At 52.2% G+C, this 143,167-nt stretch overlaps 4 protein-coding genes across 7 annotated transcripts in view; 2 read left to right on the top strand and 2 right to left on the bottom strand.

The window, feature by feature from the left end:
- The window catches only part of scrib (scribble planar cell polarity protein), a 151,958-nt gene extending 111,126 nt beyond the window's left edge, over positions 1–40,832 (top strand). For 3 of the 4 annotated variants that reach the window (XM_033040594.1, XM_033040586.1, XM_033040576.1), the window contains 18 exons: positions 496–690; positions 3,557–3,676; positions 4,341–4,397; positions 10,322–10,381; positions 10,859–10,862; positions 12,974–13,056; positions 16,806–16,883; positions 17,493–17,537; positions 21,127–21,283; positions 22,246–22,417; positions 23,179–23,250; positions 24,453–24,632; positions 26,909–27,082; positions 29,561–29,700; positions 30,380–30,417; positions 32,807–32,881; positions 39,240–39,291; positions 39,877–40,832. In XM_033040594.1, the coding sequence (XP_032896485.1) occupies positions 496–690; positions 3,557–3,676; positions 4,341–4,397; positions 10,322–10,381; positions 10,859–10,862; positions 12,974–13,056; positions 16,806–16,883; positions 17,493–17,537; positions 21,127–21,283; positions 22,246–22,417; positions 23,179–23,250; positions 24,453–24,632; positions 26,909–27,082; positions 29,561–29,700; positions 30,380–30,417; positions 32,807–32,881; positions 39,240–39,291; positions 39,877–40,022 (1,848 nt within the window). In that variant the 3' untranslated portion in view covers positions 40,023–40,832. The remainder of the gene's footprint in view (positions 1–495; positions 691–3,556; positions 3,677–4,340; positions 4,398–10,321; positions 10,382–10,858; positions 10,863–12,973; positions 13,057–16,805; positions 16,884–17,492; positions 17,538–21,126; positions 21,284–22,245; positions 22,418–23,178; positions 23,251–24,452; positions 24,633–26,908; positions 27,083–29,560; positions 29,701–30,379; positions 30,418–32,806; positions 32,882–39,239; positions 39,292–39,876) is intronic. The other variant, XM_033040567.1, reaches the window with a different exon arrangement.
- Positions 40,833–59,507: 18,675 nt separating this feature from the next.
- On the top strand, positions 59,508–66,717 carry LOC116983982 (fucolectin-like). Its single transcript, XM_033037972.1, has 5 exons — positions 59,508–59,596; positions 60,853–60,920; positions 61,199–61,478; positions 63,935–64,107; positions 66,620–66,717. Exons 2-4 carry the CDS (start codon positions 60,854–60,856, stop codon positions 64,092–64,094), a joined length of 507 nt encoding a protein of 168 aa, XP_032893863.1. The 5' UTR covers positions 59,508–59,596; position 60,853; the 3' UTR covers positions 64,095–64,107; positions 66,620–66,717.
- Positions 66,718–73,457: 6,740 nt separating this feature from the next.
- On the bottom strand, positions 73,458–77,659 carry LOC116985661 (pentraxin fusion protein-like). The gene is made up of 3 exons (XM_033040542.1): positions 77,483–77,659; positions 74,697–74,964; positions 73,458–73,661 (listed from the first exon to the last, which is right to left on the bottom strand). The coding sequence occupies exons 1-3, from the start codon at positions 77,547–77,549 to the stop codon at positions 73,496–73,498; spliced, it is 501 nt and encodes a 166-aa protein (XP_032896433.1). The 5' UTR covers positions 77,550–77,659; the 3' UTR covers positions 73,458–73,495.
- Positions 77,660–81,769: 4,110 nt separating this feature from the next.
- Positions 81,770–131,494, bottom strand: iqank1 (IQ motif and ankyrin repeat containing 1). Its single transcript, XM_033040483.1, has 15 exons — positions 131,435–131,494; positions 130,039–130,147; positions 128,431–128,544; positions 111,678–111,796; positions 110,319–110,483; positions 105,540–105,731; positions 102,444–102,569; positions 101,685–101,824; positions 101,163–101,217; positions 95,506–95,598; positions 94,681–94,789; positions 85,708–85,807; positions 83,757–83,891; positions 83,175–83,303; positions 81,770–82,154 (listed from the first exon to the last, which is right to left on the bottom strand). The coding sequence occupies exons 1-15, from the start codon at positions 131,435–131,437 to the stop codon at positions 81,992–81,994; spliced, it is 1,752 nt and encodes a 583-aa protein (XP_032896374.1). The 5' UTR covers positions 131,438–131,494; the 3' UTR covers positions 81,770–81,991.
- Positions 131,495–143,167: the final 11,673 nt, after the last annotated feature.

The raw sequence follows: 143,167 nt of genomic DNA, 5'->3' as shown, positions 1-143,167 counted from the left end.
TTGTTGCTGTGTGTGTACACTGACACTGCGTACTCTGGTGCTGTGTGAGTACACTGACACTGCGTACCCTGGTGCTGTGTGTGTATACTGACACTGCGTACCTTGGTGTGTGCGTGTACATTGACACTGCGTACCCTGGTGCTGTGTGTGTACACTGACACTGCGTACCTTGGTGCTGTGTGTGTACACTGACACTGTATACCTTGTTGCTGTGTGTGTACACTGACACTGCGTACTCTGGTGCTGTGTGAGTACACTGACACTGCGTACCCTGGTGCTGTGTGTGTATACTGACACTGCGTACCTTGGTGTGTGCGTGTACATTGACACTGCGTACCCTGGTGCTGTGTGTGTGTGTACACTGACACTGCGTACTGTGGTGCTGTGTGTGTACACTGACACTGCGTACCTTGGTGCTGTGTGTGTACACTGACACTGTATACCTTGTTGCTGTGTGTGTATACTGACACTGCGTACCTTGGTGCTGTGCGTCAGGTGAGCTCAGGGGGAGCGGCGGCGAGGGACGGGAGGCTGCAGACGGGGCTGCGTATTCTGGAGGTCAACAACCACAGCCTGCTGGGGACCACCCACGCCGAGGCCGTGCGAATCCTGCGAGCTGTCGGCGACACCCTCACCATCCTGGTGTGTGACGGCTTCCCACCCAGCGCTCTCTCCACCACTGCCGTCGAGGTAGGGACCCTGGGGCAACGGGGTGCAGAGGGAGGGACGATGGGAGGGGGTGACAGACAGGGGGAGATGGCGTCTGTCTGAAATAGCAAGTGTGGACCAGTGGATGGATGGGGGGGGGTGGGGGTAGGGCCAGGCGGTGAGTGTGCCAGTTGTCCAGTGGGTGAGAGGGGGTAGGGCCAGGCAGTGAGGGGCAGATGGAGAGGGGGTGTGTCTGACACAGCCACTGTGGACCAGTGGAAAGGCACGGGCTGAGGAGTGAGTGAGGGGAAGGGGCCAGGTTGGTAGAAGTGCCAGAGAGCGGAGGGAGAGGCTGGGTGACGGAGCTATGATAGCCAGGTGGAGGGGGGGTGGGGTGGGAGAGTAAGAAATAGAGAGGGGATGATGACCTTGTTGGGAGTATGTAGGCTCTCAAATAGTCAAGGAGAATTAGAAGACCAAATATGCAGTGAGATTGCAGACAGCTGCAAGACGAATCGGGCTGTCGTAGTTGGGGAGATGAAGTTTCCCAATATAGACCGGGACTGTCGTAGTGACAAAGGCTAAGATGGAGTGGAATTTGTCAGATGTGTTGAGGAACGTTTTGTCAGGCAGTATGTAGAGGGCCCTACAAGGAAGAGAGCAACACTGGGCCTGTTGTTAGGAAACAGGACGGGGCAAGTAACTGAAGAGTGGGTGAGTGAGCACCTTGGCACCAGCGACCACAGTGATGCAAATAATTCACCTGGCTCTAGATCATATTGATCTTTGTGGAGCTCTTGGCTCGGAGGATAATGGACCTGCAGTGTCTCTGAGTATTGTGGTGCCAAAGCTATCTCATGTCCTCCCTCTTCTTGCCCTCATGATGTCTCTCTGAAGTGAACTCCCTACATTCTTATGGAGATGCAGGATTCACTTAATGCCGGCTGCCTACGCGTGACTAAGCTCCCTGCCCTTTCCTGAGGGAATATTGCAGCTCATCCCTCTCCCAACTCTCCATCTTCCACACGTGTGCCCGTGGTGAATTCCTACAATATTTACGTGGGATCATACTCGTCCCTTGGTTCCAGACACATGTTTCCCCATTCTTTCTCCAGCTTTTACAAGACATTCAGGATTCTCCTCAATCCCATTTGCCGGGAAAATGTGCCCCGTTCCCCCCTCCTGGTTTATTTTATGCATTCTTTCCTACATCCACGATAAACTTTAAAGGACTCATCTCATCCCAATTGGCACCACCTGACAGACACTTCCTCCTGTAGATAGACTCAAAATGCTGGAGTAACTCAACGGGACAGGCAGCATCTCTGGAGAGAAGGAATGGGTAACGGTTCATGTGCACCTCCTCCAACCTCATCTACAATATCCGCTGTTCCAGGTGTCAACTCCTGCACATCGGCGAGACCAAGCACAGGCTCGCCGATAGTTTTGCTGAACACCTCAGCTCATTACGCCTAAACCTACGTGATCTCCCGGTAGCTAAATACTTTAACTCCCCCTCCCATTCCCACACTGACCTTTCTGTCCTGGGCCTCCTCCATTGTCAGAGTGAGGCCCAGCGCAAATTGGAGGAACAGCACCTCATATTTTGCTTGGGTAGTTTACACCTCAGCGGTATGAACATTGACTTCTCTAACTTCAAGTAACCCTTGCTTTCCCTCTCTCTCTCCACCCCCTCCCACTCCCTGGTTCTCCGACCAGTCTGACTGCCCCCCTGATTACATTTTATCTTTGTATGCTTTGTTGTCAATTTCTAGCTAACAATGATTTATTCCACATTTTCCTTGACCTTCATCTCCTTTGACCTCTTGTTCTCACATCTCTGTGTCTCCCCCTCCCCTGAAATCAGTCTGAAGAAGGGTCTCGACCCGAAACGTCACCCATTTCATCTCTCCAGAGATGCTGCCTGTCCCACTGAGTTACTCCAGCATCTTCGGTATAAACCAGCATCTGCAGCTCCTTCCTATGCACTTCCTCCTTTTTCCTGATCAAATCCTCAGTTTCCTTAATAGAAACAAGGAACAGCAGTTGATGGTATACACACAAAGTGCTGAAGGAACTCAACAAGTCAGGCAGCATTTCTGGAGAACATGGATATATGACATTTGGGGTGGGGATCCTTTTTCGGACTGATTGTAAGGGGTGGGGGGAAAGCTGGAAGAGAGATGGGGCAGGACAAAGCCCGGCAGGTAATAGGTGAACTCAGGTGAGGAGGGGTTTGATAGGTAGATGTTTGGACAAAGGCCAGCGAGGTGGACTAAGTCAATCTGACCATCTTGGCCTCTCCCCCTCACATGGTCATACTGACAGCTCAGTCCACACTCCACCCTACAGACCCAGCAGCCTCCAGCCGGTAGGACTGGGACCACCTGAAAGTTGCCCTTCAAGCCCCACACCATCCCCACTTGGGGAATACGTTACAGTTCCTTCAGCATCGCTGGGACAAAGTCCTGGGACCACATTGTACACTCACAACCCAGCTCACGTCACCTTCTCTAAGGGCAACTAGGGACGGGCAATGAAATGCTGCATAAAACACAGGGTGCTGGAGTAACTCAGTGGGTCAGCAGCATCTCTGGAATGATGGAGTAACTCAGTGGGTCAGCAGCATCTCTGGGGAATGATGGAGTAACTCAGAGGGTCAGCAGCATCTCTGGGGAATGATGGAGTAACTCAGCGGGTCAGGCAGCATCTCTGGGGAATGATGGAGTAACTCAGCGGGTCAGGCAGTGTCCCAGGGGAATAATGGAGTAACTCAGCGGGTCAGGCAGTGTCCCAGGGGAACGGTGTAGTTTTGGGTTGACCATTCCTGAAATGCGGGCTCGGCCTGTGAAGCCCACATCTTTCAGAAACAAAGTTAGATCTGTAAGTTGTTCTTATTCCTTTTCAGTCCTCTCCCGGAATCATTGTTAACCCTTTTGCTGCTGGGATGGGTCGAAAGAACAGCATGGAGAGCATCTCGTCCATCGATCGGGATATGAGCCCTGAGGAGGTGGACATCCTGCAGAAGGTAGGAGTGCAGTGGCTCCGTTTACAAGTAGGGGTGTAGCTTGATTACAGGTAGCAGGGTAGCCTGTTTACAGGTAGGGGTGTAGCACGTTTACAGGTAGGGGTGTGGCCTGTTTACAGGTAGGGGTGTGGCCCGTTTACAGGTAGGGGTGTGGCCTGTTTACAGGTAGGGGTGTGGCCTGTTTACAGGTAGGGGTGTGGCCTGTTTACAGGTAGGGGTGTGGCCTGTTTACAGGTAGGGGTGTGGCCTGTTTACAGGTAGGGGTGTGGCCTGTTTACAGGTAGGGGTGTGGCCTGTTTACAGGTAGGGGTGTGGCCTGTTTACAGGTAGGGGTGTAGCACGTTTACAGGTAGGGGTGTGGCCTGTTTACAGGTGCAGAGAATGTATGTGTAAATTTGCACAATTGGGAAGTTGAGCCAGTCTATGAACCAGTATTGTGATGCGTGTGGTTTGGTGGGAACGTGGTGGTGTGGTGGACACATCATCGACGTACAGTGATCAGTGTACACTGCTGGGTGATAGTGATCCCACTTTCGTATCTATTCCCTACACTCGCTAACACACTAGAAGCAACTTACAGAGGCCAATTAATCCGCACGTGTTTGAGATGCGGGCTGGGACCACTGTGTGTCGCTTCTACATAACTCTGGTTATCTCTTTTCAGGAGATTGAAATGGTTCGCGAGTCCTCACTGTGGGAGCAGGAAGAGTTGGAGAATGTGGTGAGAAGCTTTACAGTAATGCTCAGCTTCATCCTAGCGCGGGTTAGTAAGGATCAGGAGTCCCACCAGTGTGTTCCACAGCTCACTCAGTGTGCTCATGGCTGCCCCATCTCTGTAGCATAGAGTCATAGAGTGATACAGTGTGGAAACAGGCTCTTCAGCCCAACTTGCCCACAATGTCCCATCTACACTAGTCCCACCTGCCTGCGCTTGGTCCATATCCCTACAAACCTGTCCTATCCATGTACCTGTCTAACTGTTTCTGCCCATCTCCATGTCACTCAGCAAAGTAGTTCCTCTTCACCTCCTTTGTAAAAGAGCACCCTTAATTCTGGCTCTAAACTCTCCAACCAGTGGAACCATCCTTTGCACATCCACTCTATCTAAGCCTTTCTCTTCATCCTCACATCCCCAAATTGATTCACGTCATCAACAAACCTGGAAACGTTACGTTTCATCCCCTTGGCCAAACTGTGGATATAGTTCGTGTGTCGCTGCCCCCAAGCCCCGACCCGTGGTGATGGGATTGTCCTAACCTGACAGCCTGAGAACCACCTCTTCCTTCCCACTGGTTAACTCGCTCCCAATTCCCACATGAGCACATTATCACTGATTCGCTGTCCTTTGGACAGATATATGGTTAGCAAGGATTTAGAGGGCTGTGGGTCAAACAGGTCGTACCCAATATGCCACATTGATGGGCATGGAAGATGTGGGCTGAAGGGCCTGTGTCCGTCCTGTATGGTGCTGTGACTGGAATACCGGAGTAGACTTCCCCGCATTCCATGGGATCTAACCTTGCTCACCAACCACTTTGGCACATGAAGGAAAGCCGGCTGAAAGTCCATGCGTTCATTTACTGCACAGGGTCCATCCTGAGATGGATAAACCAGCAGTCCGATGGATGGGGTGTCTGTCGACCACTTAATATTTGTCAACATGCATGTCATTATGATCACCATCAATGCCATTGAGGGGGGACTGGAAGATGGAACAGTACAGCATAGGAATAGGCCCTTCAGTCCACAACTCTGCATCAACCATGATACCCCGCTGAGTTCCTTCAGCACTTTGTGTTAGAACATAGAACAGAGCAGTGAACATCTCAAGTAAACTTTCCCCATCTCACCTTATAGCAATGATGTCTCGTGTCGGGGAAAAGGATCTGTCTGCCGTGTCTAGGCCTCTCATAATTTTATTTACTTCCTATCAAGTCTCCCCTCAACATCCAACGTTCCAGAGAAAACACTGCAGGTCTCTCCAACCTCTCCCTATAGCTGAAACCCTCTAATTCAGGCATGATTCTGGTAAACCTCCTCTGCACCCTCTACAATGCCTCAACATCCTTCCTGTAATGGGGCAAGCAGACCTGCATGCCATACTCCCACAGTGGGCTGACCTGCGTTCTGTAAAGCTGCAGATTCCAGTATTGGAAGTTTCTTGTGTCCCCATGATGCCAATCCTCCTGGCTTTATCCTTGGTCTTTGGCGTCCAGTCTGAAGCAATTGCACCTGTTCCACTCCTGAAGGTCAGAATTACGCATGCCTGTGGAATTCTGGGAATCCGGGAATGTGCCCAATGCAAGGGGCAGCCGCCGGAGTTCATGAGGAATGTGGGAGGAATCTCCCAGCTGCTACATTGAGACCAGGGCAGCAGAGAGAGAGCCTCTGAACTGTGACATTGAATCCTCTCAGGCCGACACCTACTCCCTCCTGGGGCCACTCCGTCTCTGGAATCTGACTGAAGAACCCAGCAGCATCGGAAATGAGCTGTGGATGGGAATTGGTGATGGGAGCTGTGGATGGGAGCTGTGGATGGGAGCTGGTGATGGGAGCTGTGGATGGGAGCTGTGGATGGGAGCTGTGGATGGGAGCTGTGGATGGGAGTTGGTGATGGGAGCTGTACATGGGAGCTGTGGATGGGAGCTGTGGATGGGAGCTGGTGATGGGAGTTGTGGATGGGAGTTGGTGATGGGAGCTGTGGATGGGAGCTGTACATGGGAGCTGTGGATGGGAGCTGTGGATGGGAGCTGTGGATGGGAGCTGTGGATGGGAGCTGTGGATGGGAGCTGGTGATGGGAGTTGTGGATGGGAGCTGTGGATGGGAGCTGTGGATGGGAGTTGGTGATGGGAGTTGGTGATGGGAGCTGTGGATGGGAGTTGGTGATGGGAGTTGGTGATGGGAGCTGTGGATGGGAGCTGTGGATGGGAGTTGGTGATGGGAGTTGTGGATGGAAGTTGGTGATGGGAGTTGGTGATGGGAGTTGTGGATGGGAGTTGGTGATGGGAGCTGTGGAAGGGAGTTGGTGATGGGAGCTGTGGATGGGAGCTGTGGATGGGAGCTGTGGATGGGAGTTGGTGATGGGAGTTGTGGATGGGAGCTGTGGATGGGAGCTGTGGATGGGAGTTGGTGATGGGAGTTGTGGATGGGAGCTGTGGATGGGAGCTGTGGATGGGAGTTGGTGATGGGAGTTGTGGGTGGGAGTTGGTGATGGGAGTTGGTGATGGGAGTTGTGGGTGGGAGTTGGTGATGGGAGCTGTGGGTGGGAGCTGTGGATGGGAGCTGTGGATGGGAGTTGGTGATGGGAGCTGTGGATGGGATCTGTGGATGGGAGCTGTGGATGGGAGTTGGTGATGGGAGCTGTGGATGGGAGTTGGTGATGGGAGCTGTGGATGGGAGTTGGTGATGGGAGCTGTGCATGGGAGCTGTGGATGGGAGCTGTGGATGGGAGTTGGTGATGGGAGCTGTGGATGGGAGTTGGTGATGGGAGCTGTGGATGGGAGCTGTGGATGGGAGCTGTGGATGGGAGTTGGTGATGGGAGTTGTGGATGGGAGCTGTGGATGGGAGTTGGTGATGGGAGCTGTGCATGGGAGCTGTGGATGGGAGCTGTGGATGGGAGCAGCCCCCACTCTGGCCACCGGGGACTCTTGGTCTCGGCAAATACATTCTCTCATTGACCACCACATGCTGGAGTAACTCAGCATACTGGCCAGGAATATATTTTCCTTTTCTCCAGAACATATGCTGAGTTACTCCAGCATTTCTTGTCTACTTTTGGTTTCAAACAGTATCTACACTTCCTTCCTACACATAGAACAGTACGACACAGGAACGGGCTCTTCAGCCACAATGTTTGTGCCAAACATGATGCCAAGATAAACTGATCTCATCTGTCTACATGATCCTTATCCCTCCATTCCCTGCTCATCCAGGTGCCTATCCAAAAGCAACTATTGTATGTGCCTCCACCACCACCCCTGGCACTGTGTTCTAGGCCCCCACCGCTATCTGTAAAACATGCCCCGCACATCTCCTCTAAACTATCCCCCTCTCACCTTACACCTATGTCCTCTAGTGTTGGATATTTTCACTGTCAGAAAAAAACATTCTGACTGTCAACTCTATCATTTTATATACTTCTATCAAGTCTGCCCTCAACCTCTGAGTGGCAGAATAATCTGTCCCAAGTCTATCCAACCGCTTCCTGTAGCTGAAACCCTCCAACCCAGGCAGCTTTCTGGTAAACCTGCTCTGCACTCTATCCAAAGCCTCCACATCCTCCTGTAATGGGGTGACCAGAACTGCATGCAATACTCCAGATGCAGCCTAATGGGCCTGTCCCACTGTACGAGCTCATTCAAGAGCTCTCCCGAGTTTAAAAAAAATAAAACTCATGGAAGTACGTAGCGGGTACGTCGGAGCTTGGGGACGCCTCTTAGCGGCTCGTAACGCTAACGGCAGGTACTCGGGATGACTCGTGAAGATTTTTCAACATGTTGAAAAATGTCCACGAGAGCCCGAGTACCTACGAGCGGCTATTACTGTAATTTTCCGAGTTCGAATCAGGGGAAACTCGGGAGAACTCTTGAATTAGCTCGTACAGTGGGACAGCCCCATAAGTCCTATAGAGCTGCATCATGACTTCCTGGCTCTTATATTCAATACAATGGGGTAGAAGTAAATTGAAGAGTACCTGCACAGACCCTTCGCCCACCTTGTCCATGCCGCCCATTGTCATACTGGGCTAGTTCAATTTTCCCGCATTTGGCCCATATCCCTCTAAACCCTTGTATCTATATATATGTCCAAATGTCTTTTAAAAGTCATCTTTTGTTGTGCTCCCATCTGCCACAGTGTGCCACACTGAGCAGCACTTTCAAACAACACTTTCCTGTTGGTATTAGACCTCCAGAAAGAAAGAAAAGTACAGATGCTGGAAATCTCGAACAAAAAGCAGAGTTTGAGGAAGGACATTCTTGTTGTTGAGGGAGTGCAGCGTAGGTTCATGAATTCCCGGAATGGCGGGACTGTCATATGATGAAAGAATGGAGTGACTGGGCTTGTGTTCACTGGAATTTAGAAGGATGAGAGGTAATAATAATAATGGATGGGATTTATATAGCGCCTTTCTAATACTCAAGGCGCTTTACATCGCATTACTCATTCACTCCTCAGTCACACTCGGTGGTGGTAAGCTACTTCTGTAGCCACAGCTGCCCTGGGGCAGACTGACGGTAGCGTGGCTGCCAATCTGCGCCTACGGCCCCTCCGACCACCACCAATCACTCACACACATTCACACACAGGCAAAGGTGGGTGAAGTGTCTTGCCCAAGGACACAACGACAGTATGCACTCCAAGCGGGATTCGAACCGGCTACCTTCCGGTTGCCAGCCGAACACTTAGCCTATTTGAATAAGTTAGGTCTATATTCTCTGGAGCGCAGAAGGTTAAGGGGGGACTTGATAGAGGTCTTTAAAATGATGAGAGGGATAGACAGAGTTGATGTGATCAAGCTTTTCCCTTTGAGAATAGGGAAGATTCAAACAAGAGGACATGACTTCAGAATTAAGGGACAGAAGTTTAGGGGTAACATGAGGGGGAACTTCTTTACTCAGAGAGTGGTAGCGGTGTGGAATGAGCTTCCAGTGGAAGTGGTGGCGGCAGGTTCGTTGGTATCATTTAAGCATAAATTGGATAGGCATATGGATGAGAAGGGAATGGAGGGTTATGGTATGAGTGCAGGCAGGTGGGACTAAGGGAAAAAAATTGTTCGGCGCAGACTTGTAGGGCCGAGATGGCCTGTTTCCGTGCTGTAATTGTTATATGGTTATATGGTTATTGTGCCATCTGTCGTCTGGTAGTAAGGTAATCTTACAGAAATATATAAAATTATTAAGGGATTGAACACGCTTGATGCAGGAAACATGTTCCCGATGTTGGGGGAGTCCAGAACCAGGGGCCACAGTTTAAGAATAAGGGGTGTGCCATTTAGAAAGGAGATAAGGCAAACCTTTTTCACACAGAGAGTTGTGAATTTGTGGAATTCTCTGCCTCAGAAGACAGTGGAGGCCGATAAACTGGATGCATTCAAGAGTTAGATAGAGCTCTTAAAGATAGCGAAGTGAAGGGGTATGAGGAGAAGTGAGAGAGGTGGGAGGAGTCAAAGGAGAAGTTGTTGAGCGTCAGGACCAGCTCTGCTAGGCACACGAGATTATTGGTAGACGGAAATTGGCTGGCTCTGCGGTCGACTAAGAAACGGAGGGTTTTAAGACTCTCCTGGTGAGGGATGGAGTTGTAGAGTGACTGGACATCCATAGTAAAGATGAGGGAGTGGGGGCCTGGAAAACGGAAGTCATGGAGGAGACGAAGAGCGTGTGAGGTGTCTTGGACATAGGCCTGAAGAAGGGTCTTGGCCCGAAACGTTGCCTATTCCTTCTCTCCAGAGACGCTGCCTCACCCGCTGAGTTACTCCAGCATTTTGTGTCTACCTTCGGTATGGGAAGGCAGGAACAGGGTAGTTTTTATGATTGATCAGCCATGATTACATTGAATGGCGGTGCTGCCTCAAAGGGCCGAATGGTCTACTCCTGCACCCGTTGTCTATATGACCGCCACTAACTCTGCCTCTGTCCTCTGATAGGAGAGGATGCGTCGGGAGCAAGAGGAGGCCACACGGCGGCTGGAGGAGGAGGAGGCAGAGGTGAGGAGAATGATTGGTCCAGTGAGCAAGAGGGATGGAGCACTGGACTGGCTTACAGGGGAGTGAGGACTTACATGAGAGTGAGAGGGAAGAAGTGCTGCAGGAACTCGGAGTCAGGCAGCATCTGCGGACGCAATGGACACAGGACATTTCCGGTTGGGACCCTTCCTCAGGCTGATGCAGTTCTGGGGGAAATGTGGGAAATAGTGGTGGGGGCGGGACAAGTCATGATGCAGCTCTTTTGGAATTTGGTTAGGCCGTATTTGGTGTATTGTGTGCAGTTCTGGTCACCACATTACAGGAAAGATGTGGAGGCTTTGGAGAGGGTGCAGAGGACGTTTGCCAGAATGATGCCTGGATTAGAAGGTTTCAGCTACAGGGAGAAATTGGACACACGCTTTGTTTTTTTCTCTGGAATGTCCCAGGATGAGGGGAGACTTAACAGAAGTATATAATATTAATCTGTCGGAAGGAGAGGCAGATGCTGGTTTAAACCGAAGATAGATATAAAACGCTGGAGTTACACGGTGGGTCAGGCAGCATCTCTGGAGAAAAAGAATAGGTGATGTTTCGGGTCGGAACCTTTTGTCAGTGAAAGAAAAGGTGGGAGGAAGAGCCTGGAGGCGAGAAAAGGCCAGAACAAATCAGGGCCGGTAACAGATGACCTCAGGAAGGGTTGAGCCCAGAATGGCCCAATGTTGGCTGTGGAAGGTGTGATAACAAGAGGGATACAAGGATGTGACAGAGCAACAATGGATACAAGGATGAGTGGGGCAGAGGGGACTTCAGCTGCTACTTGAAATTAAGGATATCAGTGTTAGATAGGGTCAGAACCTTTTTTCTAAAGCTGGAATTGGCCAAGACAGAATGGCATTTTTAAGGTGAGGGGAGATTTTAATGGCGATGTGCAGGGCAAATGTTTTTACACAGGGTGGTGAGGGCCTGGATCACACTGGCAGAGGTGGTATTGGAGGTAGATATGACAGTGGCATTTAAGAGGCTGCTAGATAGGTGCATGGAAGTGCAGGGAATAGATGTGGATCATATACAGGTAGATCAGTTCACTTTAACTTAGCGACATGTTTGGCACAAACATTGTGGGCCGAAGGGCCTGTTCCTGTGCTGTACTGTTCTGTGTCTATGTTCTAGGTGATACAGTGCATTCTGAAAGTATTCAGACCCCTTCACTTTTTCCACATTTTGTAACGTTACAGCCTTATTCTAAAATGGATTACGTTCTTTTTTTTTATCATCAATCTACACACAATACCTCATAATAAAAAAGCAAAAACAAGCGTTTAGAAATTTTTGCAAAGTAATTGAAAAGAAATAACTGAAATATCACATTTACTTAAGTATTCAGACCCCTCACTCAATACTTTGTTGAGGCACCTTTGGCAGCGATTACAGCCTCAAGTCTTCTTGGGTACAATGCCACAAGCTTGGCACACCTGTATTTGGGTAATTTCTCCCATTCTTCTCTGCAGATCCTCTCAAGCTCTGTCAGGTTGGATGGGGAGCGTTGATGCACAGCTATTTTCAGGTCCCTCCAGAGATTTTTGATCGGGTTCAAGTCTGGGCTCTGGCTGGGCCACTCAAGGACATTCACAGACTTGTTACGAAGCCACTCCTGTGTTGGCTTGGCTGTGTGCTTAGGGTCGTTGTCCTGTTGGAAGGTGAACCTCAGCCCCAGTCTGTGGTCCAGAACGCTCTGGAGCAGGTTTTCATCAAGGATCTCTCTGTACTTTTCTCCGTTCATCTTTCCCTCGATCCTGACTAGTCTCCCAGTTCCAGTCGCTGAAAAACATCCCCACAGCATGATGCTGCCACCACCATGCTTCACCGTAGGTATGGTATTGGTCTGGTGATGAGTGGTGCCTGGTTTCCTCAAGACGTGACGCTTGGCACTCAGGCTAAAGAGTTCAATCTTGGTTTCATCAGACCAGAGAATCTCCTTTAGGTACCTTTTGACAAACTCCAAGTGGGTTCCTATGTGCCATTCACTGAGGAGTGGCTTCCGTCTGGCCACTCTACCATAAAGGCCTGATTGGTGGAACACTGCAGATATAGTTATCCTTCTGCAAGTTTCTCCCATCTCCACAGAGGAACTCTGGAGCTCTATCAGAGTGACCATCGGGTTCTTGGTCACCTCCCTGACCAAGGCCCTTCTCCCCCGATTGCTCAGTTTTGCCGGGCGGCCAGCTCTATGAAGAGTCCTGGTGGTTCCAGTTCTTCCATTTAAGAATGACGGAGACCACTGTGCTCTTCGAGATCTGCAATGCTGCAGAAATAGTTTTATACCCTTCCCCAGATCTGTGTCTTGACACAATCCCATGTCGGAGGTCTACGGACAATTTTGAGTGTTATAGCAAAGGGTCGGAATACTTATGTAAATGTGATATTTCCGTTATTTCTTTTTAATTACTTTGCAAAAATTTCAAAACACCTGTGGCAGGGTGGTGGATCAGATGGGTGAACACCAGGGTGGGGAGGGGCTGATTGTGTGCAGTGTCCATTGGTGTGGGTTCTCCCTGCCGCAAGCAGAGCCCCTTGTGTGTTCATCTTCCTCCACCTTCACCCTGTCTTTGTTACAGAATCGCACGACCGAACCCCTCAAACTGGACTACAGAACCCTGGCAGCCTTGCCCAGCACTGGCATACAGAGGGTTAGCCGGGTAAGGCAGTATGTGTATGCACGAACGTGTACGTTTTGGGCATGTGTATGTGAGCATGTTCATGTGTGCATGTCTGTTTGGGCACGTTCATGGGGGTATGTGTGGGCATTTTCATGGGGGTGTGTGTGTGGGCATTTTCATGGGTGTGTGTGTGGGAGTGAGTGTGTGTGTGTGTGAGCCCTGTACCGATGTTGCTTCCCAAATAGCAACGCTCACACTTGTCAGAGTTGGATTCCTGTCACTGGTCCGTGGCCCATTTCCCTGGTTCATACAGACCCTGTACTGGTGGAATCTCTGATGACAACATTCTCATCCAGATACGTGGAGAGACTGGATGGGCTGGGTGTGTTTCCCAGGAGTGGAGGAGACTGAGAGATAATTGGAGAGAGTGGTTAAAATGATGAGTGCGGTAGAGAGGGCAGACAATTCAAATCTTGTGTCTAGGGTGGGACTGTTAGATGAGAGCGTGGGTTTCAGGTGAGAGGTGGGCATGCTAGACAGGGAATGTTTTCACACCGATGGTGCTTGAAGTCTGAGGGGATACACAGGGAAATGGGAGCTGTTCTGGTAGGCATGAAGATAGTAGGTCTCTATGACGTCCGTGTGGGATCCAACTGTGGTTCTTAGTTTAGTTTAGTGATACAGCACGGAAACAGGCCCTTCGGCCCACCGAGTCCGTGCCAACCAGCGATCACCCGTACACTAGTTCTATCCACAACACACTAGGGACAATTTACAGAAGCTAATTAACTTGCACATCTTTGGAATGTGGGAGGAAACTGGAGCACCCGGAGAAAGCCCACGCAGTCACAGGGAGAACGTACAAACTCCATACAGACAGCACCCGTAGTCAAGATGGAACCCGGGTCTCTGGCTGTGAGGCAGCAACTCTACAGCTGCGCCACCGTGCCTCCCTGGACATGAACATAGTAGGCCGAAGGGCCTGCTCTGTGCTGAACGACTAACGTCGTGTATACGGTACATATTGAAATTGAAATTGATTTTATTAGGGACAGTGCATATTAATAAACATTAACATGTAATACGCAAGATTGTAGCCAGTAGCTAATTTCCATCTTTAGTCCCAAACAAGGTAAACACATTCCAAACAAGGTAAAAACAATATAAACAAAACAAACAATATGGCATCCGTGACTCCCAAACATGGGTCAGGAGAGGGAGGGGGGGTGTTTGGGACATGGAGGTTGGAGCAGGCTGGATGGGGTTACAGAGAAATGACATATTCCTCACTCTACTCAGTGGCACTGTCACACAGCACGCAAACAGGCCCTTCAGCCCAACGCCTCCCTGCCGACCCAGAAGCGCAGATTGTGCGCATGTTCCTGGAGGTTTGAGGTGGGTTGGGCTGGAGCGGAGCTTGGTGACCGTGTGGAGCCAGCTGTCAAACACTGGGGAATGCCGAGCTGGACAACAGCCGCACTGTGCGCTGTGGAATGCAGTCGTCACCTGGGGCCCCAGCGAGCTGTGGGTTGCATGGTCAGCCCTGCACCTGCTGCCTGTGGGTGCAGGGCAGCAGCTCTGTACTCACACACACACCCACTGTGTGGACAGATCTCTCCCCGCACAGCCCAGGACAGAGAGGACAGACCTCTCCCTGCACAGCCCAGGCACCCCACGCTCAGCACTGGGAGCCAGGCCCACTGCGAGGTAGGGACACCGGGGATGGGGGGGAAAGGAGGGTGTGGGGTTGGAGTGAAGGGTGAGGGGTGGGCTGTGGTTATGGGGGTGAGGGGTGGTTATGGGGGCGGGGTGTGGTTACGGGTGGTGAGGTGTGGTTAGGGGGGTGGGTGAGTAAGTGGGGAGGTGGGGTGAGTTGTTGGGTGTGGTTAGGGGGTGGTGTGGGTAGGGAGGTTGGGGTCTGGTTAGGCGGGTGAGGGGGGGGTGGGGTGTGGTTATGGGGGTGAGGTGGTTAGGGGGTGGGGTGTGGTTAGGCAGGTGAGTGGGGGGGTGAGGTGGTTAGGGGGTGGTGTGTGGCTATGGGGTTGAGGTGGTTGGGGGTGGTGTGGTGTGGTTAGGCGGGTGAGTGGGGGGTGGGGTGGTTAGGGAGTGGTGTGTGGCTCTGGGGGTGAGGTGGTTGGGGGGGTGGGGTGTGGTTAGGAGGGTGCGGGGGTGTCAGGGTAACAGCTGATAGGGGCGGATGATGTGGGGGAGGTGGAGCTGGTGATGGGGGGGGGGGGGGATGGTTTGGTGGGAGTGTTGAGAGGTAGGGACTGCGCTTGTTCCTGGCACTGTGCTGTGTGACATCCCAGTGCACACAAGGTCACACCTTGCTGTTGTGTAGTGAGATCACCACGTGTACCCTGCACAAGTTCAGCGTGGCTGTGTGAGTGACCAGAGTGCCATGTATTGGTGGGGGTGGGTAGGGCCGTCTGGGTCAGAGCTGCTGGAGTGTGGAGTGGGCAGGGTTGCGGGGGGGAGGGGCTGCGGGTGGGGGTGGGCAGGGTCGCTAGGGGAGGGGTCAGGGTGTTGAGACCTAGGGGGTGGGGAGTGTGTCTAAACGCTCACTGTCCATCTCTGACCTCAGCTGAGTGCAGGAGCGGCTGCGATGGAGACCCAGTGTGGACCCCCTCCCCACCCGTCATGGGGATGCGCCTCAGAGTGGGGGTCTGGCACCAAGATGCCCCCGGACTGCGATGTAGACCATGGGGCTGGTGTCAGCGCGCTGCCTGTCACCCCCGGCAGAGGGACACAAACCGTGGGTAGTGGGCAGAGAGTGCCCACCCTCACCAGCCCAGCACCACACAAGGACAGTGGGCAGAGAGTGCCCACCCTCACCAGCCCAGCACCACACAAGGACAGTGGGCAGAGAGTGCCCAGCCCAGCACTGCTGGACCAGGAGGAAGAGGTGCTGATCGAACTGCAGCCCATCCCCTTCCACCAGAACCCCTTTGTGCTGGGCAACGTGAGGTGGAGGGGGAGCCCGGTGGGCAGAGTCCAGGCAAGCACACACCCCGCAGACATGGACCAGGGAACCCTGGCATGGCTTGTCCTGGCCTGGTTCCAGCGTGTGGGCATGCTCATGTACACGTGTGTGCTCCAGCATGTGTGTGCACATCTGTCCCAGGTTCAGGTTTATTATGGTCACATGGACCAAGGTACAGTCAATGTTTTGCATGCTATCCAATCAGATCAGCTAACACCATCAATCACGCCAAATTCAAGTACTATAGATGTAGCATAGTGTAGAATATCGTTGTCAGCCTCTGTCAATGTCCGTGTGTGGCCCAACCCATCCTGGCTGGACCCTGGGCACAGAGAAGTACATGATCCTGCACGTGTCTGCAGATCTGCCAGTGATTGTGCATGTGTATGTCCGTGTTTGTGTATGATCATGCATGTGTGTTCATGCTGTGGTGTGATTGTGTGTGTGGCCGTGCAGTCGTGTACACAGATGCATGCTTTGGCTTGTCTGCATGGGCGGGTGAGGGGGTGCAGGGGCTGTGGGAGGGGACGGGGGTGGGGGAGGGTGAGGGTGAAGGGGTTCCGGGGCTGTGGGAGGGGCTGGGGTGGGGGGGGGTGTTGCATGGGAGGGTGAGGGGGTGCAGGGGCTGTAGGAGAGGGCGGGGGAGGGACCATGGCTGGGTATGTGGGGGGTGGGGAGGTGGGATGGAGGGGCCATGGCTGGGTGTGTAGGAGTGGGGGTGAGGGAGGGGGGATGGAGGGTACAGGGGGCATTCCCGGCCTCAGTGGGGAGCCAACAGGCGGACTTGTGTTGTTCTGTTTCCCAGCCGCCCAGCTCCAGCAACAGTCCGGTTTGTGGAAGCAGTGTCCCGCGGGAATTCACCAGCTCACCCACCCTCCAGCTGGTAGGTTCACCGCGCTACCGTGGGGGTACAGTGGGATAGTGGGTGTACACGTACTGTGGGTGTACACCCACTGTGGTACATGTACTGTGCGAGTACACCTACTGTTTTTTTTTATACAAATACTTTTATTCAGAAAACAAAACCAAACATACAAAAAAGTAACACGATCAAAACTGCCTTTGTGGCAGTTTACAAAACAACAGTCACCAATTTGAAAATAACGTCATCCTCATCAGTTATACACTCGACCTCGACCTCGACCAGCGTTCACGGAAGGCCTCCAGAGTCCTCGTAGACACCGTGTGTTCCCTCTCCAGGGACACACGGGCACGGATGTAGACCCAGAAAAGGGGCAGGCAGCCAATCCCGGTGCTGCCGTCGACCACCCGCTCCCTGGACCCGTGAATGGCCAACTTGGCCAGGACCAGGAGCAGACGGACAGGGAGATCCCCCTCTCCCTCCCGACCCTCCCCCCTCTGTAGTACACGTACTGTGGGTGTACACGTACTGTGGGAGTGCTCGAGGCTACACCCTCATACCATGCGCTGGCAGCATGTGGCAGCTCATCGCTTCACCACCAACCTCAGTCTTGTCTTTCTCTCCCCCCAGGATCTGCCAGTACACAGAAACATCAGGGCCAAGTCTGCCACTGAGGTGAGTCCCTGTGTGGCGAGTTAGTCTGTCTCAGACACACTGTGCTGGGCAGTGGGGCCATGCGTTGTGATTTACAAGGCAGCGTTAGTTAGCCTGGTGAGGCAGGTTAGTCTCAGACACACTGTGCTGGGCTATGGGCGTTGTGCTTTATAAGGCAGCGTTAGTTAGCCTGGTGAGGCCGGATAGTCTCAGACACACTGTGCTGGGCTATGGGCGTTGTGCTTTATAAGGCAGTGATAGTTAGCCTGGTGTGGCAGGTTAGTCTCAGACACACTGTGCTGGGCTATGGGCGTTGTGCTTTATAAGGCAGCGTTAGTTAGCCTGGTGAGCCAGGTGCACCAGGCTGAGTGAAGTTCAGAATCAACAGTACACATGGTCATGGAGGGAGGGACAGGCTGGAACGTAAGACACTGAGGAGTGATCTTACAGAGGTGTATCACAGAGGCCTGTTTGTACAGTACAACTCTGTCTTTAGAGAGAACAACACAGTTATATTGCACAAACAGGCCCTTCAGCCCAACAGTCCATGCTGGTCTATCTGCTCACGTTACATCTGCCTCCCTTTGGGACAAACACTCTCAGCCGTTCCTATGCGGGTGCCCTTGTTACGAGGGGCGAGGAGTAGAGGAAAGGTGGGTCAGTCCGTGTGACAGGGCGGTGGACCTGCGTGTGTAGGACACGCGTGTTTGGGATCGTGTATGGGACCGTGTATGTCCAAGCCTGTTAGTATGTCAGAATGTGTCTGACTGTGTACTTGGTGTCGTGCGGGTCCGTGTACGTGGTGCTAGGCGTGTCTGCCCATGTATGTGAAGCCAGGCGTGTCAGTGCATGTCTGCCCGTGTACGTGTGGCCAGGCGTGTCCATGCGTGTCTGCCCGTGTATATGTGGCCAGGCGTGTCCGTGCGTGTCTGCCCGTGTACGTGTGTCCATGCGTGTCTGCCCGTGTACGTGTGTCCCTGCGTGTCTGCCCGTGTACGTGTGTCCTTGCGTGTCTGCCCGTGTACGTGTGTCCATGCGTGTCTACGTGTGTCCGTGCGTGTCTGCCCGTGTACGTGTGTCCGTGCGTGTCTGCCCGTGTACGTGTGTCCATGCGTGTCTACGTGTGTCCGTGTGTGTCTGCCCGTGTACGTGTGTCCGTGCGTGTCTGCCCGTGTACGTGTGTCCGTGCGTGTCTGCCCGTGTACGTGTGTCCATGCGTGTCTACGTGTGTCCGTGTGTGTCTGCCCGTGTACGTGTGTCCGTGCGTGTCTGCCCGTGTACGTGTGTCCGTGCGTGTCTGCCCGTGTACGTGTGTCCGTGCGTGTCTACGTGTGTCCGTGTGTGTCTGCCCGTGTACGTGTGTCCGTGCGTGTATGCCCGTGTACGTGAGTCCATGCGTGTCTGCCCGTGTACGTGAGTCCATGCGTGTCTGCCCGTGTACGTGTGTCCGTGCGTGTATGCCCGTGTACGTGCGTCCGTGCGTGTATGCCCGTGTACGTGTGTCCTTGCGTGTCTGCCCGTGTATGTGTGTCTTTGCGTGTCTGCCCGTGTACGTGTGTCCGTGCGTGTCTGCCCGTGTACGTGTGTCCATGCGTGTCTACGTGTGTCCGTGTGTGTCTGCCCGTGTACGTGTGTCCGTGCGTGTCTGCCCGTGTACGTGTGTCCATGCGTGTCTGCCCGTGTACATGTGTCCGTGCGTGTATGCCCGTGTACGTGTGTCCATGCGTGTCTGCCCGTGTACGTGTGTCCGTGCGTGTCTGCCCGTGTACGTGTGTCCATGCGTGTCTGCCCGTGTACATGTGTCCGTGCGTGTATGCCCGTGTACGTGTGTCCATGCGTGTCTGCCCGTGTACGTGTGTCCGTGCGTGTCTGCCCGTGTACGTGTGTCCGTGCGTGTATGCCCGTGTACGTGTGTCCTTGTGTGTCTGCCCGTGTACGTGTAGCCGTGCGTGTCTGCCCGTGTACGTGTGTCCGTGCGTGTATGCCCGTGTACGTGCGTCCTTGCGTGTCTGCCCGTGTACGTGTGTCCTTGCGTGTCTGCCCGTGTACGTGTAGCCGTGCGTGTCTGCCCGTGTACGTGTGTCCATGCGTGTCTGCCCGTGTACGTGTGTCCTTGCGTGTCTGCCCGTGTACGTGTAGCCGTGCGTGTCTGCCCGTGTACGTGTGTGTCTGCCCGTGTACGTGTGTCCATGCGTGTCTGCCCGTGTACGTGTGTCCGTGCGTGTATGCCCGTGTACGTGTGTCCGTGCGTGTATGCCCGTGTACGTGTGTCCTTGTGTGTCTGCCCGTGTACGTGTGTCCTTGCGTGTCTGCCCGTGTACGTGTAGCCGTGCGTGTCTGAATGTGTACATGTGGCTGTGCGTGTCTGACCGTGTACACGTGTACTCGCTCATGTCAGCCGCTTCCCACAAATCCTTAAATTGCGACTGGCGCCGGGAGCAGACATGGCCTCACTTGCTGCGCTGGGTGACACTGCATGGCATTCATTGCCCGGTCCGTGTCTTTCAATGTAGACCGGACAGTGAGGGGACCAGCTCAAGAGCAAAGATGGAGTGGAGTGGGTCAGCGGGCGATGGGTAACAGGACAGCGGGCAGTGGAGATTACTCCTGTGTCAGCGCAAATAACCTCAATTGATCCCTTGATCGCACTGACACAGGAGTAAGCTCCACTGCCCGCTGTCCTGTTATCCATCGCCCGCTGACCCGCTCTTGAGCTGGTCTGGTCTACATTGAGAGACCGGGCAGTGAATGTTGTGCAGTGTTACCCAGCGCAACAAGTGAGGCCCTGTCCTGCTCCTGGCGGCAGTCGGAATTTGAGGATTTGCGGGAAGCGGCTGACATGAGTGAGGCCGGCGAGCGGCAGGAGAGAGGAGAGAGGCCGCTCGCAGCCACCCGAGCTACTTCCCTCCCTGGCCACAATGCGGTGGCATCGCGCCCGGAGCGTCGCGACAGCGGTGAGTGAGTGAGTTGCTGGAATGATCCACGACCCCCTTCTTCTCAAAGCTTCTGCCCTCTCTGCAACTTTACCCCTGGCCAGATCCCCACATGCTGTGAAAGGAACTCTTCCCGTCCCCCTCCCCAGCGGCGCTGTCCTTTTACAGTCGCTTCCCACTTTACAGCCACTTCCCATCAGCTGCCAGCAATGAGGGATAGACTTGACATCGTTCTTGATGGTGCTATACTGAGGGATAGCCAAGTTTATCTTTCTTGGCTAACAACCTAACCTTCGGCCTCCTAGACACAGGTACATTTTCGTGCCTTATTTTTGGGTAAAAAATAGCGTCTTTTTGGTGTGAAATACGGTATTAAAAAACATATGGCTCAAAGAAATGTACTCCCCTTGTCATTGACGGTTTGAAGCAGCGTCGACGGCACGTCAGCTGCACACACTTTCCCATATTACATGCATTGCGGATGTAAGGCACGGGGAATTATGCTTAACTAAGAGATCGATCTCAGGTAGGCATAATTCTCCCGTGCCTTTACTATTTATATTTAATAATTACCATTTTATAATTTTGGTCAGGGTAGGCACTGTCTACCCTGATGGCACGTGCCTGGTGTACGTGTGCCCGTGCGTGTCTGACCCCCTCCCCGGTCTCTCTGGCAGCCCTGTTCCCCTGGCGGCCCCAACAGCCCGGAGCAGCAGTCGTTCCGCGAGCGGCAGCAATACTTTGAGATGGAGGTGAGGCCACTGGCCTCCGACAGGCCCAAGCGAGTCTCCCTCGTCGCTGAGGACGACCTGAGGAAGATGAGGGAGGAGGAGGGTGAGTCTGGACACCCACTCTACGCACCAACTGTCCCGTCTTCATACCCCTCCCCCCACACACACCTCCTCTCCCCTTGCCTCATCCCCTCCCCCACTATCCCCTCTCCCTCCCCACTATCCCCTCTCCCTCCCCACTCTCCCCTCCCCCACTCTCCCCTCCCCCACTCTCCCCTCCCCCACAACTCTCTCCCCTCCCCCACTCTCCCCTCCCCCACTCTCCCCTCCCCCTCTCTCCCCTCTCCCTCTCTCCCCTCTCCCTCTCTCCCCTCCCCCACTCTCCCCTCCCCACTCTCCTCTCCCCCACTCTCCCCTCCCCCACTCTCCCCTCCCCACTCTCCCCTCCCCCACTCTCCCCTCCCCCACTCTCCCCTTTCCCACTCCCCACTCTCCCCTCCCCCACTCTCCCCTCCCCACTCTCCCCTCCCCCACTCTCCTCTCCCCCACTCTCCCCTCCCCCACTCTCCCCTCCCCACTCTCCCCTCCCCCACCTCTCCCCTCCCCCACTCTCCCCTTTCCCACTCCCCACTCTCCCCTGCCCCACTCTCCCCTCCACCACTCCCCACTCTCCCCTCCCCCAACCCAACTCTCTCCCTCCCCACATTCCCCTCCCCCACTCTCCCCTCCCCCACTCTCCCCTCCCCCACTCTCCCCTCCCCCACTCTCCCCTCCCCCCCTCTCCCCTCCCCCTCTCTCCCCTCCCCCACTCTCCCCTCCCCCACTCTCCCCTCCCCCACTCTCCCCTCCCCCACTCTCCCCTCCCCCACTCTCCCCTCCCACACTCTCCCCTCCCCCACTCTCCCCTCCACCACTCTCCCCTCTCCCCTCCCCACTCTCTCCCCTCCCCACTCTCCCCTCTCCCCTCCCCACACTCTCCCCTCCCCACTCTCTCCCCTCCCCACTCTCTCCCACTCTCCCCACTCTCGTCTCCCCCACTGAGCGTGTGTCCCATGTCACGGACAGAGTGGAAGATGAGGCACGGTACGCCGGGGGTGGTGCTGCAGGAGGAGGAGGATGAGGAGGAGGAGGAGAGGAAAGCGGCTGAGCTCAGTGTTCAGGGCACGGTGGTGATCGAAGGCGTCGAGTACAAGATCGAGCGTGTGGACCGCAGCTTCCGGGACTCCCCGCCCACCGGGTACGTGTGTTCCTGTACACCCGTGTATGCCGCGTGTTCTATCACATGCCGCCTGACCCATGACACCACGTGTCCCCCCACTCCACATGTGTCCCCTCCACTCTGTGTGTGTCCCTCCACTCCGTGTGTGTTTCCCCCACTCCACGTGTCCCCGTTGCTCCATGTGTCCTGTGTGGCCGATGCTGAGCCTGTATTTGACGGTGACAGGACAGTGGAGGCAGATTTACTCTGGGTCTAATCCATGTGCTGTTTCCCCTCCCACTGCAATGTGCACACACGTCCCCCCAGTCAACCTGCCCCGCACTCTCATCTACCATCCCCGAGTCCCCCATTTTACCTTTTCCCTCTCTTCCCCTCCCCTTCCACTCACATCCCTATCTGCAGCTTTACATTTCACTCCTCCTCATCTCTCCCTTTTGTCTCCTTTTCACCTCCAGCCGTTGTCATTTATTCCACCCATCTGCTGATCCCCCACCTCACTGTATCCACCCGTCACTTGCCTGGTTTGTCCTGCCCCCCACCTCTCTTTCCCCGCCCGCCTGCCTGTATCAATGTGAAGAAACATTGTCGGTTAATTCCCACCACAGATGCTGCCTGACCCGCTGTCTCCCCCCACTTTGTTACTTGCACCACATTTGCTGCAGTTTTCTGTCTCTCTCCCCCTTCAGGACACTCACCCCCTACCCACCTTCTGTTCGCCCCCCACCATGACCCCATCCCCAGCTGTGGCTCTGCTGACTCAGCTTCCTCCCACCATACAGGGGCTGCCGCTCGGAACGAGCCGGGACCGGGGACGGGACGGTCAATGAGGAGCGGCCAAACTCAGGCACGGGGTGAGTGCACAGGTCACGCACGGCTCGTGCTCCCCACAGCTAACCACTGAGAACCAGTGCTGGCCAGAGTTGTCCCCAGAGCAGACCTGATGACCAGAGCTGACCTGTACTGACCAGACATGACCAGACTGACCTGCACAGACAATAGACAATAGGTGCAGGAGTAGGCCATTTGGTCCTTCGAGCCAGCACCGCCATTCAATGTGATCATGGCTGATCATCCCCAATCAGTACCCCGTTCCTGCCTTCCCCCCAAATCCCCTGACTCCGCTATTTTTAAGAGCCCTATCTAGCTCTCTCTTGAAAGCATCCAGAGAACCTGCCTCCACCGCCCTCTGAGGCAGAGAATTCCACAGACTCACCACTCTCTGTGAGAAATAGTGTTTCCTCCTCTCTGTTCTAAATGGCTTACTCCTTATTCTGTGGCCCCTGGTTCTGGTCTCCCCCAACATCGGGAACATGTTTCCTACCTCTAGCGTGTCCAAACCCTTAACAATCTTATATGTTTCAATGAGATACCCTCTCATCCTTCTAAACTCCAGAGTATACAAGCCCAACTGCTCCATTCTCTCAGCATATGACAGTCCCGCCATCCCGGGAATTAACCCTGTAAACCCATGCTGCACTTCCTCAATAGCAAGAATGTCCTTCCTCAAATTAGACTGACCAGTACTGACCAGACCAGGGCTTTCCAGTGCTGATCAAATCTTTTTTTTCCAAAATAGACTTTATTCAAGTAATAAATATATACAATACAGGAAGCATGCAAACATATTCATGCGACATTCTTGGAGGCTATACAAACATTAAATACTGTTTATACACATTACCCAAATTTCACAAATGTATCCCCCACCTTTGCCACTCACGTGGCTCACTGGCGTGGGATCCCATCCCTTATTTTGAGGGGCGTCTCCACCACACCCTGCCCCCCATGTCCAGCAACGGAAGATCCCTAGACTGTGGTCCTCCCCCACAGAGCCTTGGCATTGGCTGAACCAAGCTTCTGTCCGCTGAGCTGAACAGACTGACTGGACATGAGCAGTGCTGGCCAGAGATGACCAGAGATGATCACAGTTGGTCAGTGCTGAGCAGAGCCCAGTGTCCTGGGGTTGCCAGTAGTTGCCCCGGCCGATGTGTTGGGAACAGGTGGACGTTGTGACCCTTCCCTCCAGCATTGTGACGGACCCTGTCTCACGCAGCTTCTCCCCGGCATTCTCCGAGCCCCCGGCTCCAATCCGGACAGCCAAGGCCGAGCGGCGATACCAGGAGAAGCTCCGGATGCAGAGCCCCGATCTACCGGTGGCTCGGGACAAAGAGTTGTCTCCGGCAGAGAAACGGGCCATGGAGGCAGAGAAACGGGCCATGTGGAGAGCAGCGAGGTACGTGTCTGACCCAGGAACACCAACACCACCCCACACCCCCCCCCCCCCAACACAGGAACACCAACACCACCCACACCCCCACCCCCCCAACACAGGAACACCAACACCACCCACACCCCCACCCCCCCAACACAGGAACACCAACACCACCCCACACCCCCCCCCCCCCCAACACAGGAACACCAACACCACCCCCCACACCCCCCCCCCCCCTAACACAGGAACACCAACACCACCCACACCCCCCCCCCCCCCCAACACAGGAACACCAACACCACCCACACCCCCACCCCCCCAACAGGAACACCAACACCACCCCACACCCCCACCCCCCCAACACAGGAACACCAACACCACTCCACACCCCCCCCCCCAACACAGGAACACTAACCCCACCCCACACCCCCCCCCCCCAACACAGGAACACTAACCCCACCCCCACACCCCCCCCCAACACAATAACACCAACACCACCCCACACCCCCCCCCCAACACAGTAACACCAACACCACCCCACACCCCCCCCCCCCCCCAACACATTAACACCAACACCACCCCACACCCCCCCCCACACAGTAACACCAACACCACCCCCACACCCCCCCCCCCCCAACACAGGAACACCAACACCACCCCACACCCCCACCCCCCGCAACACAGGAACACCAACACCACTCCACACCCCCACCCCCCGCAACACAGGAACACCAACACCACCTCACACCCCCCCCAACACAGGAACACTAACACCACCCCCCACTAACACCCCCCCAACACAGGAACACAGGGAGGTACTGCAGATGCTGATTTAAATTGAAGGTGGATACAAAATGCTGGAGTAACTCAGTGGGACAGGCAACATCACTCCCACAGGGAGGTAGTTGTCTGACCCAGTGTGTGTGTGTGTGTGTGTGTGTGTGTGTGAGGGTGTGTTTGTGTGAGGGTGTGTTTGTGTGAGGGTGTGAGGGTGTGTGTGTGAGGGTGTGTTTGTGTGAGGGTGTGTTTGTGTGAGGGTGTGTTGGTGTGTGTGTGAGGGTGTGTGTGTGAGGGTGTGGGTGTGTGTGTGTGAGGGTGTGGGTGTGTGTGTGTGAGGGTGTGTGTGTGTGAGGGTGTGTTTGTGTTCGGGAGAGGGTTTGTGTGCGGTGTTTTTTGTGTGTTTGCTGGTGTGTATTGCGGTGTGGGTTTTTGGTGGTGTGCAGGGTGTGGGATGTGTGTGTTTGCGGGTTGTTTGTGTGCTAGTGTGGTGTGTGATGGGGTGTGTTTGTGTGCGGATGTGTGTGTGTGCGGGTGTTTTCTTGTGTGCCGGGTGTGTTGGTGTGTGTGTGCGGGTGTGTGTGTGCGGGTGTGGGTGTGTGTGTGTGGCGGGTGCTGTTTGTGTGCGGGTGTGTGGGGTGGATGCAGGTGTGGGTGTGTGCGGGTGTGTGGGTGTGTGCGGGTGTGTGCTTGTCTGCGGGTGCGTGTGTGTGTGTGGGTGTGTGTGGGTGTGGGTGTGTGTGCGGGTGTGGGTGTGTGTGCGGGTGTGTGTGTGTGTGAGGGTGTGTGTGAGCCGTCCCCCTGTGTGCGAACGTCAGCCAGTGAGAGTCAGATTGGTAGGTTATAGGGGTGGGTGCATTGTCTGGGCAGCTCTCTCTCTCTCTCTCTCTCTCTCTCTCTCTCTTTATTGCATCTAGCCAGTCTGGGGCTTGGCACGAAGCCCCCTCTCCCCCAGCCCCTCCTCCTCCTCACCCCCGCCACATCTCCATCCACTCCGCTTCACATTCTGTCTCTGCGTGTCTCTCACTGTCCTCTTTTGTCTGTCTTTGCTCCTCTCCCTCTCTCCCCCTTTATCCCCTCCATCTCCGTCCTCCCCTCCCTCCCTCCCTCCCTCCCTCCTCCCTCCCTCCCTCCCTCCCTCCCTCCCCCCTCCCTCCCTCCCTCCCTCCCTCCCTCCCTCCCCTCCCTCCCTCTCCTCCCTCCATCCCTCCCTCTCCTCCCTCTCTCCCTCCCTTCCTCCCTCACCTCCCTCCCTCCCTCCCTCTCCTCCCTCTCTCCCTCCCTCCCTCCTCCCACCCTCCCTCCTCCCTCTCCTCCCTCCATCCCTCCCTCTCCTCCCTCTCTCCCTCCCTTCCTCCTCTCCTCCTCCATCCCTCCCTCTCCTCCCTCTCTCCCTCCCTTCCTCCCTCCCTCACCTCCCTCCCTCTCTCCCTTTCTCTCTCTCTCCTTCCTCCTCTCTCTCCCTCCCTCCTTCCCTCTCCCCCCCCCCCTCTCTCCCTCTGCTGCTGCCCATGGCACAGACACCAGGCGCTGGAGGATGACCTCAGACACTATGAGCGTGACCGTGCGCGGCGGGTGAGACAGTGCAGCCAGCGGGCACCGCAGAGCCCTGCGCCCGTCCCCGCGCCCAGCCCCACCGCCAGCTTCAAGGTGTTGCCGCTGGCTCGGCCCCAGCTGCCCTGCAGCAACCTCAGGTGTGGTCGCTTACACTGCCGCATGCTGCACTCACCCCCTCCTGTACCCCCCCCCCCACACACACCCCCTGTACCCCTCCCCCATACACCTCCCCCATACACACCCCCTGTACCCCCCCCCCATACACACCCCCTGTACCCCTCCCCCACACACCCCCCTGTACCCCCCCCCATACACACCCCCTGTACCCCCCCCCATACACACCCCCTGTACCCCTCCCCCACACACGCCCCCTGTACCCCCCCCCCCCCATACACACCCCCTGTACCCCCCCCCCATACACACCCCCTGTACCCCCCCCCATACACACCCCCTGTACCCCCCCCCCATACACACCCCCTGTACCCCCCCCCCATACACACCCCCTGTACCCCCCCCCCATACACACCCCCTGTACCCCTCCCCCACACACGCCCCCTGTACCCCCCCCCCATACACACCCCCTGTACCCCCCCCCATACACACCCCCTGTACCCCTCCCCCACACACGCCCCCTGTACCCCCCCCCCCCATACACACCCCCTGTACCCCCCCCCCCATACACACCCCCTGTACCCCCCCCCATACACACCCCCTGTACCCCCCCCCCCATACACACCCCCTGTACCCCCCCCCATACACACCCCCTGTACCCCTCCCCCATACACACCCCCTTACCCCCCCCATACACACCCCCTGTACCCCCCCCATACACACCCCCTGTACCCCCCCCATACACACCCCCTGTACCCCCCCCCCCCCACACACACACACCCCTGTACCCCTCCCCATACACACCCCCTGTACCCCCCCCCATACACACCCCCTGTACCCCCCCCCGCCACACCACATCACACCCCATGTACCCCTCCCCATACCACACCCTGTACCCCCCCATACACACCCCCTGTACCCACCCCCCCCCACACACACCCCTGTACCCCTCCCCATACACACACCCCTGTACCCCCCCCCCCATACACACCCCCTGTACCCCCCCCCATACACACCCCCTGTACCCCCCCCCCCCCACACACACACACCCCTGTACCCCTCCCCATACACACACCCTGTACCCCCCCCATACACACCCCCTGTACCCCCCCCCCCCCACACACACCCCTGGTACCCCTCCCCATACACACACCCTGTACCCCCCCATACACACCCCCTGTACCCCCCCCCCCATACACACCCCCTGTACCCCCCCCCCCCCACACACACACCCCTGTACCCCCCCACACACACAGCCCTGTACCCCCCCCCCATACACACCCCCCGTACCCCTCCATACACCTCCCCCTGTACCCCCCCATACACCCCCCCCCTGTACACCTCCTCCTGTACCCCTCCCCCCCCGTACACCTTCCCCACCCCCCAATACCCATTGCTGCTGAGATCTCTGTCCCACCCGTGCAGCAATGTGGCTGCCTGCCACTACTGCACACTGTGCCTGCCCGCTCCTCTCTGCCCTGCCTGCCAACCCCCTGTAGCCTGTGCCCTCAGCGATGCTGCCACATACCCCCGCCCTGTGGGTGGTTGCGTGCATCACACCCCTGTGCTGACCTCGGGTGTGGAGTTGATGGCTGCCTGCTGTCCCCCCCCCCCCCCCCCCCCCCCATCGACCCTAACCCCCACGCTCTGCGTTACTGTGTGCCCCAGCCCTGGTGTCCTCTCACGGGCACTGCCCCCCGAGCCATGTGCCCACAGAGGTTGGGTACGGGGCTCCAGCACGGGGGGGACGGGGGGGACGGGGCTCCAGCACGGGGGGGACGGGGCTCCAGCACGGGGGGGACGGGGCTCCAGCACCGGGGGGACGGGGGTGACGGGGCTCCAGCACGGGGGGGGACGGAGCTCCAGCACGGGGGGGGACGGGGCTCCAGCACGGGGGGGACGGGGCTCCAGCACGGGGGGGACGGGGCTCCAGCACGGGGGGGGCGGGGCTCCAGCACGGGGGATGGGCGGGTTTCTGACATGATGCCGGTGCTCGGGGCTGAGCAAAGCTCAAAGCTGAGACACACGAGGGCTGGCGAGTGAGCTGGCGGTTTGGAGGTTGCTGGGACACGTTGATCCTGTCTCCACATGCTCTCACCACAGTCCTGTGAGGTGGGGCACGGGTTTGGGCTCTCCTCTCTTGCCAGTACTGTGTGGTTTTGTGCCCCTCACCTATCTGCCTGCCTGCCTGCCTGCCCGCCCTGCAGTGTGAGTGTGATGCTGATGCTACTGTGCCTGCTGCAGCTTTGCATCTTGTGCAACACACGGGCCGGTCACAGGGTCCCAGGGTGCCTGTGCTCCCCCGCGGGATGGGGCCAGTCTGAGGGGACCAGGGGGTAATGCCGGGGTGGGGGGGTGGCGTGAACTTGGCCCTGGGCTGTGATCTGTGACACAGTGTGGGGGGATGGGGAGACCCTGCAGGAGGGGGGTGGGAGTGCCGAGCCAGCGACACCCCGCTCCCCAGGCCCCTGCTGCTCTCACGCCTCCCTCTCTCCCTCCCTCAGGATGAAGTCTCTGGAACAGGACGCTCTCAGGGCACAGATGGTGATCGCCAAGTCAAAGGAGACGAGGAAACGCAGCCCTCTCGACCACCTCTCCGAGTCCCCCTCACCGGCCCCAACTCCCTCGCCCCCACCACTGGACGGTAGGTCAACCCCCCTCCTCCCCCGTCGTGGCTCACCCCCTCACCCCGCCCCCCTCACCCTCACCGGCCCCAACTCCCTCGCCCCCACCATTGGATGGTAGGTCAACCCCCCCCCCCGTCGTGGCTCACCCCCTCACCTCGCCCCCTCTCCGAGTCCCCCTCACCAGCCCCCGCTCCATCGCCCCCACCGCTGGACTGTAGGTCGCTCACCCCGCCCCCCCCCACCGGCCCCAACTCCTTCGCCCCCACCGCTGGACTGTTGGTCTCCCACCCCCGCCCCCCTCACCGGCCTCAACTTCCTCGCCCCCACCGCTGGACTGTAGGTCACCCCTCACCCCGCCGTGCCTCACCCACTCACTGGCCCCCGCACCATTGCCCCCACCGCTGGATTGCTGGGAGTCGGTCCCGCCTCGCTCCAGATCCCTTTGCCGCCCCCCTACCCCAACCTCAATGTTGGACGGTGGGTGAGCTACCCCCTTACCCCTCCCTGCCTACTGGCGCTGCCCCTCTCCTGACCTGGGACCTCCAGTTCCCTGAACCTGACTGGGGTTTCATTATCTCCCCCCTCCCTACCCTGGAGAAACCCTATCTTCATCCCCACCCCACCCTCACCCTGGGGAATGTACTGTGCCCCACCCTCTGCTCACCGTTACATGTCTGTCTACTGCTTGTGTTTCAGATCACAGCCCACGCAGTGTCACCTCCCCCGGGAGACTGGTGAGTACATGCGCGTACCCACCCACACCCTCTGCACCCTCCACCCCTCTCTCCTCTCCCACACACCGCAACCCTGCCTCTTCCACAACGTCCTTGCCCCGTTACCTGCTCTCTCCTCATTTACTCTCTTGTTCCCCGCTCTCTCTCCCCCCCCTCTCTCTCTCTCTCTCCCCCCCTCCCTCTCTCCTCCTCCTCCTCTCTCTCTCTCTCTCTCTATCTCCCCAGCATCTATGGGACCAATAAGGTTGTGGTAGTGAGGGATTTTAACTCGGAATGTCATTGTGCAAAAGTTTAGATGGGGTGGAATTTGTCAAATGTGTTCAGTAGAGTTGGCTCCAGTAATATGTTGAGGGACCCTACATGGGAGAGGGCAAGGCTTGATCTATTATTGGGAAGAGGCAAGTGGATGAAGTGTTTGTTGTTGAGCTTTTTTGGACCAGTGACCAGTTCTATTAGTTATGGATAAATCAGGCCAAGCCAACTTTGAAGACAGGAACTTGCACAAGTTGATTGGAGTAGGTTGTTTGAAGGAATAGGAACGTCAGGAGAATGTAGGAAGGAGCTGCGGATGCTGGTTTAAATGGAAGATAGACACAAAAACCTGGAGTAACACAGCAATGGGACAGGCCTGAACCTACCTGATCTCCCGGTTGCTGGACACTTTAATCCCCCTTCCCATTCCCACACAGACCTTTTTGTCCTCGGTCTCCTCCATTGTCAGAGTGAGGCTAAATAAACGCAAATTGGAGGAACAGCATCTCATATTTCGCTTGGGCAGCTGACAGCCCAGTGGTATGAATATTGATTTCTCTCACTTCAGGTAGGCCCGGGCATTCCCTCTCTCTCTATCCCTCCCCCACCCAAGTCGCACTAGCTTCTCATAATCACCGTACAAACAGCTAACAATGGCCTGTTTCCATTAACATCCTTACTTTTTTGCATATCTTTCATTCATTGTTCTTTATCTCTCGACATCACCAACTATATCTCTCGTTTCCCTTATCCCTAACCAGTCTGTAGAAGGATCTCAACCCGAAACGTCACCCATTCTTTCTCTCCAGAGATGCTGCCTGTCCCGCTGAGTTACTCCAGCTTTTTGTGTCAATGTCAGGAACGTGGGATGTTTTTAAAAGTGTGTGGGTAAGAGTCCAGGACATGCATGTCCCTGTTAGAGTGAACGGCATGGCATGTGAATGTAAGGATGATGAGAGAACTTGGTCAAGATTTAGGAGGAGGCATGTGACAGGTATAGGCAGCTGGGGTCAAGTGTATCCTGGAGGAATTGTAGCAAACTGGAAAAGGAATTCAGGAGGGCAAAAGGAGAGCAGGAGATAGCTCTGGCTTAGAGCATTAAGGACAATCCCAAATACGCACAAAAAGGGAAAAGGGTTACTGGAGAGAGAGTGGGACCTCTCAGGAATCAAAGTGGTTACCTCTGCGTGGAGCCACAGGAGATGGGCAAGGTCCTCAATGAATATTTCTCCTCTGTATTTACCGAGGAGAAAGACAGAGGAACGGAGAAACTTGGGGCAGTCAATGGAAATGTCTTGAGAGCCGTCAGTGTTACAGTCGACGAGGTGCTCAAGGTACTGTCGTGTATGAAGGTAGACAAATCTCCAGGGCCTGATCAGTTATATCCGAGGACACTATAGGAAGCTAGAGAAAAAAATGCAGATGCCCTGGATGAGATTTACAAGTCGTCATTAAATACGGGTGAGGAGCTGGAGGGTGGCAAATGTTGTGCCTCTATTCAAGAAGGGCTACTGGGAAATGTCTGGGTACTACAGGCCAGTGAGCCAGACATCTGTGGTCGGAAATCCAGTCTCCCCTCTCCCACCCATTCCCCAGTCTCCCCTCTCACCCCCCCCCCCCCAACCAATTCTCCCCTCTCCTCCCTCCCTCCCTCCCCCAGTCTCCCCTGTGTCCCCTGTCCCCTTCCTCTCCCCCCCCATTGCCAGTGCTGTGTATACCGTGTTGCTGTACACGGCCTAGTGCTGAAGTTCTGCTGTCTATTACACTGTGTGCTCATGTGTAGTTCCGTGTATACTCATGAACACACACCTGCTGAGTGTGTGTGTGAGAATGCACCTGCGTTTGTGTGTGCACAGACCAGAGCACATATATCATATACACACCTGGCTGCACACATGTACAGAGACCTGTCTGCGTGTGCATGCAGGCCTGTGTGGGCATCCGTTCCCGTGTCTGCTTGTGCTCACGCGGGTGCCCATGCCTGTGTGCATACATACATGATGTAGACATATGTGTGTGTGCATACGTGCATTTGCCTGTGCACGCAGGTGCGTGTGTACAGGCGTGTGTACCCGTCTAACCTCTTGTCCCCACAGAGTTTCTGTCCTGTTCTCACTCGTCTTTACTGTACCCGCAGTCCTGGTCAGAAAAGAAGTTTGATTACCGCCAGTTTGCAGCTATCCCATCATCCAAACCGGTGTACGAGATCCAGGTACCGCTGCATGCTGTGTGCCTCTCAGTGCCAGCGTGGTGGTCCCCAGTCCCTGCCCCTGTCCATATCCCATCGCCAGTCCCTGCCCCATCCACTTCCCTGTCCCCTGCCCCACCCCCATCCCCAATCCCCATCCGCATCACCCATCTACTGCCCCACCCCATCCCACCACCCCCAACCCCCAAATCCCCACCCCCAACCCCCAAATCCCCACCCCCATCCCCCCAATCCCCACCCCCATCCCCCATCCCCAACCCCCCCAATCCCAATCCCCATCCCCATCCCCCCAATCCCCATCCCCATCCCCCCAATCCCCATCCCCCCAATCCCCATCCCCATCCCAATCCCCATCCCCCATCCTCATCCCCATCCCCACCCCCATCCCCCACCCCCATCCCCATCCCGTGCCGGCCCCCGTGCCCCTGCCGTGCATCATCTGCTGTGCTGTGTTGCGGGCCGGCTGTAGCTGGGCTGGGTGAGCATGCAGTGGGCTTGGGTTCAGGGCCTTGCTGACGTGCTGCTGTGGTGGGCATGTGCTTGTTGGTGTTGTGTTGCTGGGTCCTGCGGCTTCAGCGGCCGTGTGTGGGAGTGTGGATCAGGTTGAGACGTGGCTGAGATCTCACACCTTCTGTCCAGCCAGCCATAGACACAGGCACTCTGTAGTGGCTTACAGTTCTGGACACTCACTCTTGCCTCAGGAACCTCTCCGGTTTTTATACAACACAGAAACAGGCCCATTGGCCCACCTTGTCTATTCCCACCACCTTGGTATACTGGGCTTGTACCAAGCCTGCATTTGCTCCATATCCCTCTAAACCCTTCCTCTCTGTTTGTCTGTGCAATGGCGTTTGAAAGTGGTCATTGTAACCACTTCTACAACATCCTCTGGCAGCTCATTCCAGGTTAAGAATACCCTCAGTGTAAACCTGCCACTAGACAATGGGTGCAGGAGTAGGCCATTCTGCCCTTCGAGCACTGTGGCTGATCATCCACATTCAGTAACCCGTTCCTTCCTTCTCCCCACATCCCCTATCTTCAAGAGCTCCATCTAACTCTCTTGAAAGCATCCAGAGAATTGGCCTCCACTGCCTTCTGAGGCAGGGAATTCCACAGATTCACATCTCTCTGGGTGAAAAAGTTTTTCCTCATCTCCGTTCCAAATGGTTTACCATTTCTTAAACTGTGGCCCCTGGTTCTGGACTTCCCCAACATCAGGAACATGTTTCCTGCCTCTAGCGTGTCCAAACCCTTTATAATCTTATATGTTTCAATAAGACACCCTCTCATCCTTCTACATTCCAGCGTGTACAAGCCCAGCTGCACCATTCTATCAACATATGACAGTCCTGCCATCCTGGGAATTAATCTTGTCAACCTATGTCTCCCCCCCCCTCCTATGCTGTAGTCCCTTAACCCACCAGCCCCCAACCCTTTCTGGCTTAAGCCCTCCCTTCACCACCTCCAGTTTGGAATATTTTGGAGGACCAAGAAACCAAGAACCAAGAACCTACGCTGGGCTGCCTCAATAGGTCCCTTGTAAATCTCTCCCTTATCACCTTAAGCCTATGCCCTCTACCCTGTGAGCATTCACTTTATCCATGATCTTGTGCACCTCGATAAGGTCAGCCCTTGACCTCCTAAGCATCAACGAAAAAAGAGTCAACTGTGTAACTTGTAGACTATAACTAGTCCTCAGACCCAGGTAACATTCTGATTAATTTCTTCCACACCGACGACTTGTACACTTGCATCAAAATATTCAACTGTTCTACTTAATGCGCTTCCTAATGAGGGCAAGCATGCCAAATGCCTTCACCACCTGACTCCCCACTTCATGGAGCCATGCACCTGTACTCCCTGATCCCTGTTCTACACACTCGCCAGGGCTACACTAATTGCTGTTTGTCCTGCCCTGCTTTGACATACCAAACACCTGTCAGAGTTAAATTCCATTTGCTATTCCATGGCCCACCTTCCTTACTGATATAGATTTTGTTGTAAACTATCTGTTTACTACACCAGCAATTTTAGTGTCATCTACTTTTACAAAGTTACGTTTATTATCATCCAAATCTTTAATGTCGATAACAACAGCAGCGGACCCAACACTGACCCCTGGGGCGTAGGAGGCTGGTGTATAACATCATGAGGGGCATGGATTAAGTGAATGCCAGGGTGTTGGCTTAAGGTGAGAGGGGAGAGGCACCTCAGGCGCAACCTTTTCACTCAGAAGATAGTCCGTGTCCGGAATGAGCTGTCCGAGGAAGCTATAGAAATGTTTATGACTTTCAAAAGACATTTGGACAGATATATGGAAAGGAAGGGTTTAGAGGATGCGGTACTGTACAGTTCTATGACTGAGTCCGCTTTAGACTGAGACGGAAGTCTTGGCACTACGGAAAAGGCAAGGGAATTGAACAAAGTTCCTGAGTCCTGGATGGTGGCGACCCACAACTCTGGAGTGAACGGAGAACTCAACAAAAACTCTTCAGGAAAAAGTGGTACTGAAACACACCCCCAGGACTGGTGACATGTTGTAGGGTTCCGTAGGTACTGATGTCGACTGATGTAGACTTAAAGAAACAGCGTGGATCATTCATTCATTCATCTTCTAATGGGCCATCGATCTCACAAACATTCCCACTTTTGGAAGGTAACAAATGTAACCCATGATCTAGAAACGAGAGAGAGATTGAATGGAATGATGACTGGCCGTAGAATGGGTAATAAGGTAGTTGGAAGATAGTAGACGTATTGAGTAGAGTCAACCTGGAGTTACGACAGGCATGTCGTGTTTGACATATCTGTTGACACTTGTGTTTGAACTTGCAGAATAGGTAGCAGTAAAAATAGAAACAAGGAATTGCAGATGCTGGTTTACCAAGGAAAGACATCAAGTGTTGGAGTAACTCTGCGGGTCAAGCAGCATCTCTGGAGAACATGAATAGGTGACTTTTCAGGGCAGACAGAGATTGGGCAGTAAGCATTGTATCTGGGATTTCATATGCCTTTGATAGGAAGGCACACACAATTGTATACTGAAGTTGGAAGGCACATGTGATGGTATACTGAAGTTGGAAGGCACATGTGATGGTATACTGAAGTTGGAAGGCACATGTGATGGTATACTGAAGTTGGAAGGCACATGTGATGGTATACTGAGGTTGGAAGGCACATGTGATGGTATACTGAGGTTGGAAGGCACATGTGATGGTATACTGAGGTTGGAAGGCACACACGATGGTATACTGAGGTTGGAAGGCACATGTGATGGTATACTGAAGTTGGAAGGCACATGTGATGGTATACTGAGGTTGGAAGGCACATGTGATGGTATACTGAGGTTGGAAGGCACATGTGATGGTATACTGAGGTTGGAAGGCACATGTGATGGTATACTGAAGTTGGAAGGCACATGTGATGGTATACTGAAGTTGGAAGGCACACACGATGGTATACTGAAGTTGGAAGGCACACAATTGGGAGTAATGCACTATGTGGATAGAGAGGTGGTGAATGGACAGAAGACAGAGAAGGAAGGACCAGTTGGCATTTGGGCAGAGTGCCTGGTGATCAAGAGTTTAACTGTCATATATACCAGCCTCAGTACAATGAAACACAAAAACGCAGGGATAAATATATAATAATCAATAATACAATAAATTACGAACCATGACAGTAGGTAACCATGAAATTTAAAGTCTGTAGTGCAACCAGCAGCACAGTCCGAGACGATCATAGTTGCGGAAGTTAGTGTGTTGTGTTCAGGAGCCTGATGGGTGCTGGGAAGAAGCTATTCTTGAACCTGGAGGCCACGGTTTTCAGGCTCCTGTACCTTCTTGCTGGTGGTAGCAGCGAGATGAGAGCGTGGCGAGGGTGGTGTTAAAATGGGTCCCTTTTTGAGACAGCGCCTCCTGTAGATCCCTTCACAGTACTTGTTAAGGACCCGGCAGTGTCCACCACTCTAGTCTCCATCGTTCCTGGGCATTTGAGTTGCTAAACCAGACCACGATACAACCAGTCATTGAGCTCTCTCTCCACTGTACATCCAGGGGATGCTATGAATGAGGGGATCACCAGTGGAACGTTTCCTGGTGGTTCTGAACGGTGTGGCAATGGTGGGCATGAGAGAGGTGCTGGGGAGGCTTTGGTGTGCTTCGGTGGCCCTAGCTTCAGCCTGGTGCACCAGGAAATGTTTTGGTGATGCATGCCCAGCAGCATAAAGTTCCCAACTGTCCCCACTTGGGCACCTCTGGTATTTACTGGGCCCTGTTCACCACCTACATTTCTCCCAGCCTTCTGCCAAGTCCTCACATCACCTTGCACCAGCAGTAGCAAGGAACATGATGCTAAACTCTGAGCAGAAGGACCAGAGAGAAACGTTGATGCACTTAGACAGGGAGAGGTGGGAGGATGCGAGTGTGGCGATTAGAGCCTGGCCCCAAGCAGAGGGTAGAACGATCAGATTCAAACATACATTAGATGGCAGCAATGTTGTCACGGACAATCACGGCAGTAATATCCACTGGGGCCAGGTAACAGCATCCCACAGTGAACTCACGGAGCCTCTCATCGTGGGAGGGCTGCTACTCAGGGAGATGAGTAAACAAAAATAATGAACCAATTATTGCAATAATATATGCAATACAAAACAATACCAAACAAACCCACCGCCATAATACAAAATCTCCCAATTGTCTAAACAAATATTCTAACATGTTACACTCTTAAACAAGTATATCGCCATCCTTGTCAAGTATATCTTCCCAGCAGCCCTGAAAATCCCCCAGGGTGCCCTTGGACAGCGCGTAATCCCTCTCCAGTAGCACCCGGGTACTGACGTAACCCTGGAAACGGGGCAGGTAGCTTGCTTCCCGCAAAGACTCTATCCCTTACTCCCAATTCCTCCATCTACGCCGCATCTGCGTCCAAGATTAGATGTTCCATACCTGGACATCCAAGATGTCCTCATTCTTTAGGGAAAGGGGGTTCCTTTCTCCCATCAGAGCTTAGGCCCTCACATGTGTCTCCTCAGTACCCCACAGCTCCGCCCTTGCTTCCCCTCCCACTAATCGCAGCAAGGACAGAGTTCCCCTCGCCCTTACCTTTCACCCCATCAGCTGTCGCATACAGAACATAATCCTCCAACATTTTCTCCACCTCCAACGGCATTCCACCGCTAATCTCATCTTCCCATCTCCACCCCTTTCCGCCCTCTGCCGTGATTATTCCCTCCACAACTTCCTGGTTCCTTCCCACTCATCCATTCCCACCCAAACCACCCCCTCCCCAGGCACCGCAGGAGATGCAACACCTGTCCCTATACCTCCTCCCTCGACTCTGTCCAGGGACCCTGACAGTCCTTTCAGGTTAGGCAGAAGTTCACTTGCATCTCCTCCAACCTCATCTACTGTATACGTTGTTCAAGATACATCTTATACATCGGTGAGACCAAACGTAGACTGGACGATCGTTCCGCTGAACACCTTTGCTCAGCCCGCCCGGACCTACCTGATGTCCCGTTTGCTGGACACTTTAATTCCCCTTCCCATTCCCACACTGACCTTCCTGTCCTTGGCCTCCTCCACTGTCAACGTGAGACTAATCGCAAATTGTAGAAAATCGCAAATCTCACATTTTGCTCTGGCAGCTTATAACCCAGTGGTATGATTTTGATTTCTCTAACTTCAAGTAACCCCTGCACTCCATCTCTCCCCCACCCAAGTCACACCAGATTCCCATTCTCACCCGGCAAACAGCTAACTACGGCCGGTTACTTTAGCATCATTACTTTTTTGCATCTCTTTCATTCATTTGTTCTATATCTCTCCACATCATCGTCCAGATCGTTTCCCTTTCCCGACTAGTCTGAAGAAGGGTCTTGACACGAAATGTTACCCATTCCTTCTCTCCAGAGATGCTGCCTGTCCTGCTGAGTTACTCCAATATTTTGTGATTTAAACCCGCACCTACAGTTTCCACCTACACATGATAAGGGAATAACGTTTAGTGATAGGTAAAGCCAGAGCCCTCTTCCACCTGGTGCCATGACTCGCGGATGGCCAGCTTGGCCAGGCCCAGGAGCAACCCAACCAGGACATCTTCAGCCCTACCCTCTCCCCTACGCACAGGGTGTCCAAAGATGAGGATGGTGGGTGTGAAGTTCAGCCAGAAGGCAAGGAGCAGCCCCTTTAGGTGTTGGAACAAGGGCTGCAACCTCACACACTCCATATACACGTGGTACACAGACTCTTCCAGCCCACAACAGTGGCAGGTGGCTGGCGAGTCTGTGAACCGCGAGAGAAACGGGTTGCACGGGATTCACAGTGTCTCTGATTCCATGTCTCTCTCCATGCAGTCACCAGATCTTGTGGACGACGGGACAAATGTTACTGACGCCAGCCCATCAGGTGAGTGGTCAGAGAGAGGGGGGGTGTTCCACTGTTGGTCTCTTCGCCCAGTCCTCACCACCTCCTCTCTCCCTGGGAGTTCTATCCCCGATCCTCACTGTCGTCTCTCCCTGGGTGTGTTGTATCCCCGATCCTCACCACCTCCTCTCTCCCCAGTGTATTGTATCCCTGATCCTCACCACCTCCTCTCTCCCTGATCCTCACCACCTCCTCTCTCCCTGGGTGTTCTATCCCCGATCCTCACCACCTCCTCTCTCCCTGGGTGTGTTGTATCCCTGATCCTCACCACCTCCTCTCTCCCTGGGTGTTCTATCCCCGATCCTCACCACCTCCTCTCTCCCTGGGTGTGTTCTATCCCCGATCCTCACCACCTCCTCTCTCCCTGGGTGTGTTATATCCCCGATCCTCACCACCTCCTCTCTCCCTGTGTGTTCTATCCCCGATCCTCACCACCTCCTCTCTCCCCGATCCTCACCACCTCCTCTCTCCCCGGGTGTTCTCTCCCCGGACATCTCTCTACTTTAGTGTCCTGTCACCCCGGGTACCCTCTCTCTCCCCAGGCCTCACCCTCTCTTCTCTCCCCAGGTGGACGGCTGGGCGTGGATGTGGAGGAAGTGGGGGAGCACCGGCCGGTGCCCACCCTGATGACTCTGGGCACGGTGGGCAGTTTTGGCCACCAGCGGCCACTGCCCACTCACCCGCGCAGCGCAGAGGCAATGGCGCCCACGTGAGCTGCCCCCTCCCGCGACTCGCACACACTTCTCTCTCGTAGCTGAATCGGATCTTAAATTCGGGGCAGAGACTAATGCCGTAGGGTTTTGTATGGTTTTTAATGAGGAGGGGGGTGGGCTGCAGTGGGGCGTGGGTTTAGAGGCCACCTCTTAGTGTGATTCAGGGCTGCCCTCTGCCCCTGGGGCTTGTAGTGGTGGCAGGTGTGTGCCTGTAGTGGAGATGGGGAGAGTGGGGGCAGCACCAGCCTGGCAACACAGGGGCCCCAACCCTGGGTCCCCACCATGCTCTGTCACCAGGATCACGGGCACCCCTGGCTGGTGTATTCCCTTCTTCCCGAAGGAGGGGCAGTGGGCCCTGTCCCACCCCTCCCCTGGGATGTGGAGGAGTTAGGGGTGAGTGCTGACTGCTTTATATAGAGCCGTTGACCCAGCCTTGCGTAGGATTGTTTGTGCTGCTAACTGGGTGAGGGTTTTTTTAGATGACGGGGTGGGGGGGGGGGGGGGGGGGAAGGGGTCAGTGAGGGGAATCTCAGCGCCTCATCTGCAGTTGGGGGGCATTCTGAGAACAGCCCTCCACTGCCTCTAAAGCTGTGAACGGTTTGAGGGCAATTGGTGATCCCTGGGGTGATTGATCATCTGAGGGTAATGGATGATCCCAGGGGTGACTGGCCCCAGTCACTACATTGAAGGCAACAGTGTTCTGCAGATCCTGGGCTTGACTCATCTCAGGCTCGGAACTCCTGACTTTGTACAACCAAAGACCTATATTTTCATCTCCAGGGTTCATTAAAGGTTGCTTTCATTTTACAACCGTGCCGGACTGACAAAGTTCCTTGCTGAAACCGACAGCCATCGTTCGTGCACATCACACCAGGGTGATCAGGTGGTGGCGATGGTCTTTGGCACGCCTGCCTTTAGTGGGAAACACATTGCATTGGGACGTCATGATGCACCTGTACAAGTCGCTGGTATGACCACACTTGGAGCACTGTACTCAGGACCAGTCACCCAGCTACAGAAGGGTATCATTAAGTTGGGAAGAGTGCAGAGAAGATTCATCGGATGTTACCTGAGTTTGAGTTACAAGAGATTGGATAGGCCGGGACCTTATCTCTGGAGCGTAGGAGGGTGTGGGATGTCGTTACTGAGGTGCACAAGATCATGAGGGCATGGATAAAGTGAACACTCACAGTCTTCCCCAGAGTATAGAATTCTAAAACTAGAGGGCACAGGCTTGAAGTGAGATGGGAGAGATTTAAGAAGGACCTCGGGGGAAACTGTCTCGGAGGGTAGTCCAGAGCTGCCAGAGGAAGCTGTCAAAGTTAGATTTAGCTCTAGGGCTAAGGGAATCAGGTGATATGGAGAAAAAGCCGGAACGGGATACTGATTTTGTATGATCAGCCGTGATCACATTGAATGGCGGTGCTGGCTCGAAGGGCCGAACGGCCTACTCCTGCACCTATTTTCTATGATAGTGGATACAATTGCGACTGGAAATGCCAACTTGGTTGCGATGGACAAGGTGGGATGGATGACCTGTGTCCGTGCAGTGTAGCTGTGTGATTGGCCAGTAACTCGGGCTGAAGTTAGTGTCCGGCTGCACTCCTGACACGCTCCAGCCCATGACTGAAGGATCCCGGGTGGGGTATGCGGTGGTTGGCACAGATGTGGGTGCCAAGGGGGCAGCATAGGGTGACTGCCTCGCCAGCTACAGGCGCTTCCCCACGCAGGAATGGATATGGCTGCTGGGAATGGGACATCGGTTCAGGCAGGCTTTGAAGATTTCTTAGAATTGTTCCCGTGACTGAGAGGATCAGTGTGCTTGTAACGATCTCCTACAGCAGCCTACGTTACATCTGGGATATATACAGCACAGAAACGGGCCCTTCAGCCCATCGGCCTGCACTGACCCTCTACCAGGATGTGACCGCGCTGGACTGTGAAGAGGTGATTCATCAGGTGTTGCCGGGATTGGAGGACTTCAGTTGTGGGGAGAGACTGGACAGGCCAGGCTTGTGTTCCTGGAGCAAAGGGTACAGCGGATTCACCTGATATCTGAGACGGAGGGTTACCTGTGCATTTTACCCCTCTTATTCGCTGGTAGGGGTATAAAAACATTTACCGTAAGAGGAAGGTGCTTTAGAGGGGATCTGAGGAAGGTTTTGTTACACAGAGGGTGATACCAGCGAGCTGCCAGAGGAGGTGGTGGAGTCCAAAACCATTAGTCACGTTGCATTGAATTACAGGTACAATGAAAATCTTGCAGCAGCATCACAGGCATATGGACACAGACCACACACACAAAAATAAATTATACACAATTACACCACATTTCTAAAAGAACAAAGACTGCAAAAAAAGAGCCATGAGTACAAAAACATAATTAGAAGAAGAAAAAACATCACTGAAGTGAAGCAAGAGGTGACAAAGCATAGAAACTGCCCTAATGTGGGCAGATGGGATTAGTCCAGATGGGCAGAAGGTCAGCCTGGACATGGCGGGCTAAACGGCCAATTTCTGTGCTACTTCTGCATAGTATGCTTTGACTCAGCAGAGAAAGATTTTTACTGTATCTCCGTACACGTGACAATTAACTAATAGCAGTTGGCAAGGTTCAGCATGGTAGGCTGCTCTGGAAGGTTAGATCGCATGCCATCCAAGGACAGCTAGCTGATGAGAGAGAAATGTGGTGTTATGGAAGGAAGCAGAGGGTGATGGTGGAAGGTTTTTGGGACTGGAAGTGTGACTAGTGTGTGCCTCAGGGTTTGGTGCTGGGCCCATTATTGTTTGTCATTGTATCAATTGGATGAGACCATACAAGGCATTATTGGCAAGTTTGCAGATGACACTAAAGTGGGTAGTGAAGGGTTGTGAAAAATTGCAGCAGGATCTTGATCGATTGGCCAGGTGGGCTGAGGAATGGTTGATGGAATTTAATACAGAGAAATGGGAGGTGTTGTATTTTGGGATGTCTAGCAAGGGCAGGACCTACACAGTGAATGGTAGGGCTCTGGGTAATGTAGAGCAGAGGGATCTAGGAGTACAGGTTCCTTGAAGGTGGCGTCACATGGAAATACGGTGGTTCAGAAGGCTTTGGCCTTCATCAGTATTGAGTAGAAGTTGGGAGATCATGTTGCAGTTCTACAGGACATTGGTGAAGCTGCATGTGGAGTTTTGTATTTAGTTGTGATCACCCTGTTAGAGGAAAGATGCTGTTACTGGAAACGGCGCTGAGAAGATTTACGAGGATGTTGCCAGGACTCGAGGGCCTGAGCTATAGGGAGAGTTTGAGCAGGCAAGGACTTTATTCTTTGGAGCATAGGAAGATGAGGAGTGATCTTATTGAAGTGTATAAAACCATGAGAGGATTAGATGGAGTAAATGCAGTCTTTGAACCAGACTAGGAGAATAAAGAACCAGTGGAGGGGGCAGGGGGGGGGAGATTTAATAGGAACCTTAGGGGCAACTATTTTCATACAAAGGGTGATGGGTGTATGGAACAAGCTGCCAGAGGAGGTAGTTGAGGCTGGGACTATCACAATGTTTCAGAAACAGTTAGATAGGTACATGGATAGGACAGGTTTAGAGGGATATGGACCAAGCGCAGGCAGGTGGGACTAGGGTAGCTGGGGCATCTTGGTTGACTTGAGTTGGGCCGAAGGGCCTGTTTCTCTGCATCAGATTAGAGATGGCGGGAACCTGATTCGTCTGTAATTTTGGTGTTTCATTAAGATTTCTTAACCTTGTTTCGTTTGTGGTAAATGAGTTCCGTGCCAATGTCAGAACGAACTTTGTGGTCAGAGGGAACCGGTTACCTCAAGTCACCATCAACTGACTCGGCACAGCCACTCTGGGGGAGGGGCCGGACACAGAGCCAGTGAATGGATCTATTTGTTGGTCGGGTATGTGTTTTAGTGTCAGAGCCAGGGCCTCAATTATTTACAATCTGTATTAATGATAGATTTCAGGCAAGGACTTGGAGCGCAACTCGTCCAAGATGCCGCATCTACACTATTCCCACCTGCTGTGTTTGGCCCACATCCCTCAGAACCTTTCCAATCCATGTACCTGTCCAAATGTCTTTTAAATGTTGTTATGGTACCTGCCTCAACTACCTCCTCTGGGAGCTCGTTCCATACACCCACCTCCCTCTGTGCAGAAAAAGTTATTGCAGACTCCTATTTAATCTTTCCCTCTCTCACCTTAAACCTATGCCCACTGGTTCTTGATTCCCCCACTCTGGGCAAAAGATTGGGCGAATGCACAATCTATTCCCCTCATGATTTTATGCACGTTGATAAGATCACCCCACCACACTTCGAGGAATAAAGTCCTAGCCTGCCTAACGGCATGAGCAGTCTTCTGTGTATCCTCCACCCAGTCCCAGCTCCACGCTCCTCTCACACTTTGGCAGCATTCTCCTCCTCAGGAAAGATCAATACAATGCATTCAAACTAAGCTGGAAATCCTGGAAATGCTCAGCAGATCAGGCTGCATCTGTGGCAAGAGCAACAGGTGACCTTTCCACTCAGAGGCTCTTCTTCACGCTGGAGAGGTGAAGGAAGGTGAGTGGGAGGGAAGGAGACCTCTGGCAGGGTCGTACAGTTGTCATAAGTGATAGGAGCAGAATTAGGCCGTTCAGCCCATCAAGTCTACTACGCCATTCAATCATGGCTAATCTATCGTTCCTTCCTAACCCCATTCTCCTGCCTTCTCCCCATAACCCTTGACACCCGCACTAATCAAATCACGGGGATAAGCTGTGGTCAAAGTTATCTGATCAATAAGTGAACGCAAGCAGTTGGTCAAGTGTACAATTGTCATGAAACACATGGTGCAGATGTACAGGCCCATTGACACACATAAATGTACAATAATAATACAATTCATAACTACAATGTTCGTTAACCAGACCATGATCGTGCAAGCCCAAACTGCGTGGTGCAACCTAACAAAGTCTATAGTGGAGCATTGCTGAGGTTAGTGTGCAGGGTTGTTCAAGAATGGTTGCTGGGAAGAAGCTGTTTAGCTTAGAGATACAGCGCGGAAACAGGAACCACCGACCAGCGAGCCCCACACATTAACATATCTTACACACACTAGGGACAATTTACACTTATAACAACACAACAAACCTGTACGTCTTTGGAATGTGGGAGGAAACTGAAGATCTCAGGCACGGGGAGAACGTACAAACTCCGTACAAACAGCACTCGTAGTCGGGATCGAACCCGGGTCTCTGGTGCTGTAAGGCAGCAACTCTACTGCTGACCCACTGTTCTTGAACTTGGAGGTGAGAGTTTTCAGGTTGTGAACCTCCTCCCGATGATAACAACAAGATGAGAGCGTGGCCAGGGAGTGTGGGTCTTTGATGACGCAGTGCCTCTTGCAGATCCCTTTGATGATGAAAGCATGGGTAAGGAACCTCAACTAAAGGATGTGGGAGCTGAGAAATGTAGAGCAAGCAGGCATGCCCAACAGATCAAGCTAGAGTAAAGGTGAACGAATATTACACGGGACTGGCCCAGACCAACAAAACACACGACCTGCACATAGACCACCACAGCAGAGGGACAGGCCCTTCAGCCCACAATGTCTGTGCCCAACATGATGCCAAGTTAAAATCATCTCCTCTGCCTGCACGTGATCCATTCCTCCATATCCATGTGCCTATCTAAAAGCCTCTTAAACACTGCTATGTATTTGCCACCATCTCTGGCAGCGCATTCCAGGCACCCGCCACTCACTGTGTAAAAAAACTTTAACTGCACATCTCCCTTCAACTCCCACCCTCCGCTTCAAGCTATGCACTCTAACATTTGCACATCTCCACCCTGGACAAAGACTCTGTCTACCCTTATTTATTCCTCTCATTAATCTGTATACGTCATTAGGTCTCACCTCAGCCTTTGACTTCCATAGAAACCAATCAAAGCCTGTCTTTACAGCTAAATAGCCTCTAATCCAGCAACATTCTGGTAAACTTCTGCACCCACCTCAAAGCCTCCGCATCCTGTAAAGTGACCAGAACTGCACGCAATATATTAATATTGTAGAATTTTATACATTGCTGAACTTGTGGAATTCAATATTGATTTAGATAGATTTAACATTTCAGAGAATACTGTCATTAACTTTTATAGACACATTGCAGTCAATATCCAGCTGTTTGCATCATTTAAAAAAAAAATCTAAAATATTTATTCAAATATTAAAATAGTATTTACAACACAATAAAACAAAACAGATCCCAGCACCATAGTACAAGACAAAACAAATAAACCAAGTAAAGTACTAAACAGCTATATTACAATCCTTGTCCAGGATACACTCAACCCCCCCCCCCCCCCCCCCCCGTGGTGCCCAACGGTCCCGGAAATCCCCCAGTGCCCATGGACAGCGCGTAGTCCCTCTCTAGTACCACCCGGGCGCGGACATAACCCCGGTAAAGGGGCAGGCAGCCGGCTTGGGCAGAGACCTCTTCCACCTGGCGCCGTGACTCGCGGATGGCCAGCTTGGCCAGGCCCAGGAGTAACCCAACCAGGACATCTTCAGCCCTACCCTCTCCCCCACGCACAGGGTGTCCAAAGATGAGGATGGTGGGTGTGAAGTTCAGCCAGAAGGCAAGGAGCAGCTCCTTTAGGTGTTGGAACAGGGGCTGCAACCTCACACACTCCATATACACGTGGTACACAGACTTCCAGCCCACAACAGTGGCAGGTGGCTGGCGAATCTGGGAACTGCGAGAGAAACAGATTGCAGGGAACTCCTCAGTGCAGTGCCCTCCACCCCAGGTCCCCGGTGTAGAGGTGCAGAATCCCTACGTAGAGGGACCCCACTGGGAGGCCCCCTCGCTACCGAAAGGCAACACCGATCACCATTTTGTGCCGGACTGCGGACCAGGGTGAGGAAGTGCAGGGTGTGGAGAAGGAGCCCGTACAGGACATCCCTCCCTGTGTCTCGGAGGGAGGTGTCTGCGGCTGGCCTGGTATGCCAATTCCAGCACACGGGAATGCAAGAGGCTGCAGAGAGTGGTGGACACACCTCAGTCTGATATGGCCATAACCCTCCACACCATCAAAAGCATCTACATGCGATGCTGCCTCAAAACGGTGGCATCTATCATCAAAGACCCCCACCATCCGGGCCGTGCTCCTTTCTCACTGCTACTGTCGGGCAGGAGGATGTCCCACGCCACCAGGTTCAGGAACACTTACTTTCCACCTTATCACAGCACCATTTTCCTGCACACTCTGCCATTTCTCCACTGGTTTGTTTCTCTCCAATCTCACTGTTAGTGGCAGATAGTCTGTTGCTCCCTTCTCCTAAACCAAGACATGCCTTGGATATCTGATTTCCGATGTACATCCTCAGCAGCATAACAATAGTTTCTCTATACAATACACATGCGGTTTTTTAAACTTGGGTGAAGTTGCATTTGGAGTATTGCGTGCACTTCTGATTGCTCCATTACAAGAAGGGTGTGGCAGTTTTGGAGAGGCTATTTTAGAGAGTATTAACTGTGAGAGATTGAACAAACTTACATTGTTTTCTCTGGAGTATTGGAGGCTGAGGGGAGACGATGTTAATTTGGTGGAAGCAGATACAATAGTGGCGTTTAAGAGGCTTTTAGATAGGCACATGGATTTGCAGGGAATGGAGGGATATGCGTCGTGTGTAGGCAGAGGAACAGACATTGTGGGACGAATGGCCTCTGTATATTCTAGTACTAACGCTTGCTCCAGGAGTGTCAGTCTGACGAGTTCATACTGATCACCAACACAGCAATCCCATTAGTTCCCTCCCCTGCTTCATTTCCCTCGAGCCCCATACCCTCTCCCACTGCCCGGTACACAGCACTATTTACAGCAGCCAGGTCATCGTTGGGATGAGGACGGGGCACCCAGAGGAACTGCATGGCAGGCAGGGAGAATGTGCAAACTCCACACAGACAGCACCGTAAGTCAGGATAGAGGCCGGGTCACTGCAGCCGTGACCTTTGATGGCAGGAAGGCCATTGATGAAGCCCTGAAGCAGATTGAGACAGTCAGCAACTCCTGCAGAGAATGATATAAAATGATGATAGGCACGGATGGTGCAGTCAGAAGCTTGGTCCCAGGTGGATATGTCATCGATTAGACCAGCTTTAAGGTGGGTGGAGCAAGTTTTTTTTAGACGGTGTTGTGCATCTGGAATGCACTGCCAGGGGTGGTGGTGGAGGCAGATCTGATAGTGGCGGTTAAGGCTTGTACATAGGTACATGGATATAGATCACGTGTCGGCAGAGGAGATGCGTTTAACTTGGCATCATGGCCGGTATGGACACTCTAGAGAGAGTTAACAACTTCAAATGTCTTGGGCCCAGCATATAGATGTAACATGAAGAAGGTGCATCATCACCTCAACTGTCTCAGAAGTTTAAAGTAATTCTGCATGTCACCCAATACTCTAACAAACTTCCACTAATGTAGTGTAGAAAGTATCCCTACCTGTAGCATCATGGCCTGGTACACAATTCCGACGCACAGGAAAGCAAGAAGCTGCAGAGAATGGTGAACTCAGCCCGGTCCATCACAGGTACAGCCCTCCCAGCCATCAAAAGCATCAACATGAGCTGCCTCCTGAAGATGAAGGCATCTAACATCAAGGACCTCCACCATCTGGGCCGTGGCCTCTTCTCTCTGCTATCATCGGGCAGGAGTCCTACACCACTAGGATCAAGAACAGTTACTTTCCTACAACTGTGTTCAAAAGGGAACTGCAGATGCTGGAATATCGAAGGTACACAAAATTGCTGGGGAAACTCAGCGGGTGCAGCAGCATCTATGGAGCGAAGGAAATAGGCGACGTTTCGGGCCGAAACCCTTCTTCAGACCCAACTATCCTACAACTATCAGGTTCATGAACCAATCTGCACAACCCTAATCCTACCAAGCATGTTTGTGCATTGTTAATGTAAATGTCATCGAGTGGAGGTTCCAGCACCAACTCTTGATGCTCACAGTGAAGATGGTTAACTCCTGACCAACCAGCCCAATGGCCTGAAAATATGACGGATGGACTTTAATTCTGATGAATTAGATCTGTTGCATTTAGTTAGACAAACCAAGGCAGGACTTACAAGGTAAATGGTCGGGTCCTGGCGGGGGTTGAAGAACAGATAGACCTTAAAAGTATATGTGCCGTGTGGTGACACAAGTAAACAGGGTGAAGAAATAGGCATTGGCACGCTGTCATTTATCTGTAAGGCTATTAACATAAAACACCACAGTAACAGGCCTTTTGGTCCACACTGTCTGTGCATAACGCCCAGAACAACTCTTATCTACCTGCACATAATCCATATCCCTCCATTCACTGCATATCCATGTGCCCATCCAAAATCCACTGTGGTATCTGCCTCCACTGCTCCCCCCGGCACCGTGTTCCAGCCCCCTACCACCAAACTTGCCCCGCACATCTTTAAACCTTGCCCCTCTCACCTTAAAGCTATGCCCTCTTGTGGTTTATTTTTTCGTTCATAGAAAAAGGTTTTAACTGTCTATCTAAGCCTCTCATAATTGTATCAGGATTCCCCTCAACCCCCAGAGAAAACAATAACCCCTCCCTGTAGATAATACCCTCTAATCCAGGCATCGTTTTGGTCATTCTCCTCTGCACCCTTTCCAAAGACTCCTCATCCTTCCTGTAATGGGGCAACTAAAAATTCACACTACGGTGAAACATAGAAAATAGGTGCATGAGGAGTCCATTTGGCCCTTCAAGCCAGCACCGCCATTCATTGTGATCATGGATGATCATCCACAATCAATAAACCGTGCCTGCCTTCTCCCCATATCCCTTGATTCCGCTGGCCCTTAGAGCTCTATCTAACTCTCATTTAAATTATTTCAGTGAATTGGCCTCCATTGCCCTCTGTGGCCGGGAATTCCACAAATTCACAACTCTCTGGGTGAAAACAAAGCAAGAATTTCATTGTCCTATCTGGGACACATGACAATAAACTTTCTTGAGTCTTGAATCTCTTGAATCTTGAAAAAGTTTTTTCTCACCTCAGTTTTAAATGGCCTCCCCTTTATTCTCAGACTGTGGACCCTGGTTCTGGACTCCCCCAACATTGGGAACATTTTTCCTGCATATTGCTTGTCCAGTCCTTTTATAATTTTATACATTTCTATAAGATTCCCTCATCCTTCTAAAGTCCAGTGAATACAAGCTCAGTCTTTCCAATCTTTCCTCATATTGACACTCCCTCCATCCTGGGGGTTAACCTCGTGAACCTACGCTGCACTGCCTCATTATCAAGGATGTCCTTCCTCAAATTAGGAGACCAAGACTGTACACTATATTCTAGATGTGGTCTCCCAAGGGCCCTGTACAACTGCAGAAGGACCTAAATAACTTTAACTCAATGTCTGCAGTATGCTATTTGCACTTTCTATATTGCACCTTTTATTATTGCACCTTAATAACATACCTCAAAATGTTACTACATTCTGGCACACTGTGAATATTTTAAATAATGTATATGTCCATTGTCTATCTTATTGGTATATTGTCTGTCTGTGTTATAAATATTACTTGCACATTTGGAGTATGGGGAAACGCAATTTCAATCCTCTGTGTAACTACTTGTTGCATTATTTGAATTGACAATAAAGTTTACTTTGAACTTTGATACTCAACTCCTTGTTCTTGCCGCCAAGGTGGATAACCTCACATTTGTCTACATTACTGCCATCCAGCTTTGTGTCATCTGCAAATTTGCTGGTGTTACTTTTAATCCCATCTAAATCATTAATATATATTGTAAACAGTTGCGGCCCCAGCACCGAGCCTTGCGGCACTCCACTCGCTACTGCTTGCCATTCTGACAGGGACCCGTTTATTCCTACTCATTGTTTCCTGTCTGCAAACCAATTCTCTATCCATGTCAATACTCTAATCCCAATACCATGTGCTCTAATTTTGCCCACTAATCTCCTGTGTGGGACCTTATCAAAGCCTTTCTAAAAGTGAAGGTACACTCATCCATTTTACTTGTCACATACTCAAAAAATTTCCCCTTCATAAATCCTTGCTGACTTGGACCAATCCTTTTACTGCTATCCAGATGCGCCGTTGTTACTTCTTTAATAATTGACTCCAGCATCTTTCCCAACACCGATGTCAGGCTAACTGGTCTAAAATTCCCCATTTTCTCTCTCGCTCCTTTCTGGAAAAGTGGATAACATTAGCTGCCCTCCAATCCTCAGGAACTGATCCTGAATCTATAGAACATTGGAAAATGATCACCAATGCATCCATGATTTCTAGAGCCTCCTCTTTGAGTACCCTGGGATGCAGACCATCAGGCCCTGGGATTTATTAGCCGTCAGTCCCATCAGTCTACCCAATACTATTTCTCGCTTGAAACAAATTTCTTTCAGTTCCTCTGTCTTTCTACATCTGGAAGATTGTTTGTGTCTTCCTTGGTGACGGCAGAACCAAAGTACCTGTTCAACTCTACTGCCATTTCCTTGTTCCCCATAATAATTTCACCTGTTTCTGCCTTCAAGGGACCCACATTTGGCTTTGCTAATCTTTTTCTCTTAACATACCCAAATAAGCTTTTACTGTCCTTCTTTATATTCCTGGCTAGCTTACTTCATCTTTTCAGCCCGTATTGCCCTTTTTGTTACCTTCTGTTGTCCTTTGAAAGTTTCCCAATCCTCTGGCTTCCCGCTACTCTTTGCTATGTTATACGCCTTTTCTTTTAGTTTTATTCCATCCTTAACTTCCCTTGTCAGCCACGGTTGCCTCCTACTCCCCTTAGAATATTTCTTCCTGTTTGGAATGAAATGATCCTGCATCTTTTTCATTAGAAATTCCTGCCATTGCTGTTCCACCACCAAAGGTCCAACAAAGCTGCTTTAACTCTAATAATACCTCAACCGATGAAGACAAGGCGTGCCAAATGCCTCATTTACTGTGTAGGAAGGAACTGCAGGTGCAGGTTTAAATCGAAGGTAGACACAAAATGCTGGAGTAACTCAGCAGGACAGGCAGCATCTCTGGAGAGACTGCAACATTGTGTATCTGCATTGTTCACTGCTCTGATCTACTTGTCTTGCCACCTTCACGGAGGTTTAGATGGTGGTGGGTTTCTGGAACAAGTTACCCGAGGAAGTGGTAGGGCGACAGATATAATAGCAACATTTAAAAGGCATGGGCATATAGAAGGGTAGAGGGGTAGAGGCCAAACATGGACACATGGGACTAGACTAGGTTAGATGGGGCATCTTGGTCGGCACAGACAAGCGATGCTGTTTAGAAACAAGCTCCAAACTTTCAGCCAAGGTCCAACAAAGGCTACCTTCGATTCTCCATACCTTCAGGCCAGGTTTGTATCCAATTAGACACCTTTAATCTAACCTTCCAACCCAGCCTACCATGTGGTCAATGTCAAAGGTCTTGCGAAAGACCTGGTGGACTACACTAGCCTAGTCAATCTTCTTGGTCACCCAGTTTGGGATGCAATGTACCAATGGACGGCTGCACCTGTGTCCGACCCTCTGACCTCAGTAAACCTGGAATTGTTGCGGTCTCTGGGAGAGGCCGTCTCTCCATGAGGAAGTGCTGCCCGTCCACATTTCACAAGCATCTACACAACCGACCGTTTGCCTGTTGAGCCATCGGCTCCTTTCCCAATTGTCAGTTTGTGGGAGCCACGTTTCGCAGGAGGTGAAGCAGAGGTTTCTCAACCTGACACAACGGTTGTGGGAGGGACGGTGAGCGAGTGCCACACAGTTTTGTTTTATTATACAAATACTTTTATTCAGAAACTAAAAATAAACATAGACTATTAACACAATCAAAAGCCGCCTATGTTGACAGTTTACAAACAAATGGTCATCAGATTAGTATACCGCCAACTTTATCAACAATACACTCGACCTCCCGCGGCGACCTGTGTTCACGGAAGCCTCCAGAGTCCCCGTGGACACCGTGTGTTCTCTCTCCAGGGACACACGGGCACAGATGTAGACCCGGAAAAGGGGCAGGCAGCCAATACTGGTGCGGCCGTCGACCACCCGCTGCCTGGACCCGTGAATGGGCAACTTGGCCAGGACCAGGAGCAGACAGACAGGGAGATCCCCCTCTTCCCTCCCCCCTCTGTACCGGGTGCCCAAATACCAGGAGCGTGGGGCTAACATGTGGCCAATACTTGAGGAGCAGCCCCTTCAGATAGTTGTACAGGGGCTGCAACCTCTCACACTCCATGTAGACGTGGAACACGGTCTCTTCCTCACCGCAGAAGTGACCGGCTGCTGACGAGTCCGTGAACTGGCTCAAGTACCTGTTACAGGCCACGGCCATGTGCAACACTCTCCACCCCAGGTCCCCAATGTAAAGGGGGAGGACTCCCCTATAGAGAGACCTCCACTGGGGATCGCTCCCCTCGTCAGGTGGTAACACGGACCGCCAGGGCGTGTCAGGATGGAAGACGAGGGTGAGGAAGTGTATAGTGTGCAGGAGCAGCCTGTACAGTACGCGCCTCTCAGCGTCACGGAACGGCACGCTGGGCATCTCGGAAAGGCAGCTCATGTTGCCTGGGGCCGGCTCTCGGGAAGGGACCCGGGCTGTAGGTCCTATGAGCAATTCCAACAGAGCGGGGGTAAGCTCGACCGGAATCGCTCCATGCACACGCCTCTCCTCGATACCCACCGTGACAGGGTGAGGACCGGCCACTCTCACAGCCCCCTCCCCCTGTGGAGCAGCAACCTTGGCTGAAAGTGACCAGATTCCTGGCTTTAAGTAAATCACGTTAAAAGTCAGGCAGCTCCAGCCCAGCGTGTCGACTGATGCCCGCTACCGGGAGCTGTGTGCCCTCCTGGAGGCAGCGCCCCTGATGGGAAATGTACGTCGCAAGCGCGTGCCAGTTCGCCGGCCAAGCCCCCTTTAGAGGGGCTCAGGTAGACCTCCAGATAGAGGAGGTGCCTGGTGCTCCACCCATAAACTGTTATCTCTTCTGGCAGGGAGTTCACCGATAGACCATCAGCCCAGAGACATTAGGTTAGATGAACTAGGTACCAATGTGTGACTATGTGAGTGTGTAGGGTGTCACCTGAAATGAACGCAAATGGGAGTCTGCCGGTTACCACCCGCTGTGTGTAGACCTGGGGGCCAAAAATTGGGTGTTAAATAGATGAGTGAGGTACCACTTAATCCACCCCCATGGTGTGCTCACTGCCACGCATATATCAACAACACAAACGACAGACATTTTCCCCACTGCAACAGGCCCGCCAGACCCCCCACAAGGGGCCTAAAAAATGGGCTAGCACATAGACGAGCAAGGTACCATTCAAAAATAATGCCAAATGAACAAGTTGAGTTCATAGAGTACAAAATGGGTTACGACAGACAAATAGTCCGCTGCACTACAGGTACCAGACACCCCCAAAAAATAGACACCCTAGACCCTGCTGTCCAACTAGGATAGCCTTGATATTGTGGGTACCAGGTAAAAACAAGTTTAAATGATCTATCACACCTTGGGGAATATAAATTGACCTATGACAGACCCCCTAATGGGACCTTGGGCCAATCTAGGCTAGCCTCGATATTAAAGGTGCCAGCTAAATTCATGTTTAGATGAACAATTACAGCCTAGGAAATACAAAATGAGCCATGCCAGAATGATAACCCCCCCCCCCCCCCCCCCCCCCCCATGAGGTCCTTGGGCCCAAGAAGGCCAGTCTAGGTATTAAAGATATGAGCTGAACCAGGTTTATATGATCAACCACAAGCTTCGGCTAGTGAATACAAAGTGACTCATGTCAAAAAATTAACCACTTTATCGATCATTTCCACAACAATCCATTCCAATGAGAAAAGAGGGACAAGAGGCTAATAGTGGGTATAAACTGTTGGTGTGTCCTATTTGGCTTTCTATATATTTGGCCATTTGCTGAATGTGGTGACAAGCTCTCCTTAGCCGCAGAAAACAATATATCAACATCGGATTGGACGGTGGTTTTTGCAGTAGAGAATCACTGTTTACGGCTGTTTGAGGTAAGTTGTTTTACTTTGCTACATCATTATAGGTTGCTATTATAATGCAGGGATATCATGTGTGATTCAGTTATAGTGTTCAGTTGATAATCTACTTTAAACCCAATGCCATGGGGGCAATGCCATGCCCAGAGCACATGACCCGCAGAGAGGTACAGTGACTGACACGTGGTTAGGGTCAAGTATCAGCAAGTGTATATAAAAGCCCTGAGGAATTTGTACAATAAACTATGCTATGTCGGCCTAAGTACAATTTAAGCTGCAATATCATGTTATTTGATAGTGATTTATCTTCAATAGGAATGGACTTTAATTTGAGAAGCTTACAGAGTCATCTCCCATCTTTAAGAAAAACTATGGAAAGCCATGGTCAGACATGCAATTGTATGGACATAATTGCAATATCAGTAGTGATGCAGTGAGTGTATGCTTAAAATATTAAACTCAATAATGTTGTTTATTGTCAGGCTCAATTTGTGCCATTATAGGATGTTTTATCTGTGGCATGCAGCAAATAGTTTGAAGACACTTGTTCAGTACCTTACATTCATTACATTCAGTCTCATGTTTAAATTTGTAAGTGTGAATTTTGGAACATTGGCAATATTTACTTCCCATATATCACAGTGGAACATTTGCAATATTTATTTACCTTATATCACAGATCAAGAAGATGATTGGTACAATAATGTTAATTTTTAAGTGATTGATAAACTGATAATTTGTTATTTATGCTTGTTAGGTTTACCACCCTGAACCAGACTAATAAAAACATACTTTAATGACCTGGGTTTTTTAAGTTTCCTACATTAAATGGAGGAACAAGCTTTGAAGAAGGGTTTCGGCCCGAAACGTCGCCTATTTCCTTCGCTCCATAGATGCTGCTGCACCCGCTGAGTTTCCCCAGCAATTTTGTGTACCTTCGATATTCCAGCATCTGCAGTTCCCTTTTGAAAGCTTTGAAGGAGAGTATTTTTAGTCCACATTGTTCTCCCATTAAAAGCTCTTTAGTACAGTTCAGGCTAATATTATCCTGGGCAAATGACCAAACCTAGCTAGCACTTGTAGTAAGACAATGTACATGGAGTGTCCTGTAAACTGTAATGATGATTTACCATTCCAAGATGAAGTAGAATGAGTGTTCACCTGCCACAAACGTTGGTTCATGTTTATTGGGCAGTTTCGTAATGCCCAAGCCACCTTAAGAAAGTCATGTAATTTAATTTATTAAGCATTTTTTGTTCATTTTGTAAATCAAGATTTAGGGTAAACCAGGTAAATGACCTAGTTCAGCAGTTTTTGGATGCATCTTAAAATGCCAGTGAGCTTACAAAATACCCACAGCTGCATATCTAGTGTTAGGCCATCATATAACTTCCAGTTTTATTTGTAAATGAGGTGAGGTTTTGCTTGAAAAAATGACCAAAGCAACTTGCACAACTGTTTGTACAGTAATCATTGACATTTTCTTTCAAAAGCTGAAATCATTTTCTATTTTTGCTATAAGAAACGTTTCATTTTTTGTCCTCTAACCTCAAAGTTCTCATGGCGACCTCGAGATTTTGATCTTTCAGTAATGTTAGAAAACGGGAATTATTATTGTAGTTTAACCACGTTTCACACAAATAAGTTTAGAGAACATCCTATTGGGCATCTTCCAACTATTGTTACACAATTTGGAGTTAATATCTTTTGAATTTAAAGGATTAATGTAACTATGTAACATAACAAAATACATTTTCCTTGGGGGTCAGGTTAACATTTGAGTCTGTTATTCTATAATGAATCATTCCTTGCACATTCCGTACATTAATAATAAACTTGAAAAAAACATTGGGCCATATATACATTGGGACCAAAATGTCAATTTAGGACCACATGTTTGCAATCGGGCTAAATGTTTGCTTTAAATGATCAATCGCATCTTGGGGAATACAGAATGACCGATGCCAGAGCAATTATCTGCTGCCTTGGGCCTAGGTCTACACGCAGCAGGTGGTACCCGGCAGACTCCCAATTCCGTTCATTTCAGGTGACCCCCTACACACTCCCATAGTCACACGTTGGTACCTAGTTCGTCCAACCTAATGTCTCTGGGCTGAAGGTCTATCGGTGAACATCAGAAGGACATCAGCCAGGTCTGCCAACCGCCTCCGGAGAAGGCACAGGAATGGCTCTACACAGATGGAATACAGCTGGCAGGACATGGGACATCCCTGACATACCCCCCTCCCAAAGTGAATGGGGGTCAACAAAGAGAAGCTGACCTTAACAAGGCACTCTGCAGTGCGGCGCACTCTTTAAATATACAAATACTTTTATTCAGAAGATAAAAATAAACATAGAGTATTAGCACGATCAAAGGCTGCCTATGTTGACAGTTTACAAACAAACAGTCATCAGATTAATATACCGCCAACTTTATCAACAATACACTCGACCTCCTGCGGTGACCTGTGTTCACGGAAGGCCTCCAGAGTCCCCGTGGACACCGTGTGTTCCCTCTCCAGGGACACACGGGCACGGACGTAGGCCCAGAAAAGGGGCAGGCAGCCAATCCTGGTGCGGCCATCGACCACCCGCTGCCCGGACTCCCATCGCCGCACTATGGGAGGGACTGTGAGGGAGCGCCGCACTGTGGGGGGAAACTGTACAAGTAAGAAATATTTCATATCGCCCCATCTGTTGTGGTTAGTGTAGAAATAGCAGGGGCTATGGCAGAAATATTTCAAATGTCATTAGAAACGGGAATAGTGCCGGTGGATTGGCGTACTGCGCATGTTGTTCCATAGTTTAAAAAGGGGTCTAAGAGTAAACTAGCAATTATAGACCTGTTAGTTTGACGTCAGTGGTGGGCAAATTAATGGAAAGGATACTTAGAGATAATATATATAAACATCTGGATAAACAGGGTCTGATTAGGAAACATGGATCAGGGTCATGGATTTGTGCCTGGAAGGTCATGTTTGACTAATCTTCTTGAATTTTCTGAAGAGGTTACTTGGGAAATTGATGAGGGTAAAGCGGTGGATGTTGTATATATGGACTTCAGTAAGGCCTTTGACAACGCTCCACATGGAGGGTTGGTTAAGAAGGTTCAATTGTTGGGTATTAATGGTGGAGTAGCAAGATGGATTCAACAGTGGCTGAATGGGAGATGCCAGAGAACGCTGGTTGCCGCGGGAGGTCGAGTGTATTGTTTGTCAGGTTGGAGGCCAGTGACTAGTGGGGTGCCTCGGGGATCTGTGTTGGGTCCACTGTTGTTTGTCATGTACATCAATGATCTGGATGATGGTGTGGTAAATTGGATTAGTAAGTATGCAGATGATACTAAGATAGGTGGTGTTGTGGATTTTCAAAGTCTACAGAGAGATTTAGGCCATTTGAGTGGGCTGAAAGATGGCAGATGGAGTTTAATGCTGATAAGTGTGAGGTGCTACATCTTGGCAGGACAAATCAAAATAGGACGTACATGGTAAATGGTAGCGAATTGAGGAATGCAGTTGAACAGAGGGATCTAGGAATAACTATGCATAGTTCCCTGAAGGTGGAATCTCATGTAGATAGGGTGGTAAAGAAAGCCTTTGGTGTGCTGGCCTTTATAAATCAGAGCATTGAGTATAGAAGTTGGGATGTAATGTTAAAATTGTACAAGGCATTGGTGAGGCCAATTCTGGAGTATGGTGTACAATTTTGGTCGCCCAATTATAGGAAAGATGTCAACAAAATAGAGAGAGTACAGAGGAGATTTACTAGAATGTTGCCTGGGTTTCAGCACCTAAGTTACAGAGAAAGGTTGAACAAGTTAGGTCTTTATTCTTTGGAGCGCAGAAGGTTAAGGGGGTACTTGATGGAGGTCTTTAAAATGATGAGAGGGTTAGACAGAGTTGACGTGGATAAGCTTTTTCCATTGAGAGTAGGGAAGATTCAAACAAGAGGACATGACTTGAGAATTAAGGGACAAAAGTTTAGAGGTAACATGAGGGGGAACGTCTTTACTCAGAGAGTGGTAGCTGTGTGGAATGAGCTTCCAGTGGAAGTGGTGGAGGCAGGTTCGATTTTATCATTTAAAAATAAATTGGATAGGTATATAGACGAGAAATGAATGGAGGGTTATGGTCTGAGTGCAGGTAGATGGGACTAGGGGAAAATAATTGTTCGGCACGGACTAGAAGCGACGAGATGGCCTGTTTTCCGTGCTGTAATTGTTATATGGTTATAAAGATGGCTATGCTGTTCCCGGACATTGCCTGCCTGCTGGTTCCCGACTTCACTACACTCATGTACCGCTTATCCCGACTGTCGGCAGCCTCCTCTTTCTCACCAGAGCCTTAATATTTCTCGTCTCCCTTCCCTGTGCAGTCGGCCCTTGCTCAATGTCTCATTGCCCAACGCCAATCACGGATCTCCCAGCGCCCAATGTGCCGCCAGCTCTCGCCTGCACCTGACCGCTTGGGCTGTCCCATATAAACCCGCATCACAGTTGTCCCGTAGCTCCCGTGGACGCCCTGCGGAAGGTGAGTCGCTTCTTTGCTCCTGGGACACACTCTGAGCGCTGAGACCCTCAGTAACCCCCCCCCCCCCCTCCCTCCGTAGGCCAGTGTCCCGCCCACATGCCGTTCAGTCAAGGTTTGTTGCTCTGATCTGGTGTGGCCAAACCTCTAGCTCGCTGCCCCCACGCCACATATCTCCGGCTGCTCCGATTCCTTAGATTCACTCCCATCTGCCTCACCCCGGCCAACCCGCCTGCCGTGCGGTACCCGGGCAAAGGTTGTAAGCCCATCTGATGCCCGTCGTTCCAGAACTCTGTTGTCCTACCAAAGATAGTCTGAGGGTCTCCAATGAGGTAGATAATAGTTCAGGATTAGTCCATGGCTGTTGGTCCCTGAATCTGGAGGTGAGCATTTTCACACTTCTGTACCCTTTGCCCGATTGGAGGGGGAGAAGAGGGAGCGGCAAGGGTGCGAGTGGTCCTTGGTGGCGATGCTGGCCTTGCCGAGGCAGCGTGAGGTGTAGATGGAGTCAATGGAAGGGAGGTTGGTTTATGTGATGGTCTGGGCTGCTTCCACTATTCGCTGCGATGTATTGTGGTCTTGGATAGAGCTGTTCCCAAACCAAGCTGTTCCCAATCCCAATAAAACGCTTACTGTTGGTGAGAGTTGTTGGGGACTTGCCCACCTTCCTGAGCCGAACTAAAGAAGTCGAGGCTTGAAGGAACTTGACGCACATACAGCAGGTTATTTGTTTAAAGGCAAAAGCAAGCTTCATGAGGAAAACCCTGCGGGTCGAGCGGCATCTGTGGAGGTCGATGTTCTGGATCGAGATCCTACATCAGCATCTCCCCACAGATGTTGCCCGACCCGTTGAGTTGCCCCAGAAGATTGGTTAATGCTCCAGATTACAGCATCTACAGCGCCGCGGTTCTTTGTCCTCAAATGTTATTGTGTATCCATTAACTCTTACCCGATTATGACGGCGGGGGGGGGGGGACACTTACATCTTAGGATGTGGTTGGAAAGCGGAGTACCCGGGGAGAACGAGCAAACTCCGCATAGACAGCAGCCGAGCTCCGGATCGAAGCCGGATCTCTGGGGCACTGGGTTGCCTCAATTCAAAGGTGAATCTTGCAAAGGTGCGGGGAAAGGGATGAAGCACTGGCTTTACCCGAGAACTAGCACGAATTAGATAAGTGGAATGACCCCTTCCCGCGCTCCCCTTCAATAACACACCTGTCCTCGGCGTGAATCACATCCCGTGTGTTTGGGCCCCGCAGGATGAAGTCGCGTCGCCTGTTGTTGCTCGCTTCTCTCTGTGTGATACTGCACCTAATAAAGGCACAGGGTAAGTCCTACTGTGTCCGAGAGAGGGCGGGACGAGGTTTGGGTTGAAGGGGGGTCTCTCTCTGTCTGTGACTCTCTCTGTGGGGACGGAGGGGGTACGGGTACGGAGACGGGGTGGAGTGGCGGTGGGGACGGGGGTGGGGAGTGAGGTGGGGGTGAGTGGGCAGGGGTTCAGGGGTGCGGGCGGGACAGTGCTATTGGGGTGGGTGCTGGTGCTGGTGCTGGTGCTGCACACAACCCATGAGTCGGTCTGTGGACTGAAGGAGGTTTGTACCACAGAGAGCGTCACCGCCGGGGTCCGGGCCACTCAATCCACCACCTGCCGCCGGAACGGAGACGCCAACAACGCCATCGATGGGAACCGGGACCCAGACCTCAGGGACTCGTCCTGCAGCCGAACCCGGCGCCAGTGTCGGCCCTGGTGGAGAGTGGATCTGCTGGAACACCACCGCATCTTCGTGGTCAGCATCACCGCCGCCAGCCGCAGGTGCCGGAGGCTGCGAGGCGCCGAGATCCGCATCGGGGACTCGCTGGAGAACAACGGGAACAACAACACTCTGTAAGTGGGAACATCACCCTGCGGCCCACCGTGAACACCCATCACCTTCTCACATACACTCCCCCCTCTCACACACACTCCCCCACCCACATACACTGCCCCCCCACCCACATACAACCGCCCCTCTCACACACACACACACACACACACACACACACACACACACACACACACACACACACACACACACACACCCCCACCCACCCCCACACACACACACACCCCCACCCACCCCCCCCCACCCACACACACACCCCCACCCACCCCCCCCCCACCCCCCCACCCACACACCCACCCACCCACCCCCCCACACACACCCACACACCCACCCACACACCCCCACCCCCACACACACACAACTACACACACACCCCCCCCCCCCCACCCCCCCACACACACACACACACACACACACACACACACACACAGATACTCCCCCACCCACATACACTCGCACAATCTCTGAGGCCACCTATTTCAGAACCCTGGGTTCAGCCCATCGTCCAGGCTTTCCGTTTTCCAGGCATCTTCTCTTTAGCAATGGCCACTCCACTAACTTCCACCCCTTGACTGTCTATGATTGCAGGGACACTGCTGGTGTCTGCCACTGTGAAGACTGATGCAAAAATGGTATTCAACTCCGTTGCCATTTCTTGAATTACCGTTATCATTTCTCGTGCATCATTCTCCAGCGGCCCAACGTCCAGTCTTGCCTCATCAATACTCTTTTTATATCCCTAAACACTTGCTACCCTCTTTTATATTTGTGGCTAGCTTACATTCGTATTTAGAAACACAGAAAAATAGGTGCAGGAGTAGACCATTCGGCCCTACGAGACAGCACCGCCATTCATTATGATCATGGCTGACCATCTAAAATCAGTACCCCCGTTCCTGCTTTCCCCCCCCCCCCCCATAACCCTTGATTCCTTTAGCCCCAAGAGCTAAATCGAATTCCCTCTTGAAAACATCCAGTGAATTGGCCTCCACTGCCTTATGTGGCAGATAATTCCACAGATTCACAACTCACTGGGTGAAAACGTTTTTCCTCATCTCAGTCCTAAATGGCCGACCCCTTATTCTTAAAATGTGACCCCTGGTTCTTTCTTCATAATCTGCCTTCTTGTTCTTGCCACCAAAGTGGATAACCTCACATTTATCCACATTATATTGCACCTGCCATGCATCTGCCCACTCACCCAAGCTATCCAAGTCACCCTGTAGCCTCATAGCATCCTCATCTCAGCTCACACTGCCATCCTTTTTGTCCTTGACAAAGGCTTTTTGAAAGTCCAGATACACCACATCCACTGTCTCTCCCTTATCCATTCTACTTGTTACATCCTCAAAAAATTCTAGAAGATTTGTCTAGGTTGATTTCCCCTTCATAAATCCATGCTGACTGACTGATCCTGTCACTGCTTTCCAAATGCGCTGTTATTACATCTTTAATAATCAACTCCAGCATCTTCCCCACTACCGATGAAAGGAAAACTGGTCTCACAAATCCCTGTTTTCTCTCTCACCCCTTTCTTAAAAAGTGAGGTTACACTGGCTGCCCTCCAGTCCACAGGAACTGATCCAGAGTTGAGAGAACATAATCATCAATGCATCCACCTCCTTGAGTACTCTGGGATGCAGACCATCAGGCCCCGGGGATTTATCTGCCTTCAGTCCAACAGTTTACCTAACACCATTTCCGGACTAATGTGGATACTCTTCAGTTCCTCCCTCCCACTAGATCCTCGGTCCCCTAGTATTTCTGGGATGTTGTTTGTGTCTTCCTTAGTGAAGACAGAACCAAAGTACTCGTTTAACTGTTCTGCCATTTCCTTGTTTCCCATTATAAATTGTAAGGGACCTACATTTGTTTTCACTAATCTACCTTTTTACATATCTGAATAAGCTTTTTGTACCAGTTTTTATATTCCCCGCAAACTTTCTTTCATAGAATAGAATAGAATAGAATAGTTTCTTTATTGTCATTGTAACATGAACCATGTACAACGAAATTTAAAAATGTCAGCCAGTCAGTGCACCATCAAACATGTCTAAAAGCTAACGATACATACAATGTAAAATATTTAAAAAAAAAGATAAACAACTAAAATAAATATCATGAAAATAGCACGCATAAACACATGAGAGGGAGAGGCTGGGGAAGTGAGACGGATGGGGGTTTGAGAGGAGGGGGTTGGGGACGGGAGAGGGGTTGGGGACGGGAGAGGGGTTGGGGACGGGAGAGGGAGGGGGGTTTGAGATGGGGGGAGGAAGGGATGAAAGGGGGGGGGGGGGGGAAGCTGACGGAGTTAAGGGCGTTTGGTGGATTTGGTGCCTGCGTGATTTCACCTAACGTGGCCTCGGCCTTTATCCCCCCCTCCCCATGTCTCCCGCCTCCCACACTCTTCCCCCCTCCCCCTCCTTCCTCTCCCTTTCTCCTCCCACCCTCCCCCCAGCTGTGCAAGAATCACCTCCATCCGCTCGGGTGGGACGGCCAACTTCTACTGCGAACCAGCTGGTGTCCACGGTCGCTATCTCAACATCGTGTTGCCGAGGTGCCGGGCGTCCCTCACTCTGTGCGAGGTGGAGGCGTTCGGAGCGCATGAACCCCACTGAGCCCATGCTTGGCGTGAGTTGTCCACTTCCCCCACCCCTGGCCAGTCTCTCCCCCCCCCCCCCGGCTTGTTCCTCCCCCCCCTTCCCGGCTTGTCATTGTTGTCCCCCAGCTTGTCCCTCCCCCCTCCCCTACTTGTCCCCCCTCCCCGGCTGGTCGTCCACTACCCCCCACCGCACCCCCTGGCATGACCCACCCTTCCTCCCGGCTTGCCCCCCCCCCTGAAGAAGACCCCTAGACCAGGGGGGAACCTGATCATCCAATGGCCGCTTGTGCTGAGGTGAGCTTTGCTCCCTGCCTCCACATTTGTTCCCCTCCCAACACACCCCGTGGATCGGCCTGTCCTGTTCACCCTGACACCCGGCCCTGGCAACCCCTCACAGCAATATCCTCATATCTCAGCAATAGCCAAGAACACGCGGATCAGGGAGATGCTGTGAAATACTCCCCCCCCCCACACACACACACACACACACACACGGACCATCACCCCCCCCCCCCACACACACACACACACACGGACCATCACCCCCCCCCCCCCACACACACACACACACACACACGCACACACACACACACACACACACACACACACACACACACACACACACACACACACACACACACACACACACACGGACCATCACCCCCCCCCCCCCCCACACACACACACACCCCCCCCCCCCCACACACACACACACGGACCATCACCCCCCCCCCCCCACACACACACACACACAGGCGGACAATCACCCCCCCCCCACACGCACACACACACACACACACACACACACACACACACACACACACACACACACACACACACACACACACACACACACACGGACCATCACCCCCCCCCCCCCCCCACACACACACACACACCCCCCCCCCCCCAGACCCACACCCTCACACACACACACACACACACACACACACACACACACACACACACACACACACACACACACACACACACACACACGCACACCGGAACCAATCTGGCGCTGTGAGGCAGCAGCACTACCCGCTTCCTTCCCATTGTCCAGGCTGATCACTTCCCACAATAGTGACACCACTCCCTTCCCTTCCCTCGCTTTCCCAAGTTTCCGTTTCGCAGATACCGCTGAGAACGGAGTGGCGGGTAGATGGGGCGGTGAAGCAGGCGCTTGGCGCCCTGACTTACATTACACAGAGCTTTCAGTGCAGGTGAATGAAGGTCAAGTTACAGTGGCACAAGTCAATGGTGAGGCCACACGGAGTAACACTGTGCAGTTTCACTAACCCACTAAACCCATTAGTACTGCAGGCACTATCACGATGTATAAGGCAGGGACTATCACAACCTTTAATAAACATTTGGACAGGTATATGGATAGTACAGGTTTAGAGGAATATGGGGCAGGTAGGACTAGTGTAGATGGGACATGTTGGTGGGCAAGTTGTGTCAAAGGGTGGAAACAGCCAGGCCATGGGAATTGTGGAGTAAATGATCAAATCGATAAAAGTACGAAGAGCTTCACGTTTATTTCCAGGTTATGTAAGTCTAAAGCATGGATTTAAGGTGAGAGGGGACAGATTTAATAGGAACCTGAGGGGCAACTTTTTCAGACAGAGGATGGTAGATATATTGAACGAGCTGCCTAGGGAAGTTTGAGGCAGATATAATTGCATGTTTGCAACAGGCCTGTTTTGTGCTGTTTGACTGACTGACTTTCCTGGGGGGGGGGGGGGGGTCTCAGTCAGACGGTGGTAACTGAACGTGGAACATAGATTACAGCACATGAACAGCCCCCTCGGCCCAACATTCTGGTAAACCTCATCTGCACATTCTCCAAAGCCTCCACCGCCCAGTAATGGGGACAACCATGAACTGCACACAATACTCCAAATGCGGCGTCAGCAAAGTCTTGTAAAGCTGCAATGCCCTGACCGATTAAGGTCAGAGAAACGGGTTCGATCCTGACTACGGGTGCTGTCTGTACCGAGTTTGTACGTTCTCCCCGTGATCTTTGTGGGGTTTCTCCGGGTGCTTCGGTTTCCTCCAAAGACGTACAGGTTTGTAGGTTAATTGGCTTGGTATAAATGTGAAATTGTCCCCCGCCCGTGTGTGGGATAGTGTTCGTGTGCGGGGATCATTGGTCGGCGTGGTCCGAAGGGCCTGTTTCCGCGCTGTATCTCTAAATTAAAGTATATGCGTTCTCTACCACTCTATCTACTTGAGCTACTCTGTACATTAATTCAGATGCAAGTTGTCACATTTGTCGCGGATCCCATGTGTTGTAAATCTTTGGAGCAGCTCACCCTTGTCAACACCGTGCGGACCAGAACAGCTGCACTACCGCAAGCACTCGGAGTTGTATCGTCAAAGGATAGACACATCCCTGACCAATACTTGCCTGTCCGAATGCTATGTAATCCGATCCTCAAAAAACGGACTTTGTTCAATAACCTCTCCAGCTCTATCTATCTCCCCCCCCCCCCCCCCCCCATTAACTGACGGCATGCTGTCTGTGTTTCCTTCTAGAACCTTCCAGTGCCTCCAGCTTGTGCAACGGGCTCAGATCGAGAACCGGTCTAGGTCCAGGCTTATCCCGGGCCAGCTAGGCCCAACATCGCTTCCAGCACCACAACATAGCGAGCCAGCAGTGATTGTGCAGCCGGTATGGAGCGAACGGCAGCACTGTGGTGGGTGGGAGAGCGGCCGGTGTTGGTCGCCACCCACTGCCGGCACTGGGCCGTCCCGCAACCTGTGCATCTTCTGTCTGAATAAATTAGCGCTATGGCTGTTTGCAAACACTCCTTGTCGCGACTCAATCTGTTTCTCACCACCATTCACACAAGCTGGCGGGTTTAGTGCAGGAGGCTGCGGTTTAGCGCCAGGGAGGTAAGGTTACAGATGTTGGTGAGGCCACACCTGGAGTTGTGTCTACAGGGTGGGGCTCCTTTTATGTAGGACAACCTGGCCTAAGTTATAGGGTGATTTCACGAAAGGTCACTGGAGCGTAAATCCCCACTCACGTGACCGAAAATTTTAACTGGGGGACAAGCGTCACTTCCGGTACATGTTAGTGAATGGGAAAACACGCACTTTCACACCCGTTAAAAACATCGAAAACGGCCGGTTTTTGAGCTGCAATTAAGTGAGCCAGTCGGCGTGACCGTGAGGAACAGCTACCTAAATTTACAGTCCAAAAAAAAGATAGAAACTAAGGTAAATACAAGAGGGAGCTGAAGGTGTAAATACAGCGGAAGTGCTAACGGACTTTTTTCTTGGAGATTTAAAGATCCAAAATATCGGGAATTATCGCGTTTACTCGCTGGATTTCATCAAAAGTGGCATTATTGACTTTGTTATCTTTATTCATTTGTTATATGAAAAGTATTAAAAGTTAGAAACCCGTCAGTAAAATTGCAAAATCGCCCATGGTTCTCGGGTGGGTTTTAACATGCAAAATGAAAACGCTTCTGAAGCTACATTTACCATTTAAATAATCGTAAGCTTGCATCTCAGTAAAATTTATTTCAAAACGCATTGATAGTTTACGATTATTTAAATGGTAAATGGAGCTTCAGAAGCGTTTTCATTTTGCATGTTAAAACCCACCCGAGAACCATGGGCGATTTTGCAATTTTACTGACGGGTTTCTAACTTTTAATACTTTTCATATAACAAATGAATAAAGATAAAAAGTCAATAATGCCACTTTTGATGAAATCCAGCGAGCAAACGCGATAATTCCCGATATTTTGGATCTTTAAATCTCCAAGAAAAAAGTCCGTTAGCACTTCCGCTGTATTTACACCTTCAGCTCGCTCTTGTATTTACCTTAGTTTCTACCTTTTTTTTGGACTGTAAATTTAGGTAGCTGTGCCTCACGGTCACCCCGACTCGCTCACTTAATTGCAGCTCAAAAACTGGCCGTTATCGATGTTTTTAACGGGTGTGAAAGTGCGTGTTTTCCCATCCACTAACATGTACCGGAAGTGACGCTTGTCCCCCAGTTAAAAATTTCGGTCACGTGAGTGGGGATTTACGCTCCAGTGACCTTTCGTGAAATCACCCTATAGTCATAGAGTGATACAGTGTGGAAACAGGCCCTTGTGCCCAACTCGCCCACACCAGCCAACAATGTCCCAGCCACACAAAATTGCTGGGGAAACTCAGCGGGTGCAGCCATCTATGGAGCGAAGGAAATAGGCGACGTTTCGGGCCGAAACCCTTCTTCAGACTGATGGGGGGTGGGGAAAGAAAGAAGGAAAAAGGGAGGAGGAGGAGGAGCCCGAGGGCGGGCGGATGGGAGGGTGGGAGGAGACAGCTAGAGGGTGAAGGAGAGAGGAGGTTGTGAAACTGTCTCCGGAGAGAGGAGGAGAACTTCTTCAAAGTAGGCATACTTGGAAGAGATGTCGCAGTGGAGTAGACAAAGTGTTCAAAAGGGAACTGCAGATGCTGGAATATCGAAGGTACACAAAATTGCTGGGGAAACTCAGCGGGTGCAGCAGCATCTATGGAGCGAAGGAAATAGGCGACGTTTCGGGCCGAAACCCTTCTTCAGACTGATGGGGGATGGGGAAAGTGTGTCCCAGCCACACTAGTCACACTTACCTGCGCTTGGTCCATATCCCTCGAAACCTGTCCTATCCATGTAACTGTTTCTTAAACGTTGGGATAGTCCCAGCCTCAACTACCTCCTCTGGCAGTGTGTTACCCCTCGGATTCCTTTTAAATATTTTCCCCTTCACCTTGAACCTATGTCCTCTGGTCCTCGATTCCCCTACTCTGGACAAGGGGCTCTGTGCATCTACCCGATCTATTCCTCTCATGATTTTGTATACTTCTATAAGATCACCCTTCATCCTCCTGCGCTCCATGGAATAGAGACCCAGCCTACTCAACCTCTCCCTATAGCTCACACCCTCTAGTCCTGGCAACATCCTCGTAAATCGTTTCTGAACCCTTTCAAGCTTGACAATATCTTTCCTATAACATGGTGCCCAGAACTGAACACAATAATCTAAATGCGGTCTCACCAACGTCTTCATAAGACATAGGAGCATAATTAGGCCATTCCGTCCATCGAGTCTGTTCCGCATTCGATCGTCAACCTGATTCTCCCGCCCTCCCACCGTAACTTTAGACTTCGCCCGCAAACTTGGCGATGAAGACTGTAATCCCCTCTTCCATATCATTAACACACAACGTGAAGAGTAGCGGCCCCAGCATTGACCCATGCGGAACTCCACCAGTCACTGGCAACTAACCGGAAAAAGCCCCCTTTATTGCTAGTCTTTGCCTTCTGCCATCCAGCCAACCTGATATCCATGCTTGTATCTGCCCTTTGATGCCGTGGGCTCTCATCTTCCTGAGCAGCCTCACGTGTGGCACCTTATCAAAGGCTTTCTGAAAATCTAAGTCAACAACATCTACTGACTATCCTTTGTCCGTCCAGCTGTTTACTTCCAATATATTAGCCAGGCAAGTTCCCCCTTCACAAAACTATGCTGGCTTCAGCCTACTTTATCTTGCGTTTCTAAGTACTTGGAAATATCGTCCTTAATAATGGATTCTAATACCTAACCAGACACATCCTGGCGGGCAGCGGTGTGGCCGAGGCCGGAGCCTTGCGGATTGGAGCCCGCGGCTGGGGCCTGGGTCAGTGGAGCCCGCGGCTGGGGCCTGGGTCTGTGGGGTCTGTGGAGCCCGCGGCTGGGGCCTGGGTCAGTGGAGCCCGCGGCTGGGGCTTGGGTCTGTGGGGTCTGTGGAGCCCGCGGCTGGGGCCCCTGGGTCTGTGGAGCCCGCGGCTGGGGCCCCTGGGTCTGTGGAGCCCGCGGCTGGGGCCTGGGTCTGCGGAGCCCGCGGCTGGGGCCTGGGTCTGCGGAGCCCGCGGCTGGGGCCTGGGTCTGTGGAGCCCGCGGCTGGGGCCTGGGTCTGTGGAGCCCGCGGCTGGGGCCTGGGTCTGTGGAGCCCGCGGCTGGGGCCTGGGTCTGTGGAGCCCGCGGCTGGGGCCTGGGTCTGTGGGGTCAGTGGACCCCGCGGCTGGGGCCTGGGTCTGTGGAGCCCGCGGCTGGGGCCCCTGGGTCAGTGGAGCCCGCGGCTGGGGCCTGGGTCTGTGGGGTCAGTGGAGCCCGCGGCTGGGGCCTGGGTCTGTGGAGCCCGCGGCTGGGGCCTGGGTCTGTGGGGTCAGTGGAGCCCGCGGCTGGGGCCTGGGTCTGTGGAGCCCGCGGCTGGTGCCTGGGTCTGTGGAGCCCGCGGCTGGGGCCCCTGGGTCAATGGAGCCCGCGGCTGGGGCCTGGGTCTGTGGAGCCCGCGGCTGGGGCCTGGGTCTGTGGAGCCCGCGCTGGGGCCTGGGTCGGCGCCACATAGGTGTCCGGAGAGGACCCGGCAGCGATAGTGGAGAGGTCGGTGCGGCGGTCGATGATAGCGCCAACCGACAGATGAGGACAGACACATGGAAGTGGGGGCGCCGTTGTCTCTGATTTAGGGATGGCACATTAGCGCAGCGGTAGAGTCGCTGCCTGAATCATTAGAGGCCCGGGTTCCAGCCCCACTACGGGTGCTGTCTGTCCGGAGTTTGTATGTTCTCCCTGTGGGTTTTCTGCGGGTGCTGCAGTTTCCTTCCACACCCCAAAGAGGTACAGGTCTGCAGGTCAACTGGCTTTGATATAAGTGTAAAATGGTCCCCAATGTGTAGGATAGCGCTAGTGTACGGGGTGATTGCTAGTCGATGCGGACTCGGTGGGCAATAGGGTCTATTTCCGCGCTGTATCTCTAAACACTTCCTTTGTCAACCACGGTCACCTCATTCTGCCCTTTGAATCTTTCTTCCTCTTTAGGATGAAAGGATCCTGCATCTTCAGAATGACCCAGAACCTCCTGCTATTGCAGCTCCACCATCATTTATGCTACAGTCCCCTTCCAATCAATTTTATCCATCTCTCCCCTCATGCCTGTAATTACCTTTCTACTGTAATACCGACACATCTGATCCCATCAGGTTTAATTTCATCATATTATATGATCACTAGCTCCTTGTTGATCCTTTGCCTTAAACTACCTGATCAACTGGTTCATTACTCAATACCAAATCCTGAATTGCCTTTACTCCAGAAGGCTCCTCTACGAGCTGCTCTAAGAAGCCATCTTGTTGGCGATCTACAAATGTCTTCTCTTGGGATCCAGTACCAACCTGATTTTCCCAGTCTACCTGCATATTGTAATCCCCCAAAACCACAATAACATTGCCTTCATTACAACCTCTCGCTATAGCTCAGGAAATCACGTCCTGGCAACATCCGCAAATCTTCTCTGCACCTTTTGCAGCTTAATAGCAAGCTTCCTATAGCAGGGTGAACAAATGTTTCAAGGCTTCAAGGTCAGTTTATTGACAGTTTATTGTCAATTAAGGTACAGGGAAATTCGAATTAGCATACAGCAGACTAAAAACTAAAGTAACAGGACACGCAACTACATAAAAGTTAACATAAACATCCACCACAGCGGATTCCACACATTCCTCACTGTGATGGAAGGCAATAAAGACCAAACTTCTTCCTCTTTTATTCGGGGAGGTCGAATTATCCGTCGGGGCGATCGAAGCTCCCGCGTCTTGGAGATCCCAGATTCGGTCTCTAACCAGATCTGCGATGTTAAAGACCCGCAGGCTCCCGCGGTTGACGCTCCAAAGTCGATCCCCGACTGGGATTGCCAGCTCCGCGATGGCAAGTCCCGCAGGTTCCCGCGGTTGGAGCTCTCGAAGTCGGGACTCCAGCAGAGGCCGCCAACTCCTCGATGTTACGCCGCAGTGTGGACGGAGATACGATACGGAAAAAATCGCATCTCCGTCGAGGTAAGAGATTAGAAAAAGGTTTCCCCAGTTCCTGCCCCCCACCCACAGAAAACCAGCTAAAGAACACTAAAAACACACATTTAACACATACGAACAAACCACAGAGAAGAATGGACAGACAGACAGACAGACTGTTGGCGAGGCAGCTGTAAGTGAACACAATACTGCAGGTGCAGCCTCCATGTGACAACAAACTATCTACACCCAATGTCCTGACTGATGAAGGCGAGGGTGACCACTTCCACTTGCCACTTTTGGGGAATCTTTCCAGTGCCATGATCTTATCATTATTGCAAAAGTCCTACCTATCCCAGCTTGATTCCTCCACATGCAACACGTCACAATTACAGTCATAGTCATTGAGTGTCACAGCATGGAACAGCTTCGGCCCAACATGCCCACATCCACCATTATGCTGTCTGGCTGCTTTTGACCCATATCCTTCCAAACCTGTTTGATCCATGTATTTGTCTAATTGTTCTTAAACATTGCGTTAGTCTCTGTCCCAACTACCTCCTCCGGCAGCTCGTTCCATGTACCCAGCACTGTGCGTGTGAAAAAGTTATCCCTCACCTTAAACCTATGTCTTCGATGTTTCTCGATTCACGAACTCTGGGCAAGAGAATCTGTGCATCTACCCGATCTATGTATTCCTCTCATGATTGTATACACGAAAGTATCTGACTTGAACTCCATCACCCAACCCTCAAACTCGGCTGATCAAGATGCTGCTGTGATTCTTGATAACCTTGTTACTGTCTACTGTAACACTTATTCTAATGTCATCTACAAACACCGTGCCTGCTATATTCTCGACCCACCGGAGCGATCCCCCCCCCCCCCCCCCCCGGAGCGACTCCAACCCCCGGGAGCGACCCCCTAGGAACTACCCTCCCCACCTGAGCGACCCTCCCCCGAGTGGACGGAGCCAGCGGGCCACTACAGGTGTTGGCTTCACACCAGCGATTGGCGAGATGCTGGAATCGATGATCGAAGAACAAAATGCTGGCGATTCAGAGGTTTATTGCAATCGAAAAAAGTCAACGCCGTGATAAGAGGCGGGAACGGGCAGACGGGAGAGTGATTTATGTTCCAGGGGCGTGTGAAGGAGAGCACGGGGCACCCAGACGGCGGTGTCGGGGGAGAGGGGGACTGGCGAGCGGGAGATGGCTGTAGGGGGGAGGAGTTGCCGGTGGGGGGGGGGGGGAGGTGCTGCCGGGACGGGGGTGATGCCGCATTGGGGGGGTACCGGGGGGGGGGGGGGCCGGGGGGGGGGGGGGCTGCATGGGGAGAGGGGGCTGCATGGGGGGGGGGGGGGGGGGAGGTGCTACCGGGCCGGGTGTGATGCCGAATTGGAGAGGTACGGGGGGGGGGACCGGGGGGGAGGAGGAACCGGGGGGAGGAGGTGCCGGCGGAAGGGGGTGCCGGGGGAGGTGGGAGCCGGGGAGGGGGGCTGCATGGGGGGAGGGAGGTGCCGCAGAAAGGGGACTGCCTGGGGGAGGGCGGGGGTGGGGAGTTGCTGGCGGGGGTGGGTGGGGGGAACTGGAGTAAGGGACTCAGCAAGCTCGAATCAGGAACAGCGGCTGAGCGAACACCTCCACCTCGCACAGAGTGAGGCGCTTCCTCCTCCCTCGCCGCACCACGTTGATGAAGCGGCCTTGCATGCCGCCGCAGTCGAAGCTCTCCACCTCGTTCAGGCCGATGGAGGTGACGGTGGCGCACCTGCAGGACGGGTGGGGAGGGAGAGAGGTTGAGAACGCACAGCTGGGACAGACCGGAAAGGGGGGGGGGGGGGAGCTGGAGAAATGTGTCGGAAGGAACTGCAGATGCTGGTTCACACTGATGATAGGCACAACATGCTGGAGTAACTCAGCGGGACAGGCAGCATCTCTGGAGGGAAAGAATGGGTGACGTTTCGGGTCGACGCCCTTCTTCAGACTGTCAGGGGAGAGGGAGACACAGAGATAAGGATGGTTAAGGTGTGAAAATGAGACATCAAAAGAGATCCAGCTGAAGGAAAATGTAGAACAAATTGTTAGCTGGGAGAAGTTGACAACGAAGCAAACAGGGATAAAAAGTAACCGGGGATAGTCAGAGAGGCTCGGCGATCGTTTCGCTGAAACACCTCCGCTCATTCCGCATGAACCTACCTGATCATCCGGTGGCTAAACTTTAACTCTCCGTCCCATTCCCACACTGACCTTTCTGTCCCATTGTCAGAGTAAGGCGCAGCACAAATTGGAGGAACAACTCCTCATATTTCGCTTGGGCAACTTACACCCCAGCGGTATGAACAGTTACTTCTCTAACTTCAAGTAACCCTTGCTTTCCCCCTCTCTCTCCATCCCTTCCCCTTCCCAGTTTTTCGACCAGTTTGACTGCCCCCCAGATTAACTTTTATCTCTGTACACTTCGTTGTCAGCTTCTCCTTGCTGACAATCATTTATTTTACATTTTCCCTGAACGTCATCCCTTGTGTTGTCTCGTTTTAACACCTTACCCGTTCTTAGCTCCGTGTCTCCCTCTCCCCTGACTCTCAGTCTGAAGAAGGCTCGGCTGGAGGCACCACTTCTCTCCAGAGATGCTGCCTACCCCACTAAGTTACTCCAGCATCTTCAATGCAAGCCAGCTCTGCAGTTCCTTCCTGCACAGGAGGTGCACAAGGGGCCGGGGGAAGCAGCAGGTGGCGGCCGCCGGGTGAGAGCCTGTAACCGGCGTCACACGGAAAGCACCGGGCCTGTTACTGGCGGAGCTCACCTGGGGTTGTCGTTGCCGTGGTTGTGGAAGGAATCGCCGATGCGGATTTCTGCGCCATCGATGTCCGCGCGGGGATCTCCGTCCGTGTTGGTGATTCTGACCGACCAGACCTGATGTTTCTCCAGCAGATCCAGGCTCCACCAGGGGTCCGTGTCAGAGTCGGTGACCGCGCACGAGTCCTTGTCCCCGGTCTTCCCGTCCACGGCCCGACCGGCCGAACGCCCGTTGCTGGACTGCGTCGCCTTGCCACCCGGAGCCACGTTAGTCTCTGCAAACCACGGCGCTGTTAACGGGGGGGCGACCGACTAGCGCGCTCTCACCGGCCGACCGACAGCCCCCACACACACTCACTCACCACACCCACACACACATTCACACACACTCACTCGCCACACCCATACATACACTCACACACACACACACACACGCCCACACACACCACCCACCCACACCCCCCACACACACACGCCCACACACTCACCCCCCCCCACACACCCACGCCCCCCCACACACCCACACACACACACACACACACACACACACACGCCCACACACACACACGCCCACACACTCACCCCCCCCACACACCCACGCCCCCCCACACACCCACACACACCACGCCACCCACACCCACTCACACCCCCCACACCCACTCACACTCCCCCCACACACACACACGCCCACACACACTCACACCCGCCCACACACACACCCACCCACGCACACTCACACACACTCACACCCGCCCACACACACTCACTCCCCCACACATCACCCACCCACACCCCCCCCCCCACACACTCACACCCCCCCCCCACACACACCCACTCCCCCCACACACCCACACACACCACCCACACCCACACCCGCCCACACACACTCACACCCACCCACGCACACTCACGCCCACACACACTCACGCCCACACACACTCACGCCCACACACACTCACGCCCACACACGTCCTTACATTCACCAACCCACACACTCACCACCCCACACACACTCACGACCCCACATTCACACGCACTCCCCCCCCCCACACACACACACCATCCCACACCCCACAAACACATTCACCACCCCACGCTCACACACACCATCCCACAAACACACACACCATCCCACACAAACACACACAATCACGCACCACCCTACCCTACCCAACCCCACACACACGCACCATCTCACACACACTTACATTTACGAACCGCCCACCCACCCTCACGCACACACATTCACCACCCCACACACATACTCACATCCACCGCCCACTCACGCACACATGCACCCACTCACTAACCACCCCCCACACACACAAACACATCAACCCACACACACTCACTACCCCATTCACATTCACTAACCTCCCCAGACACACTCACCACCCTTCGCACACTAACTACCCCCAAACATATACTCACCATCCCCACACTCACACCACCCCTACACACTACAACGGGCGTTCGCCCCGTCCTCGCGGCCTACCATTGAAAATGGAGCGGCGTTTCCTGTCGGGACCGGCTGGGACCACAGCTTCGGTGGCGGTGGCGCAGCGCTGGGATACCAACACGGAGCGGGCGATACCATACCGGGTCGCCGTGCGGTAAGCTCCGGAGCGCTTTGGCCGCCGACTCCCAACATCGCGGAGCTGTGGCTGCGGGCGTCCGGCCGCGGGCAGCGCTGGATTTGGAGCGCCGCAGAGCCAGGGATCGAGTTCGCCGGGGTCGGAGCTCCAACCGGCGCGTCCTGAGGACTACGAGTGCCCCGGCCTCCGGGGAGGAGGCAGCCGCTCCAGACTTTTCCAAGCCGCTGAGGAATGTTTCACCCGACGCCGAAGTTCCAGCTTCACGGCAAGAGGGCCCTGAAAATCATCGGACTGGCTGCACGGCCACAAATGGGCCCCGACCTCGGGTGTTTCACAGAGGAAGAGGACTTAACTTTCTGGTGCCTTTCCCCACAGTGGAAAATTTTGATTCTACTGTGGGGGGACGTTTGTGTTGAACTCTATAATGTGTCCATTTTATTCATTTTTTTTAAAAAACCTTTTTCTATGGTTTGTAATGGAAACTTATTATTTAATTTATGTAAAGCACTTTGGTGTCAATGCGAGTTGACTTAAAATGTGCTATCTAAATAAAACTTACTTACTTACTTACTTACACTCACTCACACCATCCCACACTCGCCATCCCCACACACTCGCATACTACCTTCATACACACACAACCTCCCGACACACTCACACACCACCCCCACACACTCCAGCCCATGCTCACATACACCACCCCCCACACACATTCACACCCACACACTCACCACCACACACTCACCGCCCAACACACACTCACGCACCCACCCCCCCCCACACACACACACCATTCCACACACTTATGCACCTACCCCCACGCACACACCACCCCCACCCCACTCACACACACTCATACCCACACTCACTCACCACCACACACACTCACCACTCACCCACCACCCCACACACACACCACCCCCACCCCACTCACACACACACACTCATACCCACACTCACTCACCACCTCACACACACTCACCACTCACCCACCCCACACACACACCACCCCCACCTCACACACACACACACTCATACCCACACTCACTCACCACCTCACACACACTCACCACTCACCCACCACCCCACACACTCGCCCACCAATACCCAGAGCAATATCCTCCCACTACCTTTATCTGTACATCTCCCTCGTTCGCTGCTGTCACCTTGTTGCAATTACTACAAGCGGCCTGCTTACCGTTGCCGGGCGCGGCCAAGCCATGCGTGCAGAGAGAAGCGAGAACACAGAGCAGCGAGAGCTTCATCCCGCCGGAGCCGGTGAGGGAGAGTGGATGAGAGCCCGGCACAGTCTCTCCCGGGCGGGGGTGAATAACCCGAGCCGCGCCCTAACTCAACACCTCTGTAAACAGAGGCTCGGCTTCCAGGGGCAGCTGGTGCCGCCGCAACTCGCTGCTCCCCCCCCCCCTCCCTCCGCACTCCTCCTCCCTCCCTCCCTCCCTTTCGCCACCCTTCCTCCGCACAATCCCTACCCCCTCTCCTCACCCCCCGCCCCCACTCCCACCCTCCTCCCTCACTCCGTCCCCCTCCTCCCTCCTAGAGTCATAGTGTAATACGGCGTGGAAACAGGCCCTTCGGCCCATTCGCCCACACCGGCCAACATGTCCCAGCTGCATTAGTCCCACATGCCTGCGCAGTGCTGGGACCCCAGCTACTTACAATATATATTAATGATCTGGATGAGGGAATTGAAGGCAATATCTCCAAGTTTGCGGATGACACTAAGCTGGGGGGCAGTGTTAGCTGTGAGGAGGATGCTAGGAGACTGCAAGGTGACTTGGATAGGCTGGGTGAGTGGGCAAATGTTTGGCAGATGCAGTGTAATGTGGATAAATGTGAGGTTATCCATTTTGGTGGCAAAAACAGGAAAGCAGACTATTATCTAAATGGTGGCCGACTAGGAAAAGGGGAGATGCAGCGAGACCTGGGTGTCATGGTACACCAGTCATTGAAAGTGGGCATGCAGGAGCAGCAGGCAGTGAAGAAAGCGAATGGTATGTTAGCTTTCATAGCAAAAGGATTTGAGTATAGGAGCAGGGAGGTTCTACTGCAGTTGTACAGGGTCTTGGTGAGACCACACCTGGAGTATTGTGTACAGTTTTGGTCTCCAAATCTGAGGAAGGACATTATTGCCATAGAGGGAGTGCAGAGAAGGTTCACCAGACTGATTCCTGGGATGTCAGGACTGTCTTATGAAGAAAGACTGGATAGACTTGGTTTATACTCTCTAGAATTTAGGAGATTGAGAGGGGATCTTATAGAAACTTACAAAATTCTTAAGGGGTTGGACAGGCTAGATGCAGGAAGATTGCTCCTGATGTTGAGGAAGTCCAGGACAAGGGGTCACAGCTTAAGGATAAGGGGGAAATCCTTTAAAACCGAGATGAGAAGAACATTTTTCACACAGAGAGTGGTGAATCTCTGGAACTCCCTGCCACAGAGGGTAGTCGAGGCCAGTTCATTGGCTATATTTAAGAGGGAGTTAGATGTGGCCCTTGTGGCTAAGGGGATCAGAGGGTATGGAGAGAAGGCAGGTACGGGATACTGAGTTGGATGATCAGCCATGATCATATTGAATGGCGGTGCAGGCTCGAAGGGCCGAATGGCCTACTCCTGCACCTAATTTCTATGTTTCTATGTTTCTATGCCTGCGCTTGGTTCATATCCCTCCAAACCTGTCCTATCCATGTACCTGTCCAACTGTTTCATAAACGATGGGATAGTCCCAGCCTCAACTACCTCCTCCAGCAGCTTGTTCCACACACCCACCTGTGTAAAAAAGTTACATCTCTGATGCGGAGGGAGTTTGCAACCTTCACGTGGTCCACCCTGTTTCGACGAAAGCAATCAACCTGGCGTGCACAATCAAATAAGATCAAATAGAACAAGTTGTCCTATAACTTTAGGCTGTGCACGCCGTACACAAGAAGAAGACCCCTCGGATTCCTATTAAATCTTTTCCCCCACACCTTGAACCTATGTCCTCTGGTCCTTGATTCCCCCACTCTGGGCAAACGTCTACCTGATCTATTCCACCCATGATTTTGTATAGATCTTCTCTCATTCTACTGCTCTCCATGGAATAGAGACCCAGCCTACTCAACCTCTCCATATAGCTCACACCCTCTAGTCCTGGCAACATCCACGTAAATCTTTTCTGAACCCTGTCAAGCTTGACAATATCTTTCCTATAACATGGTGCCCAGAACTGAACACAATACTCTAAATGCGGTCTCACCAACGTCTTATACAACTGCAACATGATCTCCCAACTTCTATACTCAATACTCTGATTGATGAAGGCCAATGTGCCAAAAGCCTTTTTGACTACTTTATCTATCTGCGACTCGGCCTTCAAGGAACCATGCACCTGTACTCCTAGATCCCTCTGCTCTACAACACTCCCCAGAGGCCAACCATTTACTGTGTAGGTCCTGCCCTTGTTCGACGTCCCAAAATGCAACACCTCACACTTCTCTGCATCAACCATTCCTCAGCTCACCTGGCCAATCGATCCAGATCCTGCTGCAATCTTTCACAACCATCTTCACTATCTGCAAAAATCACTAACTTTTGTGTCATCAGCACCTCCACCCCACTCCTCCCTCCCCCTATGCCCCCTCCCTTCCCCTTCGCCCTCCCTCCCTCCGCCTCCCTCCTCCTTCCCTCCGCCCCCCTTCTCACTCCCTCCCCTTCCCCTCTACCTCTCCCTCCCACCTCCTCCCTCCCTCCCTCTGCCCTCTCCCTCCTCTCTCCACCTACTTCTCCCTGCCTCCCCTTCCTCTGCCCTCCCTTTCCCTCCACTCTTCCCCTCCATCCTCTGCCCTTCCACCTCCCTCCTTGCTCTGTCCCATCACTTCTCCCTCCCTCTGCCCTCCCCCTTCACCCCCCATCCTCCCCCCTACTCTCTGCCCCCTCTTCCCTCCACCCCCCGATCTCCTTCCCCTCTCCTCTGCCCTCCCTCCGCACCCTCCTCCCTCACACTTCCGCCCTCCCTCCGCCCCCCCTCCTCCCTCCGTATGCTCCCATCCTCCCTCCGAGGGAGAGCGATGTGCAGAGGCACAGAGATGGCGCTGCCGGCGGCACAGTAGGGGTGAGGGGTCAGGGTGGGGGTGAGGGGTCGATGGAGTTGGGGGTCAAGGAAGGAATAAGGGATCGGGATGGCGTTGAAGGGTCAGAGAAGGTTCAGGGTGGGGTTGAGGGGTCAGGGCGGGGTCATGGTGAGGATGAGGGGTTAGGATGGAGTTGAGGGGTCAGGGTGATTATGCGGAGTCAGGGTTGGGGTGAGGGCTCATGGTGAGGATGGGGAATCAGGGTGGGACTGAGAACACTAACTTATTCATGCCGACCAAGAAGCCCCATCTAAGCTGGTCCCATTTGCCGTATTTGGTCCATGTCTCTCTAAAGCCTTCCTGTGTAGATATGAAAGTGATGTTTAAGAGGCTTGTAGACGGGCACATGGCTCGGCAAAGAATGGAGGGATATGGATCATGGTCGTAACATGAATGTAACATGGCATCATTTTTAGCACACTCACTGTGGGCCGAAGAGCCTCTTCCTGTGCTGGAGTGTCTATGTACAATAAGGTGCTCATGGGATCCTGTCGGGCTAAATGGACTCCACATCAACAGAGTCTGAAGAAGGGTCTCGACCCGAAACGTCGCCTATTTCCTTCGCTCCATAGATGCTGCCTCACCCGCTGAGTTTCTCCAGCATTTTTGTCTACCTTCGATTTTCCAGCATCTGCTGTTCCTTCTTAGACAGGGAATTTGGTGTTTTTGGAAGTTCAGAAGCAAAGGCAGCCTTGGGCATGTAAGTCATGGAGTCATACAGGCCCTTCGGCCCATGCTAACCATCCACACTAGTCCCACCTGCACATTATTGACCCATATCCTTCTAAACCTTTCCTATCCATGCATCTGTCCAAATGATTTTAACTCTTGTTATAGTACCTGCCTCAAATACCTCCTTTGGCACCCACAACCCTCTGTGTAAAAAAAGTTGCCCCTCAAGTTCTTATTGAATCTATCCCCTTTCACTTTAAACCTGAGACCTCTGCTTCTTGCTTTCCCTCTTCTGGGTAAAAGTGCGTTGACACGATCTATTCCCCTCTATTTTTACAACACAGGTATTGGAGGGCTGTGGGATGGAGACTGAGGTGATACAAGGCCAAGCATGGAGTGTGTGTGCAACGGCATGCACTTGGATAGAACCATCTGGTCAAACGTAGCCACTCCACACCAGACTGGGTGGCGTTATGAGCTGTGAGGATGGGCAAGGGGGCAAAGGGGGGGGGGGTGTGGGTGCAAGGGGGTATCAAGGGGATGGGGGGGGGGGGGGTGGTGTTCAGACCCCTTGAGGACTGGGGCAGTAGTTAGAGTGTTTCTGTGCTCAGGGCTGGTCTGGATGGTGCCAGTGGATGCTGGTGTTGTAAATGGATGGGAAGAGATTGTACGGAGCGCTGGTCTCCAGTACCATGCATGGGATGTCACCAAAGCTGAAGGGTTTTATTTGTCTCCTGGTTACAGCTGAGACCAACACTGCAGCGACTGCCGGAGGTGGTGAGGCCCATTGGTAGCTGCCGACTGCCGGATGCGTTGCCGGTGTGGTAGTGTGGTCATCCCACAGCCGTCCTGCTGAGCAAGGTGGCTGTAACGTGGGGGTGAGTACTGTGCCTGCCTGGCGTCTGCTACTTGACGAGGATGTGGATGGGGTAGAAGGCCGCAAGCAGGTCTCTGGGCAGGCTCCGCAGCTTGCTGATCAACACCAGCCGAAACTTCGCCACACGGCTCGGAGAGAATTCATTGCGAGAGTACTCTGGCCCGTCGCTCGGCTGCAGCAAGGACAGGAACCTGCTGGGACAACAGGAGGCTGCGTTAACATGGGCTGTTGGTCACACAGGCCCGGCTCAGGGCTCAGTGGCACAGGCCCAGTGGTGGCACAGGCCCAGTGGTGGCACAGTCCCAGTGGTGGCACAGGCCCAGTGGTGGCACAGGCCCAGTGGTGGCACAGGCCCAGTGGTGGCACAGGCCCAGTGGTGGCACAGGCTCAGTGGGGGCACAGGCCCAGTGGTGGCACAGGCCCAGTGGTGGCACAGGCCCAGTGGTGGCACAGGCCCAGTGGTGGCACAGGCCCAGTGGTGGCACAGGCCCAGTGGCACAGGCCCAGTGGTGGCACAGGCCCAGTGGTGGCACAGGCCCAGTGGTGGCACAGGCCCAGTGGCACAGGCCCAGTGGTGGCACAGGCCCAGTGGTGGCACAGGCCCAGTGGTGGCACAGGCCCAGTGGTGGCACAGGCCCAGTGGTGGCACAGGCCCAGTGGCACAGGCTCAGTGGTGGCACAGGCCCAGCAACACAGGCCCAGTGGTGGCACAGGCCCATTGGTGGCACAGGCCCAGTGGTGGCACAGGCCCAGTGGTGGCACAGGCCCAGTGGTGGCACAGGCCCAGTGGCACAGGCTCAGTGGTGGCACAGGCCCAGCGATACAGGCCCAGTGGTGGCACAGGCCCAGTGGCACAGGCCCAGCTGTCAGAGGAGGTTAGGACTATCCCAACTTTTAAGAAACAGTAAGACAGGTGCATGGATAGGACGGGTTTTGAAGGATATGGACCAAACGCAGGCAGGTGGGTTTAGAGTAACTGGGACATGTTGGCCGGTGTGGGCAAGTTGGGCTGAAGGGCCTGTTTCCACACTGCATCACTCTATATGATACGATATGATAAAACGTTATTCATCCCCGGAGGTAAATTAGTCAGCTATGACTCTATGACTAACATTCAGTACAAGATAAAGCCAGTCAAGTCTGATCACTAACCCCCCCCCTCTCCGGGACATTCCCTCACTCCCCCCTCTCTGGGCCATTCTCCCACTCACCCGTCATTCTGCAGTAACTCCTTGCTCATTAATTTGTCCATGAGCCCGGCCTGGATCTGTTCAAACACATTGGTCACCACGGGGAACATGTTCACCTCCATCATGTCGATCACCAGCATCTTCCCGTACCTGGAGGTTTGCAACGTACAGCAGGTTAGTGCTGGCCGTGGGGCAGGGATGGGGGAGGGGATTGGACAGGGGAGGGGATGGGACAGGAGACGGGGGAGGGGACGGAGTACTGGCTTCCTCCCACACACCAAAGATGTACAGGTTTGTAGGTTAATGCTTTAGTATAAATGTACATTGTCCCTAGTGTTTGTAGGGTAGTGTTTGTGTGCGGGTATCGCTAGTCGGTGCAGACTCGGTGGATGAAAGGCCTGTTTCCGTGCTGTATCTCTAAACTAAAACGCTCCATATTCTTCTCCTGACTTCACTTTCCACGTCTATCCTTGTCTTACACCTTGTTATGGTATTGCCATCTGACAATCAAATCCCCTCCTTCCACTTTACCTCTGTCCACCTATCACTGGGAAACAAGGAACTGCAGATGCTGCTTTACAAAGACAGTTCTGCATCGACTACCTGATGGCCCCAAGGAGGCCGAGACGCAGCACCTGGGGCTTCATGTGGCTGGGATTCAAAGCGTCGTAGAAGTTGGTGTCGATGTAGCGCAGGAAGATGCTGGCTTGTCCCGACGGGTCAATGATGAGAGGCCACCTGAAACACAGCGGGGTGGAGGGAGGGTGGTCCGTAAACCTCAACACCCGCACCCTCCCCCCGGCACCCACACCCTCCCCAGCACCCACACCCTCCCCAGCACCCACACCCTCCCCACGACACCCACACCCTCCCCACGACACCCACACCCTCCCCAACACCTACACCCCTCCCATAACACAACCCTCCCCCCAGCACCCACACCCTCCCCCCAGCACCCACCACCCTCCCCAGCACCCACCACCCTCCCCACGACAACCCACCACCCTCCCCAGACACCCACACCTCCCCAACACCTACAACCCTCCCCAACACCCACACCCTCCCCCCAGCACACACCCTCCCAGCACCCCACCCCCTCCCACGACACCCACACCCTCCCCAACACCCCACCCTCCCCCCCGGCACCCACAACCCTCCCCCGGCACCACACCCTCCCCACCACACCCACACCCACGACCACCCAAACCCCCCCCATCACCCCCCTCCCCCCACACCACAACCCCCCCACTAACCCCTCACCCACCACCCCGCCCCCACACCCTCCCCATCACCCACACCCTCCCCCCAGCACCAACACCCTCCCCATCACCCACACCCTCCCCCCGGCACCCACACCCTCCCCATCACCCACACCCTCCCCCCAGCACCAACACCCTCCCCATCACCCACACCCTCCCCAGCACCCACACCCTCCCCAGCACCCACACCCTCCCCACGACACCCACACCCTCCCCAACACCCACACCCTCCCCACGACACCCACACCCTCCCCACGACACCCACACCCTCCCCAACACCTACACCCTCCCCATCACCCACACCCTCCCCCCGGCACCCACACCCTCCCCACGACACCCACACCCTCCCCACGACACCCACACCCTCCCCAACACCCACACCCACCCCAGCACCCACACCCTCCCCAGCACCCACACCCTCCCCACGACACCCAACACCCTCCCCAGCAAAAAAACCCTCCCATCAAAAAAAACCTCCCCAGCACCCAAACCCTTAAAAGGAAAACAACCCTCCACAACACAAACCCAAAACTACCACCAGCAACCAACACCCTCCCCATCACCAACCAACCCTCCCCCAGCAGCCAACCAACAACCCTGCCCCATCACCCACACCCTCCCCAGCACCCAACACCCTCCCCGGCACCCCCCACCTCCCCACGGACACACACACCCTCCCCCGGCACCCAACACCCTCCCCCCGACCACCCACACCCTCCCCACGACCTCCCACACCCCTCCCCCCACACTCCACACCCTCCCCAACACCAACACACCTCCCCAACCCCACACCCTCCCCACGGACTCCCACCACCCTCCCCCAACACCAACCAACCACCCCACTCCCCACGCACCCACACCCTCCCCACGACACCCACACCCTCCCCACGACTCCCACACCCTCCCCAACACCAACACCCACACCCTCCCCAGCACCCACACCCTCCCCAACACCCACACCCTCCTCAACACCCACACCCTCCTCAACACCCACACCCTCCTCAGCACCCATACCCCTCTCCTGAACCCCTGCCCCTCCCCGGGTATGCAGGGGAGTCCACCTGCAGTGCCAGAGCGGTGTCAGTGAAACATACCCGCACCCACACCACAGAGGGGTCTGTGTCCAGTACCCCAACACCATCAACTTCAGGGGTTCAGGCGGGAGCTGCTCCCTTCTTCCCCCAGCGACAGAGGGGTCTACGCCCTCCTACCCCCCTCCCCCCCACAATGGGACCACCATGAGGAGGGTGGAGCACTCTTTGCTGCCCTCCACCCCAGCCCCCTCACCCTGATACCTGCCGTCCTGCTTGATCTTGTCACCCACATCCTTCAGCAGCACGTCGTCCAACTCCCGGATGTGGCACAGGATCCCCTTCTGATCCGACAGTGAGGCCTCTGCACCCAGACAGAGGGGAGAGGGGGGGGGGGGAGAGGGGGAGAGAGGGGGAGAGAGGGGGGGGAGGGGGGGGGAGAGGGGGAGGAGAGGGGGGGGAGAGGGGGGGAGGGGGGGAGGGGGGGAGGGGGGGGGGGGGGGGAGGGGGGGAGGGGGGGAGGGGGGGAGGGGGGGAGGGGGGGAGGGGGGGAGAGGGGGAGAGGGGGAGAGGGAGAGAGGGAGAGAGGGAGAGAGGGAGAGAGGGAGAGGGGGAGGGGGAGGGGGAGGGGGAGGGGGAGGGGGAGGGGGAGGGGAAGGGGAAGGGGAAGGGGAAGGGGAAGGGGAAGAGGAAGAGGAAGAGGAAGAGGAAGAGGAGGGAGGAGGAGAGGAGGGAGGAGAGGGTGGGGGGAGTGTCGTCAAAACTGGACATTCCTGACTCCATACAGAATATTGCTGCCTCCCTGGCCCATGAACCATCCTCACTCTGTCTATCACAATCGTCCTCAGAACACCAGTGGGAGCCGGCCCTTCAGCCAATTAATCCTAGCCCACCATACCTGGTCTAGTCTTGGCATCAGCTCCACCCGTGCCTCGTGACTTTTACCACAAATCATTGTCAGTCTGTGCCTCAAATCTCATCACTGGCTCTCCACAGCTCTCATGGCGAGAGAATCACCAACAGCCATGACTCTGTGAGGCACCAGGGCCTTAATCTGCAGCAATGCCCCCTGACTGGAGATAACAACCTCCCTGCTGTGGCCAGAATTATGTTTCAATCACCTCCCCTCCTTGTGAACCATGCCAGCCCAAACGTACCCCCCTCTCCCCAGGTATCAACCCTCTCCTCCCAGGATCCAACTCAATGAACCTTCTCAGCACTGCTTCAGGGCAAGTAGACAGAGAGGATCCAAAACTACAAGGCACTGGCTTAAGAGCCATAGGGTCATACAGTGTGGAAACAGGCCCTTCCGCCCAACCTGTCCATGCCGACCAACATGCCCCAGCTACACTAGTCCCACCTGCCCGTACTTGAGTTGAGTTTATTGTCATGTGTATCGAGGTACAGTGCAAAGCTTTTGTTGCATGCTAACCAGTCAGCGGAAAGACAGTACATGATTACAATCGAGCCGTCCACAGTGTAGATACATAATAATGGGAATAATGTAAATAATGTTTCGAGTAAGATAAAGTCCAGTAAAGATAGTCTGACGGTCTCCAAGGTAGTAGACAGTAGCTCAAGGCTGCTCTCTAGTTGTTGGCAGGATGGCTCAGTTGGCATTTGGCCCATATCCCTCTAAACCTATCCTATCCATGTTGCTGTCCAAATGCCACTTCAGGGTAGAGATTTGAGAGGAACCTCGGGAGCAACTTGTTCACTCAGAGAGTAGTCCATATCTGGAATGAGCTGCCAGAGGAAGCTATAGAAGTGATACAAGTACGACTTTTAAAAGATAGATAAATGGATAGGAGGGGTTTAGGGGGAATATGGCCCAGAATGGTCATCGTGGACAGTGGGTCAAAGGGCCTGTTTCTGTGCTGTTCAGCTCTGTGATAGTCAGAACATTCTTCCTCATGTGTGAATACTGAAACTGTTTACAATACTCCAGCTCTCAGTACAGCTGCCAAAGACCAGGCCAAAGAGCGGCATGATGGAGCAGCGGTAGAGTTACTGCCTATTGTTAGAGTAAAGACTGTTATAGTACCTGCCTAGGTTTGTAGGTTAATTGGCTTTTGTAAAATTGTAAATCGCCCCTGGTGCTTTACAATTGCTTTAGTGTGCAGGGATCGCTGGTCGGAGCTGATGGTGGGATGAAGGGCTTGATTTTACTTCGGAGTCACGTGAGTGACTACGTGAAGAAGGGCCGTCCGTCTGCGTGCGCGTCATTACGTCTGAACGCAATGCGCGACGGACTGGCAGAGGCACTGCGTCCTCCCAGGCCGTTAGGATGGCAGGTAAGGAAAGTTGAACACTTATCTGCGTTCTTTCGGGCTTGAAACTTTTTGTAGTTTCAGGGCCCAGAAGTCGAGGAGACGGTCCGCGGGGAAGTCGGCTGCCGAAGACCGCAGCATTTCCCAGTAGCGGGCAACGGTGTCTCCCGACATTAGCGCTGGCAGCTGAACCGGCAGGAGACTTGTTGCAGGAGGAGAGCTCCGTTGGTGGTCCTGCAGTACGGGAAAATCCACCCGCAAGTCAAACAACCCGTTGACTCAGAAGAGTCCGGGGAGGGAAAGGGATACCCTCCCTCAACGGAGAGTGTCTGAGGATGACTTTTGGAGAAGTTGCTCCAACAATGACCTGCTCTAAGGAGAGAGCTGTGTCAGCCCGGGGCCTACAGCAGCAGGCAGTACCAGTAGCCTCGCATTATGGGGCAACCCAATGTCTTCTCCATTGGAGGGGGAAGTACATATGGAAGAAACCACTCTGAATCAGAGTACAAAAGCAGGGGGGGGGGGAGGGAACCTTCCCAGGGACAAGCAGAAGAAAGGAAGTAAGTAAGTAACTTTTACTTATATAGCACTGTTTAAGTTAACTTGCACCAAAGAGCTTTACATAAAATAAATAATAAGCACAAAAGAAAAGAAATACTTCTGCAATCATCCAGGTTCCACTGGGTGCTTCCCTGGATAGAGATCTAGAAAATGTCTCCTGCTCTGAGGAGAGGAGCATTCATGGTCAGTTTCAGTCTGACCCAAAGCAAGAATCTCATTTAGGCCCGCTGGAGGGGCCATGTCAGCGCAGGTATCCTCAGGGGCCTGCGGCAGCACCTGTTTTCTGGGCTACCTACAAATCTCACTCTCAATGGAGGGGAGTGTGAGTGATCAGTAGGTAACTGATCTCGAATTACAATACTATACAATACCATTTATTTGTCATTTGAACCTCACATAACGTTCAAAGGAAATTTGGTTTCGAGATCAGTAGGTAACTGATCTTGAATTAAAGTATGAACATACTGAAGCACATGCATAGGGCCTCAAGAGACAGCAGTTGGCAGAATATCCGCACAAATGCCGGCAAGGGAACAGCGCTATCAGGGTGACTTTGGAGAAACCAGCCGCCGAATCCTCTCTTCAGGTAAGACCAGAAGAAGAAAGCAAAAGCTGTCGGACCAATCAAGGTACCAACGACAAGCAAACTTAATCAGTAGGCGACAACACACCCCACACCTCCATAGGGGGTAAGCAGTTCACTGAAGCCGGTGGTAGCTTGAAAGCTGGGCACGGAAATATGATCAGAGTCGTCTTTCAAGGCAGACTCAGAATTATGGCCAGAATTGTCCGACAAGGCAGGCTCAGTATGATAAGGTTTTCAGACCAAGGCCCAAGCAAAGGTCAGGAGAAACATGGAATCCACACTTCCTACCAGTCCAACTCCCAATCAAGGAGAGAAAAGGAACCCGCATCAGGGGCCTTTGGGCTTACCACAAGACCACCGGTAGCCATGGAGGTAGGTGGGTCTGGGTTTACTGAAACAAGGCATTGTGGACCAGTTACATGTTGGTAATTTTACTCTTGTGTTTTTGTTCAAAATGACAATAACATGAATTTCAGATCTGGTCTTAAAAAACAGATAACAACATGTGATTATTTTTTACTGCACAGCATACATAGGTTCCAAGCAGACTTGGAACTCGGACCGGAATTGTCTTCGAGGCAGGCCCAGTATTTTGGGCAGGGTTGCCTTCCAGGACAGGTGACAGATGGAGGATGTCACTTCATCTAGGTTTAACTCATTTGTGCAGTACAGACTTTTAGAAACAGCAATTTTTTGTTACGGTCTAACTACTGTTTTACTTAGGAGCTTCCTATAAAATGGTCACATGGCATGCATCGACCTCAAAGATGCATACTATTCGGTGTCTATTCATTAAGAACAGGAGATATTTGAAGTTTAACTGGATGGCATGGCTCCTAGACTATTGACTAAACTACGGAAACCAATCCTGGGACTACAAAGGTCTCAAAACCACATAGTAATGGCATATTTGGAGGACATTTTCATTTTTGAGTCACCAAGAATTGGCAGAAGCATCAGTCAAGCAAACCAAAACCCTGTTTGAAAGAATTGGTTACCTCATCCATCCAGTTAAATCAAAATTGACACCTACAAGGGTAATTGATTACCTAGAATTTACTATCAAAAACAGTAAATATGTTGGTGACTTCGCCTAGGGGCAAACGACTATATTTATCAAGCCTGCTATGACCTGATAGTCAAATACTAGCCATCTATCAGGCAAACAGCGAGTGTAATTGGCAAATAGTAGGTGCATTCCCAGCAGTACGGGCCTTTGCATTACCAGAACTTACAGCAAGCAAAGGAACGAACACTCAGATTACATGCAGGCCGAATTGGCAAACTATGGATTGCCATCAGAGGCCATTGTTGAATAGCTATGGTGGATAACGAATGGGAGTCAGCTCAGGGAAATTTTGCTCGAAAGCCATCGAGGGTTCTTCAGACCTATGCAAGCGGCTAAGGATGGGGAGACACCAACACAGTCTAAAGCTGTGGGGGCAGATGGAATGAGCAGGAGTCTGTAATTCCCCAACACATGGAATCAATTACCCAGAATTGTTGGGGGCACAATAGGGACTCAAGGTTCTCTGTAGCGAAATGCAACCGGTACTTGTTCAAATTCAGATTGATAACACCACTGTGGTGGCATATATCCATTAACAAGGGTGGTGTAAAATCTGTATCTTAAGACAGATTGTCGAACCTCATTTGGCACTGGTGTATCGAGAGGAATATTTGGGAAATCTACGAGGTAGATATAACACGGTGACAGATGCTGGATCACGAATGTTTAATAACAACACAGAATGGATGTTGAATCAGACAGTATTTAACAAAATAACTACACGATTTGGCATACCAGATGTTGATCCGTTTGCATCTAGACTAACCATTAGTTACCCAGATATGTGTCCTGCGAGCTGGATCCAGGAGCAAGGCAGTGGATGCTTTCGCCCTCAATTGGGGAGGAATGTTTATGTATGCTTTCCGCCAATTTGTCTCACAAACCGATGCTTGACAAAAATCAAGCAAGACTAAGCCACAGGCATATTGGTAGTGCCAGATTGGCCTACTCAAGCCTGGTCCCCAAAGTTTTTGGGAATTATAGTCCAGCCAGTAATGGCTGTACCCAAGAGCAGGGACCACCTAGTGAACCCAGTTACAGGGAGCAATCATCCACTACATGAACGTATAACTTGTTGGTCTGCAGATTCTGAGGAGGCCATTTCAAGGCATAGGACTGTCCGAACAAATACAACACAGTTCGGATAACGGATGTCTTGGATTTCCTATCAACTGTACTATAACTATAAACTAAGTTATAGTGCATCTATAGTGCCAGAGGCGCACTCTCCTTCAATCTGATGCCGGAAGCAGGGCACAGTTCGATAGGAACGCACCCCTTTACAACAAAATCCATGAAGGGAATTAACAATTTAAGACCTCCAAGGCCAAGGTACACTGACACATGGGATGTGAGCATGGTACAAGCCCTACTTTGACAGTGGGGACCGCCTATAACTAACCCTGAAGGTGGTATGCTGACAAAGAGTCCAGACACTGCAAAAGCTACGGTTGGACTACATGACCACCAATATGAACAACATAACATTCCTAATCAGGAACCTGATAAAACAGAGCAGGCCAGGAATGCCAGGGATGGAGATCAAGTTCTTGGCATATCCAGAGGACCAACGGTTGTGTGGGTGGTAACATACTAACACCACTATCTGAGAGTTACGGAGAACCACAGAGGCTCAGAACAATCGGTCCTCATCAGCCATAAAAAAACAACACCAAAAGGTGTCAACTCAAACCATCTCCAGATGGTCAAAAGAGGTAATGGCGGTAGCAGGAGTAAACATTTATATGGTTAAATCTCACTCCACCAGGGCTGCATCTACGTCAGCAGCAAGAGCTATGGACGTGCCCCTTGACGACATCCTAGTGGCTGCAGGATGGACGAATGAAATAACGGTCCACCGGTTTTATAACAAACCCATAACCGGACTGGGGGTGTTTGCACGCACCATTTTAAGTTCTGTCCCTTAGTTTCCCCCCCAAAGTTGGGAGGGGTAACTTTTTAAAAAACTTTTCTTTCATTTAAAGCATGACTTTCTTTACTTAACTACGTAATGTCTGAATGCTTTAATGATTACACGCATCCATGGTCAATCCATTCAGTGTGTGACGCCTGGATTCGTAACCGGCGTAAAATCACAGAGCTTTGAAAGCTTCACGTAGTCACTCACGTGACTCCGAAGTAAAATAGTAAGATTAAACGAGAACTTACCAGTTTGAAGTTTGATCTTGATTTTATGAGGAGTTACGATGAGCGATTACGTGCCCACCGCTCCCACCCTCATACTATCAAGGTCATATGGAAGTTCTAGTTTCTTCACAATCTTACTATTCTCAGGTCTTCTTTTTATCTGTGATTTAACACCGCTGCTTTGAAGATTGACGCGCACGCAGACGGACGGCCCTTCACGTAATCGCTCATCGTAACTCCTCATAAAATCAAGATCAAACTTCAAACTGGTAAGTTCTCGTTTAACCTTACTATTCTGCGCTGTATCTCCAAACAAAATGAAACCAAATCCCATATGTATACACCACAGGGCATTGTTCTGAATCACAGGATGCACCTGCATGCACTCATATTGTGACTACAAAACTCCATGAACAGACTAATAGGGCTGAGCAGAGTCAACATGGACAAATGATAGTGGGACATGCCTGATGCATCTGTTGATCTTTCAGCATTGAACCATGCAGCACTGAACCTGCCCTTTCAGCCCACCTCATCCGTGCCTATCCACACCAATCCCATGCACCACAAATCCTTTGACATTCTTCCTAACTAACTCCCCGTCCAATGCCATTTAAAAGTTGTAATTGTACCTGCCCCTATCGGAGGAGTATCATGTTCAGGTTTGGTCACGCTGCATATGAAAGATGGAAAGTGCAGAGAAGATTTACAAGGGTGTTGCCAGGACCCAAGGGCCTGAGCTATCGCGAGAGGTTGGGCAGGCTAGGACTTTATTTCTTGGAGGTGAATAGGTGAATAAAGTAAACTGTGCAGGAGGCTGTGTGGGTGATCTTAGAGGGTAGTCATACAGCACGGAAACAGGCCCTCTGGCCCAACTCATCCATGCCGACCAAGATGCCCCATCTAAGATAGTCTCATTTGCCCACATTTGGCCCATACCCCTCTACATCTTCCCTATCTATGTATCCGTCCAGATGTCTTTTAAATGCTGTGATTGTAGCTGCCTCAACTACCTCATAGAACAGCTCGTTCCATATATCCACCACACTTTTATAGAGGTGTAGAAAATCATGAGGAGAAAGGATGGGATGAATGTACAGATTTTAGTCTAGTTCCCACAATAGGGGAATGAAGAACCAGAGGCCATATGTTTAAGGTGAGAGGGGAAATATTTTAATAGGAACCCGAGAGTCAACATATTAACTCAGAGCATGGTGGGTGTAAGGAACGAGCTGCCAGTGGAGGTAGTTGAGGCAGGTACAATGTAGAGCTTGTGCAGGGTGGAGGTTTAGGTTCTTGGGCCATTGGGAGCTTGGTTGAGACAGGTGGACCTACATGAGGGATGGGCTACACCTGAACTGGAGGGCACCAATATCCTTGAGGGGAGGTATGCTCCTGCTATTGGGGAGGATGAGGTGGGGAGAGGGTGGGACCCAGAACAACAATGCAGCAGGTTGGAGGGGGAGTGAGACAGAATTACTTGTAGAAAAGGCAGAGGTTGGAGGCGATGTGTGAGGGCTGGTGAGCTTAACTGCATTCACTTTAATACAAGGAATCCTGTGGTGTGCAGAGGGGCCGAGAGTGTGCATCAACATAGAGTGGGTATCCAATATTGTTGTAAGCAGCACGGTGGCACAGTGGGTAGAGCTGCTGCCTCTCAGCGCCAGAGGCCCGCGTTCCATCCTGATTACGGCTGCTGTCTGTATGGAGTTAGCACATTCTCCCCGTGACCGAGTGGGTTTTCTCCGGGTGCTCCAGTTTCCTCCCACATTCCAAAGACGTGTAGGTTTGTAGGTAAATTGCCTTCTGTAAATTATACCTAGTGTGCAGGGATACACCTAGTGATCGCTGGACGGTGTGGACTCGGGCTGAAGGGCCTGTTTCCGTGCTGTATCGCTGTGGGAGGAGTTGACAGAGGGGGTGTGGTGGGAGAGCCTTCAACAAGGTTGTTCACACTGAGCGGCCTGGGGATGTCCTGCCCTGACGTGAATCTATGGCAAACTTACACAGGATCTGCATGGTGAATGGAGGCAAGGGTTTAAAGATGAGGGCATTGGTGAGAAGGACTGAGGGGGTTGGGAAGGGAGGGGTTGAGGCCTGGGGCAGATCAGCCGTGATCATATTGAGTTATGGGGGGGGGGGGGGGGGTGGGCAGGGGCCGAGTGCATTCCTACTGCTCACGGTTTCCTATCTTACTCTCATTAGTACAGGTGTCAGGGGTTATGGGAAGAAGGCAGGCGAATGGGGTCGAGGGTGAAAGGTAGGTCAGCCATGAAAGATGGAGTAGACTTGATGGGTCGAATGGCCCAATTCTGCTCCTTGATGAACCTACTGAAACTGGGCCCCCCCACCCCCCACCTCTGGGCCAGTATCCATCCCCCCGGGTCAGTATTCCCCCGGCGTGGGAGATTGCAACCTTCATGTGGTCCGACCTGTTTCGACGAATGCAATCAACCTGGCGTGCACAATCAAATAAGATCAAATAGAACAAGTTGTCCTACAACTTTAGGCTGTGCACGCCATACACAAGAAGTATTCCCCACCAGGGTTTGTATCGCCCCCACTCCCCCTGGGTCAGTGTCCCCCCCCCCCCCCCCACTCACCCCTCTGCAGCTTCTCCCTGAGCTGCAGCTTGGCCAGTGCGAGGCGCTCTTCTCCCTTGGCCGATGCTGCCTTCTTCACCACCAGAACCTCTTCTGCATCGCGGATAGCCTGGATAAGGAGAGATGCACTGTCAGGCTGCTCTGGGGCGAGGGAGAGGGTACGGGGAGTGGGGAGGGGAAAAGGGAGGAGGAGGAGAGAGGGGAGGGGGAAGGGGAGAGGGTAGACAGAGTGGGTAGTTGGGAGGAGGAGTGGGTATGGGAGGAGAGGAGAAGGGAAGAGGGGAGGAGTGGGGTGGAGGAGGAGTGGCGAGGGAAGGGGGAAAGAGAGACAGAAGGAAAATATGGGGAAGTGGAGGTGGGAATGAGGACTGAGGAGGGGGAGGAGGAAGGGTTGAAGGGAGGGGAAGGTGAGGGAGAGGGTGAGAGGGGGGGAAGGAAGAGAGAGATAGTGAGGAGGGAGAACAAGGCAAATTGAGGCACTGGTCGAGAATAAGTACGCATGAGACAGGTAGTTGGGATCAAGTGTATCCCTGGAAGGAGAGGGGGGCGAGATGGGAATGGGGGGGCGGGGGTGAATGGGGGTTGTGGGAGTGGGTGCGAGGGAGAGGGTGTGTGCGAAGCGGTGAGAGAGGGAGGGTGGGTGTGTGGGAGGCGGTGAGCAGGGGTGAGGGGGGTGGAGGGTGTGAGAGGGGCTGAAGGAGGGGGTGACAGAGGGTGTGAGAGGGGCTGAGGGCAGGGGTATGGGAGTGGGGGGTGGTGTGGGAGGGGGTGAGGAGGTGGGGTGGAGAGCCGCAGGGCCGGGCTTGTGTTGAAGTGCTGACTGACCTGTAGTGTGATGTTGGTCTTGCCCATATTTTGAAGCACACACTTGTCATGCTCATTGATGCGTTTCTGGAGCTCAGCGTAGGCCTTATGCATCTGTGGGAGTGACGGGGTTAGTGTGTGCAATGTCTTGTACCGACACAGCAATGATCCCAGACACCAGTGAGGGCTCTCCCTCCCCCCAGCTCTCAGTTCATGCTGAACCCTGCCTTGTACAATGATACATGGCCTGTCTCAACCTGGTCCCTCACCGCACATCAGTATCACCCCTCCCTGACTATCACCACTCCCCCAGTACCCCATCCCCTCAGTATCCCATCCCCTCAGTACCCCACCCACCCAGTACCCCACTCCCAGTACCCCACTCCTGGACAATAACTTCTGGACATTTCACCTGTGGCCGGAACAACCCCCCCCCCCCCCCCCCCCCCCCCCCTTACTGCCTCGTCGTTACTGTCAGGGCCGGTCTTGTCATAGTCATACAATGTGAAAACAGCCCAACTTGCCCACACCGGCCAACATGTCCCAGCTACACTATTCCCACCTGCCTGCGCTTAGTCCATATCCCTCCAAACCTGTCCTATCCATGTACCTGTCTAACTCTTTCTTAAACGTTGGGATAGTCCCAGCCTCAATTACCTCCTCTAGCAGCTTGTTCCATACACCCCATACAAAAAGTTACCCCTCGGATTCCTACTAAATCTTTTCCCCTTCACCTTGAACCTATGTCCTCTGGTCCTCGATTTCCCTACTCTGGGCAAAAGACTGTGCATCTACCCGATCTATTCCTCTCATGATTTTGTACACCTCTATAAGATCTCCCCTCATCCTCCTGCGCTCCATGAACTGGACCCAGCCTACTCAACCTCTCCCTATAGCTCACACCCTGTTTCATGTGGTGTGGGAGGATTTCTACACCGTCTCGACATTCTGCAGCCTTGAAAGCTGGAGCTGATGAAGCCTCCTTTCTCTTGGCAAGAACAGCGGAGATAAGGGGATTCCAGCAACACAGACAGCAGAAATCCCTTTAGTTGCTGCAGGAACAGTGAAGACCAGCTGGGGTTATCTGCGAGAATCCGCAGCTCAGGGGAACGGTGGAGAGTCGGGATAGCCGGGCTGAAGAGGTGTTGACGCAGCAGGTTTGGGAGCTGCCATAACCGGATGCTTTCATCATCTGAGCCAACACCACTCATCTCCCTCCCACGAACTGTCCCTTGTTTGTGTGTGAACACTGGCTTCATGCCATTTGACTGTTTGTTGTATGTTTTTGTTTGTTGTTAAATGTAGTGTCTGGTACCATGCCAGGTCAGTGTTCTGGGGGACCAGGGCCTTCCAGGAGCTATGCCAAGGCGTCGCATTCAGCTATTCCTCTTGGGGCCCAGTTCCCCATAAGGAACACGCCCTATGAATTTGGGATCAGGTGCTACGTGCCCCCCCAAATGAACCTGGTTGCGAGGTTGCAGAGGCCGTGGTGGCCAAGCCCGCAGGCATCATGTACGTGGGCAGAAAGTTTGGGAAGGCCGTGTTCTTCCTGGAGTCCGATGAGGGGGTGAATGCGGCCGTGAGTAAAGGGGGGAACATTCCTGCAGGTCGCACCCTTGGTAACCAAGGTGCAGTGGGTGGTCCTGTCCAATGTCCCGCCCTGCATTACAAATCAGGCCCTCCTTCCCCACCTTCACACCCAGGGGAAGGTCCTCACGGACATCACCCCGATATCCCAGAGTTTGCGTAAAAAGGAGCTGCGGCACGTTCTTTCCCTCCGGTACAAGTTGACTGTGCTGTTGGATTGGGAGGAGGAAGTTGATGGGCGCTTCTGTGTCCAGCAGGATGGGCGAGATGTCATCATCTTCTGGACATTGCAGTGCCCAAGGTGCCATGCCTGCAGGGAAGTGGGGAATTGCTCCAAATCCCGGGTGGAGGCCTCAGCCTCCGGTGCCACTAAACCTCCTTGCGGCCCAACTTGCAGAGAGATAGACACCCCCCCTACCGATGGCCTTAACTCCCCGGGTACTTCTGGGGAATGCCCCTCTGCCACTGACCCCAGCGTTGGGACGGAGGTGGAGGAGGGACCAGCGGGTGGGGAAGAGGTAACCGCTGCACAGGGTGGGGCGGGTGTATCAAACAACAAGGTTGTGTCCAAAGATGGGGATGGTGACTCCATCTACAGTGGGCGGGTGGAATGGGACTCCTCAGACAGCGAGTCAATGAATGTTCTTGCTTCCCCCGTCGCAAGGCAGCACGGTGGTGGAGTTGATGCCTTACAGCATTTACAGACCCGGGTTCGATTCCGACTACGGGTGCTGTCTGTACGGAGTTTGTATGTTCTCCCTGTGACCACGTGGATTTTCTCTGAGATCTTCAGTTTCCTCCCACACCCCAAAGACGTACAGGTTTGTTAATTGGCTTGGTATAAATGTAAAATTGTCCCTTGTGTGTGTAGGATAGTGTTAATGTGTGGGGATCGCTGGTCGGTGCAGTTCTGAGTCCCAGAATCACCAGGTTCTGGACCACCTGGAAGGGAAAGCGGGGAGGATTTCACTGCCTGCGGCTATGGTGGGATTTGGGCAAAGCCCACATCCGCTGCTTATGTCAGGAGTACACTAGAGGGTCGGACAAGTGGCGCAATCCCAGGGTCAAACAGCTCGGGAGTGAGCTGCTCAATTTGGATTTGCGTCTAGGTTTGCAGGGACACGATTCTCTGGAGGGAATAGCAGGAGAAGGACGCGCGGAAAGAGATGCAGTTAGAGCAATCTCGAGGCCTGTACGTGAGGTCGTGGATCCAATTGCTCCACAATTTGGACCGTGGTTCACCTTTCTTCTACTCGCTGGAGAAGTGGCGGGGTCTGTCAGCAGTTTGTTGACGATGACTCCTCCGTCACCGAACCAGATGACATCAACGCGGCAGTTTGTTCTTTTTACGGGACCTTGTTCTCATCGGATAGCTCCGGGGATGAGTGCAGTGATCTGTTGGAAAGTCTAGCCATGGTCATCCCGGAGGATGCCGAGCATCTGGACGCCCCCCTGACCGCGGCCCTCCATCAGCACCGAAGAGGCATATTCCCTGGCCTGGACGGCCCGAAGGGCAGAGTTCCTCTGCACATTCTTGGAGGTCCTGAGGGAGAGCCTGGTGACCGGAGAGATGGCCCTGTCTTAGCGGAGGGCTGCTGTGGTCCTTCTGCCTACTAAAGAACTGGCGCCCAGTCTCCCTCCTCTGCACCGACTACAAGGTCATTGCCAGGGCAATGGCCATCCATCTAGGTTCAGTGCTGGCCCAAGCGATCCACCCTGACCAGTCTTAGACGGCCCCAGGCCGGTCCATCCAGGACAATATCCATCTGGTCTGGGACCTGGTTTACCTGGTTCAGGAGACCGGTATACCCACTACCTTTCTCTCCCTCGACCAGGAGAAAGCTTTCGACAGGATGGATCACGTGTTTCTCCTGAGGACTGCAGGCGTTTGGGATCGGACCGCACTTTGTGGCCCGGATCCGGCTTTTATATGCCGCCACGGAGTGCCTCGTCAAAGTAAACAAAACCTTGACAGCCCTCATTCCCTACCGCAGAGGAGTACGTCAGGTCTGCCCCATGTCAGGCCAACTATACACCATCTGTGTGGAGCCGTTCTTCAGTCTGCTTCAATGGAGATTGAGGGGCATGGTTCTATGTGAGCCGGACATGGAGGTGGTCCTCTCAGCCTACGCCGATGAACATCCTCATGATCACCGACCCCTTCGACCTGCAGAGGATGCGCGAGTGCCAACAGGTTTTCTCGGTTGCCTCCTCTGCCAGGATCAACTGGGGGGAATTTTCCGGATGCTTGGTGGGTCCTGGCAGATGGACTCCCTCCCGGAGGAGATGTGGCCTTTCACATGGAGAACCTCGCACTTCCTCTACCTGAGAGTCTACCTGACCGGCAAACTGGCAGGAGCTGGAGATGAAAGTCGTCGCCCGGCTGGGGCGCTGGGCTGGTCTCCTCAGAGAGCTTTCCTAACGGGGCAGAGTGTTGGTCATTAACCAACTGGTGGCCTCCATGCTCGGTTACAGATTCACCACCCTGGTCCCATCACCCACCTTTGCTGGGATCATCCAGAGGAAGTTGGTGGACTTGTTCTGGGGCAACGGAAAGCACTGGGTCTGTGCAGCGATCCTGAGTCTACTGATTGAGGAGGGCGGTCAGTCGCTGGTGTGCATTCGCACCGCAGGACCCTGCAGAGATATCTGTACTCTGGGCATCCTCCCAGGTGGCACGTGCTGGCAACGTACTTTTTCCAACAGGGCCGCTGCCTTCAAGGAGGTACATGGACACTGGTGGTGGGCATTAGCCGTGCTGTCCTGCTGGGGATGCCGGCTTCTACCGGGACCTGCTGAGAGTCTGCAACCTGGTTGCGATGGACCGGGCCCCCCTCAGCCGGTGAAGGGTGACAGCCCGGTCATGAGAGCAGCCGGCCCTTGTCCCGCCCCACCGGGTATCGGGGAGGCTCGAACTTGTGTAGTACTCACGGTTGAGCAAACCCCCGCTCAGCTACAAGTACTCATCAGACCCAGGCACCGTAATCCTTCTCGGGAGCTGGTCCTACACAACATGAGCTGCCATTCGTCGACACCCTTCATCTCCCTCCGAGACACAGGGAGGCGTGTCCTATACGGGCTCCTCCTCCACACCCTGCACTGCCTCGCCCTCGTCCACAGTCCGGCACAAAACGGTGGTCAGTGCTGCCTTTTGGTCACGAAGGGGCCTCCCAGTGGGGTCCATCTACGCAGGGATTCTGCCCCTCTATATTGGGGTCCTGGGGTGGAGGGTACTGCACTGAGGTGTCCCTGCAACCTGTTTCTCTCGCGGTTCACAGACTCGCCAGCCACCTGCCACTATTGTGGGCTGGAAGAGTCTGTGTACCACGTGTATATGGAGTGTGTGAGGTTGCAGCCCCTGTTCCAACACCGCAAGGAGCTGCTCCTTGCCTTCTGGTTGAACTTCACACCCACCATCCTCATCTTTGGACACCCTGTGCGTGGGGGAGAGGGTAGGGCTGAAGATGTCCTGGTTGGGTTGTTCCTGGGCCTGGCCAAGCTGGCCATCCGCGAGTCACGGCGCCAGGTGGAAGAGGGCTCTGCCCGAGCCGGCTGCCTGCCCCTTTACCGGGGTTATGCCCGTGCCCGGGTGGTACTTGAGAGTACCTGTCCACGGGCACTGGGGGATTTCCGGGACCGTTGGGCACCACAGGGGGTGGAATGTATCCTTAATAAGAATTGCATCATAGTTATTTTAAAATTCAGTGATATATAATTTGATGTTTGTGTTATGGTGGTGGGTGTGTTACCACGATTTTGGTTTGTGAATAATATTTTGTATCGTAATTGAATAAATTATTTTTGATTAAAAAAAACCCAGAAAAAATAGTGCGCCGTCCCTCAGTGCTGGGAGGATGATGGGGTGGGGTGAGGAGAGAGTTGTGGCGGGATCACTGTGATGGAGGGGTCACGGTGTGGGGAAGGGAGGGTCACGGTGTGGGGGGGCAGTCACTGTGGGGGCGGGGGTCACTGGTGACCGGCCAGATCAGTGGTCTTCCCTGGGGAGGGGCATGGTGGACAGCACGGGAGTGGGGGGGGGGGGGAAGCTCGGTGTTCTCCCCTGGGAGGGGGGTCACCACTGCAACACTCACCTCTTGCTGGTTGCGGTTCTGCTCCTTCTCTATTTCTGACACCTGGATCTGGATCCTGGAGAGAGAGGGATGTGGCGGGTCAGGGGTCACATCCCCAGGGGTCAGCCACTCATCACCTCCCCTGCCCCCCTTCACCCCCCCCGTACTCTCCTCTCTCCCTGTCCCCTCTCTCCCCCTGCCCCCTCACCCCTTCCTGTCCCCTCCTCTCTCCCGCTGTTCCATCCTCTCTCCCCTGCCCCCTCCTCTCTCTCCCTGCCCCCCTCTACTCTCCCCCTGCCCCCCTCTACTCTCCCTCTGCCCCCCTCTACTCTCCCCCTGCCCCCTCTCTCCCCCTGCCCCCTCACCCCTTCCTGTTCCATCCTCTCTCTCCCTGCCTCCCTCTACTCTCCCCCTGCCTCCTCTCTCCCCCTGACCCCTCTCTTCCCCTCCTCCCCCTCCTCTCTCCCCTTGGCCCCTTCCCCCTCCACTCTGCCCCTGCCCCCTCCCTCCCACCCCCTGCGGGGTGATGACCCACACCCTGACCTGTTGGCTTCCTCCCTCTGCTGCTGCTGTTCTGCAACCCGCCTGCGCTGGACCTCGGCTTCCATCTTCTCCCTCAGGACCTCGGTGTGGCCAATTTCCCAGTCCTGTAGGATTCTGGTGGTGGAGTCTGTCGATGCAATCTGCCCACCGCCACAGGGAACGTCAGGAACCAGGAACCAGCCCCCTGATCCTCCCCACCGCCCCAAATCACTGCCAACCGCCCCACCCCAACCCTCCCCACCGTCCCCACCCTACCCTCTGCCCCTTCCCACCCTACCCCACCCCATATTCCTATCCATGTACCTGGCCAAATGTCTTTTGAACATTGTGATCGTACCTGCCTCGACTACCTCTTCCGGCAACTCGTTCCATACACCCACTCCCCCAGCCTGGAAAAGTTGCCCCTCAGGTTCCTATTAAAGCTGTCCACACTCACCTTAAACCCATGTCCTCTGGTTTTTGATTCCCCTACTGGGTAAAAGGCTCTGTGCATTCGCCCCATGATTAATACGCCACGATAATAAGATCACCCCTCATCCTGCAGCGCTCTAATCAGTGGTGGGGTGAGCAGAACGATGTTGAGCTGATGCATGGCCAGCTCTGCTCTGCCCACTCTGTCCCTTGCAGCGGTGGCTTTGTTAGTGCAGACTCTGCCTCGTGCCTCTGTGTAATGGTGGAGGGTTCCCACAGCCCAGGCACCCACCCATGTGTGTGTGTGTGCAGCCCCCAGTGTGAGCGGCCCCCGGTGACTGTCCTTACCTCTCCTGGGATCATGCCGTCCTCCGCATGGATGCGAGGGTCTGCTCCGTTCTGGAGTAGGATCTGAATGGCTGCCACGTGGCCCGCAAACGCTGCCCGATACAGAGGGGTCCGTCCATACGCACCCTGACACAGACCACAGGGTGAGTCTGTGTGAACACGGGTAGCACATGGACACAGACCACAGGGTCAGTCTGTGTGAACACGGGCAGCACATGGACACAGACCACAGGGTCAGTCTGTGTGAACACGGGCAGCACATGGACACAGACCACAGGGTGAGTCACTATAGACACGGGTAGCACATGGACATGGACCACAGGGTCAGTCTGTGTGGACACTGGCAGCACATGGACACAGACCACAGGGTGAACACGGGTAGCACATGGACACAGACCACAGGGTCAGTCTGTGTGAACACGGGCAGCACATTGACACAGACCACAGGGTGAGTCACTATAGACACGGGTAGCACATGGACATGGACCACAGGGTCAGTCCGTGTGAACACGGGTAGCACATGGACACAGACCACAGGGTGAACACGGGTAGCACATGGACACAGACCACAGGGTCAGTCTGTGTGAACACGGGTAGCACATGGACATGGACCACAGGGTGAACATGGGTAGCACATGGACACAGGCCACAGACATGGGAACTACTTGGTATGACGGGAATTGTTTAGGATACACTGCAAATTATACTTAAAGGGTTGACGGTGGATTTAAAGGGCGCATGGATAAACTCCAAAAATTGTTCATCCCTGTCTGGCGAAAAAATAAAACAGGAAAGGCAGCTCAACCGTGGCTAACGAGGGAAATTTAGGATAGTGTTAAATCCACCAGTCACTGAAAGTTGGCGTGCAGGTACAGCAGGCAGTGAAGAAAGCTAATAGAATATTGGCCTTCATAACAAGAGGATTTCAGTATAGGAGTAGAGAGGTTCTTCTGCAGTTGTATAGGGCTCTGGTGAGACCACATCTGGAGTATTGTGTACAGTTTTGGTCTCCTAATTTGAGGAAGGACATCCTTGTGATTGAAGCAGTGCAGCGTAGGTTCATGAGATTGATCCCTGGGATGGCGGGACTGTCATATGAGGAAAGATTGAAAAGACTAGGCTTGTATTCACTGGAGTTTAGAAGGACGAGGGGGAATCTTATAGAAACATATAAAATTATAAAAGGACTGGACAAGCGAGATGCAGGAAACATATTCCCAATGTTGGGCGAGTCCAGAACCAGGCGCCACAGTCTTAGAATAAAAGGGAAGCCATTTAAGACTGAGGTGAGAAAAAACTTTTTCACCCAGAGAGTTATGAATTTGTGGAATTCCCTGCCACAGAGGGCAGTGGAGGCCAAATCACTGGATGGATTTAAGAGAGAGTTAGATAGAGCTGTAGGGGCTAGTGGAATCAAGGGATATGGGGAGAAGGCAGGCATGGGTTATTGATTGGGGACGATCAGCCATGATCACAATGAATGGCGGTGCTGGCTCTGTTTTTTACACAGAGAGTGGTGAATCTGTGGAATTCTCTGCCACAGAAGGTAGTTGAGGCCAGTTCATTGGCTATATTTAAGAGGGAGTTAGATGTGGCCCTTGTGGTTAAAGGGATCAGGGGGTATGGAGAGAAGGCAGGTACAGGATACTGAGTTGGCTGATCAGCCATGATCATATCGAATGGCGGTGCAGGCTCGAAGGGCCGAATGGCCTACTCCTGCACCTATTTTCTATGTTTCTATGTTTCTATGCGGACCCGTGGACTTCATGACACAGGAGTACATGTAGACTACATGCGACACAGTACATGTGAACACGGAGACTACATGAGACATGGAGATGGAGAAAGATAACGCAGGGAGTACATGGGGTCACAAGGATGCAGAGACATAACCAAAACTTTGATTAGGCCACATTGGAGTTGTGGTCACATCATTACAGGAAGGATGTGGATGGAGGCTTTGGAGAGGGTGCAAGCAGGATTATCAGGATGTGGTCTGGATTAGTGGGCATCAGCTATAAGGAGAGGTTGGACAGACTTGGGATAGTTTTCTCTGGAACGTCAGGTATGGAGAGGAGACCTGATAGAAGCCTGTTCCAGTATTAAACTGTTCTATGTTCTATTTTGTATGTGGGGAAAACGGGACAAATGAGAACATGGGATGCAGGGAGGTAACACTGGTAGCACATGGGGACATGGAGACCTAGACACAGAACCCTGGACATATGTGGGATAGGGACCTAGACATGGAACCCTGGACATACGTGGGACAGGGACCTAGACATGGAACCCTGGACATATGTGGGACAGGGACCTAGACATGGAACCCTGGACATATGTGGGACAGGGACCTAGACATGGAACCCTGGACATACGTGGGACAGGGACCTAGACATGGAACCCTGGACATATGTGGGACAGGGACCTAGACATGGAACCCTGGACATATGTGGGACAGGGACCTAGACATGGAACCCTGGACATACGTGGGACAGGGTCCTAGACATGGAACCCTGGACATATGTGGGACAGGGACTTAGACACAGAACCCTGGAAATACGTGGGACAGGGACCTAGACACAGAACCCTGGACATACGTGGGACAGGGACCTAGACATGGAACCCTGGACATATGTGGGACAGGGACCTAGACATGGAACCCTGGACATATGTGGGACAGGGACCTAGACATGGAACCCTGGACATATGTGGGACAGGGAGCATATGGGGACATGGAGACTTAGACACGGAACACTGGACTTATGTGGGACAGGGGGTTCATGGGGAGGGGTGCGGAACGGGGCAGGTAACTCTGGACATATACGTGGGGACATGGGCAGGTACACAGAGGGTACAAGAGTCTGAAGAAGGGTCCCGATCCGAACGTCACCCATCCTTTTTCTCCAGAGACGCTGCCTGACCTGCTGAGTTACTCCAGCACTCTGTGTCTATCTTGGGTAAGTGGGCCACAGTGTGGGGAGCGGGGAGGGGTGTGTGGGGAGCGGGGAGGTGGGGAGGGGGGTGTGGGGAGCGGGGAGGTGGGTAGGGTTGGAGAGGTGACCCTGCTGACCCAGCCCCCCCCCTCCCCCCGGTTACCTTGGAGTTGGGGTCGGCTCCTTTCTCGATGAGGAATTGGATGGCATCAGGGTGCCCCCCCCCAGCCGCCTCTGACAGGGGGGTGCTGCCGTGCACGTCGGTGCAGTCCGTCATGTCCAGCTGGTGCCTCTGCCTCATCACCTGCCCCATGGCATCGAACGCCACACCATCCCTTGTGTCCAACTCAGATACCTGCACAGCAGCAAACAGCAGCTCAGTGGCAGCTAGCAGCCCACCGACTGTCCCTCCCTTAGCCACCACTGACCGTCCCCTCCCCTAGCCCCCCACTCACTGTCCCCATCCCTGTCCCCTAGCCCCCCACTCACTGCCCCCTAGTCTCCCACTCACTGTCCCCATTCCTGTCCCCTAGCCCCCCACACACTTTCCCCTCCTCTAGTGCCCCACTCACTGTCTCCTCCCCTAGCCCCCCATTCACTGTCCCCTCCCCTAGTGCCCTATTTACTGTCCTCTCCCCCTTCCCACCCATTCACTGATTCCATCATGTCCCTACCCTCAGCCTCCCACTGAGCCCACCCAAAGTACATTTCAGGCAGGTCTGGTAAATCTCCTCGCCCCTGTCTATTGCTACCACATCCTTCCTGCAATGTGGCAACCAGAACTGGATTCTCCTACTTTCCCAATCACTGGGTGAGTCCTATTAAGCGAGTTCGGTATTGCGACTGCACATGCTCAGGGCTTGGGTCACTCGCGACAAGCATTCAAGGCAGCTGTGCTGCTGCGTGTGAGAAGGCCTGCGTTTCGTCCATGGTTGGGGTTGGGCCCGGGTCTCCGCGCTGCGGGCGCTGTTGAGTTGCTGCTGGGCCGTACCCGTCCCCTCCTGGGTGTCGTGTCCCGTCCCTGTCTGGGTGTGGCCGGGGTGGCCCTGGGCTGGCGGGGCACCGGCCCGGGACGGTCCCGGTCTTGCAGCCGGCACGGGGGGGAGTGCTGGCTCCAGCTCGGCTCTGCCTGTCCCGCCGGGTTGGCCGGCAGCCCTGGATTGACCGGCGGGCCGGGGACCGTCGGCTGCGCCTCTCGCCTTGTCCAGTGGCTGTCGGTTGGCCCGTTCGATGCCGGCGGGGGCCGAGCGCCAGTCATCGACGGTGATGCACACATGGGTGCTGCGGTGGCTCGGCGGGTCAGGCAACATCTCTGGAGAAGGGTCTCGAACCGAGATGTCACCCATTCCTTTTTTCCGGAGATGCTGCCAGTCCCGCGGAGTTGCTCCAGCGCTTTGTGTGGGTTCCCATTGATGGCTGGTGCTTGACTTTTGCTGGCGCCAGCGGGGTTGGCCGGCGGCCGCTGGGTGGGGCGGGGGTTGCGGCTGGTGGTCTCTGGCCCCTCGGGGAGCAGGTTCCTCAGGAGTTGGAGCGGGGTTGGGCAGGGGTTGGCACTTCTTCTCCGAGCTGGCTGTAGGCCGCTGCTCCGGGCTGGTGTCCTGTCGGTCCGGGGTCGCCCCGGACGTCGCCATCCGCCTCCCTGGCGGGGATGGGACACTCGAGGGGGGAGCGAGGGGTCCAGTGGCGGTTCGGCTGCGTTTGCGGCGCCGGGGACCCAGGCTGCGGATGAGGCGCGGGTCTGTGTGCGCGCAGCAGCACAGCTGCCGAGAATGTCCCTCCCACTAGCATCTGCCCCCTCTCTCTCGCTGTTACACCGCGCTCTCCCGCTACCTGGCACCCCTGATCCTCAGATTAAATATATTTTTACACTAAAATTATAAATAAAGATAAGAATGTATACAGTTTATACAGCCAGCACTGTGTTTGCTTTTCCCTTATAGCGAATGAACTTTGACAACTCCCATGATTCATTGTGTTTTTTGGAATACCGAACTCGCTGATTCCCATTTATCATTTACTGGGAAGCTTTCTTTATTTGCAATTTACTGCTGCCCTCCTCTAATCTCTCATTGCCTGCATCCTTCCCCTTTCCCATTTATTCCTCTGCTCTGCTTATTTCCAGACCTGAGGTGTGCTTTCCATACATGGTGAGTGTATGGGGAGAAGGCAGAATGGGGTTAGAAGGGGGTGATAGATACTCCTATCACTTATGACCTTGTTGCATACATTGGATGTTCTTTATCCACACTTTCTCTAGAACTGGAACACTATATTCTGCACACTATGTTGTTCTCTTTGCACTACCTGTTGTGCTTGTGTACGGCTTGATAGTACTGTGCAGTCGGATGTGATTGTGTAGCACACTAACAAAGTTTTTCATTCTATATTGCTAGAGGTGACAATATTAAACCAAAGCTAGGAGAGGGAGCAGATGGCCACATATGGCCTGCAGAGGGCAGCAGGTAACTGTGCTCGCACTAAAATCTCTTCTCCATTTTCTGTCCCAATTTATTTTAAATGCCATAGAGATGTCTAGTCCAGAAACAGGCTATGGGAGTCAGTAGGTTTGTAGTAGATGTCGGTCAATAGTCGACCGAGAAGCAACCTATACCCGTCCACTGATACTCTCCTCCGCCTAGCGGAGTTGATCCTTACCCTCAATAACTTCTCGTTTGACTCCTCCCATTTCCTCCAAATACAAGGCGTAGCTATGGGCCCAAGCTATGCCTGCCTCTTTGTCGGGTACGTCGAACAATCCTTGTTCGAGGCGTACCAGGGCCCCATCCCCAGTCTCCACCTCCGCTACATCGTCGATTGCATTGGTGCTACCTCCAGCACCCACACACAACTGACTGACTTCATCCGCTTCACCACTAACCTATCCGGCACTCAAATACACCTGTACCATTTCCGACATTTCCCTACCATTTCTTGACATCACTATCTCCATCGCAGGTGATAGACTTCTGACCGACATCCACTATAAACCCACTGACACCCATTGCTATCTAGACTACACTTCTTCCCACCGTGCCTCCTGTAAGGACTCCATCCCCATCTCCCAATTTCTCCGTCTATGCCGCATCTTCTCCCAGGAAGAGGTGTTCCACACCAGGGCATCAGAAATGTCCCCATTCTTCAGGGAACAGGGGTTTCCCTCCCCTACTATAGATGAGGCTCACACCAGGGTCTCTTCCATACCCCGTAACACTGCTCTCTCTCCCCATCCCCCCACTCGTAACAAGGGCAGAGTCCCCCTAGTCCTCACCTTTCACCCCAACATACATACAACATACAACAAATAGTCCTCTGTCATTTTCGCCACCTCCAACGTGACCCCACCACTCGCCACATCTTCCCATCTCCCCCCTGTTTGCTTTCCGCAAAGACAGCTCCCTCCGTAACTCCCTTGTCAATTCTTCCCTTCCCTCCCGCACCACCCCCTCCCCGGGCACTTTCCCTTGCAACCGCAAGAGATGCTACACTTGTCGCTTTACCTCCCCCCTCGACTCCATTCAAGGACCCAAGCAGTCGTTCTAGGTGCGACAGAGGTTCACCTGCATCTCCTCCAACCTCATCTATTGCATCCGCTGCTTTAGATGTCAGCTGATCTACATCGGTGAGACCAAGCGTAGGCTTGGCGATCATTTCGCCGAACACCTCTGCTTGGTCCGCATTAACCAAGCTGACCTCCCGGTGGCTCAGCACTTCAACTCCCCCTCCCATTCCGAATCAGACCTCTCATTCCTGTGCCTGCTCCATGGCCAGAGTGAGGACCACTGGAAATTGGAGGAAAAGCACCTCATATTCCGCTTGGGCAGTCTGCACCCTAGTGGCATAAACATTGAATTCTCCAAATTCCGGTAGCCTTTGCTGTCTCCTCCCCTCAGCTCTCCCTCAGCCCTCGGGCTCCTCCTCTTCCTTTTGCCTTTGTTCTCCCCGCCCCCCACCGCCACCCTCCATCAGTCTGAAGAAGGGTTTTGGCCCGAAACGTTGCCTATTTCCTTCGCTCCATAGATGCTGCTGCACCCGCTGAGTTTCTCCAGCACTTTTGGCTACCTTCGATTTTCCAGCATCTGTAGTTCCTTCTGAAACACTCGGTCAATAGTCTGCTTCCTGTGATGGAGACAGTGAGATCTAGAAATGGTAGGGAGATGTTTGAGATAGTCCAGGTGAATTTGAGTGCAGGATGGAAATTAGTGGTGAAGTTGATGAAGTCAGTGAGTTCTGCATGGGTGCAGGATGTAGCACTAATGCAGTCGGCAATGTAGTGGATGTAGAGTTCTGGGATAGGGCCAGTGTACGCCTGATCCTATCTGATCTCCCGGTGGCTCAGCACTTCAACTCCCCCTCCCATTCCTAATTTGACCTTTCTGTCCTGGGCCTCCTCCATTGTCAGAGTGAGGCCTGGTGCAGATTGGAGGAACAGCACCTCGTCTTTAGCTTGGGTAGTTTACACCCCAGCTATATGAACATTGACTTCTCTAACTTCAGAGAGTCTTGCGTTCTCTTTCCATCCCCTCCCCCTTCCCAGTTCTCCCGCCATTCTTACTGTCTCCGCCTACATTCTATCTTTGTTCTGCCCACTCCCCTGACATCAGTCTGAAGAAGTCTCGACCCAATATGTCACTCATTCCTTCTCTCCAGAGATGCTGCCTCACCCGCTGTTACTCCAGCATTTTATGTCTAACTTTGATTTAAACCAGCATCTGCAGTTCTTTCTTACACATCTTTATCTATGGCTACAGTCAATACTGGCATGTGAGATTAGCATGGATGGGTGCTGGTCATGATGGTTAGCATGGTGCTAGTGGTCTATGGAACACCTGGGGGGTCTCCATCCCCCCTGCGTTGTCTGGATCACCTGCTGTCTACATTCCCCCTGCATTACCTGGATCACCTGCTACCTCCATTCCCCCTGGTCAGAGCCTGCCCAGCTCACCTCCTTCAGTATGCTCTGCATCTCCTCCACATCTCCCTCAAATGCGGCTTCCAGCATGCGGACCCTGCGCTGCTGCTGCTCCTGCTTGCGCCGCCGCTCCTGCTCCTCCTTCTCGCGCTCCCTTGCAGCTGCCTCCTGCTCCCTCTTCACCAGTGCCACATACGCCTGTAGTACAGAGAGTGGAGTTACTGCCACCCACTGTGGCCAAATCAATCACGCTGCCCTGTCTGACCAGATGAACCGCCAGGGACATGTAACAAGATGGTGGGAGTAAACCCCTCCCCCCCATTATTGCAAACCCCCGGGTTCACAGCTCACTCGAGGAACCAGAACACTCCAGTGCGGAACTGAGGGAGCGGGGTACTGGGGGAGTGGGGTGCTGAGGGAGTGGGGTACTGAGGGAGTGGGGTACTGACAGAGGGGCGGTACGGAGGGCGGGGTGGTGAGGGAGGGCCGGTACTCGGGGGGGCGGAACTGAGGGAGGGGAGGTACTGAGGGAGGGTACTGCACCGAGGAGTTCCCTGCAATCTGTTTCTCTCGCAGTTCACAGACTCGCCAGCCACCTGCCACTGTTGTGGGCTGGAAGAGTCTGTGTACCACGTGTATATGGAGTGTGTGAGGTTGCAGCCCCTGTTCCAACACCTAAAGGAGCTGCTCCTTGCCTTCTGGCTGAACTTCACACCCACCATCCTCATCTTTGGACACCCTGTGCGTAGGGAAGAGGGTTTGGGGCTGAAGATGTCCTGGTTGGGTTGCTCCTGGGCCTGGCCAAGCTGGCCATCCGCGAGTCACGGCGCCAGGCGGACGAGAGCTCTGCCCGCCCCTTTTCCATGATCATGTCCGCGCCCGGGTGTTATTCAAGAGGGACTACGCACTGTCCACGGGCACTCGAGGGGATTTCTGGAGCCACTGGGCACCGCGGGGGGTGTAATGTATCTTTAACATGGATGGTGATCTAGTTGTACAGTAATTTATTTGATATATTTGTTTGACGTATTATGGTGGTGGGTTTTATTTTGACTTATTTCAATAGACAATAGACAATAAGTGCAGGAGTAGTCCATTCAGCCCTTCGAGCCAGCACCACCGTTCAATGTGATCATGATTTTCATACTGTAAGTATTATTGTATATAATTGATTACATTATTTTTGGTTAAAATAAAACTGAGGGAGGGACGGTACTGAGGGAGCGCTGTACTGTGGGAGGGGCAGCTTAAAGGGGGTGTTGCAACGTTGGACAAGTTGGTCATGGATTGTAACACTGTGGAAGGGCAGGAATGACTGGGGCTGGGGGAGGAGTGAGGCAGAGGGTACATGGTGTGGTGGGGGCTGGGGGCTGTGGTTGGCCGAGTTCCCACCTCTCTCTCCAGTTTCTCCATCGTCTCCTCGTACTGCTCCCTCTCCTCCCGGCGCCGGGCCTGTTCCTTGCGTGCCAGGTACTGCCGGAAGGCACACTGGATGGTGATGGCCGACTTCCCTGGGGAGAGACAAGATCCTGCTGACTGGCAGTATGGTTTCTGCTGGAGTGGAGCATTGCCAGGGCTTGAGGGAGTGGGCAGTGCACAGCCAGTCCTCCTCCTACTCACCCACTGGACCTCGGAGCTGCCGAGCCTGGCCCAGAACAGGGGTTTCACCAATAGTGAGGGTCGTGTGGCCAGCTTTAGGGAGGGGGGTCCCAACGTCATGCGGTTCCATGGATCTAACACCATTCCCAGCTCCCAATGATCTGCCCAGTGCACCTTTCCCAGGGCTCTAACCTCAACCATACTTAGATCCCTGCAAGTGGTGCTGTAGCAGGGGATTGAGGGAGGCACACTGGCCTTCATCAGTCAGGGTATTGAGTGAGGAAGTTGGGACGATACATTGGCGAGGTTGGAATTGGAGTTTTGTTCACCCTGCTGTAGGAAAGATGCCATTAGCTGTAAAAGGTGGATTTTCCATAATGTGACATGCATTTCATGCCCACTTTTAACCCATTTCATTCCTTGCTTCGGTTATTTTCTGCTTTCTTTATATCCGTTAAGGGCCCTGTCTGATTTAATCTTCCTAAACCTTAATATGCTTCCTTATTCTTTTGACAAAATTTGCAACTGCTTTTGTCATCCCGAGCTTCCAGACCCGTCCACCCTCATCTTCCTTCCTCAACATCAGGATCATGTTGGCCTTGATCCCCGGTCAGCTGCTCTTCCCACAACTCTCACATATCACATATGGACTTACATGATAACATCTGCTCCCAACGTATTCCCAAGTCCCAAGATGACGTTGTCATTTCCCTTACCCCACATTAGCAGTTCCATTCCCGAGGTCCAACCTCATCTACTTTTCCAGAACTACTTTAAAAACTAACAAGTAGGAAGGAACTGCAGATGCTGGATTACACTGAATAAAGCTGGAGTAACTCAGTGGGTCAGGCAGCATCTCAGGAGAAAAGGATCAGGTGACGTTTCAGGTCAACCTGACCTGCTGAGTTACTTATCTCCAGACATGCTGCCTGACCACTGAGTTAAAACTTAATGAGTTATGGTCACTGTTCACCAAATGCTTTCCCACAGAAACCCCAATCACCTGGAAGGTTCATCTCCCCAAATAAGGTTGCGTATGGTGGGCTATCGGCATATAGACAAATGACAATATGTGTAGGAGTAGGCCAATTTGCCCTTCGAGCCTGCACCGCCATTCACTGTGATCATGGCAGATCATCCCCAATCAGTACCCCGTTCCTGCCTTCTCTCCATATCTCTTGACTCCGCTAGCTTTAAGAGCTCCATCTACCTCTCTCTTGAAAACATCCAGAGATTTGGCCTACACTGCCTTCTGAGGCAGAGAATTCCACAGATTCACAACTCTTTGAGTGAAAAAGGTTTTCCTCATCTACATTCTAAATGGCCTCCCCTTATTCTTAAACTGTGGCCTCTGATTCTGGTCTCCCCCAACATCGGGAACATGTTTCCTGCCTCTAGCATGTCTAATCCATTAATAATCTTATATGTTTCAATAAGATCCCCTCTCATCCTACTAAATTCCAGTGTATACAAGCCCAGTCGCTCTATTCTTTCACAATATGACAGTCCCGCCATCCCAGGAATTAACCTCGTGAACCGAGACATGCTGCACACCCTCCATAGCTAGAATGTCCTTCCTCTAATTTGGAGACCACAACTGCACACAATACTCCAGGTGTGGTCTCTCTAGGGCCCTGTACAACTGCAGAAGAACCTCTTTGCTCCTATACTCAACACCTCTTATTATGAAGGCCAATATGCCATTCGCTTTCATCACTGCCTGCTGTATCTGCATGCTTATTTTCAGTGACTGATGAACAAGGACCTTCCACTTTTCCCATTTGCCACCATTTCGATAATACTCTGCCTTCCTCTTTTAGCCACCAAAGTGGATAACCTCACATTTATCCACATTAAGTTCAAGTTCAAGTGAGTTTATTGTCATGTGTCCCTGATAGGACAATGAAATTCTTGCTTTGCTTCAGCACAACAGAACATAGTAGGCATGACTACAAAACAGATCAGTGTGTCCATATACCATTATATAAATATATACACACATGAATAAATAAACTGATGAAGTGCAAATAACAAATAATAGGTTATTAATATTCAGAGTTTTGTCTGAGCCAGGTTTAATAGCCTGATGGCTGTGGGGAAGCAGCTATTCCTGAACCTGGTCGTTGCAGTCTACTGGCTCCTGTACCTTCGACCTGAAGGTAGCAGGGAGATGAGTGTGTGGCCAGGATGGTGTGGGTCTTTGTTGATACTGCCAGCCTTTTTGAGGCAGTGACTGCGATAAATCCCCTCGATGGAAGGAAGGTCAGAGCTGATGATGGACTGGGCAGTGTTTACTACTTTTTGTAGTTTTTTCCTCTCCAGGGCGCTCAAGTTGCCAAACCAAGCCATGATGCAACCGGTCAGCATGCTCTCTACTGTGCATCTGTAGAGAGTCCTCCTTGACAAACCGACTCTCCGTAATCTTCTCAGGAAGTAGAGGCGCTGATGTGCTTTCTTGATAATTGCATCAGTGTTCTCGGACCAGGAAAGATCTTCAGAGATGTGCACGCCCAGGAATTTGAAGCTCTTGACCCTTTCAACCATCGAAAGATATATACGGGTCTGTGGGTCCCCATCCTACTGCTCCCAAAGTTCACAATCAGTTCCTTGGTTTTGCTGGTGTTGAGGGCCAGGTTATTGTGCTGGCACCATATGGACAGTCGCTCGATCTCTCTTCTATACTCTGACTCATCCCCATCAGTGATACGTCCCACAACAGTGGTGTCGTCAGCGAACCTGATGATGGAGTTCGCACTGTGACCGGCTACGCAGTCATGAGTATAGAGTGAGTACAGCAGGGGGCTGAGCACGCAGCCTTGAGGTACTCCCGTGCTGATTGTTATCGAGTCTGACACATTTCCACCAATACGAACAGACTGTGGTCTGTGAATGAGGAAGTCGAGGATCCAATTGCAGAGGGATGCGCAGAGACCCAGTTCTGCGAGGTTGGTAACCAGCTTGGAGGGGATGCTAGTATTAAATGCCGAGCTGTAATCAATGAATAACAGCCTGACATATGAGTTTTTGTTGTCCAAGTGGTCCAGAGCGGAGTGGAGGGCCAGCGAGATCGCATCTACCGTTGATCTGTTGTGGCGGTAAGCAAACTGCAGTGGGTCCAGGTTTTTGTCGAGGTAGGAGTTGATTTGCGCCATGATCAACCTCTCAAAGCACTTCATCACCACAGGCGTTAGTGCCACTGGTCGATAGTCATTGAGGCACGTCACCTTACTCTTCTTGGGCACTGGTATAATTGATGCCCTTTTAAAGCAGGTGGGAACCTCAGACCTCAGAAGTGAGAGGTTGAAAATGTCCGTAAAAACTCCAGCCAGTTGGCCTGCACAGGTTTTTAGAACATGACCAGTTATGCCATCAGGTCCAGGCACTTTTCGGGGGTTCACCCCTCTGAAGGATTTCCTGACGTCGGCCTCTTTGACTGAGACTGAAATACCATCACAGTGGATGGGGGATCGGGAAGGCACATCGGTGTTCTCCCTATCAAAGCGTGCGCAAAACACATTAAGCTCATCAGGGAGTGATGTTTCACCGACATTCGAGCTGCCTCCTGGTTTCGCCTTGTAGGAGGTGATTGCATTCAGGCCCCGCCACAGCTGCCGAACATCTGTCTCATCCTCCAGTTTGGAGCAGGTCCCTTTTGGCCTTTTTGATGGCCTTATCAAGGTCGTATCTGGTCTTCATGTAGGCCACTGTATCATCAGACATGAATGCCCGGTGTCTGGTCTTCAGAAGAGTGCGGATCTCAAAGTTCATCCAAGGTTTCTGATTGGGAAACACTCGGAAGGTTTTTGTAGGGATGCAGTCCTTCACACATTTCTTAATGAAGCCTGTAACGACTGTGGCGTATTCGTTCAAGTCCGTTGCCGAGTCCCTTAACATTGCCCAGTCTACAGACTCCAAACAGTTCTGTAGTTGTTCCTCTGCCCCCCCCGACCAGCTCTTTACTGTCCTCACCTCTGGGGGTGCGCTCTTTAATTGCTGCCTGTAGGCAGGAAGAAGCAGCACCGCGGTATGGTCGGATTTACCGAAGTGAGGGTGAGGGATAGAGCGATAGGCATTCTTGATGGTGGTGTAGCTGTGGTCGAGGGTGTTTGGTCCTCTGGTGCAGCAGGAGACATGTTGGTGGAAGATAGGGAGTGATTTCTTTAGCTTTGCCTTATTGAAGTCCCCAACAATGGTGGTAACTGCATCTGCCATGCATCTGCCCACTCACCCAACCTGTCCAAGTCACCCTGCATCCTCATAGCATCCTCCTCACAGTTCACATTGCCACCCAGCTTTGTATCATCTGCAAATTTGCTAATGTTACTTTTAATCCCTTCATCTAAATCATTAATATATATTGTAAATATCTGCGGTCCCAGCATCGAGCCATGCGGTACCCCACAAGTCAATGTCTGTCATTCTGAAATTGACCCGTTAATCCCTACTCTTTGTTTCCTGTCTGCCAACCAATTTTCTATCCATGTCAGCGCTCTACCCCCAATACCATGTGCTCTAATTTTGCCCACTAATCACCTATGTGAGACCTTATCAAATACTTTCTGAAAGTCCAGGTACACTACATAGGAACATAGAAAATAGGTGCAGGAGGAGGCCATTCGGCCCTTCGAGCGAGCACCGCCATTCATTGTGATCATGGCTGATCATCCCCTATCAATAACCCGTGCCTGCCTTCTCCCCATATCCGTTGACTCCACTAGCCCGTAGAGCTTTATCTAACTCTCTCTTAAATCCATCCAGTGATTTGGCTTCCACTGCCCTCTGTGGCAGGGAATTCCATTAATTCACAACTCTCTGGGTGAAAAAGTTTTAAATGACCTCCCCTTTATTCTAAGACTGTGGCCCCTGGTTCTGGACTCGCCCAACATTGGGAACATTGTTCCTGCATCTAGCTTGTCCAGTCCTTTTATAATTTTATATGTTTCTAAAAGAATCCCCCTCATCCTTCTAAACTCCAGCGAATACAAGCCTAGTCTTTTCAATCTTTCCTCATATGATAGTCCCGCCATCCCAGGGATCAATCTCGTGGACCTTCGCTGCACTGCCTTTAATCACAAGGATGTCCTTCCTCAAATTAGGGGACCAAAACTGTGCACAATACTCCAGATGTGGTCTCACCAGAGACCTATACAACTGCAGAAGAACCTCTTTACTCCTTTTCTGAAATCCGCTTGTTATGAAGGCCAACATTCCATTAGCTTTCTTCACTGCCTGCTGTACCTGCACGCCAACTTTCAGTAACCGGTGTACAAGGGCACCCAGGTCTCGCTGCATCTCCCCCTTACCTAACCTAACCCCATTGAGATAATAATCTGCCCCCTTGGTTTTGCCGCCAAAGTGGATAACCTTACATTTATCTATATTATACTGCATCTGCCATGCATCTGCCCACTCACTGAATCTGTCCAGGTCACCCTGCAACCTCCTAACATCCTCTTCACAGTTCACACTGCCACCCAGCTTTGTGTCATCCGCAAGCTTGCTAGTGTTGCTCCTAGCTCCCCCTTCCAAATCATTAATGTATATAGTAAACAGTTGCGGCCCCAACACCGAGCCTTGCGGCACTCCACTCGCCACTGCCTGCCATTCTGAAAAGGACCCATTCACTCCTACTCTTTGCTTCCGGTCTACCAGCCAATTTTCTATCCATGTCAACACCCTACCCCCAATACCATGTGCTCTAATTTTAGTCACCAGTCTCCTGTGCGGGACCTTATCAAAGGCTTTCTGAAAGTCTAGATACACTACATCCACTGGCACCCCTTCATCCATTTTACTTGTCACATCCTCAAAAAATTCCAAAAGATTAGTCAAGCCTAATTACCCCCTTAGATCCTCTGTCCTCCAGTACATCTGGGAGATTGTTTGTGTCTTCCTTCTGCCATTTCCTTGTTGCCCATAATAATTTCACCCGTGTCTGCCTTCAAGGGACCCACATTTGACTTTGCTACTCTTTTTCCCTTAACATATCTAAAGAAGCTTTTACTGTCCTTCTTTATATTCCTGGCCAGCTTCCCTTCATACTTCATCTTTTCACCTGTATTGCCCGTTTTGTTTCCTTCTGTTGTCCTATGAAAGTTGCCCAATCCTCTCGCTTCCGGCTACTCTTTGCTGTGTTTACTACATCCACTGGCTCACCCATGTCCATTTTCCTAGTTACATCCTCAAAAAATTCCAGAAGATCAGTGAAGCATGATTTCCCCTTCATAAATCCATGCTGACTCGGACCGATCCTGTTACTGCTATCCAAATGTTCGGCTATCTCATCTTTTATAATTGACTCCAGCATCTTCCCCACCGCCGATGTCAAGCTAACTGGTTTCTCTCTCCTTTATTTCTTTCTCCCTCCTTTCTTAACTACCCTCCAATCCACAGGAATTGATCCTGAATCTATAGCACATTGGAAAATGATCACCAATCCATCCACGATTTCTGGAGTCACTTCCTAAAGCACCCTGGGATGCAGACCATCAGGCCCTGGAAATTTATCAGCCTTCAGTCCCATCAGTCTATCCAACACCATTTCCTGCCTAATGTGAATTTCCTTCAATTCCTCCGTCATCCTAGGTCCTCTGGCCACTAGTACATCTGGGAAATTATTTGTGTAGACAAAATTGCTGGAGAAACTCAGCGGGTGCGGCAGCATCTATGGAGTAAAGGAAATAGGCAACGGTTCGGGCCGAAACCCTTATTCCTATGTGTGTTGATAATACTCTGCCTTCCTGTTTTAGCCACCAATTATTTGTGTCTTCCTTAGTGAAGACAGATCCAAAGTACCTGTTGAACTCGTCTCCCATTACCTTGTTCCCCATGATGAGTTCATGTTTCTTTCTTCAAGGGAGCCACATTTGTCTTAACTAATTTTTTCCTATTTACATACCTAAAGAAGCTTTTACTAACCTTCTTCACATTCTTGGTTAGCTTACCTTCATACCTCCTCTTTTCTCCCCATACTGCCTTTTTAGTTATCTTCTGTTGCTCTTTAAACGTTTCCCAATCCTCTGGCTTCCTGCTCATCTTTGCTGTGTTATACCTCTTCTCTTTTATTTTGATACTGTCCTTGACTTCCCTTGTCAGCCACGGTCGCCTCTTACTTCCCTGAGAATCTTTCTTCCTCTTTGGAATGAACTGATCCTGCACCTTCTGTATTATTCCCAGAAATACCTGTCATTGTTGTTCCACTGTCACCCCTGCTAGGGTCCCTTTCCAGTCAACTTTGGCCAGCTCCTCCCTCATGCCTCCATAGTCCCCTTTGCTCAACTGTAATACTGACACTTCCGATTTTCCCTTCTCCCTCCCAAATTGTAGATTAAAACATCATATGATGGTCACTACCTCCTAATGGCTCCTTTACCTTGAGTTCCCTTATCAAATCTGGTTCATTGCACAACACTGAATGCAGAATTGCCTTCTCTCTGGTAGGCTCCAGTACAAGCTGCTCTAAGAATCCATCTCGGAGGCACTCCACAAACTCCCTTTCTTGGGGTCCAGTACCAACCTGATTTTCCCAGTCTACCTGCATGTTGAAATCTCCCATAACCACTGTAGCATTTCCTTTGCGAAATGCTAATTTTAACTCCTAATTCAACTTGCACCCTATATCCAGGCTACTGTTTGGGGGCCTGTAGATTACTCCCATTAGGGTGTTTTTACCGTTACAATTTCTCAGTTCTATCCACAATTACTTTACACCTCATAATTCTATGTCATCCCTCGCAAGGGACTGAATTTCATTCCTTAACAACAGAGATACCCCACCCCCTCTGCCCGCCTGTCTGTCTTTTCGATAGGATGTATACCCCTGAATACTCAGTTCCCAACCCTGGCCCTCTTGCAGCCATGTCTCTGTAATTCCCACAACATCATACTTGCCAATTTCTAACTGAGCCTCAAGCTCATCCATTTTATTTCTTATACTTCGCACATTCATATACAACACTTTAACTTTGGTATTCACCTCCCCTCACACACTGGTCACTATTGGCCCTGATCTTACTCTCTTATCCCTTCTCGAACTTTCCTTCTCATTAATTTGGGAGTCTTTTGTAACTTTTCCTGTAGTCACTTCCCCTTTAACTCCTTCTTTATACTCCCAATTTGTCAACCCCTTCCCCCATATTGTGTCAAAAAAAACCTCTGACATGTATCTAACAATTTCTGCACCAAGGAAGCCCCGGTCAATATTGGGAAAATTAGTCACCCACTACGACAACCCTGTTGCTTTGCACCTTGCCATAATCTGCTGACCTATCTGTTCCTCTGCATGCGTAGACTTGCTCTCTGTCCACCAAGGCCTGTTGGATCTCTCGGTTCCTAACTCCTCTTCCCATTCCCACACTGATTTTTCAGTATTGAGCCTCCTCCATTGCCATAGAGGCCACATGCAAATTGAAGTATCAACACCTCATGTTCCACTTGGGAAGCTTACAACCCAATGGTATAAACATTGAACTCTCCAAATTTAGATTACAAACCCTCCCCCACCCCCACCCCCCTTGCTTCTTCCACCACCCTTGTTTCTTCCCCACTTCCTCTCCCCCTGTGCCCCACCTGGACCTAGACCTATTTCACCCCTGCCCCTTCCACCTACATTCCTTCTTCTAGCTTCACAATTCACAACTCGCCAATTATTTTTTTTCACACTTCCTAACATTTCATCTCTAACGTATGTCTTTGCCCGTTCCTGCCTTCTCCCCATATCCCCTGACTCCGCTATTTTTAAGAGCCCTATCTAGCTCTCTCTTGAAAGCATCCAGAGAACCTGCCTCCACCGCCCTCTGAGGCAGAGAATTCCACAAACTCACCACTCTCTGTGAGAAATAGTGTTTCGTTGTATCCGTTCTAAATGGCTTACTCCTTATTCTTAAACTGTGGCCCCCGGTTCTGGACTCCCCCAACATCGGGAACATGTTTCCTGCCTCTAGCGTGTCCAGACCCTTAACAATCTTATATGTTTCAATAAGATAACCTCTCATCCTTCTAAACTCCAGAGTGTACAAGCCCAACTGCTCCATTCTCTCAGCATATGACAGTCCTGCCATCCCGGGAATTAACCTTGTAAACCTACGCTGCACTCCCTCAATAGCAAGAACTTTGCCTACCTGTAGAACAACAGAGCTGGTCATTGTGACATTGATCTTTCTGTTCTCATGGCTCCTAAACTGTTAATGTTTCTACTTTCCTCAGCTTGAACCACACAATCTGGGTTTTGGCCACATTTGGAGAATTGCGTGCAGTTCTGGCACCCCATTACAGGAAGGATGTGATGCCTTTACCAGGATGCTGCCTGGATTGGAGGGCATTAGCTAGAAGGAGAGGTTAGGGATTGTTTCCTCTAGAGCACCAGAATTTGAGGATAGAATATATAAAATTATATATATAAAATATGTAAACTACTTGATGGAGTATATAAAATAATGAGGCACAGATTAGGTGGACAGTCTTTTCTCCAAGGGTGGATATGTGAAGACCCGCAGTGGGATGGTTTAAGGTGAGAGGGGGAGAGTGGAAAGGAGATGTACGATGTAGGTGCCTGGAATGTACTGCCAGTGGAGATGGTGGAAGCAGAGATGATAGTGGCAGTGAAAATCCAGTTATACAGGCACGTGAACAGGCAGGAAAGGGGAGGGATATTGATTATGGTGCATGGAATTTTTTTAACTTGGAATCATAGTCAGCACAGATATCGTGGGCTGAAGGACCAATTCCTGTGCTGTTTTCTGTTCAGAACAGTCAGGTATAGCTCCTGTCAAAGAGTACACGGGTTGGGCATAATATGACCAGGTTCTACCACTCATTTTCTCATTGGCAAGCCCTGAAGATTGAAGATGATGAGAATGTCATGTTATGGCCTAAATGTGACCTTAATTCCAGGCTTAATACTTTTCCTATTTCCTAGGGCAAACAACACAAGAGGTTTTTTTCCAGTATTTTATTAATGATCTTGGGCCTTGTCCCAGGGGTGAAGCGTGCGATTGCCTTTGCTGTTGTGGTGGGTGCTCACCGTCCGTGCAACAAGTTATCGGGCACAGACTGTGGCGACCCCATGCCATGGAATGGCAGGCCACTGGGGGCAAAATTATCCCGGGAGTTTCTGCCGTTCCACGCAAGTGTAGATGCTAGGTGGCCGACCTCCACAGTCAGCTCCTTCAGTCCGGTCTTAATGCCCCTCTGAAATTCCACCAGACGGGAGTTCATAGTCTCCAGCGTGGAGTCCACCATCTCCAGGTTGACCTTCACCCTGTTCATGGAGTTACACATCTGCCCCATAGCCCTCTGAGTTTTTCTGCTGTTTGTCTCAAATGCATCCTGAAGCAGATCTATCTTCTTCTGGAAGGTATCATTTGATTGTGCCAGCCCAGAGGCAATGGCCTCTTTCACCTGGGACTCAATGTTAGGCCTTTCACTCTCTTGTCCGGCTTGGCTGATGGGAAACTCTGGCCAATTCTCATCCCAGCGATCCTCTGTGGTCTTTGTTGATCTGGAGGTGGGATCAGTTTTGTCCTCTGTTGTCCTTGATCTGGAGGTGGGATCAGTTTTGTTCTGATCGCTTGGGCATGTGCAGGTTGTGGTTGCTGGTGCGTTATGGAACTGGGGCCTGCTCCAAATGCTAGTGGGGTAGTCACAAATGAAATCCTCTCTCTCTCTTCTGCCTGAAAAATAATGGTGATTGTGGTGACCAAGTGGAAAGGATTCTCACAAACACACTGTCTGTTCTTTCCTTGCCTAATTATTTGATACGTGTGCAAGTTCAGTGGACGCAGTGGTGATGAAATGTCAGCTTGCAGTTGAGAAAGCTGGTCCACATCATTACCTTTACAGATAGATTCCAGTAAAATAACACCCGGCTGTTGTCACGGCAATAGCTGCACTCCAAAGATTATAGTCAGCCATTCGGTTAGTAGGCAGCAAGGTGACACAGAGTAGAGTTACTGCCTTACAGCACCAGAGACCCAGGTTCAATCCTGACTATGGGTGCTGTCTGTATGGAGTTTCTATGTTCTCCCTGTGACCGTGTGGGTTTCCTCCAGGTTCCTCCCACATTCCAAAGACGTGCAGATTTGTAGGTTAATTGGCACATAGAACCTGTGTATGGGTGATTGTCGGTCGCCGTGGACTTGCTGGGCTGAAGGGCCTGTTTCCATGATCTATCTCTAAACTAAACTAAACTAAACATTCAATTCAGTTGAAATGGTTGTTAACCTGAAACAGTTTACCTCTCTACATAGATGCAGCCTAACCTGCTAAGTAATTCCATTTTTTTTGTTGGCTTGGATCAGACTTTGACACCAAGACAGTTGTGGAAGAGCAGTTAACACAGCTTAGAAGCAAACTGCTTCAAGAAAAATGTACCGTACCTCTTGTGCTTCTCCGAGAGGCCGACGGTGTTTAGAATTCCATTCCTCAAAGGGCAGTAGAGGCGGAGTCTGAGAGCGTGTTTAAGCCAGTGGGAGATGGTGAGCAAGGGGTGAAAGACTTTCTGGGAGTGGAGGGGACGTGGATTTGAGACCTCAATCAGACCAGCCATGATCTTACTAAATGTTCGACTGGCCTGAAATGCTGAAATTACTCGCAATTCAGACATCACCCGATCATCCTCTCAAGTATCAACTGGTTGCAAGACAAGAGAGAGAGAATAGCAAAGACACAGAATTTACTCTGTTGGAGATTCAATGTCAAGTGCTAGACAGGGTTGGAAAGGGGAGCTGGGGCGAGAAGGAAGGGCAGGACTTTGTTCCTCTGCCTTTGAGGAACAGCCCACACCCATTGTATCAGAAACACTCTGCAACCTGTTATTCCTGTGTACAGCTCAGCCAGAGTTTGAAGTGTTGAATAAACATTGCAGTGTGAGTATGGCGGGTCGTTTGTGAAGGCAAGCTACACTGTTGCAGGAAGTGGATGATACACAATGATGTTCCCTGTGTGGCAGAGTTCATGGACTGAACCTGTAATCACTGTGCAGAAAGCATTTGAAGTCAAGGGTGAAACATTCTCCTCCCAATCCCGTGTTTGCTAACAATTGTGAAATAAAACTGCTGAATAACTTACACCTGACTCATTAACTGTTTTCATGGTAGACAAAAATGCTGGAGAAACTCAGCGGGTGAGGCAGCATCTATGGAGCGAGACACTTCTTCTGAAGAAGGGTCTCGACCCGAAACGTTGCCTATTTCCTTCGCTCATAGATACTGCCTCACCCGCTGAGTTTCTCCAGCATTTTTGTCTGCCTTCAGTTTCCCAGCATCTGCAGTTCTTTCTTACGCATGGAATCTTTTAAGGAAATTCAAGCAGTGTTAGGTTTAAGGTGACAGAATCGAGTTTAGAAAGTCATACGGCATCCATGTCAACAAAGATGCCCATCCACGCTAGTCCCCGTGTGCCTGTGCCTGTGCCTGGCCCAAATCCCTGTAAACCTTTTCTATTCATGTACCTCTCCAATGTAACTTAAATGTTGTTATTGATATAAAGATATTTACAGGCTCCCAAACTGTAGCCAGGATATAGGAAACAAGTTACATCAGGAGATATAATTGGCATGTAAGAAAGGCTATGCTACGGTGGTCATGGGAGATTTCAATATGCAGGTAGACTGGGAACATCAGGTTGGTACTGGACCCCAAGAAAGGGAATTTGTAGAGTGCCTCCGAGATGGATTCCAAGAGCAGCTTGTAGTGGAGCCAACCAGAGAAAAGGCAATTCCGGATTTAGAGTCCTGTAATGTGCCGGATTTGATAAAGGAACCATTACGAGGTAGCGACCATAACATGATAAGTTTTAGTCAATTTGAGAGGGAGAAGGTGAAATTGAATGGGGAACAGCAATGATAGGAATTTCTGGGAATAATTCGGAAGATGCAGGATCTTTTTATTCCAAAGAGGAAGAACGATTCTAGGGAGAGAAAGAGGCAACCGTGGCTGACACAAAATGTCAAGGATAGTATAAAACTAAAAGAGAAGGCATATAACATTGCGAAGATTAGTGGGAAGCCAGATGATTACAAAGCTTTTAAAGAACCACAGAAGGTAACTAAAAAGACAATATGGGAAGAAAAGATGAAATATGAAGGTAAGCTAGCCAATAATATAAAAGAGGATAGCAAGAGTTTCTTCAGTTATATAAAGAGTAAGAAAGAGGCAAGAGTGGATGTTGGGCAACTGGAGAATGATGCAGGAGAAGTGATAATAGGGAATAAAGAAATGGCAGAGGGGTTGAATAACTTTTTAAAATCAGTTTTCACAGTGGAAGACACCAACAACGTGCCTGAAATTCAAGTGAGTCAGGGGGTGGAAGTTAGTGGAGTGGCTATTACTAGGGAGAAGGTGCTTGGGAAGCTGAAAGGGCTGAAGGTGGATAAGTCACTTGGACCAGATGGACTGCACCCTCGGGTTGTGAAAGAGGTGGGTTTAGAGATTGTGGAGGCATTGACAGTGATATTTCAAGAATCACTAGAGTCAGGAGTGGTTCTAGATGATTGGAAAATTGCCAATATTATCCTGTTGCGCAAGAAGGGAGCATAGCAGAATAGTTAGAACTATAGGCCGGTTAGTCTGACTTCAGTGGTTGGTAAGATTTTAGAGTACATTGTAAAAGAATGAAATGGAAAACTTTATTGTCACATGTGACTAGGCACAGTGAAATTCTTTGCAGCATACCCAATGTATGCAAATGATGAGGTTACGGAATATTTAGAAGTTCACGATAAAATAAGCCAAAGTCAGCATGGCTTTGTGAAGGTCTTGCCTTACAAATTTGCTGGAATTCTTTGAAGAAGTAAATAGCAGGACAGACAGTACATGTTGTTTACCTAGATTTTCAGAAAGCCTTTGATAAGGTGCCACACGTGAGGCTGCTAAGTAAGATGAGATGAAAGGGCAGATACTAGCATCGATATCAGGTTGGCTAGATGGCAGAAGGAAAAGAGTGGCAATAAGGGGGGCTTTTTCTGTTTGGCTGCCAGTGACTAGCGGAGTTCCGCAGGGCTAAGTGCTGGGGCCGCTGCTCTTCACATTGTATATTAATGATTTGGACGGGGTGGTTGAAGGCTTTGTGGCCAAGTTTGCGGATGATACGAAAATAGGTGGAGGAGCAGGTAGTGTAGAGAAAGCAGGAACTCTACAGAAGGACTTCGACAAGGTTGGGAGAGTGGGCAGAGAAGTGGCAGATGGAAGATAGTGTAGCAAGGTGCGGAGTCATGTATTTTGGTAGTAGGAATAAAGGCATAGATTATTTTCTAAATGGGGAGAGAATCGAGAAATCGGAGATGCAAAGGGACTTGGGAGTGCTGGTGCAGGATTCCCCAAAAGTTAATCTGCAAGTCGAATCGGCCGTAAAGAAAGCAAACAAAGTGATAGCATTTATTTCGAGAGGACTTGTGTACAAAAACAGGGATGTAATGCTGAGGCTCTATAAGGCACTGGTAAGGCTGCATTTGGAATTTTGTGAGCAATTCTGGACACCATATCTGAGTAAGGATGTGGTGGCTCTGTAGAGGGTCCACAGGAGGTTTACAAGAATGATCCCAAGAATGAGATATGATGAGCATTTGATGGCACTGGGCCTGTACTCGCTGTAGTTTAGAAGAATGAGGGGGGCCCTCATTGAAACGTACAAAATAGTGAAAGGCTTGGATAAAGTGGATATGGAGAGGGTGTTTCCACTAGTGGAAGAGTCCAGGACTCGAGGTCATAGCCTCAGAATTAAAGGACGGTCTTTTAGAAAGGAGATGAGGAGGAATTTCTTCAGACAGAGGGTGGTGAATTTGTGGATTTTTTTGCCACAGAAGGCTGTGGAGGCCAAGTCAGTGGATATATTGAAGGCAGAGATAGAAAGATTCTTGATTAGTACGGGTGCCAGAGGTTATGGGAAGAAGGCAGGAGAATGGGGTTAGGAGGGAGAGATAGATCACCCATGATTGAATGGCGGAGTAGATTTGTTGGGCCAATTGGCCTAATTCTGCTCCTATCACATTATATTATGATATGATCTTATGAAAAGTGTCCCTTAAAAGATAATGATAGTCTTTCCCGTCTTACCTTAAACCTATATTCTCCTGTTCTTTATTCCCTTACCCTGGGCAAAAGACCCTGGGCATTCACCCTACTTATTCCCCTCATAATTGTATACACCTCTATGAGATCACCCCTCAACCAGCTGTTCTCCAAGGAATAAAGTCCTGGCCTGCTCAACCTCTCCCAATAGCTTAGGCCCTCGAGTCCTGGCAACATCCTTGCAAATCTTTCCGCACTCTCCAGTTTACCGGCACCTTTGATATAGCAGGGTGACCAGAAGTGTATATAATACTCCGTGCTGCCTCACCAACATCCTGTACAACTATAACATAATATCCCTCGAGTCTTGGCAACATTCTTGTACATCTTCTCTGCAATCTTTTCAGCTTAATGTTGCCTTTCCTATAGCAGGGTGAACACAATGAACACAATATTGAAAGTGTGGCCTTACCAACGTCTTGTACAACTGTAACATGACATCCCAACTTCAATACTCAATGCTTTTACAGATCATTACCCTATCTTCCTGTGGTGCCAGATCTCTCAAATATTTGCAACGTATGTCAAGAGGGTACAAAAGGAGAGGGATTTCTCACTGGCAGCCAGATCAATGACAAGAGATTTAATTGGATCTAAGCCCAGTGGTCAGAAGAGCGAATATGTCAATGAAGTGAGACTGGAATGCGAGGCTAGATGGTTGCGTGGGACACATTCAGTAGCATTTTTCAAAGATGCATTAGACTGATCGTAGGAAATGTGCAGATTGTGAGAAAGAGCAGGGCAGTGGTGCCAGAGCACAGCTGTTTCAGAGAGATGGCACAGACACAATGATAGAAGCATCTCCTTCAGTATTGTAAGGTTCCTGTGTATGTCCTTGCAATCCCCTCAACATATCAATGGCTGTTGACAGTGAGGGGTCTAATGTTGCTGGCAGAAGCCAGATCGACTCAAACAAGGGTTGTGTACTTGGATTTTGCACTGTTATGGTCTGTTTAACTAGTATTACTGATTATTACTTTATTGATGATTGTATATTTATTTATTTTATTGTATTGTTTTAACGGGCCTGTAAAACTACAGTAAGATTTTCATTGTTCCATTGCCGATAACATAGGACAATCAAACACTCGCAGCTCTTAACTCTCAGGAAGGAGAGGGAGAGTGAGGATCTGAGGGCAGGCACGGGGCTGCTGTAGGCCAGGAGGCTGGTAGTGAGGAGGGCTGAGGCAGAGCGGGGAGCCTGGACACTCTCATACATGGCAACACACTGGGGGGGGGGGGGAGAGGGAGAGAGAGAGAGAGGGAGGGAGAGAGAGGGCAAGGTAAGACCTCTGAGCCAAGTTGGGCAAGTCCCTGGTTGTATAGGCGGCAGCCATGGACACGTGGCTTCATCCTAACTTCCTCTCGCACTGCACTCACCTCTCGCAACTTTTCAGCACTGACTTCCCTCACTTTCTCTTCCCACTCACTGTCCCTTGCTCTTGGACCCTGGAGCACTCAGCATGGGAGATGCACATTACCTTCTGTGGTTTCACTGCTTTCAACTTGGGTCAACTGACGATCAAACTTTCCCTTCTCAATTTTGGGCTTGTTGCGGCCGGAAGTGGTGGGATTGTGGGTGCGAGTTCCCACATCTAAGGGATAAAGAAACACCAGAGAAGTAAATGAGTTAATGAAGACAGAATGTGTAGAATGGAACTGCATTTCGTTGTCTCTGTACTGTACACTGACAATGACAATTAAAGTTGAATCTGAATCTGAATCTGAATCAGATGCTGGTTTACACCGAAGATAGACACAAAATGCTGGAGTAACTCAGCGGGTTAGGCAGCATCTCTGGAGAGAAGGAATGGGTGCTGTTTTGGGTCGAGATTCGGAATGGGTGACATTTCGGGTCAGGACTACATTTGCTGGAAAGTTGAAACAAAAACAGAAAATGCTGGATGTACTCGGCAGGTCAGGCAGCATCTGCAGAGAGAGAAGGCCAATATTTCAGGATGAGGAGACCCTAACCTGAAACAATTAACTATGTTTTTCCTTCAACTGATGCTACCTGACCTGCCGAGTATTTTCTGTTTTTATTCGAAGTGGGTGACATTTCGGGTCAGGACCTTTCTTCAGTCTGATAGACACATGGGTATGCAGGGAATGGAGGGATATGGGCCATGTGCAGCCAGAGGAGATTAGTTTAACAGCATCATGCTTGGCATTGACCTTGTGGGCTTGTTCCTGTGCTGTACTGTTCTATGTTCTAACAGGACAGTAACAGGCCCTTCGGCTCAGATGACAAATTAAACAAATCCTTTCTGTCCAGATATGGTCTGCATCCATCTGTTCCCTGCCTGTTCATGCACCTGTTTTTTTTGTCAGATGATCAATCCTCACGAAACAGCAGCCTCCACACTGTACTGTCATTTTGTTTAATCAATGGTTAAACGTCACTTTATCAAAAGCTTCTCTGCACAAGGACACCAGGACTCTGTGTCCATCTTTTCCACCTTTCACCATTTCTATTTATTTCACTTAGAATCAGTTTATCTGTGCATGCCTGGACATTGTCCTGCCACAAGGGGTCAGAAGAGAAGGGGTGAGGGGGATGTGTCAGTGTACTGTGGGGAGCGGTGTGGGCTTGCCATGAACCCCAGCATCCTCAGTCTAATACAGTAACCTTCCTGCTTTGTGTAGTGACCTGCTGTGGATCCGTCACTGGCTAGCACTCTGGCCTGTGCACTGGGTGTATATGTTCATGCGACCTCTGGTTATCACCTATCTTCTCATTCCTTTCTCTCAGAGATAGACACAAAATGCTCGACAGTAACTCAGCGGGTCAGGCAAATCAAGGAAAGGCTCCCCACTGACAGATCTCTTCACTTCTAGCCACAACAAGGGACAGTTTGTTCCGGGGCCCACCAACGGTGAAGGTGAAGGTGGATGGTATTGACATGGACCCACACAGATGCTAAGAGTTTATTGAAGCAGAGTTTGCTTTATAACACGCTACAACAACACTTCAAACTTTGGAGCCAGGGCTGATGGGTGAGGTCAGTGGCTTAGTGACAACCCCCTCTGACACCTCCCTTCTCCATCTTTCAGCGCCTGGCATCTGAGGGGGCAGATAGTTTGCATACCTTTCTTAGCTGGCTGATTGGACTTTTTGCTCGCCTTTCCAGATCCTGATTTGGATTTACGGCTGGACATGGTGTTAACAACACCAGGGATTCGGGTAAAGGCGCATCGCTGAAAGAGAGAGCATGTGGCTGGTTAGTCAAAATGGTGTGCAGTGTCCAAGCGCAGGTGGTGATCTCTGTGGGGAGGGATAATGCCCAGACATCAACATCAACGTTGCCCAGGAGTGGTTACTGAACAATGGCATCAGTAATCTCAGAACATCCCTGTAACTCCAGACTGCCATCAGCAACCACCCCCAGCACAAGGGCCAGAGCACACGGGGAAGGGGCAGGGCAAATGTGAGGGTGAAAGAGAGTGCACAGGGGGAGATACAGCTCAACAGGGTCAACAGGGTGGCTGACGGAGTCTGTGGGGAGCAATGGAGGGGCTGGAGAGGAGTGGGAGAGGGGAATGGGTAGGGAGCATGGTGCAAGGGGAGGGGGTGGTGCGGTTAGAACAGTTGAGGGAGGGCTGGAGGGGAGAGCAAGTGAGTGAAGGGGAGAGAGGAGAAGGTGGTGAGGTAGCAGGTGTAGAAGTGTGTGAGTAGGAGGGGATAAGGGAGGAGTAAGATTAGTGTGAGGAGCAGATGGGGAGGGGGAGTGAGGAGAGGAGGATGAGGAGGGGAGGTGGGGATGAGGGTAGAGAAGAGGGAAATAGGGGTGAGAGGTGGTGAAGAGAAGAGGAGGTAGGTGAGGGAGGTGAGTGAGATAGGTGGGAGTAAGAGGAGAGCAGGGGGCTGATGGTGAGATGAGGTGTGAGGAGGGTTGGTGTGAGGGTGAGGACACTGTGCCGTCCACGCTCGGCACCAACCCCACCGCCATCAGTGAGGAGGTGAGTGAGGAGAGGTGAGGATGAGGGTTAAGGGTGAGGAGTGAAGGTGAGGAGTGAGGAGAGTTTAAGTAGGGTGTGAGGGTGATTGGGGAGGGTGTGGACGGGATGAGGGTGAGGAAGGTGAGGTGGGTGAGGGAGATTCTGCACCATCCACGCCCTGCTATGGAGGGATGGTGAGGGGGTGGGGTGAGAGGGCAAGGAGGGAATGGGGAGGGTAAGGGTGAGGAGGGGGTGTGAGGGTGAGGGGAGGGGAGAGAGGAGGGAAGGGTTTGGGGATGGAGAGAGGGGAAGAGGGTGAGGGGGGGGGGGCGGGGAGAGGGGGGATGGGGGGGAGAGGGGGAGAGATATGGAGGGGAAGGGAGCGGCAGGATGTAGGGTGGGGAATGGGGGCATGGGAGGAGCGGGGTGGGGGTGTGAGGAGAGGGGGGGTGGATGTGGGGGGAGGGGGAGGGGGATGGGGGAGGGGTTGGTGTTGAGGAGGGTGGGGGGTGGGGGTGTTGATGGGGGGGGGGAGACGCTCCGCACCATCGCCGCTGTCAACCGTCTCCAGGCAACGGCTGCACCGGAAATCCCGCCGCCCGAGAGCGGGCACCGCCTGCGTCAACTTCCGGTCAGCGACCGCTCCCCCGAGAACAGAGAATCCCCCCCCCCACCCCCGGGTAGAGAATCCATCTGGTACAAACCCCCGCGGGTAGAGTCTTACCTCCCCCCCCCGTAAAGAACCTCTTACCGGTAGAGAACCCCCTCCCCCCCTCGTATAGAGAATCACCCCCCTGGTAGAGAACCCCCTCCCCCCACCCCGTGGATTGAAAACACTTACCCCCCTCCCCCCCAGGTAGAGAACCTCCCACCGGTAGAGAACCCCCCTCCCTTTCCCCCTCTGGATCGAGTAACCACCCCCCCCCCCCCCCCCCCCCCCCCAGGTAGAGACCCCTCCTTAGTCAGAGAGAGACCCTTCCCATAGGGAGAAAGGGCAGAGGAAGTTCCAAGTTGGTCAGTGGTCCCACTTATTCCAGAGGATGGGATTTGTATTCCATGGAGCATAAATGGTATGGATCTGAAGGACTGAATGGAAATAGTGAATACTGCAAAGCCAGCAGGCCCGGCAACATCAATGCTTCAGCTGTGGACATTTCAGTGCTGCCAGAGTGAAGAATGCAAGTATTGGTTGACTGTGCTCACATTTACTAAGAAACAGTACAAATCTTTGTTTGTGTGCTATACAGTCAGATCATATTGTTATAGAGTCATACAGCATGGAAAGGCCCTTCGGCCCAACTCCTCCATGCCAATCAATATGTCCCCTCTTGTCTTTACAGACTGCCTTGAGCATCAGAGATGGGATGTTGTGTTGCAGCTGCACAAATCAAGGACTGCACTTTGAGTGCCGTGGACAGTAGGGATTGCCACATTACATGAGGGATGTGGTCACAATAGAAAAAGTGAAGAAGGAATTCTCCAGGATGTTTTCGGTGCTTCAGTTTAGAGTTCAGAAATACAGCATGAAAATAACTCCTTTCACCCACAGAGTTCACGCCGGCCATCGATCTATGCTATGCAATGTCAATTTCATACCCTATACACTAGGGGCAATTTACAGGTTAATTAACCGACAAACCTACACAGCTTTGGAATGTGGGAGGAAACCAGGGCATCCAGAGGAAGCCCATGTGTTCACAGGGAGAACAAGCAAGAGCCGAAGTCAGGATTGAAGCTGAGTGTGTGTTGCTGACGCAGCAGCTCTACTGCTGCACCACTGTGCCATCGTTATTAGGAGAGATTGGGGAGGCTGGGTATATTCTGTGTGGCGACCATATGGAAGTTTAAAATTGTGAGGGGTGTAGATAGCACAGATACAGTGTTGTTTCCAGGGCAAGGGAGACTGGAACTACAAATTGAAAACCAAGCTGCGCCAGAGTCCGGTCTTGTCGTATTTATTATATCATTATCATACTGCATGCTCTCAGCTTCATGCAAACTAGGAACTTCATTACACCCTGGTTTATATGACAATCTGAATCCATTGCCCTGGGTACAGGAGTCTAAAACTCTGGGGCATGGGTTTAAGGTGAGAGGGGAAAGATTTAATAATGACCGGAGGGCCAATATTTTCACACGTGGATATTTGGAACAAGCTGCCAGAGGAGGTAGTTGAGGCAGGTACAAAGACATTTGCACAGGTACATGGATAGAAAGGTTTGAGGGGAGCTGGAGCAGTCGGTCACTAGAACAAGCAGATAGACAGCTGGTTTGGCATGGTGGAGTGGGGAGGAAAGGCCATGACCATGTGCTTCACACCAGCGGTTGTGTGTGGTGGAGGTTTAGTCACTGCATGGAAACAAGCCCTTCAGTGCACCAAGTCCATGCTGACCATCGATCACACCAGCTTTATCAGATCTCACCATCTATACCAACACTAGGGGCAATTTACAATTAACCAACAAACAATACGATACAATGGAATTTTATTCATCCCAGGAGGTAAATTGATCTGCCAACAGGCATAAAAACACAAAATACATGAAACATGCAACACAAAATACATGAAATATGAAATTAAAGTGACGAGTGGGAAGGATTGGGGATGTGCAAAGATTGGGGAGGGAGGGATCAGTCTCAGAGTCTACCCCACGGCAGAAGGGGGAGGAGTTGTACAGCTGGCAACGGTGCTGCTGCCGGACAAGGAAGGTCGAGTGTCCTTTTGGAGAGCAACTTTTTGGAGAGAGCCTTGATGCCTCTGTTCGACCCTCGCGGGCTGGAGTCCGGATCGGCGGAGCGGCCTAAGAAGCCCGCAGCTGAGGCCTGGGTCGGCACTACGGAGGCGTGAAGTGAGACCGACCCAGGCCAGTGGGGCAACAGCGGTTAGGCCTTGGTGGCGATGAAGCCTCGAGACGATGGGGCCTCGGCAGTGGTGAAGCCTCGCAGCGGCGGCCATGCCTCGCTGGTCGAGCCGCGGTCAACGGTCGATGAGAGTGTGGAGGACCACCGTGAGGGGGGAGGGGGGAGAACAATGGAGAACCCGGTGGGGAACGACAAAAGTGGGAGCAGGCATCGTAGGTGGCTGCTATTTGTATACATTGTGTATGCAAGCAAAGAATCTCACTGTGGTTAGTCACATGTGACAATAAAGTATTCCCATTCCTACAGTTTGATAGCCACTGGGAAGAAGGATCTCCTGTGGCTTTCTGTGCTGCATCTTGGCGTACCAGTCTGTTGCTGAAGGTGCTCCTCAGGTTGACCAGTGTGTCATGGGTTTTCCAAGATGCTCCGCAGTTTGACAACCTCCCATGAATCCAACTCTGCCCCTAGGACGGAGCCAGCCTTCCTGATGAGCTTGTTGATCCTATTGGAGTCCGCAGCCTTCGCCCTGCTGCTCCAGCACACGGCAGCGAAGAAATGCATATCTTTGGGATAGGGAGAACATGCAATCTCCACACAGAAAACACCAGAGATTAGGATAATCTGGTCTTTTGCTTTGTGAGGTAGCCTCTCTACCAGCTGTGTCACTGAGCTCCCCAAAAAGGTCCTGAATCAAGCTCTGTTTGGTTACTGCCCACCACAGCTCAGCCTAGAGCCCAGTACCCAACTTACAGCCTAGCCTGGAGACCGGTGCCTACCCACCCCCCATCGCCCAGCCCATCCAACAGCCCAGCCTAGAGCCCAGTGCCCAGCCCAGCCCCCCATCCCATATCTGTGCATGGGCAGGCTCTATCCCATTTCCACACTATCCCATCCATGGTGCAGCCAAACAGAAGGTAATGATTTGCAATGTGGGAGCACAGGAGGCCATCTCTCACTGAAAGACTGAGATCAGCACCAGCAACATAAGGAATGGCAAACGCTAGAATCTGAAGCAAAGCACAAAGTGCTGGAGGAACTCAGAGGGTCAGGCAGCACTGAATTAACCGTGTATTAGTTCACGGAATAAACTCGTATTGGTTCACGAGGTTAATTCCCAGGATAGCGGGGCTGTCATATGTGGATAGAATGGAGTGGCTGGGCTTGTACACTCTGGAATTTAGAAGGATGAGAGGGAATCTTATTGAAACATATAAGATTATTAAGGGATGGGACACGCTAGAGGCAGGAAACATGTTCCCGATGTTGGGGGAGTCCAGAACCAGGGGCCACAGTTTAAGAATAAGGGGTAAGCCATTTAGAATGGAGATGAGAAAAAGGTTTCACCCAGAGAGTTGTGAATCTGTGGAATTCTCTGCCTCAGAAGGGAGCTACATGAGGATGCTGTTCATCGACTTCAGTTCAGCCTTCAACACGATAGTCCCCACCAAACTGGCCAAGAAGCTACTGGAATTAGGGCTCAACACTCCCCTGTGTGCCTGGGCCCTGGACTTTCTCACCGCCAGGCCTCAGGTAGTCAAGATGGGAGGGAATATATCGAAGTCCCTCACCCTGAGCACAGGATCGCCCCAGGGTTGTGCCCTCAGCCCCCTATTGTACTCCCTGTACACACATGACTGTGTGGCTAGGTTCAGCTCCAACTCAATAATCAAGTTTGCTGATGACACTGTGGTGGTGGGCCTGATCTCAGACAACGATGAGAAGGCCTACCGGGAGGAGGTGGCTGATCTGGCTCTCTGGTGTCAGGACAACAGCCTCCTCTTGAACATCAAAAACACTAAGGAGCTGATCATGGACTTTAGGAGGGCACATCATCCGAGGACGTAATAATAATAATAATAATAATAATACATTTTATTTATGGGCGCCTTTCAAGAGTCTCAAGGACACCTTACAAAAATTTAGCAAGTAGAGGAAAAACATGTAAGCGGAATGAAATAAATAGTAGAGACATGACTAGTACACAAATTAAAGACAGAAATTCAGTTCAAAACACAATATGAGGCAATTCAAGCACAGATGAAAAGGGAGGGGGACGTGGGGCTAAGGATAGACAGAGGTGAAGAGATGGGTCTTGAGGCGGGACTGGAAGATGGTGAGGGACACGGAATTGCGGATCAGTTGGGGGAGGGAGTTCCAGAGCCTGGGAGCTGCCCTGGAGAAAGCTCTGTCCCCAAAACTGCGGAGGTTGGACGTGGATGGAGAGGAGACCGGCTGATGTGGATCTGAGGGACCGTGAGGGTTGGTAGTGGGAGAGGAGGTCAGTGAGATATGGGGGGGCCAGATGGTGGAGGGCTTTGTAGGTGAGGATCAGGATTTTGTAGGTGATCCGGTGGGAGATGGGAAGCCAGTGAAGTTGTTTGAGGACTGGAGTGATGTGATGCCAGGATTTGGTGTGGGTGATGAGTCGGGCGGCTGCGTTCTGGATCAGTTGGAGTCGGTTGATGTAGGTGGAGCTGATGCCAAGGAGAAGTGAGTTGCAGTTGTCCAGTCGGGAGGAGATGAAGGCATGGATGAGTCTTTCAGCAGCGGGAGGTGTGAGAGAGGGTCTGATTTTGGCGATGTTTCGGAGGTGAAAGGAGGTTTTAATGACATGGCGGATGTGAGGCTCAAGGGAGAGGGTGGAATCAAAGATCACGCCAAGGTTGCGGGCCTGGGGAGATGGGGAGACAGTGGTGCCGTCTATGGTGAGAGTGGGGTTATTGATTTTGCTGAGTGTGGATTTGGAGCCTATGAGGAGGAATTCTGTTTTATCGCTGTTGAGTTTGAGGAAGTTATGTTGCATCCAGGTTTTTATAGATGACAAACAGGAGTTGATATGGGAGAGGGGGGGGGGTTGTTAGGGGATTTGGTGCCGAGGTAGATCTGGGTGTCATCGGCGTAACAGTGGAAGTCCAGGTTGAAGTGGCGGAGTATCTGACCAAGGGGGAGGATGTAGATGATGAAGAGGAGGGGGCCGAGTACGGAGCCTTGGGGAACACCTTGAGTGACTGTGACTGTGACTGTAGCAGAGGTGTGGTTATGGAGAGAGATTAAGTGGGATCTGTTGGAAAGGTAGGAACGGAGCCAGCTGAGTGCAGAACCTTCAATGCCGAGGTCTTTGAATCTGGTGAGCAGGATGTTATGGTTCATTGTATCGAAGGCTGCGCTCAGGTCGAGGAGGATGAGGATGTTGAGGGAACCAGTGTCAGCAGAGGTGAGGAGGTCGTTGAGGACTTTGAGGAGAGCAGTTTCTGTGCTATGGAGGGGGCGAAAGCCAGATTGGAGGGGTTCAAGTAGGTTATACGCAAGGAGGTGGGAATGAAGTTGTGACGCAACGATACGCTCCAGGGTTTTTGAAAGAAAGGGGAGCTTTGAGATTGGGCGGTAGTTGTTGAGAGAGGAGGGATCAAGACCAGGTTTCTTTAAGATTGGGGTGACAGCAGCAGTTTTGAAGGCGGAGGGGACAATGAGGAGTTGAAGTGATTAGTGAGGTAGGGGCAGAGAACGGGGAGGCAGGACTTCAGCAGGGGAGTGGGGAGAGGGTCGAGGGAGCAGGTAGTAGGTTTGGAAGAGCTGATGAGTTTGGAGATTTCAGTAGGGGTGACCAGGTCAAACTGGGAGAGGAAGCAATGTGGAGGAGGGGTAAGGAGGTCAGTGGAGATGTTGAAAGGACAAACACACCATTGAGGATAAATGGGGATACTGTGGATAGGGTGAGCTGTTTTAAATACCTGGGAGTCCACATCTCTGAGGATATGACATGGACATCACACGCCGCAGCTGTAAGTTATTTGGGCAAATCCTCCAAAATTATGGAAGAAATTGGATAAGCACATGGATATTTTAAAAGACAAATTTGCTGGCTGCAACGGAAAAACCCCCCCAATACACATCAAGAATCAAACCCGTCTGGCCTGTGGACTTGGACATCACACAACGGTGTGAACAGGAAAGGCTGAGACGGAGATAACGAGATTCTCTTGGATACACAAAGGGAGGAACCAAGCCTCAGCAGACGGTGGTAAACAGGCCAGCACAAGCACAATCACCATCGGGGATGATAACGATCAGGCCGAGGGATCATGACATCAGCAAACCCCTTATCATCGGAAGCCTATTGTTCATGCCAGATCGAAACTGGGAAACATCGAAAGAACCCCTTTTATCCAGAGGACCACCTGGGGGTTTCAAAGGAAGCTCAGGTATAAAAGTCGAAGTCAAGCCAGAACTCGCTCTCTCTTCCTGCTCTTCCTGCTCTGCTGGACGGCTCGTGAGCCCAACCGATCGACCTAGCTGTAAGTATCCCGGTGACCTGGTGAAGTTCCCGAAATAGGATAGTTGAGAGAAGAAAGGGAAAGGGGGAGTGTACTTGCAAGTAACTTGTGTAAAGTAAGTTTTACGACGTGCCCGATAGTTTTCCTTCTATACTCTTAGTTTAAAGCATAAGTTCAGCCACGTATTGTGTAGTGTTGGTGAGATTCGATTTCTCATTGTTTAATAAAGCCTGTAAATTTTAGACTTGCTTTGAGTCCATCTTGGTTTCTGTTTTCTCTCATCGGCACACTCTGGTCAATTCAACCTTTTATCATATCCCACCATAATTCCGAGGTCTAGAACCTAGGGGAATCCTTTTTGTGGAGTAAAGGGAAACACAAAACCCCTACAGAATGGCGACCATGGCAGGACCTCGGTGGTTTGGGATATGTGATTTGTCAGAGGGGGTGAGAGAACGTAGCAAGATGGAGGAGAGAATCTCCTCTTATCTGTTTAAAAAGATCAATCTCACCAAACAATGGGTGATAGCACTGTTGAGAGCAGAGCAGCCCGCAGAAGCTGCAGCTCAATGGACGGAAAGCAGAGCGTATAGTAAAGGGCAGGAAAAGGCAGTTTGGCTAGCGTGCCTATCACAGCAGGTAGCCAATATGCAGAGACAGATAGATAGACTGGAAGAGCAACTGAGAGAAGCTAGGGCCAGCGCTGAAGAAAGCGCTAGAGAAGGGGAAGGGCTATCTGAGGAATGCAGTAAAGCCAGGCAGTGTATCTTGCAGGCGAGGGAGTCCCACAGAAATGCCCAGGAATTCCTCCAATGCCAGGTGGTAGAGGCAAAGGAGAGGGAAAGGAACGCCCAGGAACTCCTGGCTCAGAGTACACAGAAGTGCAGGGAGCTGGAGGGAAAGTTCCAGGATATACAAGCAGCATACAGGGTGGCCCGTAGCGAGCTAGGCAATAGTGATCACGGGCCTTGCCAGGCAAGGATAGCGCAGCTGGAGGAGACTCTGTCCAAGACTAGGGGACGGGTTCACCTGGTAGGACCAGGGGGGTCCCCCGGGGGCAGAGGGCTTCCCTCAGCAGATGATTCCCCGGTGGCAAAGGGGAATAGACCGCCTCCTGAGGCGCCGGGGATAGGTCCGGGTCGGCAGGTGGGGTTCGGGTTGTCCGGGGAGGGACAGGCCCAAGGAGAGGCGGGAGAGCACCCTCAGTTAGCGGCTTCCGCGCCATGTGTAGCACACCACGAGGTGGTGGGGTTACCGATCATGGTGGGAGAGCTGGGGGTAAAGGGGCAACAGCCCAGAGTAGGGCAGATGTGCCCGGCACGGCAAAGGAAATATGGTCCCCCGGTAGGGCAGGCAGATAGGGGGCCCATAGAGAGTGATATCATCATTCCCCATGGGGCACATGTGCTGAGGGGGATGGTGGCTCAGGTTCCCAAGTTAACCAGGGCAGGAGACCCGTCATTGCATTTTATGGAGGTGCAGCAGGCAGCCGACATAAACGATTGCGATGAGGTAGAACGGGTAAAGCTGCTACTGATGACCCTAGATTCATACCTATGCAAGGCAGTGACCTCCAGGGAAGGGGGAAGACCTGAAACATGGGTAGCGGCACAGACAGCGGTTCTGGAGGCCATGGGGTTGAATCAGGGTAGTCCTTTCACCAGGGTGGGGGAGACGGAGCAGCAGGTAGCTGAGTCCCCGGACATGTTCGCAGACAGGCTGTGGGCAGTGTATGAGGGAGCGTGTGGGATGCCTTTAGATAGGCAGAATTTAGATGGGAGAACAGCTCACTGGCTGAAGACTCTGGTGGCGAATTGCCTCCCGCGAGTTAGGGCAAGGGCCGAGCACTGGTTCGACCCAGCTGACCCAAACCTTAACGAGGCGGAGGTGATCAGGAAGCTCACCCTTGCGTATCGCAATGGGGTGAGAAGTGAGGAGAAGCCCTTTAAGGGCAAGGTGCACGAAATAGTACCGGCACCCCCCAAAAGGAGGCAGTGGAAACAGGAAGGCAGCCAGACCTCTTCCGAGATGAGGCTGGTGTGCTATAGGTGTGGGAAGCCCGGGCACTACAAGAGGGAGTGCAGAAACCCAAGTAGAGCAGTGGGGGATAGGACCCCGGTAACGGCCAACCCAGCCCCGGAGGTAACAATAGATGTAAGAGATCTAATTACCTATTTGCAGTCAAAGGCGGGAGGGTCCGGACAGGTAGCCATGGCAACAGGCCAGGGCGCGCCCGTATCCGCACCCCCGGCACCTTTATGACTGCCAGCGAAACAGCCCACATTCCTATGCCCGTTAGAGTGTGGCCCATGTGGGAGACCCTGTGTCAAGATGGAGGTCCAGGATGTGGTCGGGAGTTATCTGCTGGACATTGGTGCTTCCAGTAGCATTGTCCACATGAACAACCCCCGTACATCCCCTCCATCTAGTAGGGCACCCTATAGTCCACGAGGCGAGGGAAATCAGAGGGCGGATGGCTTGGCCAGGGAAGGAGCCAGGAGTGGGAAAGCATGGGATCCCCATGAGGAAGGACAGGTAGCTGCAGCCAGGGAGCAGCCTCGAGAAAAGGAGAGTGCGGGAGTGGTTTTGGCCCCGGACCTGACCATGGTCCAGGCACAAGACCCCATTTTAAAGGCTGCCTCAGCAGCCATTTGCAGGCAGGAGAAGATAGAGGGATCGTATGGGGGTTAAGATCAAGAACAGACCCGGGTTGATGTGGAAACCGTAGGGGAGCCAGGCGAGTCCACAGGTAGTCAGCCTGAAGTAGCCGGCTGTGTTCCAGGGCGAGGACTGGAAGCAGCGGAGAAGGAGGCTGACTCCAGCCCTCCGCAGGCAGGTACCGTAGACTGCCTAAGAGAGGCAGAACTAGCAGAAGCAGAGGAGATGGAGGTATCACCTCTGGTGTGGGAACCCCCGGTCAGACGTAGGAGTGACAGGGTCCCTAAACCCCCAGTAAGGTGGTCCCCATCCCTAATTAAACCTAGGGCTAGGGCCGGCCACAGGAGGGCCGGGAAGGAGAGTGGCCGAAACAGGGCACTACGGAGTGCGGCTGGAGGGAGCCCAGTCTCCACAGGGAACGTAGGGGTAACTCAAAACCCCGTAGTGCAAAGGGAGGTGAGGGGCAGTCAGGCCCCTCGACAGGAGGAGTTCTGGCCTGCACGGGAGAGCCCACCAGAGGGGTGGCCCCAGCGTGACGGGGACCAGTTATGAGTTGGCCACCCGGAGACGGGTGGCGTTGTATATAGCTTTGGTTTGTATGTAAGTAGATGTAGTTAGCGTAATTAGATAAGGTTTTGTATAGCTACAGGGGAGTACAGGGACAGACAGTACGGGATCGAAGGGATGTGCTGTGGAAAAGTAGACCACAACAGACAAAACAAAACCCCAAATGCCATATTAGGCGGATAGCTCTGTGGAGGCGAGGAGGTGTTTTGCTTTGTTTTCCAGATAAGTAGCCCCGCCGTATGGGTGATGGCAATGATGTGCCTCCGGATGAGCGTGGCGCGTCGCGGGGTCACGGAGGAGTCCATCGGATTTGACTGAAGTGCGGTTACCCGCATGGTGCCCCCGCGAGACGGAATTATTATATCAGGCCCTGCTAAAAGACATGTTCCAGAAATTCCACAACCTGGATTTTGGGGACATAGACATAGAAGAGTTGTACCGCGGGGGAGGGGATTTCACTTTGGGGTCCGGTAGGCAAAGACGAGGGGTGGTTAATGACGGGTTTACAGCATTTAACACGGGGACGTCTATTATTAATAGCATGGACAACGTAGAACTGGCCTTGCAGATCAATCAGTTGAAGGGCCAGTTAAGAAAGGTTCTGGGGGAGGAAAATGCGGTGGTAGGATCGGGACTACACGAAGAGGTGGCAATGACTCTACATCTAAAAGAAATCATAGCACAATTGGAGACACATGCAAAAACGATAAACGCTTTGATTAAAGAGGACCGGAATGCGTCCGATCAGGCTGCACAGAATGAGGTGTGTGGGCTGTATGGTGCGTGGTTGTTGGGGGAGGGGAGGAGCAACCTGGAAGACCTGAGGCAAGGTCGGGTCCCCTCCTGGATAAGCAACCAGCACCTAGCAGCGCTACACCCTTATAACAGCACTTTGAGTCCTTGTCAGCTTCGTGTGGCCTCCGAGGCCCACCCGGTACCGGTGGATTGCGGAAAATCCAATCACACCATAATGGGAGTGGTCGTACGAATCCCGGTGATGGGAACCTCGGCACGACCAGCTCCTCTGTACCGAGTGGAGAACGTGGGAGTTGTTCGTGGGGGGGTGCATATTCGCTACGGGAAGGTCCCGCCCTATGTCATAGTGAGGGAGCAAGCTGTGACAGGCATTGACCTTTTGGGTTGTCGGAGCCGGGGAGCACAGGTAATCCTGTGTCCCCAGCACATGGGTGCTGAGGCTAGGCCTCAGTGTGGGTTCAGGACTGTTGGGGCACAGCCTATAAACTGCACCATGGAGGCGATGGCGGCAGACCATGTCCCTCCACAGGTGGCGTATATAGGCAGTGGGACGTACTGTGTCACCACAAGTGCCCAGCGGTATCAGCACGGATCACAGCTGTGGTGCCCGATACCGCACAGCAGCTTCTGCTTTAAACCCAGGGCAGAAGTCCATGTGGCACAGCAGCGAATATTACCCATCCCGGAACCTTCTTCGGTTCACCTCTCGGTACGAGAAAATGTAACTGACTTATTTAATTATGTTGCCCATTTTGGGTATGATATTCCCCCAGTGAACGAAAAATTAAAAGAGTTGCTGGTGGCGGTCGAGTTGTCGCACAAACACTTCTTCTCCCTGGAACAAAAGACTCTGGATATCGTCAGGGAGATCGAAGAGATCAAGTCTCCAAGTTGGTGGGACCTGGAGTCCTGGATCATAGTACCAGCATGGGTCCGCATCGTGTCCCATGTTCTGATCATCTGCCAGATGATAATTGTGGTGTATTTGCTATGCATTAATTGCAAATTTAAAAGGCGGAGGAGGATGGCCAAATTACAACGGCTGGTAAATCGAGCCGCCCGACGTCACCGTAACAACACCCCATCACTGTAAAAATGTCTGTACTCTAGTGCAATAGTTTTTGTACATAAGTTGTAATCCCTGCATTTTCAGGGAATGGTC

Source organism: Amblyraja radiata, chromosome 2 (genome assembly GCF_010909765.2).
Source record: "Amblyraja radiata isolate CabotCenter1 chromosome 2, sAmbRad1.1.pri, whole genome shotgun sequence".
NCBI lineage: Eukaryota > Metazoa > Chordata > Chondrichthyes > Rajiformes > Rajidae > Amblyraja > Amblyraja radiata.
The sequence above is the reverse complement of the archived record's forward strand: the minus strand, read 5'-3'. Positions and strand labels throughout refer to the sequence as shown.

What these genes read in the sequence shown, in the direction of transcription:
- iqank1 (XM_033040483.1), bottom strand. An exon ending in GAGCCGACCCCAACTCCAAG is followed by an intron (nt 102,570 to 105,539) that starts GTAACCGGGGGG and finishes GGTCTGTGTCAG; the next exon opens with GGTGCGTATGGACGGACCCC. An exon ending in GGCCTCCTTGGGGCCATCAG is followed by an intron (nt 83,304 to 83,756) that starts GTAGTCGATGCA and finishes GCAAACCTCCAG; the next exon opens with GTACGGGAAGATGCTGGTGA.
- LOC116985661 (XM_033040542.1), bottom strand. Translation starts at nt 77,549, where the DNA reads ATGAAGCTCTCGCTGCTCTGTGTTCTCGCTTCTCTCTGCACGCATGGC. An exon ending in CTTGGCCGCGCCCGGCAACG is followed by an intron (nt 74,965 to 77,482) that starts GTAAGCAGGCCG and finishes CGTGGTTTGCAG; the next exon opens with AGACTAACGTGGCTCCGGGT. An exon ending in CACGGCAACGACAACCCCAG is followed by an intron (nt 73,662 to 74,696) that starts GTGAGCTCCGCC and finishes CCCGTCCTGCAG; the next exon opens with GTGCGCCACCGTCACCTCCA.
- LOC116983982 (XM_033037972.1), top strand. Translation starts at nt 60,854, where the DNA reads ATGAAGTCGCGTCGCCTGTTGTTGCTCGCTTCTCTCTGTGTGATACTG. An exon ending in GCACCTAATAAAGGCACAGG is followed by an intron (nt 60,921 to 61,198) that starts GTAAGTCCTACT and finishes TTTGTACCACAG; the next exon opens with AGAGCGTCACCGCCGGGGTC. An exon ending in AACGGGAACAACAACACTCT is followed by an intron (nt 61,479 to 63,934) that starts GTAAGTGGGAAC and finishes CCCTCCCCCCAG; the next exon opens with CTGTGCAAGAATCACCTCCA.